This window comes from Pecten maximus, chromosome 2 (assembly GCF_902652985.1).
Source record: "Pecten maximus chromosome 2, xPecMax1.1, whole genome shotgun sequence".
In the NCBI taxonomy this organism is placed as follows: Eukaryota; Metazoa; Mollusca; class Bivalvia; order Pectinida; family Pectinidae; genus Pecten; species Pecten maximus.
In genome coordinates, this window is record NC_047016.1 from 20,545,578 (window position 1) to 20,657,831 (window position 112,254).

General features: G+C 36.7%; 2 protein-coding genes and 1 long non-coding RNA gene across 4 annotated transcripts; 1 reads left to right on the forward strand and 2 right to left on the reverse strand.

Moving 5' to 3' along the window:
- Positions 1 to 5,524: 5,524 nt before the first annotated feature.
- LOC117321429 lies at positions 5,525 to 7,798 on the reverse strand. 2 transcript variants are annotated; one of them, XR_004531365.1, is made up of 3 exons: positions 6,290 to 7,798; positions 5,718 to 6,071; positions 5,525 to 5,641 (listed from the first exon to the last, which is right to left on the reverse strand). It is a non-coding gene; the product is annotated as an uncharacterized LOC117321429 (long non-coding RNA). The 2 variants fall into 2 exon arrangements; XR_004531367.1 differs by having other exon boundaries at positions 5,563 to 5,679.
- Positions 7,799 to 11,365: 3,567 nt separating this feature from the next.
- LOC117321439 (transforming growth factor beta receptor type 3-like) lies at positions 11,366 to 91,336 on the reverse strand. Its single transcript, XM_033875858.1, has 17 exons — positions 91,136 to 91,336; positions 90,488 to 90,695; positions 58,351 to 58,569; positions 57,438 to 57,541; positions 33,247 to 33,430; positions 32,233 to 32,356; positions 25,250 to 25,442; positions 24,700 to 24,877; positions 22,464 to 22,636; positions 21,867 to 22,016; positions 21,441 to 21,647; positions 20,894 to 21,044; positions 19,622 to 19,712; positions 19,141 to 19,324; positions 18,686 to 18,827; positions 18,213 to 18,398; positions 11,366 to 16,710 (listed from the first exon to the last, which is right to left on the reverse strand). The coding sequence occupies exons 2-17, from the start codon at positions 90,567 to 90,569 to the stop codon at positions 16,613 to 16,615; spliced, it is 2,466 nt and encodes an 821-aa protein (XP_033731749.1). The 5' UTR covers positions 90,570 to 90,695; positions 91,136 to 91,336; the 3' UTR covers positions 11,366 to 16,612.
- Positions 91,337 to 104,405: 13,069 nt separating this feature from the next.
- Positions 104,406 to 110,338, forward strand: LOC117321449 (ubiquitin-conjugating enzyme E2 4-like). Its single transcript, XM_033875868.1, has 5 exons — positions 104,406 to 104,529; positions 104,964 to 105,088; positions 105,265 to 105,295; positions 108,384 to 108,411; positions 109,687 to 110,338. The coding sequence occupies exons 1-5, from the start codon at positions 104,414 to 104,416 to the stop codon at positions 109,936 to 109,938; spliced, it is 552 nt and encodes a 183-aa protein (XP_033731759.1). The 5' UTR covers positions 104,406 to 104,413; the 3' UTR covers positions 109,939 to 110,338.
- Positions 110,339 to 112,254: the final 1,916 nt, after the last annotated feature.

The following is a 112,254-nucleotide window of genomic DNA, read 5'->3' on the forward strand; positions in this document are numbered from 1 at the left end:
AAGGAAAATATGGTGAATCAGGTATGTCAAGTATGATTGGTTACTTTATCTATTACGGTTAGGACATGTTACATGTGATAAAAGAGCATTCTATATCATATTGGTTGCATATTAACAAAATGGCTGATAACATCGGTGAATGTGACGTCTGGGATTGTATTGTCACAAGATAAGTCAATAACAGCTGGGACTTCTTTATATCACGAAGTGTTATTTACATTGAGTGAGTCTTAAAGTTTGTCTGGACGGTTGAAATATCCAGATAGGTTAACGTTGTTGTTTTGTTTCAATGATTTCGCGAGTTCTTTCGCATCATGGATGTTCCTGCAGCATGTGCTACTAACAATTCTTGTTCTTCGGTTTGACTTGAGCCAATACTATTCCGCAGTTAGTAACGTTCTTTCATCAAATACCAAATGATCTTGTGGACTTGTATAAATGAATACTAAACTTTTTCGGGGTGAAATCGCCTGTTTTATTTTTACTACATTTGGTGCGGTGTTTACTCCCTCATCTCTGGTATTTGTTTTCCTCGTGGGATATCTGCTTTAATGTACTACCTGCAGATGGAATTGAAATTTGATCTGGTATCGCAAAATTGTGTTATGTCTTCCAAATATGGATCATATTGATTTGTGGTTTCTATTTACAACGTGTAGAACATGATGGGGCTGACATTATGTTGTCAACATGAACATTGGACATTCGATTTTTCTAAAAGGTTGACATTCACAGTTCGATGGACGGTTTACGGTACCAAATGTTATCATCACATCATATCCTTGTTCTCAATACATCATAACAAACCATTTTTTTTTTAAATCTTTATTCAATTTTAGCTTATAAAGATACATGAATGTAAACATTCACATGATTCAATTTCAACATACAACCGGTATGATAGACGAGACAACAGATTTTTATACAAGATATCGTGATTTGTGAAAGGTGAGATGGCGGTGGTGTGTCACTTTGTCCAACGTTCTATTCATATATTTCGTCATTTGTGCAATTTGCGGCAAGCAAATTCGGGAGTTATATCTAATATAATGGTGTTAATAATATTCGATAATGAGTACCTTCATAAAAAAGTATACAATACATATTGACAAGACATTGTCTTACTAGATTTTTTCTGACAACATATATCACTCTAGAACATTGGACAAAGTCTAGGACTCCTTGAAAACATTACGTGTTTTGTGCTTTGTTGATTGGTTCGTGTGTTGAGTAAGTGAAGATATGTTTTTATACATGTGTTTAGTAAGTCAAATAGGTAAAATTGTACATGTGTTGACCGAGTGATCGAGGCTAACGGTAGATAGTTTGTATGCCTGTTGAATGAGTGCATCTATGAGTTTTGATATGAACTGATGTGATAACAATATGACATAAAACACACAAAAAAAACTTTTAGAAAAGTACATACAGTAACCTAAACGTGAAAACAATGTTTTGACAATGGCACGATATAAATCCATAGCTGTATATAGACAGTCTCGTGCAAGACTTTTTTTCGAATGCTTCAGGCAAAACTGTTCATAGACAGATCACTGTTTATAGACAGGCCAACGCAAATCTGTATATAGACAGGCCAACACAAATCTGTGTATAGACAGGCCAACGCAAATCTGTGTATAGACAGGCCAACGCAAATCTGTGTATAGACAGGTCAACACAAATCTGTATATAGACAGGCCAACGCAAATATGTGTATAGACAGACTATCGTATATCTGTGTATAGACAGGCCAACGCAAATCTGTATATAGACAGGCCAACGCAAATCTGTATATAGACAGGCCAACGCAAATCTGTGTATAGAAAGGCCAACGCAAATCTGAATATAGACAGGCCAACGCAAATCTGTATATAGACAGACTATCGTATATCTGTATATAGACAGGCCAACGCAAATCTGTATATAGACAGGCCAACGCAAATCTGTATAGACACGCCAAAACAAATCTGTATATAGACAGGCCAACACAAATCTGTGTATAGACAGACTATCGTATATCTGTTTATAGACACTGGCATGTATTTATCAGATAAAATATATAAGTACTAACCCGTATAAAAGTGTATCCTTGTATAGACCAGTGGTCGGGAGTCCGCTAATCTATACCTACATACCAACAATAACCTTTTGTACATGCAATTGATTGAAAGGTATACGGTTGTTAAATTCAGATATACCTTTAAAATAGAAACAATGGAAAAGATATAGACTTTTTATGAATTTATATAAATGAACTGCCTTCCCGAGCTTCCCCATCAGATACCAAGTTCACTAATAATAACTTTTCCGTAATGCTTTTATAAACTTATCCAAGAAAAAGCGCACAAAAGGAAGAATATCACAGCTTATGTTTGGCATAAAACGACACCTAAAATAGATGTAGCAGAGAGTGTCTGGCATCAAAACGTACCGAAATCAACATTGCAATAAGTTTGAATTATGAAGAAAAAAATCTTTGTATGGAGATTTAAACATATTATAATACTTTATGGTATAATTTTGCAAGAAGAACATATCCTTAGTTGGATATTTACACTCAATGTACAAACAGTTCATACAACTGCAAGTTAAAAACCTAACCAGTTATCAAAGAGGACAAATTGACAAAGTGATGACTGAAGATCATGCCATAGTTAAGATACAAACTATAGCTGATGTAGAATTATGTTGCGATTCCTGGGTGATGGAAACGGTTACAAGTTTGATATCTAATTCAAACTTAACCCACTTGTGTTTAGAAGCACAGATGTGTACAGAGAATTATGTACTTAACAATTCACAACGCATTGTTCAAATAATTATACAATTATAAAGGATTATTTTCCTAAATGTTCAGATCTATTAAATAAAACAACCTGCAGTGTAAATATCACACATGAACACACACAGAGGAATCCCCTGTGATGAAGACAACACACAGAGGAATCCCCTGTGGTGGTGACAACACACACAGGAATAATTCCCTGTGATGGTGACAACACACACAGGAATCCCCTGTGATGGTGATAACCTTTGTAATCACCAGTTACATGTACTCCAACAGCACATAAAGAGAAATATGCAATTATAAAGATAAACTTAATAGATCATAAGAAAAATTACTTGAAATGTCAATTTAAAAAATTAGAGACAACAGATACAGCTACTGAAACCAGAGGGATCTTGGCGCCCACCATTGAATGATCTTTATAGGTTCCATGTCAGATTGATCTTTTCTCTACTTTTCCCTTCCTCTAAGTCTTACTAATCTGTGTAAATTCAGAAACAGCCCTCTAGGACTTTTCAAACAAGGGTAACCTATATATAAAATTTAAGATTTGGCGATAATGGCTGTCTGTTGTTTTCGGATTGGTCCCAAAATGCAACACCAGGGACCAAGGGGAACCTACATATGAAATTTTCAGAAAGATCCCTTCAGTACCTTCTGTAAAATAGCGATAACAAACTTCAATTGTCAAAATACAAGATGGCTGCCTGTCAGGCAGGTTGTTTTCTGACTGGTCTCAAAATCCAATATGCATAACTAGGCACAGAGGGCAACCTACAAATGAAATTTCAGAAAGATCCCTTCAGCAATTTCTGAGAAATAGCAATAACAAACTTCAATTGTCAAAATCCAAGATGGCTGCCTGTCGGCCATGTTGTTTTCCGATTGGTCTCAAAATGCAATATGCATAACTAGGCACCAAGGGGAACCTACATATAAAATTTGAGAAAGATCTCTTCAGTACTTTCTCAGAAATAGCGATAACAATCTTCAATTGTCAAAATCCAAGATGGCTGCCTGTCGGCCATGTTGTCTTCCGATTGGTCTCAAAATGCAATATGCATAACTAGGCACCAAGGGGAGCCTACATATGAAATTTGAGAAAGATCCCTTCAGTACTTTCTCAGAAATAGCGATAACAAACTTCAATTATCAAAATACAAGATGGCTGCCTGTCGGCCATGTTGTCTTCCGATTGGTCTCAAAATGCAATATGCATAACTAAGTACCAAGGGGAGCCTACATATGAAATTTGAGAAAGATCCCTTCAGTACTTTCTCAGAAATAGCAATAACAATCTTCAATTATCAAAATACAAGATGGCTGCCTGTCGGCCATGTTGTCTTCCGATTGGTCTCAAATGCAATATGTATAACTAAGTACCAAGGGGAGCCTACATATGAAATCTGAGAAAGATCCCTTCAGTACTTTTTCAGAAATAGCGATAACAAACTTCAATTATCAAAATCCAAGATGGCTGCCTGTCGGCCATGTTGTTTTCCGATTGGTCTCAATATGCATAACTAGGCACCAAGTGGAACCTACATATGAAATTTGAGAAAGATCCCTTCAGTACTTTCTGAAAAATAGCGATAACAAACTTCTATTATCAAAATCCAAGATGGCTGCCTGTCGGCCATGTTGTTTTCCGATTGGTCTCAAAATGCAATATGCATAACTAGGCACCAAGGGGAGCCTACATATGAAATTTGAGAAAGATCCCTTCAGTACTTTCTCAGAAATAGCGATAACAAACTTTAATTGTCAAAATCCAAGATGGCTGCCTGTCGGCCATGTTGTTTTCCGATTGGTCTCAAAATGCAATATGCATAACTAGGCACCAAGGGGAGCCTACATATGAAATTTGAGAAAGATCCCTTCAGTACTTTCTCAGAAATAGCGATAACAAACTTCAATTGTCAAAATCCAAGATGGCTGCCTGTCGGCCATGTTGTTTTCCGATTGGTCTCAAAATGCAATATGCATAACTAGGCACCAAGGGGAACCCACATATGAAATTTGAGAAAGATCCCTTCAGTACTTTCGGAGGATTAGCGATAACAAGAATTGTTTACGGACGGACGGAGGGACGGACGGACGGACGGACGGAGGGACGGACGACGGACCACGGACGCAGGGCGATTTGAATAGCCCACCATCTGATGATGGTGGGCTAAAAAGTATATCCAACAAAATCAACTCTATTTCGAGGTATACAGATTAGTCATAGTTTCTGCGTATATCCTAATGTACTGGCCATTTATATAGTTTTTCAAAAGATTGCATAATGTATGATGTTACAGAGCAGTATGGCTTAGGCTTTTGACATGTTTGTATGACTGTATCTCAATACAGCTTAGAAATCTAGATTGTGGAAAAAGACAAGAAATATCTTGAGAGTCACACATTGACATACAAAAGAAAAAAATCATCAATGAAATATATGTAAGAAGGTCAGCTTGGTCATGTGGTGCACGAGAATGAAACATGTACTATCATGTGACCCTGACCATAAATCACATGACACAACAGGACATTTCTATTGGTGTACAGTTATCTTGATTGACTTATGATAATAATATGTGTGATGTATATAAGTTGATCAATACATTATCTGCATGCAAAATACAGTGTAAACATTGTAAAATACATATACACCATGATATACAATTTATTATGTACAGAATACACAGTAATATCTCAAAATCATATAGATTGTTAAGCTAAAACCAACAACGGTCAACGAAAAAAATGATGGCAGAGATTGTTTGCAGTATCCACACACCTGACTGTAAGAACCCAAATTACCGAAATCACTACATATTACAGGCTAGGTCTATCAAAGGAACACACCTTACATATTACAGGCTAGGTCTATCAAAGGAACACACCTTACATATTACAGGCTAGGTCTATCAAAGGAACACACCTGTCTAATAGTTAATGCTTTCTTTATTCAAAATGCCTTTTCAACAACTTTAAAGATTGTTGATTCTCAGCATACTATTTTACAGTAATTCTGGTTACATTTAATTTAGTTGAAATGTTCTACATTATAAAACAAAATCCTCGGATTGGTAAGAATAAATATGCAGATTAAATACATTCATACCAGAACCAGTGAGAGGATAATATGTGACATTTCAGTAACTAGTACTTATGTTCTCTGTTACCTTCATCAGACAAATCAGTCACCTTCATCAGACAAATCTGTCACCTTCATCAGACTAATCAGTCACCTTCATCAGACAAATCTGTCACCTTCATCAGACAAATCAGTCACCTTCATCAGACAAATCTGTCACCTTCATCAGACAAATCAGTATGTTATCAACTCTGTCACCTTCATCAGACAAATCAGTATGTTATATACTGTCACCTTCATCAGACAAATCAGTCACCTTCATCAGACAAATCAGTATGTTATATACATGTACTGTCACCTTCATCAGACAAATCAGTCACCTTCATCAGACAAATCGGTATGTTATATACTGTCACCTTCATCAGACAAATCTGTCACCTTCATCAGACAAATCAGTCACCTTTATCAGACAAATCAGTATGTTATCAACTCTGTCACCTTCATCAGACAAATCGGTATGTTATATACTCTGAGGTTTAAAGTTGATATAAGTTTATATGAAATGACAAATGGATTGATCGGTTCATTCTCATCCACTTTGAGTAGATTACATGGATTATAAAAATGTACAAAATGATAATAGAATTGTAGCAGAAAAAGATTGATTAGGTAACTTTCAACACACACACATATATATATATATATATAAACTCTAGTGTCACCAATATACGAAATGACCATCGGGCAAAAACTCAAACCATCTATGCTTGGTTCCAAACTTCGAGGTCATTATTCTATGTCAAGTTTTACAAAGTAACAGTGTTTATACCACACCATAGTCACTGAAATCACACATATTAATGTTTCACTGGACATACAGGTGTAAACTTGTAACCACATTGAGATTCACATCACTTATCTATCTTTAATTAAGTGAGGATGCTACAAACAAACTCATCTTGAAGATTTGTCAAATATCAAACATGTAATGTCTACCATCTTATCTTAAAAACATATAACTTTAATTTATCTTTTAATTTCAAATTGTTTACAAATTATCAAGAATGCATGTCTTTCCAAATCTGTCATAGAGCCTAGAATTAGAATAGGTCTTAACTTTATAAAATGGTAAACATTTATTGTTTAATAGTTGACCAGCTTTATTGTACAAAATCACTGTTTTGAAAAAAATATACTTATTTATTAAAATAAAACACATGAACATACATAAACATGTTTCAAATTGAGGTAGGAGGCACCATATACCAGGTAATTAAACAATAACATGGTCACAACGGTCACAGGTCCACAATAACATAGTCACAACGGTCACAGGTCCACAATAGTAGCACACAAAAAACACAAATTATCACTCACCGAAGCTTTAATTCACTCCAAAGTAATTTTTCAGTTTAAAATGCTGCTTTTCTAATGAAGTAACTATATACATATTAATATTTATAACAATATACAACCATCTTTAAATGTTTCACTTAAGATACTGCAGTTATATCCATTGTAACTTTATTCATCAAACTGTCCCATTTTGTAGTCACTTGAAATAAAAAGTTACAATATGTTACATGTCACAGTGAATAATGGGGTTCTGAGAGTGGCTTTTATGTTAGAAACCTCCCTCAAGGGAAATAACTGCAATTACAACAGCATATCAATATAATATCTGTGTGAAAAAATTCACAATCAACAATCAGTTACCGGTAATGATTCATAGATTTAACAATACAAACATATTTCATACTCCACCGACTCGTCACTTCAAGCTAGGCTATTAGACACAGGAAATCATATTGCAAGGCTTTTTTGGTAAAAATAATCCAATTCTGGCAGCATTTAATATCATAGGGCTGATCCACGTTTACTCTATCAACTTAGGAATTACCTGTACAGAGAAGGATCGAATAGAACCAGCATTTTGTGGATAAGACAGCACAATTACAATAATGAGGTGATATCTTTACATCTGTAAACCCTGAAACATAATTTCTATGTCAAACAGCTGAAAAGGTTAGCGACAACATTTGAACACTCAATCACATCAAGCTTGACTTGGTTACAGACATCAGATAGCTACATACCAAACGTACATAGGTATCATTGTTACAGACATCAGATAGCTACATACCAAACGTACATAGGTATCATTGTTACAGACATCAGATAGCTACATACCAAACGTACATAGGTATCATTGTTACAGACATCAGATAGCTACATACCAAACGTACATAGGTATCATTGTTACAGACATCAGATAGCTACATACCAAACGTACATAGGTATCATTGTTACAGACATCAGATAGCTACATACCAAACGTACATAGGTATCATTGTTACAGACATCAGATAGCTACATACCAAACGTACATAGGTATCATTGTTACAGAGCTACTGATTGCTCCGTTTACACATTCTCACAACTCGTAACTAACACACACTAAATAAAAATTAACCTAATGATGTCCAGACCCAGAGTCAAAATAGGAGTCAAAATAATAAAAGGTTCCATTTGGTATTAAATTGGGGGGGAAATTCACCTATATCCTCTTGTAGTTTGATCAATGAGGCAACTTTTAGTTTTTAATGATAACCAAAACAGACCATCTATTTCTCAGGTAAAACTAATTAATAGTAAACTGAATTTAAAGAATGTATCTTCAATAAAAACACTAGTTTTAAAATTTCCGCTGTCTAGTCAGATGATCGATAACAAAATCTATGTCCAATCTAAACATATAATGTTACTTCAAAGGTGGGGAGAAAGACAGAACAAACATTTCCACAAAACATCCCAATATTTTACTAAACATAAAATAATCTTTATTCACATGTAAACTTGCAATCACACCCAGCTGATAATTTTAAGTGGTATGTAAGTATTATATAACAAAACTACTACAAGACTAAGAAAATGTACTACATAAACAAAGACCTATTACAATATTACAATACCGGGTACTTCAATATTACGTGAGAAACAATTGTAACATGTTTTTATAGTCGATCCAAAATTTGGCAAAATGGTTTGGTTTTGCTTTGTAAAAAGGAAAATTAACTACAGATAAATTTTAAGAACTGATATGGTCATTAAAGTCATAACCATACAGAAATCACCGGTCAATATTTTCAATGGTCAACAGCTGGTTCACATACAGAAACCACTGGTTGGTAGTTTTATACAGAAACCACCAATCAGTATTTTCATACAGAAACCACATGTCAGTATATAATCATACAGAAACCAACGGTAATTTGATTTATACAAAAACTTCTGGTTAGTAGATTTAAACAGACGGTCAGCAGATTCAATGGTCAGTATATTCATACAGAAACTACTGGTTGGTAGTTCAATTAGAAACCATCGGTCAGCAGACTCACTGGTGAGTAGATTCATACAGAAACAACCAGTCAGCAGTTTCAGATTCATACAGAAATCACCCGTCAGTAGTTTCATACAGAAATCACCCGTCAGTAGTTTCATACAGAAATCACTGGCCAGTAGATTCAGATTCATACAGAAACCATTTAGATTCAGATTCGTTCAGAAACCACTGGCCAGTAGATTCAGATAGAAATCATCAGTCAGTTCATTTTCACTCGCTGAATTCAAACTTTACAAAAGGCACTTATTTAAGGAAAGCAGATACATCCTCATCATTCATTACTTCAAAACTTTAGAAATGCTGAAGAACTGACCAGGAGATGAATTGGTGCACACCAGCTATGGAAAACTTTCCTTGTTTAAGGCCAACATTTATTTTTTGTTTTTGTTTTTGTTCAACAAACCTTCTACCTGAACCCCCTTCCCATACCTCCTATATTAACCCCCTTCCCATACCTCCTATATTAACCCCCTTCCCATACCCCCTATATTAACCCCCTTCCCATACCCCCTATATTAACTCCCTTCCCATACCTCCTATATTAACCCCCTTCCCATACCTCCTATATTAACCCCCTTCCCATACCTCCTATATTAACCCCCTTCCCATACCCCCTATATTAACCCCCTTCCCATACCTCCTATATTAACCCCCTTCCCATACCTCCTATATTAACCCCCTTCCCATACCTCCTATATTAACCCCCTTCCCATACCCCCTATAATAACCCCCTTCCCATACCTCCTATTTTAAGTCTTTGGCAAAGGGAATTAAATACTTCTCCTGTACATTAAATAATACATTGAATAACTTTCACAATTCCTTTTTGTGACATCATACTTTGTCAGTTTTTGTCCTTAATTTATTGTTTTCTTTAGCAGATAAGTTAGATTTTAGAAAAAAAAATCAGATATGACAGAGAGAGTATAATGTAGACCCTCAAAATCAAACCTATAATCAAATTATAACTTACATACTTCATCCCATTAACCACAAAAAGATTTGAAAAAATTAATGTTGGCCTAATTTGGAAAATTTAATGATCTGTTTGACCAATTGTGAAAAGAAATCTATTTTTGTTTCAAATAATTAGAAATATTTCCGGTAGGAAATGATTTTGGTTGTAAGATTTGTATGCTAGTTGTGACAGGATTTCAGTTTGTTAAATCTCTCGAAACATCTTAACAAGGTCATTCACATATTTTTTCACAAAGTTTTCAGCTTAGCAGCTATTTAGCATTGTCTGAAGACAATTAATTCACCTCCCTGTGTTCTTGAACATTATTAAGATTCAATCATTAATACTTTAAAATGTTGATGACTGCAATCAATTTCAAAATGATTTAGAGTGACTGCCATGAGATATATAACCACGCCATTTAAAAAGAAATCTATACACTGTGAAAAAGATATTAATTCAGGAGTTTCCGAAAAAATAATAAAACAATAATTAATCATGTTTCCTGAATTTCCTGGCTGCTGACAATACCCGTAACACAGCTCTGAATAACAATCATTTGGTAAGTCATTGAGCTATTTGGATGGCAAAATATATATGAATTTCAGTACCCATGTTCAGTGCATAATATATGTTAGCTGTACAGTTTCCTGATCAATTTTCCTAATAGCTACTTCAGATAAAACAGAACAACTATTGACAAACTATTTCATTTTAAGCAAAGTATGTACTATACAACACTTTTAATTACTGGTTTCAGGCATTATCCTATTGACAAAAAATCTTTACATTGTAGAAGGGAGCCTTATTTTCAGGGTAACTAGCTAGTGTCTCCTTTACTGGGTATCACCACACAACTATCGTCTCCTTTACTGGGTATCACCACACAACTAGTGTCTCCTTTACTGGGTATCACCACACAACTAGTGTCTCCTTTACTGGGTATCACCACACAACTATCGTCTCCTTTACAGGGTATCACCACACAACTAGCGTCTCCTTAATGGGTATTACCACACAACTATCGTCTCCTTTACTGGGTATCACCACACAACTATCGTCTCCTTTACAGGGTATCACACACAACTAGTGTCTCCTTTACAGGGTATCACCACACAACTATCATCTCCTTTACAGGGTATCACACACAACTAGTGTCTCCTTTACAGGGTATCACCACACAACTATCATCTCCTTTACAGGGTATCACACACAACTAGTGTCTCCTTTACAGGGTATCACCACACAACTATCGTCTCCTTTACAGGGTATCACCACACAACTAGTGTCTCCTTTACTGGGTATCACCACACAACTATCGTCTCCTTTACAGGGTATCACCACACAACTATCCTCTCCTTTACTGGGTATCACCACGCGACTAGCGTCTCCTTTACTGGGTATCACCACACAACTAGTGTCTCCTTTACAGGGTATCACCACACAACTAGTGTCTCCTTTACAGAGTATCACCACACAACTATCGTCTCCTTTACAGGGTATCACCACACAACTAGTGTCTCCTTTACTGGGTATCACCACACAACTATCGTCTCCTTTACTGGGTATCACCACACAACTATCGTCTCCTTTACAGGGTATCACCACACAACTAGTGTATCCTTTACTGGGTATCACACACAACTAGTGTCTCCTTTACAGGGTATCACCACACAACTATCGTCTCCTTTACTGGGTATCACCACACAACTAGCATCTCCTTTACAGGGTATCACCACACAACTATCGTCTCCTTTACAGGGTATCACCACACAACTAGTGTCTCCTTTACAGGGTATCACCACAAAACTAGTGTCTCCTTTACTGGGTATCACCACACAACTAGTGTCTCCTTTACAGAGTATCACCACACAACTATCGTCTCCTTTACAGGGTATCACCACACAACTAGTGTCTCCTTTACTGGGTATCACCACACAACTATCGTCTCCTTTACTGGGTATCACCACACAACTATCGTCTCCTTTACAGGGTATCACCACACAACTAGTGTATCCTTTACTGGGTATCACACACAACTAGTGTCTCCTTTACAGGGTATCACCACACAACTATCGTCTCCTTTACTGGGTATCACCACACAACTAGCATCTCCTTTACAGGGTATCACCACACAACTATCGTCTCCTTTACAGGGTATCACCACACAACTAGTGTCTCCTTTACAGGGTATCACCACAAAACTAGTGTCTCCTTTACTGGGTATCACCACACAACTAGTGTCTCCTTTACAGGGTATCACCACACAACTAGTGTCTCCTTTACTGGGTATCACCACACAACTATCGTCTCCTTTACAGGGTATCACCACACAACTAGTGTCTCCTTTACAGGGTATCACCACACAACTAGTGTATCCTTTACTGGGTATCACACACAACTAGTGTCTCCTTTACAGGGTATCACCACACAACTATCGTCTCCTTTACTGGGTATCACCACACAACTAGCATCTCCTTTACAGGGTATCACCACACAACTAGCATCTCCTTTACAGGGTATCACCACACAACTATCGTCTCCTTTACAGGGTATCACCACACAACTAGTGTCTCCTTTACAGGGTATCACCACACAACTATCGTCTCCTTTACAGGGTATCACCACACAACTAGTGTCTCCCTTACTGGGTATCACCACACAACTATCGTCTCCTTTACAGGGTATCACCACACAACTAGTGTCTCCTTTACAGGGTATCACCACACAACTAGCATCTCCTTTACAGGGTATCACCACACAACTAGTGTCTTCTTAATACAGGTTGACAAGTATCTCCTTTACATAAAAGGCAGCTTCCTATTGTTATTAACTAATAGCCTCAATTCAAAATATTATTCTATACAGATAATTAGGTACTACTGAGGTTAATGAAAATTCATATCTTAGCCAGGTGAAAAGAAATCAGAGAAAAGGTATGTTTGCACATGTCGACAGGTGCCAGCACATTTTAACATGATCATTAAATTATGTCAGGTTCGAACAAAAAAGGAATAAAATAGAATCAGTGAAAAAGTGTATGACTCTTCTTTAAATAACGTTATAATATGTGTTTCTTGCAAGTTTATAATTATCAACCATTGATGTTGGGTGAAGGTTTAGAGGTGCAGTTTAGGATCGAGCTTCAAAAATTCTTCCACAGATAATTTGTATTGTTATTGAAAATAACTGCAATAACTGGTTTTGTCAATAATTTGCATAGAATTCCTTATGTTATTCATAAACAACATGCTGAATTTCAAATTGATGTACCTCAATTTTCAACTTGTATACAGTCTGTTGTGAGATTGCCATTGATCATGAGATTTGACAAGGATAAATCTAAATTTACTAAGAACAAAGGCTTTGGAAATAAAGCATTTCAAACAGACATACAACACATCTGTACTAAATTACATAGCATAAATACAATTATTATAAATTGAATTCTAGGGTAGGTGGCAGGTTCAGGGTGAAACAAGAGGCAATTTATTGGCTTCTAAATAATATTCTAACTTATGAATTTATTTTCTGAGTGAGTGAAAGAGTAATGTTTAAAAAAAAAAAAATAGGAAAAAGGAAGGCATAGACAAATAATTAAAATGTCATGCATAAAAAAGCAAGATTAGGAAACTCAACTGTAACCAAAAACAGGTTTTTGACAAATTTAAATAAAAGACTTGTATATAAGTATAAGTTAAAATCAAAACAGTAAAAGCACTCCATGTACTCCTTTATAAAAGATGCAGTATCAGTTTACTGAGGATTAACTTTCTCCCACTATCAACCTTCTCAGGCTCCTGTAGCTTTCCATATATTGCCATTTTATACATGAATACAAAATCTTATACAAATCCTTTCTTCTTAAAATCTCCAGTCAAATATAGCAATTCTCATATCATGATTCTAAAATATTTGTTTGCAGTAGGAAAACAAAAAACACACAGAACTTCATTAAAAACTAGAGAAATAAAAAGAAAATCTCCAAGAACAGTAAAAATTATTCACTCAGATCTGTAGATAAATAATACAGTTTTCACCTATGTAACATACAGGTATTCAATCTATATTTCAATAAACAGGTTTTTTTTTAATTGAATCTTACTTAACACTATAAAACACCTGTTAAGAGTTACAACAGGTAAAATCTTGAATAATAACACATTTGTACTCGACTTATTGTCAGTAATAACATGTCTGTACTGAATAATAAAATATTTTACTAACCTTTCTAAATGAAACACAGTCTGGATATAATGCCCCAACATACTAAGCATTCAAAAAGATTCAAACAAATTAGACTTGATGATTAAAATATTCAGGTGAAAATATTTTCAAAATGCTGATTGTGACCATAGGAAATCTTCAGAAAGTAATAATGTACAGTATATTACTTATTTAAGGGAGATTTGATAGATAAACCGTTGACAAAAACGGATGCAAATCCTGTATTATCAGTTAACACTCACAATAGCCTCACTAGTTTCTTGGATTAGGTGATTGAGCTAACCTTGGTAACCAAGATCAGGTACACTGGTAATCAAGTTCCTTGACTGACTGCAGTAGCAAATCTAGGTAATCAATACAAGATCTCCCATTAGATCCGTAGCAGTATTTAGCAACCTAGATAACATAAGTAATCATGGTAACCCAGACAAGATCAGTGACTGTGGTACCCTAGGGAACCCAGACAAGATCAGTGACTGTGGTACCCTAGGTAACCCAGACAAGATCAGTGACTGTGGTACCCTAGGTAACCCAGACAAGATCAGTATCGTAGACGAGATGCACAAGTAACAAAAAACAAAATAGCACTTAGCAAAACACCAGTAACAAAAACAAAATAGCACTTCAAATTTTCTTTCTTCTTTTAGAAAATAGCACTACTCTTCAAAGCATGCTATGCTTTAGTTGCATATTTTCTATGCTATCTCAAAAATCATTAAGCAAAAGAATCAATAACAACATGTTTGGTAAAATAAGTAAAAATGGAATTGGTTTTCTCTAAATGCATCTAATTAGAAATATATCCAATCCTAGTCATCTTCAAGCTTTAATCAATACAGCTAACCCCAACATATCCTAGTCAGCTACACCTGTAGGAGCTTGTGTGACCAATCAGAGTCATCTTCAAGCTTATAAATCAATTCAGCTAACCCCAGTATATCCCAGTCAGCTAGGAGCTTGTGTGACATATCAGCCTCACTTTTGAGAGGAATAAAACAACCAATAACAGCAGAAACAAACATAACAACATGTAGCCTTTTGACAAACACAAAATCTGAAAACTACAAAGCACCAATATGTTGCATTAATCTAAGAGAATAAGTACACCATTACTAAATATGTAAGTAAGGTGTATGAGGTAAGGAGTTTATACAATAAATACCCGTTCTATATCTACACTTCTCAGTATGGTCCAGTTATCTCATCAACCAAGCAAGGCCCCAGACCACAGAAACCACATCACACAGACAAAACCACGTGGCTGATTATTGGGTAATTCAAATTTCAAAATGGTAAAGATTCAATATATATTTTGATGTGTTTTAACAGACACAATGTTAAAATATGCAATGAATATTTTCTCTTACATTTGTTTTAAAAACTTTTGTTTTACTTATTTTGATATTTGGAAATCTTATGTTTACTTTAATAGCATTTTCATGTGTTACATAAGATTATCATAATTTCTTTCCAAAATGCATTTTTACCTTGTTTGATGTGAGAATAAAACCTTGAGAAAGTCTCTGATTGTGCTTTCTTCTTGGTCAGATGTCTGAACATGGAGGCAAAGAGAAGAGTCTGTAGAACTATCAAAGATTCCCAGTAAATATCATGTTTAATAGTTTATATTCTGTATATTGGCAAAAAATGTCCTTCAAGATTCGAGCACTCATTCGTTTGACAAAAACGACAGAAACAAAAACAACAAAACCCTGAAAATTTCAGCACGCTTAAATAAGTAGATACATTATGTATATAAAATAAAATAGATGGTAGTTTCATAACTTGGCTATGGACAATATTGCAAATATCCTACTAATAATGTATTATATAATGATGCAGCACTAGGCCTTGGGAGTCTAAGAGTACATCAACAAGATATGCATAACTTAGTGAAAAAACAAAATCATAATGAAAAAAAAAAACAATAATAATAAAACTGAGACAGACTCAGTAAATAACTGACCAAACCCAGACAAGAAATGTGCCGACCATACAGAAATGTGATCAGAGCACATCTCGGCTACCCGTTTTACCGTAAAATTGATTTGTTTTGACTGTATCATCAATTGGCCAAAGAATGGACATGTCTCACACCAGGCCAGCAGTGGTTAGTCATATCCTTCACAGCCTTGACCATTATCAGGTTCACTATGAATTAATGGTGATGGGGGCAGTGGACATTGGTGTCGATTCCCCACTCCCTGACAGCACCCCACCTCGCGAGGCAACCGCATGTTTAATAGGACCTAGAAATAAACAAAACAATATAATCTAAATGGATACATTAACTTACTCCTGATCAGCCTCTCAGAATATTCACAATGATTTACAATGAAAACAAGACATCCTAAGTGGATCTTGACATCCACCACTACCAATTTTTATTGGGTTTTCTGCAAGTTTGAAATTTTCTTTTCTTATTAATGGTAACTCGTTCTAAAATTCATTCTGATATTTTTTAAATTGTGTTTTTAAAGCAAGAATATCATTACATCTACTGACTAGAACAGCAAATTGAAACAACAGACAAGAAGTTACACAGATTAGTTATCAATATGTGGCTGGACTCGCAGATATAACCACCTTTACTTATTACTGGTAACTCGTTCTGAAATTCCTTCTGATATTTTTTAAATTGTTTTTTTAAAGCAAGAATATCATTACATCTACTGACTAGAACAGCAAAGTGAAACAACAGACAAGAAGTTACACAGATTAGTTATCAATATGTGGCTGGACTCGCAGATATAACCACCTTATTCACCTGTATATGTATATATGTAACTTACCTGTATATGTATATATGTAACTTACCTGTATGTAGTGTTACCTACATGTATGTGTTGTTACCTACCTGTATGTGTTGTTACCTACATGTATGTGGTGTTACCTACATGTATGTGTTGTTACCTACCTGTATGTGTTGTTACCTACCCGTGATTATGTTACCTACCTGTAATTGTTGTTACCTACCTGTAATTGTTGTTACCTACCTGTAATTGTTGGTACCTACCTGTATGTGTTGTTACCTACATGTATGTGTTGTTACCTACCTGTATGTGTTGTTACCTACCTGTGATTATGTTACCTACTTGTATGTGTATGTTACCTACCTGTGATTATGTTACCTACCTGTATGTGTTGTTACCTACCTGTGATTATGTTACCTACCTATGATTATGTTACCTACCTATGATTATGTTACCTACCTGTATGTGTTGTTACCTACCTGTATGTGTATGTTACCTACCTGTATGTGTTGTAACCTACCTGTATGTGTTGTTAACTACCTGTATGTGTATGTTACCTACCTGTATGTGTTGTTACCTACCTGTATGTGTTGTTAACTACCTGTATTATGTTACCTACCTGTATGTGTTGTTACCTACCTATGATTATGTTACCTACCTGTATGTGTATGTTACCTACCTGTATGTGTATGTTACCTACCTATGATTATGTTACCTACCTGTATGTGTTGTTACCTACCTATGATTATGTTACCTACATGTATGTGTTGTTACCTACCTGTATGTGTATGTTACCTACCTGTATGTGTTGTTACCTACCTGTGTGAGTATGTTACTTACCTGTGATTATGTTACCTACCTGTGATTATGTTACCTATCTGTATGTGTATGTTACCTACCTGTATGTGTATGTTACCTACCTGTGATTATGTTACCTACCTGTATGTGTTGTTACCTACCTATGATTATGTTTCCTACCTGTATGTGTATGTACATACCCGTATGTGTATGGATGAACCACAATGCTGCCATCAGTAGTACTCCAATGATAAATGCTGCAAATGCGATGCCAACAACTGTGCCAGAATCCAGACCCTCTATCACAATGGTGTCAGCATGGTCGGAATTGTGTCGGCCGTTTGACTGGTGACGGTGATTACTTTGATCAGCTTTGTTGACCACACCTGTAATATGACAGAAGTAAAATCAGTTTAACATTATTTGCATTATCTCAAGCTTTGTCTTTTATAGTAAAAAGGACAAAAGTCATTGTCTTAAATGTATTTCAATTTGATTTCAAGATTACTTAAATGGCAGATGATAGTTTGAAAACTAATTCATGTTTTAAAATCATGTAATCAGCCGATAATCACATCTATCGCATTGCTATAAATTTAGTTCTGTATGATTTTTTTATAATGATATGTCAGAATTACACCTTTAATGAAGTCTATTGTCACTGTATACTGACCTGGTTGGTTGATAGCTGGTTTTATTATCGTTTTCCTGCTAGGTTCAGGAGGCTCCACATTTCCGGTAAGTTCCAATGGACCACGAACTATCAGCTTCCCTGGCATGTTGCTATCAATTTTCCCACACATATCCTCTTCACACTGAATACATTCATGTTTATTCTGTTTCATCTCTGACAATACTTTTGATTTGATAATGAAATTTTTACATGGGGTTTTATTGTATTTAATACTGTAGACATGTGTTACTTAAACGTGAATTTCATGTGACTAAAAACATTTATTTTGCTGAGTCTTTTTCTGAGAGTTATCTCCCATACTATACAACACTGTACAACATCATTATCATATACCAATAACTCCTGCACACAATACTCCATTTAATGGACCCATAATTCTAGGTGTTTTTTTTATCAATCTTGTTTTAATCTGCATTTAAATTGTTCAAACTTACAGGAATTCCCTTTGTGAGTTTGGTGTTCCTACTACAAACACCCAGTCGGCACTGAAGGAACAGGGCAGGGTAATGATCTCCAAAGTTGAAGCTAAATCGCTGAGCATGTGTATTTGATCCCCAGCCAGCTCCGAGGAAGGACTCGTTGGTGATCCAGCGGACTGTACCATATCTTGTCCTACATCTACACCAAAAACAATTAACTGGTTTAGTAACACACAAGTGGTAATGTAGCAATTATACCTACAATTACTCATTAAATCAATGCCTTATTTGTAACACATTTCAGAACCATTTCTGTATTAAAAGGTGTTCAATCACACCTCAAATAGAGGTGTCAATTCAGGATGAGTTAGACAATATCTTAACCATGTACTGATCGGATTAAGAATTAAATGATATTTCGCACAAAGACAATTTCATTATTAGTAGATAAGTAAACAGTTCTTCCTGATCAATAATGTAATAAATGATATTTTACCCATTATCTATAAGAGTAATAGCCAAATCGGTCTGCTTATCCATGAGATTGGAGAGCCAGCAGCTTTGTATCACCACCTGTAGATTCTCCACTGGAAAGTAATCAATTAAGTATATATCAAAACCTGCATAGGTAAATACAGATGATCACAACATAGGACATCACAGCGCCCCACCCCTCCCCCCCAACAGGACATCACAGCGCTCCACCCCCCCCCCCAACAGGACATCACAGCACCCCCCCTCCCCCCCCCCAACAGGACATCACAGCGTCCCCCCCCTCCCCCCCAACAGGACATCACAGCGCTCCACCCCTCCCCCCCAACAGGACATCACAGCACCCCCCCCCCCCCCCCAACAGGACATCACAGCGTCCCCCCCTCCCCCCCAACAGGACATCACAGCGTCCCCCCCCCCCCCCCCCAACAGGACATCACAGTGCCCCACCCCTCCCCCCCAACAGGACATCACAGCGCCCCACCCCTCCCCCCCAACAGGACATCACAGCAGTTTACACCCCCCCCCTACCCCAGGAAGTCACAGGTAGCACACTACAGTAGGACAGGCTGGCCATGGGCAATTTTTCTGTTAAGCAAATAACTCCTGTATTATGATATGCATAAAAAATGAAAAAATAAATGTACACTATAATTGGTATATTCAGTATGAAGTAGTACATACAGGCTTCACATTTGTTAAAACAAAAATTAATAAATTGGTTCCGGATTTAAAATTTCCGGATTTGCCGAAAGTGTGTTTACACAGGAAATTTAGTTTTGCCTACAGCGAAAAATGGAAGCCCACCGAAAAGGTAAGATAGCAGGAAAACTTAATTTACAACATATGTCAAAACTAGAGGCCCAGATGGCCTGTATCGCTCACCTGGTTTCATGAGATATGAGACAAGAATGATGCTTAAGTATATGCAACTACTGACCAGTGGTGTGAGTTAACGCTAACTACTGACCAGTGGTGTGAGTTAACACTGTAACTTTTGACCAGTGGTGTGAGTTAACACTGTAACTTTTGACCAGTGGTGTGAGTTAACACTGCAACTACTGACCAGTGGTGTGAGTTAACACTGTAACTTTTGACCAGTGGTGTGAGTTAACACTGCAACTACTGACCAGAGGTGTGAGGTAACACTAACTACTGACCAGTGGTGTGAGTTAACACTGTAACTTTTGACCAATGGTGTGAGTTAACACAGTAACTGTTGATCAGTTGTGTGAGTTAACACTATAACTTTTGACCAGTGGTCTGAGTTACTTACCTGGCTGCATATCGACCTCCACATAAATTAAGCTGTATGGAGTAACAGCCATAGGGAAGCGGTAGACGGGTTCTTTCATCACACTGGAGCGGTATAATTTGATGCTAAAACTTCGGTTTGACTGTGTCCAGGATGTATCCGTCTGCGTGGTCTAACATAAATATATACATGTCGGTATAACGTGATACAAACATATTAAAACTGTTTTGTTTGAAGACAGGCAAACTGATCTGAATGTATTACTTAAAGGGCCAATGAAGTGATTAAACATTTTGTTAATTTATAATTGCAACGGTTAAAATGATCTTTCTTTAAACCCGATATAATACAATAAGACATTTCAAAATTCCCCAAAACATCAAAAACAATGTCAAACAGGGACAAACCTTGACCAACTGCTACCAACTTAAGCTTGTCAAAAGGGTTTAAAAGCAGTGTCTAACTTTAAAATGATGTCATATAAAATGAAATTTTAATTATAATCTGTACTGAGATTTTTCTTTTTACCAAAACCAACCCTGAGAGCATCTTTGATAATGTTACATACCAGATGGGAGTCGGGAATTCTCTCCTGTTCAATGAATTGACATACAACTTCTATTTTTATAGCATCTGTCTGGAAGTCCTCGTCATCAAAGTAGGTTTCAGTTTTTGGATCATGTGACCCTGATCCTGAAATCTCATTATCTGAAAGGGAATCATAGCCACTTCCGACCTCATCCAACCCATCCGGGGATGAACGATGTACCAATAACTGAAATTGGAAGTGACAATATAAGTGTTAATGGGAAATATTCACTACAAGAAACCCAATATTTAATGTACGGATCAGATTACATCAGGAATTAGGAATCTGAGAGAGAAAAACATTACAGGCAAGTCAACGCAGTTTCAACAAGAAATTTGATGCAAATCAGATTAAAGTCTCAGAGCATAATTTGGCTGTTTTCTTCTGTAATTATAGTTAACTCACCAAATTGTCATAGAAAGTGTTGCCATTTGTGACTGATACTTGTGTACCACAGTTAGACGGAGACAGACCAAGGATGATGTGTGTCTCATTCTTCCCTGCTTTACAGGCTGGGTCCCTGAGGGTCAGCTGATCAATTTCAAGTCCAAAATTCTGTAACCAATCAAAACAATATTTTGACAAGTTTCATCATTTCATTTTTTATCCAACATGTTAGATATTGTATTGTGAGTGTTGTATGTGGCAGGTATCTCAATGTAAGAGTTATATGTGGCAGACATTTTATTGTTAGTGTTGAATGTGGCTGATATTTATTGTTAGTGTTGTATGTGGGTATTGTTGTATATGGCAGATATTCATTGTCAATGTTGCATGTGGCTGATATTTATAGTCAATGTTGTATGTGGCTGATATTTTATTGTCATTGTTGTATGTGGGTATTGTTGTATGAAGCAGATATTCAATGTCAATGTTGTATGTGGCTGATATTTCATTATCTTTTTTGTATGTGGCAGATTTTTATTGTCATAGTTGTATGTGACTTGATATTTTATTGTCAGTGTTGTATGTGGGTAAGTGTTGCATGTGGTGAATATTTACCTGCTGAATGAGTTTGCTGAAAGCCACTATCATATGTCTCTCAGGATGACACTCAGCATGGATTGCTCTGTGGAACACACTCTTGGTGTGGGGGATATTGTCAAAAGGAGGTGTAATTGTCTGTGTAGGACTTTTAGATTCCTTACCATGTCCCCTGTCAGAATCAGATTCCTCTGTAAAGTAAAGCAGATTTTAGCCACAAACATGATTAAAACCCATCATATAACAATAATAGATAATTTTAGTACCTTAAATTGTTCTGTTTATAATTGACTTTTTCTGAAGCTACATAGACCAGCTAACCTATTACCTGAAAGCTAGCCCCATGATCTGTTTTCTTAAGATTTAAATATCATATTTCTTTTTTATTTTGTAGTTTGCAGGAAATGAAAAAATATACCAAAAAGCTGATATTGGAAAAATTTGTATAAATATAACCCTAAATCTGTTTGTTTAGTGCACACTTGCTAATACTGCAAAGGTATCTTTTAATGCTTCATTTTCAGAAGAAAAAAAAAATTATATTTAAGTTTTACAGCTAAAGGCAAAAATGACAAAAGTTGTCAAAAGACAGCATATATAGCTTGCCAAGTGGGTTGAAATTCAGAAGTATTTTTTTTAAAAGTATGTCAAAGGTCACAGTCTGCAGGCCCACAAATAGTATCAATGGAAAGTTCACAAGGAACATGCATGTCAAATATGAAAGCTTCATCATGTACGGTTAACATTCATACAGTGGCCAAGTTAAATTTTTTAAAGTAGGTCAAAGGTCATGATCTGTTAAAGGTCAGCGGGTCTGCATATGCAGTACCTGAATGTCAAATACCTAAGAATTGACACAACACTGTTTTATAAAAACATTAACCTTGCTGTTTATGGATGATGCTAACACTGATCGCGAAGGTATAGTAATAGCTCACAGCCAGCTATAAATCCATAGTTTATCAAAGCTAATTATATTCTGTAATTGAAATCTACAGGTCAGATTTGACAAGTTGGTTTGACAGGTTGTTTACACAGTGTTTTAGTCAGCTTGCAAGTTGCAAAGGGAGGACATTGGGGTCCTATCTCAATGCTTGTACAAATAAAATAATGAATTCTACCTTGTGTAGTGTAATTGGTTTGTGATTTTCATGACAAGCATGATCTTTTGTGGTATTTGTATGTAGTGCATCCAAAGTAACGTAAACCTTAACTATACTGATTGGAAAGCTGGGTATGTTATGCAACACAAGTGATAAATAACTGGTTGCCATATAGTATACAGAAAGATTCAGCTTTCGGTGTGCTGATCACAATTTCAATACCATTGAAATAGACATCATGCCAATAGGATCAATTTTTACAGTGCAGATGATGAACCAGAGCAGAATTTTCAGTCAGGTTGTAATATATAGGCTAGGACAGCTGGTCAGTGACTGCCACACAAGATCAGGGCATTAGTGTTATCCTTGAATTGCCGAGATCAGGGCATTAGTGTTATCCTTGAATTGCCGAGATCAGGGCATTAGTGTTATCCTTGAATTGCCGAGATCAGGGCATTAGTGTTATCCTTGAATTGCCGAGATCAGGGCATTAGTGTTATCCTTGAATTGCCGAGATCAGGGCATTAGTGTTATCCTTGAATTGCCGAGATGGGCATACATTCTGTTACAGCATCCATAAATAAACAAGTTGAAAGCTATCAGATTCTGGCAAAGTTTTTGATTTATAACATGATTTATTTAAAATAAAGAACTAATTTAGTACTGATCTGATCTATATTGAGCCACAAAACTCTCGATACATCATGATACAGATTTCCAATTTGCTACTGCAAATTGTAATCCTGCTGCCAATAGAAACAACAATCCAAAATACCATTCATGTCAGTCATGCATATGCGACACAAAAGTAAGTGTGTAGTCAGTAATTTTTTATTGTCAATGATGTTGGAAAAAAAGTTAGCACTATATTCTCCAATTTTGTGGTATTCCAAATTCATGATGACTGGGTACTGAAGTATCCATGTTCTATTCTAAACTGAGTTAATATATTCTCATTCATTGATATTTCATCTAGGGAAAAAAAGACATAAGACATATGTATAAAGTATATAAACATCTACATGTGTGCAAATGAATTGTGTATAAAGATTATATTATTTCAAGATATTAATGAAAATTACACGAGGCATATCTAGAAGGCAATAAAACATCTAATATATATATACGTGCGTGCTGCCATGCATTCTTACCTGTTTGAGGTAATGTGATGGTGACCTTGTTGGCGAGACTGATGCCAGCGTACAGTGACACTGGTCCGTTGTGGTAATTTACCCACTGTATTAAGCCCTCACGTTTGTATGTGATGGTTTCTAAGCGAGTCCCTGCATTGTCCACCTTTATCCCTAACATGCTGACTTCAGCATTGGACTGAAAACAAAGTTCCTGACTTAAGACTCCATCATAATTCATGTTTTGGGATGTACACACATATAAACTGATTCTTTGACACAAATTGATAATCACCAATTGATAAGATGCGCATTTGATGGAACATTGATAATGGTGCAGTGATAGATTGAACAACAACTGACAATTTGTTACATTTTTGGGTATGTGAGAAAAATAATTAAACATGGGCCTGTTATGTGGACAGGGATATCTCAACTCTGGTGTAAGAGTTTGGCTGGCCAGCACTAAGCAAGCCACGGGCTGTCCAGGCACGACTCTTACACGAGGGTTGAGATATCCTTGTCCATATGCGAATCTTTTTATCTCTCTGAATGTGTTTGGTAAACTTACCACAATATCTAAGTTTCCCTGGATGCGTTTGGTTTGGATTTTCCAAATCACAAATCTTGGTGATTTTAGGACAAGCAGTAAATTGCAATTGGTTGTCTTTCGTGATGGGCTCTTGATGTCCAGTTCTACCTCAACAGGCTTCTCCCTTGGGTTGTGTTCGTATGCCTTCTCCAGCTCAATAACGTAAGTAAAACTGTAACAATTAAAACACCCAGTTAATAATATACAGGTAATAACAGAGTAGAATAAACAAATGTAAGTAAAACTGTAACAAAACACCCAGTTAATAATATACAGGTAATAACAGAGTAGAATAAACAAATGTAAGTAAACCTCTAACAAAACACCCAGTTAATAATATACAGGTATTAACAGAGTAGAATAAACAGCTATACTATATCTAATCAGTGCAACGCTGAAACTACACACCAAGGTGATGACCTCCATTTGACCAGTTAATAGTGAGCTTTGGATTGTAGAAGCATTATTTCTCATCAATGTTAAAGGTGATGCATCAGGATTCCATATACACTGCTAGTCACAAAATGAATAAAATGGCACTGATGACAGAGAATTGACTTAAATGAATAAAATGGCACTGATGTTGGAGAATTAACTAGTCACAAAATGAACAAGAGGCCCATGGGGCCTGTATCGCTCACCTGGTTGGATTTGACCAAATGTCAAAATAATGTTCATGTTCAATTCCTTTTGTTTGTTAACCTCAAACAATGCTATTTATGGTTATAGCGTGGGGATCCCAACTGCTTCAAAGAAATAATGAAGTCCAGACCCTAGTAGTGATTTAAAGGAATTACCTCTATTTCCTATATGGGGCCCGCCCCTTTTGCCCCTCGGGGGTCAGAGTCACCATTTATGCAAAATCTGTTCCCCTTCCCCCAAGAATGTTTCTTACCAAATTGGGTTCAAATCCATTCATAACTTTATGACTAGTAGCGATTTTACGGAATTACCTCTATTTCCCCATTAGGCCCCGCCCCTTTGGCCCCTTGGGGGTCAGAGTCACCATTTATGCAAAATCTGTTCCCCTTTCCTAAAGGATGTTTCTGACCAAATTGGGTTCAAATCCATTCATAACTTTATGACTAGTAGCGATTTGAAGGAATTACCTCTATTTCCCCATTAGGTCCCGCCCCTTTGGCCCCTTGGGGGTCAGAGTCACCATTTATGCAAAATCTGTTCCCCTTCCCCCAATGATGTTTTTGACCAAATTCGGTTCAAATCTTTTCATAATTTTATGACTAGTAGCGATTTAAAGATATTACCTCTGTTTCCCCATTAGGCCCCGCCCCTTTGGTCCTTTGGGGGTCAGAGTAACCATTTATGCAAAATCTGTTCCCCTTCACATAAGAATGTTTCTTACCAAATTGGGTTCAAATCCATTCATACCTTTATGACTAGTAGCGATTTGAAGGAATTACCTCTATTTCCCCATTAGGCCCCGCCCCATTGCCCCCTTAGGGGTCAGAGTCACCATTTATGCAAAATCTGTTCCCCTTCCCCAAAGGATGTTTCTTACTAAATTGGGTTCAAATCCATTCATAACTTTATGACTAGTAGCGATTTAAAGGAATTACCTCTATTTCCCATATGGGGCCCCGCCCCTTTGGCCCCTTGGTGGTCAAAGTCACCATTTATGCAAAATCTGTTCCCCTTCCCCAAAGAATGCTTCTGACTAAATTGGGTTCAAATCCATTCATAACTTTATGACAAGTAGCGATTTGAAGGAATTACCTCTATTTCCCCATTAGGCCCCGCCCCTTTGGCCCCTTGGGGGTCAGAGTCACCATTTATGCAAAATCTATTCCCCATCCCCAAAGGATGTTTCTGACCAAATTGGGTTCAAATCCATTCATAACTTTATGACTAGTAGCGATTTAAAGGAATTGCCTCAATTTCCCCTATTGGGCCCCGCCCCTCAGGCCCCTGTGGGGTCAGAGTCACCATTTATGCAAAATCTGTTCCCCTTCCCCAAAGGATGTTTCTGACCAAATTGGGTTCAAATCCATTCATAACTTTATGACTAGTAGCGATTTGAAGGAATTACCTCTATTTCCCCATTAGGCCCCGCCCCTTTGGCCCCTTGGGGGTCAGAGTCACCATTTATGCAAAATCTGTTCCCCTTCCCCAAAGAATGTTTCTTACTAAATTGGGTTCAAATCCATTCATAAATTTATGACAAGTAGCGATTTAAAGGAATTACCTCTATTTCCCATATGGGGCCCCGCCCCTTTGGCCCCTCGGGGGTCAGAGTCACCATTTATGCAAAATCTGTTCCCCTTCCCCAAAGGATGTTTCTGACCAAATTGGGTTCAAATCCATTCATAACTTTATGACTAGTAGCGATTTGAAGGAATTACCTCTATTTCCCCATTAGGCCCGCCCCTTTGGCCCCTTGGGGGTCAGAGTCACCATTTATGCAAAATCTGTTCCCCTTCCCCAAAGGATGTTTCTGACCAAATTGGGTTCAAATCCATTCATAACTTTATGACTAGTAGCGATTTAAAGGAATTGCCTCAATTTCCCCTATTGGGCCCCGTCCCTCAGGCCCCTTGGGGGTCAGAGTCACCATTTATGCAAAATCTGATCCCCTTCTGCCAAGGATGTTTCTGACCAAATTTGGTCAAAATCCAATAAGAACTTTTTGACTAGTAGCGATTTGAAGCAAATGTTGACGGACGGACGACGGACGACCGACGGACGACGGACGCTGCACCATGGCATAAGCTCACCGGACCTTCGGTCCAGGTGAGCTAATAAAATGGCACTGATGACAGAGAATTAACTAGAGATTGTTTTGTGAACAAAACATGTCTCCCCTTCTCCCTTACTAGGCAGTGATTTTTTTAAACTCAATTGACCTTTGATGTTGAGGTCAAACTTGCAAAAGTGGGGTGACAAAGGTATGCAGCAGCTTTCATTGCAGATGTCTTAAATGGTTGAAAATTTACTGCTGGATAGAAAATTATTAAAAAAAATAGGCACTTTGGCCTTTGACCTTGAGAATAAGATCAAATTGACCTTACGGCATGTTGACTTTAGGTAATGCAAGTATACTGCAAGTTTCATCAAGATATCTTCAAAATTTGAGAAGTGATGGCCCATATGAAGTGCCCATATAAACATTTGACCATTGACCTTAAGCTTGCGATCAAAAGGTGCAATGATCCAGCGAGAGAGCAATGCACTTTGTCAGTGGGTGATTAACAAATACAGAAACATTCATTATGATGTCTTCAATAGTATAATATAAGAGTTTTAAGAGTTAAACATTGGAAAAATTTGTGCTTATTTGACATTTGACCTGAGGTCAAGGTCACAATGATCCACAGCACTTTGCCAGTGGATGATAAATGTATACAGCAACTTTGATTAAGAAATCTTTATTGTTTAAAAATTATCACATGCACAAGAATAATTGAAAATCGAAGGGCCAAAGGCCCTGAGAAAAGTCAGGGTCTGAGGTCATATTATAAGAAAAATTGGATTTTATAGTCAGACAGGTACATTTGTATCAGATGAAATGTCTTCATCTGGCCCTGGTATTTCTATTCTATATATATTCAAGAAAACATGTATAACATATATATCAGCTGACAACTTTACAATAGCTGAGTATAGCTCTTTCCCCATTTCTTTAATGCTTGTGGAAGATTATTGATATACTCCTGAATCAGTAAAGCTGCTTGTAAACTTTGAAAAAAGAATCAACTGAGCGACAAATCGGTCTATTAACAGAACATGTTGTCAAGTAACTACAACTAAAGATAAAATCCAAAATGTACACAGCCGAAGTTTTTTTTATTTTATTTATACTATAAGTTATTAATAAGGCCTATCAAACATCTATTTTATGACCCCTTAAGTAACACATTTTAACTCTGATAGAAAATTGCGATCGCGTTGTCCAACGAGACATATCTAGTTTTGACACCGCCAGTACATCAGTCACGGATCATAATCATTAGATTCTTTTCAAACAACAAATAATAACCTTATTTAATAAAATCCTCACGAAAAACGGCAATGTAGTTTGTTACAACTTGCCCTCAATTCCTGGTCATATTTCTTGCGTATTCTAGCGACTTACAAATGAATATGAAACTGCGAACGGTCATTGGTTTAGTTACAGTAGACAAAACCGCCATTTTGGCTGACTAGTGAAGAGTCACGTGACAGCTGAAGTTATCTTGTGGAATGCTCGGGTGCATTTGACAACGTAAATAGGGTTGATTTGACTACGTAAATAGGATTGATTTTAAGCTATCAAATGTTCCTGCATATGAACTCAGGATGAACAGATGTGGATAGTTTCTCTGTGAATGCATGTAAATTTCCACGACGATCAAACTAATTTTTCTACTTTCGTTTTCAAGGCAGTATCGGGACAGAACTACGTAATCCTACGCCAACAAAATTGCATCTACTGACGAGGAAAAAGGTTAATAATTATACTCTAAAATAGTCTAGAACACCAAACATTAACATTTCATTATAAATAATTGCAGTAAACACGGTTTACATCACTTAAATTGTGTCAATAATTGCCATCAAAATAGGAACTATATTAGGCTGCGGATGTATATCATTTGTATGTCAGAAAAGAGGATTAGTTACCCGGAAGAGATCTGTCAGTAACAACATTTTCCCACCCCGCCTATAACGGCAGGTGCCAAAGGCACCCTGACGTTAAATATGCACTTATTTGACCTTTGACAACAAGGTTAAGGTCACAGTGAACTAACAGCATTGTATTGTACACCAGGTTCAGGTGATGCACACATACCTCAAGTTTGATCAATATCCTTTCAATGGTTCATAAGTTATGGCTCAGACAAGAACTAATTATTATTATTAGAAGTTATAACACAGTATGTCTCCTTCACTTGAAGGGGAAACATTAGATAATTAACACAAATGAATGAAGATAAAAATATAAACAGCATCCTAAAATGATTGCTTACATAAGAAAACTGGAAGTTATGTAAAATATAGAGGCAAGCTGAAAATATCATTTCTTTGGGATGGTATTAATTATTTGTTCACTTAAGAATTTAAAAATAAAGAAAGAGGAGCTTTCATTTTTGGATGGTGGTAATAGTGTTAAGTATGTTAATTTTGGTATTGTATAAAAATATATAATTGCCCATTCTAGTTTTTAACAATGCAATCACAATTACTCTTTGTCAGAGATGTAGCAGTTTTAAATGGAATGAGAACTCAATGTACACATAAATGCATTTTTTGTTCCTGGAAAATGAAGAGTATTAACACGCAGTATAACAAAGGAAACTACACTGATCTACATCTATTGTTTACTATATCATACCTCCCCTACTGTGATGCATTGTCTAGTAAAAATCAACACTTCAGCAGTCCTTATCTGAACAAACATCCCAATGTTTGACCTTGACCTTTACTGTTATTATCTGGCCATGAGCAGATGATTTATCTTCTAATTATGATAATCAATCTAACAAGTTCCATGGAGGACTGTCTGATTGAGAAGTTATCTTTTAGACAGACATTTAATTTCTAGCATTCACATTATGAATGGCACAGCAACTGTAAATCATATATAGTTTTTGTTTTATATTTAAATGATGAAATAGGCTTTTCCTGAAAGTTATGTCTTAAATATTAGAATTGTACATTTTGGTTCCAACAACAACAAAAAAATGGCTGATCAAACATCCTGGGAAATTAAAGAAGTGTTCTTCTGAATAAGTGTCCATCATATAATGGACTGATTGTCAATCAAAGCAAGCTCCCTGGTATTGATTGTGGCACCCTAACAACCATCGATCCTGAGCACCAATGACAATCACTGATCCAGCCCAGTAGGAATGACCAATCACTGATTAGAACTTGACCCCAATACCATGTAACAAGTAAACAACCCCAGAACCAGGACAGCAAATCAATACAAAGCCAGCTCTATATAAACATGCCACTAAGGTCAAGGTATTATCCAGGTAGGTCAGAGACCTACATCCATATTTAGATCATCCTGATCCATCATCCTTATGGCCATCAGGCAAATTACAATATTGATTTTTGTTCTTTCTTTTGTACAGACAAGTTTTTGGTAATACTCCATAGTTTATAGCTTTACAGTGTAAATGAATTTTACCCTGTCAGGACTTGGGTGTATGTCATGCCTCTGACATATGTGTATGACCCTTGTGTACATCTGTACACCATGTGTATATAACCTATACCTAACATGTATGACCTATCTGTTACATTGTTAGGTAGATGTCTTGGTAAAGCCCTATTTATAATGATTGTACTATGAGCTAATTTAACTTTGGTTAAAACATTCTGCCATAAAAGCTACTGGTAAGTAATACTTTAGCTGTTTTCTTTAATATGAAATGAGTTACACTTACATTGAGTATTCATTCTAATTATAAATATATCTACACTGATGAGATGTTACACCAACTACGTTTGCTCACACATAGACAGGAACTTGTGAATCACACAAGGACTAAGTAATCTTCAATTAACACCAACTTACAGTTCAGTACTTCTGGTGAACTCAGTGCAACATACCCAAAGTTAATTATTACCAGTGAGCTCAGTACCAAATACTGGTAGTTAATTATTACCAGTGAGCTCAGTACCAAATACTGGTTGTTAATTATTACCAGTGAGCTCAGTACCAAATACTGGTAGTTAATTATTACCAGTGAGCTCAGTACCAAATACTGGTAGTTCATTATTACTGGTGAGCTCAGTACACATATTGGTAGTTCATTATTACAGATGAGCTCAGTACCATATACCAATAGTTCACTATTACTAGAGAGCTCTTTGCTACATACTGGTAGTCATTATTATCAGTGAGCTCAGTACCACATACTGGTAGTTCATTATTACTGGTGAGCTGAGAACACATACTAACAGCTCAGTTTTATTCTTGAAGGAGTATCGAGAATCTCAATATATATAGTTACCTAGATTTAGAATCAACAGGACCCCTTGCACTACAGCCAGACAGCAACTGGGGCTGCTCAATGCGTGCTACTGCATTCATTGGCTGGTCATCTCTGATCTCACATGTAGGCAGGGCATTTGGCACTGAAAGAGGTAATTAATAGTATAATCACTCATTATCATTAACTTTCATCAAAATATATCAGTCTTTGTTTTCAACTACATGTAATAATATATATAATTATATTACAGAAAACCAATGCATACTTCTGACCCTGACCTCATTTAAAAGATTTAAATTTGATGAGTATGTTACCTGCGCTGGCAGTGTGTCACCTCCCCTGACGAATCACATAGGTTTAAAGCTGGGTATTTTTGAATAACTTGGGCCAAAAGAGAATAACTTCCCCCGACATACAGAAGGAAGAATGTTTACATGGTACAACAGTGAGTTACCTCCCCTGATATATTACGAAGGGAGAATGTTTACATGGTACAACAGTGAGTTACCTCCCCTGACATATTACGAAGGGAGAATGTTTACATGGTACAACAGTGAGTTACCTCCCCTGACATATTACGAAGGGAGAATGTTTACATGGTACAACAGTGAGTTACCTCCCCTGACATATTACAGAAGGAGAATGTTTACATGGTACAACAGTGAGTTACCTCCCCTGACATATTACAGAAGGAGAATGTTTACATGGTAAAACAGTGAGTTACCTCCCCTGAAAGATGTTTTAGAGATTTTCTGATTTATCAAATTAATTCATGATTAGTTATTTTATCTTTGACAATAAATTATCAATCCAGTCAATTATAGTTTCACTATAACAAGGAAACTTTCAGGAGATTTACAGCATCAATATGAAAAAATATGATAGTTTAAAACAAAGCTATATACCTTAAACATACCAACCACACTTTCTCTCTTTTTGGTGAATGAAGAAATTTCCTATTTAACAATCAATTATCAAATGCATGAAGAAATTGTTATGATAGATTAACTAAGAGTTCATAAGTTTGTTTACCTGGTCCTACAGTGAGTTCGATCCTGTTGCCTTTACGCAACTCTGTGAAAGAGGTGACAGCATGATGTTCTTCCCTAACCCACTCAAGCAATCCCTTTCTAGTCTGTGGCATGTTGGACACTTTTCGAATCGACCGACGCATATGGCTCTTGAAGACCAGTCGGACTGAGGAATGGACAGGCACCTACAAATATACAAATTAAATAACACAGTGAAATCAGTGACCATTCTGCCTTCAGCATTTCCTAAAATCTATTCCAAAGACTTCAATTTAACAAAAATTTCACCAAAGTATTGTCTTAATGTTTGTAACATTCCCTTATCATATATAAAAAAAAAATCATCATTCCATGCAAACAATAACTGTTTAAGGATGGCGATTGACCAGAGATATGAAACAGGATTTGAACAGATTTTTAAAAATCTATCGGTGACCAAAACAAGCCAGTATATACAAAGTTGATTATTCCTTGTTGTTTTCTTAAAGATTAACGTATCTCTTTTTAATGTTTCCAAAACATTCCCAGTCAAACAGTTTCTCCAAGATGGGTAGCGCATCACAGAAGATTTTTTTATATTGTTAACTTGGTAGTAATTTTATGGTAGTTTCAGATGAATCTGATGAGTTGATTCTTTAACACAAACCTTTCGTGTAAATTAATAGTAGCTACCATGATGATGATGTATGAAACCTTACTCACAGTCATTGGCATGTAATCTCATCATAAATCTATGTCAGATGTGGTTTACAACACAAAAAGCTTTGTCATATTTCCAGCTATAGTCAACATAACTCTATCAAATTGATGTTTTTGATATCAAAGAATATATACCTTAACCAAGAAGCACATGAACAATGACTTTAAACACCCTTTATTAGCTAGTACCAAAGATGGGTAAATATACAAAGTTGGTAACTAATGACAGGTATTTATACACAGGTGGTCACTACTGACAGGTAAATTATACAAGGGTGGTCACTACTGACAGGTATTTATACAAGGGTGGTCACTACTGACAGGTAAATTATACAAGGGTGGTCACTACTGACAGGTAAATTATACAAGGGTGGTCACTTCTGACAGGTAAATTATACAAGGGTGGTCACTACTGACAGGTAAATTATACAAGGGTGGTCACTACTGACAGGTAAATTATACAAGGGTGGTCACTACTGACAGGTATTTATACAAGGGTGGTCACCAATAATAGTGGGGATTCATACACAGGAGGTTACTAAGGATAGGGATTCATACACAGGTGGTTACTAAGGATAGGGATTCATACACAGGTGGTTACTAAGGATAGGGATTCATACACAGGTGGTTACTAAGGATAGGGATTCATACACAGGTGGTTACTAAGGATAGGGATTCGTACACAGGTGGTTACTTAGGATAGGTATTCATACACAGGTGATTACTAAGGATAGGGATTCATACACAAGTATTATAGCGTAAGAATATGGGCTGGCATAAGAAGCATGTAGGTAGCTTTAATATACATCATGTTGCTATTTTTTTGTTAACATGCTTACTGTTATTTACTAAAGTAAAACCTGATCCTATTGTGACAAGCACAACTGCCACAAGGCTCACCTTGTTGGAATTATACATATACATTTACGGAAACCTGCCACTTAGCCATGTTGTAACACCACCACCCACTGAACAAAATTCCAGTGCTCTTCTCTCCCCTCTGTTTTCTTCCACTTAATCACACTAATTGGAAATTAAACTAACCTTGACCTTAGGTAAAGGACCTTAAGAGAGTTCTGTTTGTTGCCATGGTTACAGAAGGTCTCTCCTGGGTTGTTACCAGTAATACAAAACACTTTTAACGTATGGTCTCTGTGAATCATGCAATGTTGCAAAAATATTCACAACAACCCAGAGCATAGGTAAGGTGCTTTGATAAAATCCTGCGAGAATCCTGGTGCACGCAGAACTTGTTTACTTGTTGTACCATCTTATAGCTTTCTCCGTCGGATCAAACTAGGGTAGCAGGATTTATATGATCACCTCTGTAACAAATATCTAAACCCGGATTCTATTGAGATTTTAACAGATTTCCTTTAAGTGATTATGTGAGGTTTCTTATTGATTAAGATTTTTTTTCTTCTTTTTTGCATTTGAGAGGAACAACAGCACTGCATGGAATCACTAACAGGTTCTGTCAGTCTCAGTGATTGTCAGTCTGAACGGATCAAGATGTTAGACAGTTGTGATGATGAGAACAACTCAGGCTCCACCTTAAGAAAGGTCATAAAATACCATCACTGCTTCCTCCCTACATCAAAGACAGGAGTGTATCAACTTTCCAGAAAAACTGACATGTGACTGCAGTAAGTTCTGGTTATATAATATATATACCCAGTATGTAAAATATGTACATCCAAACGCCCTAAATGCAGTCTAGCTATGTCAAACTATGATCTAATAAACAGAAGAGTTCTTTAATATTTAATTTCCATGCATATTTCACAAATGATTTGAAATAACATAAAGAGTTTTATTTACAGTTTCCAAAAAATCAAAAACTATCAATGCAATATACAGTTCAAACATTACTTAAACTAAGGAACCAAGGAACCATATGGTCTTATAAAGCTATATCTTGTTAAAACTAGTGACCTCCACATCTGACATCTTGTTAAAACTAGTGACCTCCACATCTGACATCTTGTTAAAACTAGTGACCTCCACATCTGACATCTTGTTAAAACTAGTGACCTCCACATCCGACATCTTGTTAAAACTAGTGACCTCCACATCCGACATCTTGTTAAAACTAGTGACCTCCACGTCCGACATCTTGTTAAAACTAGTGACCTCCACATCTGACATCTTGTTAAAACTAGTGACCTCCACGTCCGACATCTTGTTAAAACTAGTGACCTCCACGTCTGACATCTTGTTAAAACTAGTGACCTCCACGTCCGACATCTTGTTAAAACTAGTGACCTCCACATCTGACATCTTGTTAAAACTAGTGACCTCCACGTCTGACATCTTGCTAAAACTAGAGGGACCCCCAGGTCTAACAGAGCTAATTCTAAGGATCATTAGGTCTAGGTGTGATGCTTACCTCCAAACAACTATACAGGTCTAACACTGAGGCTATATACAGGTCTGACACTGAGGCTATATACAGGTCTGACACTAAAGCTATATACAGGTCTGACACTGAGGCTATATACAGGTCTGACATTAAAGCTATATACAGGTCTGACACTGAAGCTATATACAGGTCCGACACTGAAGCTATATACAGATCCGACACTGAGGCTATATACAGGTCCGACACTAAAGCTATATATAGGTCTGACACTGAGGCTATATACAGGTCTGACACTGAAGCTAATATATACAGGATTACAGGTCTGACACTGAAGCTATATACAGGTCTGACACTAAAGCTATATACAAGTCTGACACTGAAAGTATATACAGGTCCAACACTAAAGCTTTATACAGGTCTGACACTGAGGCTATATACAGGTCTTACAGGTCTGACACTGAGGCTATATATAACAGGTCTGACACTGTAGCTATATACAGGTCTGAGGCTATATACAGGTCTGACATTGAGGCTATATACAGGTCTGACATTGAGGCTCTATACAGGTCTGACACTGAGGCTATATACAGGTCTGACACTGAGGCTATATATGAGGTCTGACACTGAAGCTAATATATACAGGATTACAGGTCTGACACTGAAGCTATATACAGGTCCGACACTAAAGCTATATACAAGTCTGACACTGAAAGTATATACAGGTCCAACACTAAAGCTTTATACAGGTCTGACACTGAGGCTATATACAGGTCTTACAGGTCTGACACTGAGGCTATATATAACAGGTCTGACACTGTAGCTATATACAGGTCTGACACTGAGGCTATATACAGGTCTGACATTGAGGCTATATACAGGTCTGACATTGAGGCTCTATACAGGTCTGACACTGAGGCTATATACAGGTCTGACACTGAGGCTATATACAGGTCTGACACTGAGGCTATATACAGGTCTGACACTGAAGCTATATACAGTCCCATTTTGGTATAGGTCAGACACTAGAGATCCCAAGGATTACATCACTTAAACCACTCCCTGATCTGATAATGGAATTAGAAACACTGTTTGGACCTATACTGGTTTTTCATCATGGTGGTCTGTTTATGTTACTGATAAATTCCTGAAAAGCTTCTGCACCAAGAAAACAGAAAAGACCATTTTTTGCATTATTCACATCAAACTGTGTATTACATATATGATATGCCTGACTTTGACAGAATGTAAATATCGGGAAATATTCTGACAGAATGCCAAACATGATAACCTTCATCCTACGATTACAGTAAGCCACATCAAACCAGGAGCTCTTTCTCTAAATCCAATTCCTTCTACATTCCATCACCCAGCAGTTATTCCCGGGCCAATCAAAAGCCCCAGGGAGAGCCGATCCAAGTAAAAGAGAAATATGTATCGCTGAAATCTTTATCAGAAATCAGAAGTGCTGCTTCATTCACAAACCCATGTTGGAGTACACATCACTTTACGTAGCAGGATGTGGATAATCACCTTTCAATGATCTCGTGATATTTTGGATAGAACAAATTTTCTTCAGTTTTGAACAATGATTTCTTATCATTTTATTACAAATTATGGTTATATAAAGTGGTTTACTGAGATTCCTAATATAGCAATATTTGACTGTACTCATTTACATGTAAAATATTAGGTACTAGCAGAAGATTAAATTAATCGCTACAATTATGCATAATTATAGAACCACAGTTTCTCATTAACATTAATTCTTTATCTCATCCATTCTTTTAGCTGTTCACATTTTGTGACATTTACCGCCCCCTTTTGACCAATTAAACACTTTCAAAGCTGCTCACTTTCCCAAACATCTACTGTTCTTCATTTCCTTACTTTGATCAAAGAAGTTGGAGGTGCAACCTATCTGAAAACACCACTTGAGAAATTATTTCATTACTTTTAAACTCTTTATACCTTTTTTCGTACTATCAAAGAAGGTAATTACTTTGACTGGTATCACTGTATGAAGTTGACATTAAACATGGTTGTACTGGTTTACCACAGCTCCTGCTGGCTCTGACCCCACATACACTTGTTATCTAATTACTCATGTGCTAGTTACTACTCTAGCCAATGACTTCAGTATGCACCTGCTGGTGATGAAACAATATTTTGTTTAATTGGTTTTTTGCTGGTTCTCATTGATTTACATACCTCATATATTATAAATTTCCTTTAATAACATAATTTTGGCAGTATATAAACAGTAATTTCCATTAATAACATAATTTTAGCAGTATATATACAGTAATTTCCTTTAATTCCATAATTTTAGCAGTATATATACAGTATAATTCCATAATTTTAGCAGTATATATACAGTATAATTCCATAATTTTAGCAGTTTATATACAGTATAATTCCATAATTTTAGCAGTATATATACAGTATAATTCCATAATTTTAGCAGTATATATACAGTATAATTCCATAATTTTAGCAGTTTATATACAGTATAATTCCATAATTTTAGCAGTATATATACAGTATAATTCCATAATTTTAGCAGTTTATATACAGTATAATTCCATAATTTCAGCAGTATATGTACAGAATGGTTTGTACGATACATGACACAATTGAACATTATTCTATTGTGTGCACATCATGAAGACATCGTGAGCACTTCACACATCATGCAATGTTCAATCCCACATCTACACATAATAAAACAAAATTGTTGAGAGATTTTCAAGATACAGTAAAACCTTGCTATAACGAATTCCATGGGACCAGGAGAAATAATTCGTTATAACAGAAATTCGTTATAGAGTTTCTGAAACTAAACGTATAGAGTTTCTGAAACTAAACGTTAAAGTCATATAGGCCATAAACACAACCAAAGACGACTGCACGTTACAAATATTTCATTTCATAAATAGACATCGTTTTGTCAACTGTGTCATTTTTGTTAGCGACACATGCAATAATTTCGTTGTCATTAAGTCCGTGGGAGGTTGTAACACTGTCGTCTATGGCGACATACTCATCGAGACTCATGTCACGGTCTTTTGGAACACTGTTCCATTGAAGAAAGCAGGATAGTGGTAAATCATCCTCGTCGTCCGAGGTGTCCCCGATGTCTACATCGGGTATGGGGCCCGACGGAGGGAATCCAGCTTTCAAAAATTTATAGAAATAACACTGGAAAGACAACCACCTAGAAAAGCACGATTTATTTACGCATGGCTGATTAGTTTGAATAGCCAAACGTACTTATACGCCACATACTGGACAGATGAAACAATAGTGAATACTGTTTACCTGAGACTACACGTACCTTTGTTACTTTCATGTCCCCGGGCTATTCAAACTTACCTGTATACACGTCCAATCGTATTTAGTTATGTGTCGATCGATTCCCCTTTATGGCCCCAGGTTTCACTTTGAAGCGAGGCCACACTCAGCACTTTCGGAAAAATGTGCCGGGAAAATTTGTTATAGACGCAAATATTGACTTGACGGGACCACGAAATCACTTCGTATCAAAAGATAATTCGTTATATGCGAATTCGTTATACGTTGCAAAAAATAGTATAAGTAAAGAGGAGCCAAAACCGGGGATTTGAATTTACTTCGTATCAAGCAGAAATTCGTATCAAGCAGGTTCGTCTTAAGAAAGTTTTACTGTAATTACATATAGGTATGTTTTTATTAAGGACACTAGTACTGCAGCTCATAAATATATATATAGTCTTCAGTATGCATACATTCTTTTGTGATAAATTGTTTTCTTATTATAATGGAAATTTTTAAATGGTAAAAAGAAAATTTACCTTTTTTTGCAGATATAGTACGAAAGTAATAAAATTTACCTTTTTTTGCAGATATAGTATGAAAGTAATATCATTTGCACTTTTCTTTGCAGCAGGGAGACATTCTTAAATTTTAGTAAAGTTTGTTTTAAGACCACCATTTCACCTAATACACACAACATGAACTAGAAGTGTTGGTTGTTAAGATCAGGCCGCTGTGATGGCTATATTAAGCCTCCCCAGTTGTAACTGGTGTCTCCATCCATTCACTTAATCTTTAATCAATAAACAGCCCAAAATATAATCAGTCACATCATTTATAAGATTTCCACTCTAATGAAAAGCTTATTTCTGAAGCAAACATGTAACAGTATGGGTGCTCCAGGGACTCTGTGTTTAACGTCTTGGAGTGAAAATTGGGCAAATACACAGAATTTATAGCTCAATGTACAATCAGTCATGCCATAAAACATGATAGTACTAAACAAGTTACCCAACCAAAAGTATAATCCAAATTACCAAGTTAGTAACCATCTAAAAGTGCACTCGTTCAGGAAAGAGATTCCTCCAAATTATTTACCAGTGCACTGGACGGTGTGAATGATAAGTTGTTAATTAGGGGTGTAAATTTATGGTCTGATATACTGTAATTAATTACTTCCATTTCTTACACCTCAGTGGTACAGTACTCAACAATTTCTGGAGCACTGTTATACAAATTATTCCTGAATTCAGAAGCTCTGGTATGTATATACAATGTACTGTAGTCAGTGATATTCACGATCTCTGGTATACTGTAGTCAGTGACATTCAGGATCTCTGGTATACTGTAGTCAGCGACATTCAGGATCTCTGGTATATACTGTAGTCAGTGACATTCAGGATCTCTGGTATATACTAGTACTGTAGTCTGAGCGACATTCAGGATCTCTGGTATACTGTAGTCAGTGACATTCAGGATCTCTGGTATATACTGTAGTCAGTGACATTCAGGATCTCTGGTATATACTAGTACTGTAGTCAGCGACATTCAGGATCTCTGGTATACTGTAGTCAGTGACATTCAGGATCTCTGGTATATACTGTAGTCAGTGACATTCAGGATCTCTGGTATATACTAGTACTGTAGTCAGCGACATTCAGGATCTCTGGTATACTGTAGTCAGTGACATTCGGGATCTCTGGTATATACTGTAGTCAGCGACATTGAGGATCTCTGGTATACTGTAGTCAGTGACATTCAGCAGCTCTGGTATACTGTAGTCAGTGACATTGAGGATCTCTGGTATATACTGTAGTCAGTGACATTCAGGATCTCTGGGATATACTAGTACTGTAGTCAGCGACATTCAGGATCTCTGGTATATACTGTAGTCAGCGACATTGAGGATCTCTGGTATACTGTAGTCAGTGACATTCAGCAGCTCTGGTATACTGTAGTCAGTGACATTCAGCAGCTCTGGTATATACTGTAGTCAGTGACATTCAGGATATCTGGTATACTGTAGTCAGCGACATTCAGGATCTCTGGTATACTGTAGTCAGTGACATTCAGGATCTCTGGTATATACTGTAGTCAGCGACATTCAGGATCTCTGGTATATACTGTAGTCAGCGACATTGAGGATCTCTGGTATATACTGTAGTCAGTGACATTCAGGATATCTGGTATACTGTAGTCAGTGACATTCGGGATCTCTGGTATACTGTAGTCAGTGACATTCGGGATCTCTGGTATACTGTAGTCAGTGACATTCAGGATCTCTGGTATATACTGTAGTCAGCGACATTCAGGATCTCTGGTATACTGTAGTCAGTGACATTCAGCAGCTCTGGTATATACTGTAGTCAGTGACATTCAGGATCTCTGGGATATACTAGTACTGTAGTCAGCGACATTCAGGATCTCTGGTAGGTATACTGTAGTCAGTGACATTCAGGATATCTGGTATATACTGTAGTCAGCGACATTCAGGCTCTCTGGTATATACTGTAGTCAGCGACATTGAGGATCTCTGGTATACTGTAGTCAGTGACATTCAGCAGCTCTGGTATACTGTAGTCAGTGATATTTAGCAGCTCTGGTATATACTGTAGTCAGTGACATTCAGGATATCTGGTATACTGTAGTCAGCGACATTCAGGATCTCTGGTATACTGTAGTCAGTGACATTCAGGATCTCTGGTATATACTGTAGTCAGCGACATTCAGGATCTCTGGTATAAACTGTAGTCAGCGACATTCAGGATCTCTGGTATATACTGTAGTCAGTGACATTCAGGATATCTGGTATACTGTAGTCAGTGACATTCGGGATCTCTGGTATACTGTAGTCAGTGACATTCGGGATCTCTGGTATATACTGTAGTCAGTGACATTGAGGATCTCTGGTACATACTGTAGTCAGTGACATTCAGGATCTCTGGTATACTGTAGTCAGTGACATTCAGGATATCTGGTATACTGATGTCAGTGACATTCAGAAGCTCTGGTATACTGTAGTCAGTGACATTCAGAAGCTCTGGTATACTGATGTCAGTGACATTCAGAAGCTCTGATATATACTGTAGTCAGCGACATTCAGAAGCTCTGGTATATACTGTACTCAGCGACATTCAGGATCTCTGGTATATACTGTAGTCAGTGACATTCAGCAGCTCTGGTATACTGTAGTCAGCGACATTGAGGATCTCTGGTATATACTGTAGTCAGTGACATTCAGCAGCTCTGGTATACTGTAGTCATTGACATTCAGAAGCTCTGGTATATACTGTAGTCAGTGACATTCAGGATCTCTGGTATACTGTAGTCAGTGACATTCAGAAGCTCTGCTATACTGATGTCAACGACATTCAGAAGCTCTGATATATAATGATGTCACTGATCTTCAGAAGCTCCGATATATACTGTTGTCAGTGACATTCAGAAGCCGGGTTTACTTGTATACTGCTGTCAGTGACATTCATAAGCTGGGTTTACATGTATACTGCTGTCAGTGACATTCATAAGTCGGGTATATACATGTATACTGCTGTCAGTGACATTCAGAAGGCCGGCTATATATTGTAGTCATAAAGTGACATTCAGAAGCTCTGATATATTGTTTGCTGTCAGTGACATTCAGCAGCTCTGATGTATATACTGTAATCAAATTCATATGCTGCTCTAGATCTATACACAGCAGCCATTGTAGCATGTCATTCCATTGTGTTATATACATTTTATAGACTATGATTGTAGCAGTACAATATAACTAAGTAAACAGCCTCCTCAGATTTATCGCCAATTAACCTCCTTTAGATACCCCTCCCAGCTTGTAACACTGCTGGCTATTTATAGCACCATTCAAAACAGCAGCCAACAATGTTGTACACACAGTAGAAACGAAACTTTGGTTTCTGTTGATGTGGACTAAAACAAATGTGGGAACAAGTCAGAATAGGACAGAATTGACAAAGTAGCTAAAAACGTCATGAATATCATAGAACCTGAAATTTTATCGACAGTTAAGGTACAGGTCACATGACAGCCATATTACAGGTTAGATCTTGTATGAATGTTTTAATACATATAGGCCAGATGACAGCTATAGTACAAGTCAGGTGACAGCTATAGTACAGGTCAGGTGACAGCTATAACACAGGTCAGGTGACAGCTATATCACAGGTTAATTAGGTGACAGCTATATTACAGGTCAGGTGACAGCTATATATCACAGGTCAGGTGACAGCTATAGTACAGGTCAGGTGACAGCTATAACACAGGTCAGGTGACAGCTATATATCACAGGTCAGGTGACAGCTATATTACAGGTCAGGTGACAGCTATAGTACAGGTCAGGTGACAGCTATATATCACAAGTCAGGTGACAGCTATATATCACAGGTCAGGTGACAGCTATATCACAGGTTAGGTGACAGCTATATTACAGGTCAGGTGACAGCTATATTACAGGTCAGGTGACAGCTATAACACAGGTCAGCTAACAACTAAAGTACAAGTCGCATGATGACAGCCATCATATATATAGTACAAATATCTGGAAAACCTATTTTGTCCATGCATGCTCAGCTGAACCTAACTACAGTATCTTATATATTTCTTATAATTAAATTCCATGTAATAAATTCATAAATTTAAAGCAACTGCAGTCTTAATTAAGCACTATATAGCTAGGGTATTTTAATTTTGCAACCACAGGAAATTATAATTCACAGAAAACAGGGTTACAGTAAACCAGAAGTTGGTGATCATCCTGAGTCGTGAATATTGTGTATTGATCGATTCTGATCATATACAATTGTGTGATCATCCAGAGTCCTAAAAATATTGGGTTTTGATCATACACAATTAGTTGTGATTATCTGGTGAATCTGGTAGGATAGCTAGGTCAAACAAATCAACACATTTCTGTCTGTGGTTTGATTCACATTTCCTAAATCATGGTATAGTCTAATACAAGGACAACCTGTAGTGATGGCCATTTTATGTGGGTAAAGGCAATCCATCCCATTTGTGTGTAGGTCAATAATGTCAACCTGTTCATTGATGTTTCACTACACTACATCAAGTCTGACCTACACAAGTCGTGAGACAAACTAACACAATAGAATCGACAAAACGTAACACAATAGAATCGACAAACGTAACACAATAGAATAATAACTACTTTAAAACCTTAACTCTGGGGGATCAAAAAAGAAAGCATTTTCTGTAGTAGAACCTATTGGCATCCCCATCATTTTAAACTATTGCATACAAAGGTGCTTATTTTCCCTATATGGATATCAACATATGTTGAATCAATAAGATACTTAAGTTCAACAGAACAGGTCAGCCTGGTTATGCTATACAGGTTTACATGCTCTTAATTTGGCAGTTGGTCATGATCATGATTTCATGATGGAGAAGATTGACCAGCTGGAAGATTAAATAATGATTGTGAAACAAATTTCAATCAGTGTGATTTCTAGGATCTACGATATTAACATGAGATAAGATCATGTTGAGATCATTACAAGGAAAACATACAGCAAAACATCAAAGAATATTTAGGACTTCACTTGTACCATCAACCAGTTATATAAAACAACATGTTTCCAGGTTAAGTACCATCAACCAGTTATATGAAACAACATGTTTCCAGGTTAAGTACCATCAACCAGTTATATGAAACAACATGTTTCCAGGTTAAGTACCATCAACCAGTTATATGAAACAACATGTTTCAAAGTTAAGTTCCATCAACTAGTTATATGAAACAACATGTTTCCAGGTTACGTACCATCAACCAGTTATATGAAACAACATGTTTCCAGGTTAAGTACTATCAACCAGTTACATAAAAACAACAAGTTTTCCACAAAATACTGAACAGAATTATTGGAATTGACACGGACACTTAAAACGAAAATGGAATACACATGATGAGCACTTAACAGGAAGTCAAAGGAAGAGACACAATAGACACTTAACAGAAAGTCAAAGAAAGAAACATAATGAACACTTAACAGGAAGTCAAAGGAAGAGACATTATGGACACTTAACAGGAAGTCAAAGGAAGAAGACATAATGAACACTTAACAGGAAGTCAAAGGAAGAGACATTATGGACACTTAACAGGAAGTCAAAGGAAGAAACATAATGAACACTTAACAGGAAGTCAAAGGAAGAAACATAATGAACACTTAACAGGAAGTCAAAGGAAGAAACATAATGAACACTTAACAGGAAGTCAAAGGAAGAAACATAATGGACACTTAACAGGAAGTCAAAGGAAGAAGCACAATGGACACTTAACAGGAAGTCAAAGGAAGAAACACAATGGACACTTAACAGGAAGTCAAAGGAAGAAACACAATAGACACTTAACAGGAAGTCAAAGGAAGAGACATAATGAACACTTAACAGGAAGTCAAAGGAAGAGACATTATGGACACTTAACAGGAAGTCAAAGGAAGAAACATTATGGACACTTAACAGGAAGTCAAAGGAAGAAACACAATGGACACTTAACAGGAAGTCAAAGGAAGAAACATAATGAACACTTAACAGGAAGCCAAAGGAAGAAACATAATGAACACTTAACAGGAAGTCAAAGGAAGAGACATTATGGACACTTAACAGGAAGTCAAAGGAAGAAGCACAATGGACACTTAACAGGAAGTCAAAGGAAGAGACAAAATGGACACTTAACAGGAAGTCAAAGGAAGAGACATTATGGACACTTAACAGGAAGTCAAAGGAAGAAACATAATGAACACTTAACAGGAAGTCAAAGGAAGAAACACAATAGACACTTAACAGAAAGTCAAAGGAAGAAACATAATGAACACTTAACAGGAAGTCAAAGGAAGAGACATAATGGACACTTAACAGAAAGTCAAAGGAAGAAACATAATGGACACTTAACAGGAAGTCAAAGGAAGAAACATAATGGACACTTAACAGGAAGTCAAAGGAAGACACATAATGAACACTTAACAGGAAGTCAAAGGAAGAAACACAATAGACACTTAACAGAAAGTCAAAGGAAGAAACATAATGAACACTTAACAGGAAGTCAAAGGAAGAGACATTATGGACACTTAACAGAAAGTCAAAGGAAGAAACATAATGGACACTTAACAGGAAGTCAAAGGAAGAAGCACAATGGACACTTAACAGGAAGTCAAAGGAAGAAACACAATGGACACTTAACAGGAAGTCAAAGGAAGAAACACAATAGACACTTAACAGGAAGTCAAAGGAAGAAACATAATGAACACTTAACAGGAAGTCAAAGGAAGAGACATTATGGACACTTAACAGGAAGTCAAAGGAAGAAGCACAATGGAAACTTAACAGGAAGTCAAAGGAAGAGACAAAATGGACACTTAACAGGAAGTCAAAGGAATAAACACAATGGACACTTAACAGGAAGTCAAAGGAAGAAATACAATGGACACTTAACAGGAAGTCAGAGGAAGAGACACAATAGACACTTAACAGAAAGTCAAAGGAAGAAACATAATGAACACTTAACAGGAAGTCAAAGGAAGAAACATAATGAACACTTAACAGGAAGTCAAAGGAAGAAATACAATGGACACTTAACAGGAAGTCAGAGGAAGAGACACAATAGACACTTAACAGAAAGTCAAAGGAAGAAACATAATGAACACTTAACAGGAAGTCAAAGGAAGAAACATAATAGACACTTAACAGGAAGTCAAAGGAAGAAACATAATGAACACTTAACAGGAAGTCAAAGGAATAAACACAATGGACACTTAACAGGAAGTCAAAGGAAGAAACATAATAGACACTTAACAGGAAGTCAAAGGAAGAAACATAATGAACACTTAACAGGAAGTCAAAGGAATAAACACAATGGACACTTAACAGGAAGTCAAAGGAAGAGACATTATGGACACTTAACAGGAAGTCAAAGGAAGAAACACAATAGACACTTAACAGGAAGTCAAAGGAAGAAACATAATGAACACTTAACAGGAAGTCAAAGGAAGAGACATTATGGACACTTAACAGGAAGTCAAAGGAAGAAGCACAATGGACACTTAACAGGAAGTCAAAGGAAGAGACACAATGGACACTAAACAGGAAGTCAAAGGAATAAACACAATGGACACTTAACAGGAAGTCAAAGGAAGAAACACAATAGACACTTAACAGGAAGTCAAAGGAAGAAACACAATGGACACTTAACAGGAAGTCAACGGAAGAAACACAATGGACACTTAACAGGAAGTCAAAGGAAGAAACACTATGGACACTTAACAGGAAGTCAAAGGAAGAAACACAATAGACACTTAACAGGAAGTCAAAGGAATAAACACAATAGACACTTAACAGGAAGTCAAAGGAAGAAATACAATGGACACTTATATATATAATTAACAGGAAGTCAGAGGAAGAAATACAATGAACTCTTAACAGAAGTCAAAGGAAGAAATACAATGGACACTGGAAATCATTAAGAATACACATCCCCACAATCCCCACATCATACGGGGACTTAAACAGGAAGTCAGAGAAAGAGACACATGATGGATGAAGATGTCATTTATCAACTTATTATTAATAATAATGAGGAAATTCAGCAAATAACCTCCTCCCCGGCTCCCTCTGAATGTGAAATTTTATGCCAACCTCTTTGTTGGAACAACTTATCGTTGGTTGTAAGACTAAATGTGGGTTACATTTTCATCACTTTGTGTTTATTTTGGAAAGACTAAGTGTGGGCTCTTTGTGTTGGAAAGACCTTAGAAAAAAGTTTACTGGTGGTTCTCAACATACATACAACATTATCTTGAAGCAATAAATTTGCTGTGTCATGAAGGCAGTGTAATGGCCAATCCCATGAGTCCTATAAGTACACAGTCAACATTAGTTCTAATTCACAGACTACATAACATACACATTAAACTTTACGCCCATGCTCTCTACTGTATATAACAGAAACATATAATGGCCAACAGTCACACATTATTAATTTTTCAATGATCGAATGAAAAGTACATCCTACAACATCACCAAACATATGTATATGTATTATACTAAACTTGTGTTTCCTTTTACAGAAATAAAATTCAAACACCAAAATCATATTTCCGTCATTTTTCCTGATCTTATTAGTTTATAATGACGTCAAATACACACACATATATATATAAGACATCATATATAGAGGAAAGACACCATTAACAGTACACCTAGATGCTGATATTTATGACTTAATTAATATAATGTGGCATCTACTGATTTAATACTGATGCTAAGCCAATTGTCATTCATTTGACCCTTCATCCCAGAATGGTTCAAGAAACATTCAGAAAAAGGTGTGCAGTTTACAGGAAACATTTTAACACATCAGATTCCTGTGACCTTGAGTTTAAGGGTCAATGTTATTAATCCAACCAATCCTTGATAGCCATTAAATACATTTGTGACCTTGAATGTGGATCAAACTAATTACATCTGAACTAACATCCAGGCTTGTCATTGGCCTACCCTAGGTCTGTTTAGTATCCTTTAGTAAGATAGAATTTGATTAAAACTAAAAATGTTGATAATGACAGGCACACATCCAGTACATTTATGTTTCTACTCTGATCTATATATACATATACATAGTCTGCTGTCAGTGTAAGTAACAATTGGTGGAATCCATGAGAAATGTTTATGAGAATAAATGATGAACTTTCGATATCATTCTAATTCTGTAATGACCAAGACCTTCAAATATCTTTGTCAAAAAATAGGTTTTATGATACCTTTAGGACAAACTTGAACCACAATCATTAAACACAGGTGGGCCATAATACTGAGACGAGTAGCCTCCATATTTCTGTTTAGTAACTCCAATACAATGACTCTCGATGAATGGTATTAAGTCACAGGGAAATCTATGTCAATACTGGTCATCAGAGATTATAATTTACTGAGCAGTAGTTCTGTACAACCTTTAAACTGATACTAATATCAAAATCACAATGGACTCATCGGACCCACAGAGACTGATCTAAGATAGATAGTAAGTGACACCTGTGTGACATAACTCCTCTGGTATGATCACTTAGGTTCTATAATTATCATCAAGGGTTTTCAAAATTTCTTTTATGCTACTAATAAAAGAAGGGAAGAGTTTGAATGAACTTTAATATTCCTTTGTGATGTCCTTTTGTCTCTTTCTTGAGATTTGCAAGAGACAATGAATTCAACTAATATAATTGTCCAATTCAGGTACCACCCCATAAATGTCCATTAAAATTACTGATTCTATGTCCCTGTAAACGTCCATTAATATCACTGATTCTATGTACAGTGGACCCTCGATAATCCGAACACCTTCGTTCCCAGTCCAAACCGTCCGGATTACGAGTTTTCCGGACTGCCGAATTTCGTGTACCAGGTCAAAAAATTTGTCGTGTAAGAGTTATCTCCCTTGATTATATACAATCCGGTACGTTTCATAAACACGTCTAATTGTCAGACGTTTTTAACAATAAATATACTTATGTTTCTGATATGATTCTTGTTTTGTTTTGTAGAAAGTAAAAAATAAACTGTTTTTAAAAGAACATGTAAAGTGAAAGTTGTTTTATTTATAGCGGGCATATGTGACCTACAAACAACACACATGTGTCACGTCTCGGAGGTTCACAAACAAGTAGAAATTACAAACATTAAATACCTTAAATAAAATACCCTGATTTTACAACTTACCGTCAGTCCATGTTTTTTTTATGATTTTTACGTACCAGAAACCCCAAGTTATCTATTTAAAAGTACGCGACACCAGCGAGAACTACCCAATATGTCCGATAATTATTAAACCCGTATTCACTTAAAATGTGACGCTTAGTTAAGTATCAGACGACTATTGACTAATTTGTGTGTAATCAACCCAGTTCTTGTGATCACTGCTTAATACGTAAATGTGTATGTAATTAATAACATGCATCTTTCAATGAATCGTCGTTTCACGTAACGGTGTTACAAAGCCGATATCCGTGTTTACCCAATACAAGTGTTAATGATGTTAATTACCGATCATAAATTTATTACATGTATTTGAGATTGATTAATTATCGTATCACGTACTGTATGTTTGTGCATAAATTCTGTAACATTTAGGTCGTAGAGAAAAAGCAATGTACCGTTATAAAAACAAAAGCTACACATTGTAACACAGGTAAACACCCGGGGCTATGACCTGGCAGCGGTCGCTATGACTACGCACGGTGTCAAGCGATAGTCTGTACAGCTGTCGACACGGGTGACTTGCCCCGACATTTTTTTCTCCTAGTGGTGAAAAAATCTTCCGGATTATTGAGGGAAATTTACTATTGAAAAGTACGATCCGTTCCCAAAATGGGCTTCCGGAATCGGAATCCGAATTTCCGGACTGGTGAGTACAAATAACGTTACGGAAATCCGTTCCCGTGCATTTCCGTCCGGACTGTGAGTTTTCCGGACTATCGGCGGGTCCACTGTACTTATAAATGTCCATTAAAATCACTGATTCTATGTCCATCTATTAAAATAACTGATTCTATGTACATATTAATGTCCATTAAAATCACTGATTCTATGTACATTTGTACCTTAATGTCCATTAAGATCAATGATTTTATGTACCTTATTCGTGTTTAGACTCAATTGTAAGATTTCAATTTCCTAACCAATAAGAAGTATTCTTAAATTTGAAAATAAGTTAAAAGTTACGCACTTTCGACAGTCTGCAGATTACAAACAATTTCTGAAAAAATTCCACAAAAACGCAAAAAGAAATCTGCAACCCAACACTTAAATTCTCAGTTATCATTTGCAAAAGTGTAAACACTATGGTAAACCTTCAATCAGTTTGAATCAGTTGTTAGTTTGAACATGCATTTTTTTTCGACAAGAACAATAATTCTCTAGCTGTGATAGATAGTCTGAACACCTGAAATGAAAAGCGAAAAGGAAGAATATTTTGGCAAACCCAATTAAAAAAAAGCTCAGCCTTGAATATTATCCCAGACTTTGATCAACAGCAATAGCTAATAGATATCTATGTTTTGGTAATGGGTTGTATGTGTGATCATCGCACTACAACTTCGACAGATATTTGCTAAATACAACTTTAGGCCCTAACTATGTATAACATGCAATCAGCACAAAATGCTGATGTTGTGCTGCATGGATAACTACCGCGGTATAAAATCATCCATGTTTTAAAATGTTGTGTTAGCATTTTGATAATTGAATACCAGATCTATTAAGTTAATAATTTTGCTAATCAGTGTATGTGTGTTGCCTGTAAATTTGCCAGGCCAGAGGACTGCCACATAGGCGGCTGTAAAACTCGATAGGTTTGGTTTGGTTTGGTTTATTTTGTTTAACGTCCTATTAACAGCTAAGGTCATTTAAGGACGGTCTCCCGTGTGTGCGACATGCATGCGTGTGGCGAGTGCGTATGTGTGTTTTAGGAGGCTGCGGTATGTTCGTGTTAAGTCTCCTTGTGATAGGCCGGAACTTTTGCCGATTTAAAGTGCTACCTCACTGAAGCATACTGCCGAAGACACCCAGCTATAACATATCATCATGTTGTATCTAATACTATAACATATCATCATGTTGTATCTAATACTACAACATATCATCATGTTGTATCTAATACTACAACATATCATCATGTTGACAATTGTATCTAATACTATAACATATCATCATGTTGTATCTAATACTATAACATATCATCATGTTGTATCTAATACAAGGACCATTCATTAAGAAGTTTCATACATGTAAAGTTGTTTCTGGCAATTCAAATAAAACATACAACCAGAGAATCAACATTTAGTTTCCTGATACAACTCAACTGATTTTAACAGTACACAATGAAACACGTACTGTTTAGGGCATACCTATAATGGAATCTCTAATTATAGTGATATCGATAATACAAGAATGTAGTTTTAATTTGGGGCATACCTAATGGAATCTCTAATTATAGTGATATTGATAATAGCAATCATGAAATGAAGAATGTAAAATAATCAAATAATATTTCAGTAAATACCATATCATAATTTTACCCATTTATGATTTTATTCATGTGCAAATGTTCTCCTAACAGCTGTAGACTGTTCCCTGTCAGCCTAATGCATAATGGAGTTGGTGGCGTATACACTGGACCCATCTTGTTTTTACACTTGGTCAAGATTTTTGCCAATATTAACTCTGATAGTTCAAATATGATATAAGGTCTTTTTCTTTTCTGAAGCATAATTTTGTATGATTTGATCAGGTTCAACAAAATTTATTTAATTTTGTTCAAACTCACTGAATTTTTACCGTATGTAACTGTGCATGCACATTGCAGAAAATTTAGATATTCAAACAAAAATGTTGGAAACTAGACTCAGCCGGAGAAGCACTTGACTGAGAGAGCAAAGAAAAAAAGTAAATGACCTAATGATTCAAAAGGTCAAGGATGAGCATTTATTTCAATGAGGTGGAAAGCAAACTGAGGGGAGGAAATTGGATGCCAGTTATTACTCTGATACTCAATTGCAACAGGTTAGTTCAATTCAGGCAGATAGTCTAGAAATGGTATGATTCGTAAACAGGTGACAGTCATGTGACAGTCATGTGATAACTTGATCATGACTACCCCTGATTAAAACAGCAAATGGATACAGACATAACATCTGTGAGTGTTTTTCTGTGAAAGTTTAATCAAAGCTTACATAAGTTTTTCACATGAAGTAATTATGATTTTGTAAAATAGTTTGATTTCAGACATCCCAAGGCTTTTCAAAAGAAAACATCTGGAGAAAAACAATGAAATCTGTAACCATTGAGTCCCTTTAAGGACCTTGCTCACAAGTATAGTGTCCTTATCTCATGTACCTTACCCATTAGAAGTCTCCATTGAAACGACTAATCTCACATACCTTACTCACTAGACATCCTCTGTTAAAACGACTAATCACACGTACCTTACTCACTAGACATCCTCTGTTAAAACGATTAATCTCACGTACCTTACTCACTAGACATCCTCTGTTAAAATGACTAATCTCACATATCTTACTCACTAGACATCCTCTGTTAAAACGACTAATCTGACGTACCTTACTCACTAGACATCCTCCGTTAAAACGACTAATCTCACATACCTTACTCACTAGACATCCTCTGTTAAAACGACTAATCTCACATACCTTACTCACTAGACATCCTCCGTTAAAACAACTAATCTCACGTACCTTACTCACTAGACATCCTCTGTTAAAACGACTAATCTCACGTACCTTACTCACTAGACATCCTCCGTTAAAACAACTAATCTCACATACCTTACTCACTAGACATCCTCCGTTAGAACGACTAATCTCATGTACTTTACTCACTAGACATCCTCCGTTAAAACAACTAATCTCACATACCTTACTCACTAGACATCCTCCGTTAAAACGACTAATCTCACGTACCTTACTCACTAGACATCCTCCGTTAAAACGACTAATCTCATGTACTTTACTCACTAGACATCCTCCGTTAAAACGACTAATCTCACATACCTTACTCACTAGACATCCTCCGTTAAAATGACTGATCTTATGTACCTTACTCACTAGACATCCTCCGTTTAAACGACTAATCTCACGTACCTTACTCACTAGATATCCTCCTTTAAAATGACTAATCTTATGTACCTTACTCACTAGACATCCTCCGTTTAAACGACTAATCTCACGTACCTTACTCACTAGACATCCTCCGTTAAAACGACTAATCTCACGTACCTTACTCACTAGATATTCTCCGTTAAAACAACTAATCTCACGTACCTTACTCACTAGACATCCTCCGTTAAAACAACTAATCTCACGTACCTTACTCACTAGACATCCTCCGTTAAAACGACTAATCTTATGTACCTTACTCACTAGACATCCTCTGTTAAAACGACTAATCTCATGTACCTTACTCACTAGATATCCTCCATTAAAATGACTAATCTTATGTACCTTACTCACTAGACATCCTCTGTTAAAACGACTAATCTCACGTACCTTACTCACTAGACATCCTCCATTTAAACGACTAATCTCACATACCTTACTCACTAGACATCCTCCGTTAAAACGACTAATCTCACGTACCTTACTCACTAGACATCCTCTGTTAAAATGACTAATCTCACGTACCTTACTCACTAGACATCCTCCGTTAAAACGACTAATCTCACGTACCTTACTCACTAGACATCCTCTGTTAAAACGACTAATCTCACGTACCTTACTCACTAGACATCCTCCGTTAAAACGACTAATCTCACGTACCTTACTCACTAGACATCCTCCGTTAATACGACTAATCTCACGTACCTTACTCACTAGACATCCTCCATTAATACGACTAATCTCACGTACCTTACTCACTAGATATCCTCCGTTAAAACGACTAATCTCACGTACCTTACTCACTAGACATCCTCCGTTAAAACGACTAATCTCACGTACCTTGCTCACTAGACATCCTCCGTTTAAACAACTAATCTCATGTACCTTACTCACTAGACATCCTCCATTGAAATGACAAATCTCACATATCTTACTCACTAGACATCCTCCGTTAAAACGACTAATCTCACGTACCTTACTCACTAGACATCCTCCGTTAAAACGACTAATCTTATGTACCTTACTCACTAGATATCCTCCGTTAAAACGACTAATCTCACGTACCTTACTCACTAGACATCCTCCGTTAAAACGACTAATCTCACGTACCTTACTCACTAGACATCCTCCGTTAAAACGACTAATCTCACGTACCTTACTCACTAGACATCCTCCGTTAAAACGACTAATCTCACGTACCTTACTCACTAGACATCCTCCGTTAAAACGACTAATCTTATGTACCTTACTCACTAGACATCCTCTGTTAAAACGACTAATCTCACGTACCTTACTCACTAGACATCCTCCGTTAAAACGACTAATCTCACGTACCTTACTCACTAGACATCCTCCGTTAAAACGACTAATCTCACATACCTTACTCACTAGATATCCTCCGTTAAAACGACTAATCTCACGTACCTTACTCACTAGACATCCTCCGTTTAAACAACTAATCTCATGTACCTTACTCACTAGACATCCTCCATTGAAATGACAAATCTCACATATCTTACTCACTAGACATCCTCCGTTAAAACGACTAATCTCACGTACCTTACTCACTAGACATCCTCCGTTAAAACGACTAATCTTATGTACCTTACTCACTAGATATCCTCCGTTAAAACGACTAATCTCACGTACCTTACTCACTAGACATCCTCCGTTAAAACGACTAATCTGACGTACCTTACTCACTAGACATCCTCCGTTAAAACGACTAATCTCACGTACCTTACTCACTAGACATCCTCCGTTAAAACGACTAATCTCACGTACCTTACTCACTAGACATCCTCCGTTAAAACGACTAATCTCATGTACCTTACTCACTAGACATCCTCCGTTAAAACGACTAATCTCACGTACCTTACTCACTAGACATCCTCCGTTAAAACGACTAATCTTATGTACCTTACTCACTAGACATCCTCCGTTAAAACAACTAATCTGACGTACCTTACTCACTAGACATCCTCCGTTAAAACGACTAATCTTATGTCCCTTACTCACTAGAAGTCCTCCATTAAAATGACTAATCAAATGTACCTTACTCACTAGAAGTCTCCAAATGACAAATCTAATGTACCTTACTCACTAGAAGTCTCCAAATGACAAATCTAATGTACCTTACTCACTATAAGTCCACCATTAAAATCACTGATCTTACATTCCTTTACAGACAGAAAAGTTCATTTTAACCCCTTTCCAAGTTGTACCTTATTATCAATTATGTCTTCTTTGGCAAATGTCATAGAAACTTGTGTAGGTGTCGGGAACTAAACACTTAAGTTAGACATAAAACATATCCTTGGCCTCTTATCTTTCCTTGATGGTAGTTCAGTAGGGTGGCCATTTTGTTAATAATTTGAGCAGCATGCACACAACTAGGGTGATACAGCAGAGCTAGGGGTGATCATAGAGACTTGGCACCACTGCCAGTAGGCCAAGCCCTACACTGAAAACAACACACAACATTATAGCTAATCATACAACTCAAAGCTGGTTATATATTGATGATGATTCACCAGCCACAGCTCACTGTATAACTAACACAAACAACACAGGTAGGTTAGTCTAACTAACACAAAACACACAGGTAGGTTACCGTCTTACTAACACAAACAACACAGGTAGGTTATAGTCTAACTAACACAAACAACACAGATAGGTTACAGTCTTACTAACACAAACAACACAGGCAGGTTACAGTCTTACTAACACAAACAACACAGGTAGGGTACAGTCTAACTAACACAAACAACACAGGTAGGTTACAGTCTTACTAACACAAACAACATAGGTAGGGTACAGTCTAACTAACACAAACAACACAGGTAGGGTACAGTCTTACTAACACGAACAACACAGGTAGGGTACAGTATAACTTACACAAACAACACAGGTAGGTTGTAGTCTCACTAACACAAACAACACAGGTAGGGTACAGTCTAACTAACACAAACAACACAGGTAGGGTACAGTTTAACTTACACAAACAACACAGGTAGGTCTTACTAATACACACTACTATCCGTTACTTTATTCTTCAATTTCAATCAAAACAACTGAATGTTGAGGAATATAAGTGAAAATTATTTTAAGAGACCTTCCAATACACAAAATGAAGTTTACCACAAAGATCTGTCGTTGACGAGGAGGAGCCAACATCTCGATTTTCACTTTCCATTTCACAGATTGATGAGAATTAAGGACAAATATCACAGGTTTCCACATAACTGAAATAAAAATCAGATATGTAATTAAAATTAAATATTTCATAAATATTCAATAATTTCCAAATGTTTCTTCTTTCCAGTCCAATCTTACGTATATACAGGCATGCATATTTTACAGGGGATGTAGAATTTGGGTCTAAGGTCCTGAACCTGCCCAGCTCTTTTTTATTCAAGAGAAGCTTACAAAATGACGAGCTCTATTTCAGCAAAATCTGACTCAAAGATATCCCACGAACTCACCTCCATGAAGGTGGTTAACTTTTAATGGGATATTATTGAACTGATGACATGACATCATCGCATTGTTAACGGTACATTATTGCTTTGTTGATGAAATGACATCATACATTTTTTTATGAATTGAGAATCCCCAAAATATCTCAATCCTTAGAGGGTGAGATAAGGAAATCAGACACCATGATATACACCTGTTCAGGAAAACAAAGGTTTTTTTGGGGGGATATCTTACCGGGTATAAGCCCATGCTCAGTAATAAGCCAACCCACCTATTTTTCACATTTTTCTGCATGGGCCCTTATTTGAGAATAACAATCTTTTGCATGGGAAAAAAATCCTTCTTACCTGATGAGGAACAAGTTGTTATTACGATGAAAACTATCTTTTTAGAGTGATCATTGATAATCTTTTTTTATTTTAGATAAATAACAGACATCTTAAACTTATATCTATCTACTTTTCATATTTAATTCAACATATATATTTTTATTACAATGGGTCCAAATATTACATATCAATATATAGGTAAATCAACCTTGATATCAACCATAACAAGTTTATGGGTGACCTACCTTCGTCATTGCGTGACTTGATGAGAAGGTTGACCTCTGCCACATCATTTCGGTACACTGGTCCAGCGTTCAGTAGATTAATGATATGAACCTCCTGGTTTGACTCAGTGGTCGAGTTGGTGGAACAGCCTACCCCTGAAGTCACCTGTTCATAGAAGGCCGAAATGTGTGGGGTGGCATATGGATATGTTATCACACATGCGGTGTTGGCATTTTCACCTGAATTTTAAAAAAAGAAAATGTTTGAAATGTAATACAATAATGAATGATCAAGATGTTTGGTCTTCTATACATAAATTAATGACCATGTAAGACGAAATATAAACCAAAACAATTCACATCATAAGGTATTCCCATTAGGTTCCTATGTGATTTACTGTACTTAATATTATATATATACAGACCCTTATATGTAACTGTTACTGGATTTATGCACATGTAGGACAAGTACTAGTAGAGTCTTTTGAAAGTCACATGTAGGGTAATCACACCTAGTGTAATCACATCAAGTGTAATCACATGTGGAGTAATTACATGTAGGGTAATTACATGTAGGTTAATTACGTGTAGGGTAATCACATGTAGTGTAATCACATGTAGGGTAATCACATGTAGTGTAATCACATCAAGTGTAATCACATGTAGGGTAATTACATGTAGTGTAATCACACCAAGTGTAATCACATGTAGGGTAATTACATGTAGTGTAATCACATGTGGGGTAATCACATGTACGTTAATTATGTGTAGGGTAATCACATGTAGGGTAATCACATGTGGGATAATCACATGTGGGATAATTACATGTAGGGTAATCACATGTAGGGTTATTACATGTGGGATAATTACATGTAGAGTGATCACATGTAGGGTAATCACATGTGGGGTAATTACATGTAGGTTATTTATTACATGTAGGGTATTTATTACATGTAGGGTAATTACATGTAGGGTAATCACATGTAGGTTAATTACATGTAGGTTAATCACATGTAGGGTAATCACATGTAGGTTAATTACATGTAGGGTAATCACATGTAGGGTAATCACATGTAGGTTAATTACATGTAGGGTAATCACATGTAGGGTAATTACATGTAGGGTAATCACATATAGGGTAATCACATGTAGGGTAATCACATGTAGTGTAATCACATGTAGGGTAATCACATGTAGGGTAATCACATGTGGGATAATTACAGGTAGGGTTATCACATGTAGGGTTATTACATGTGGGATAATTACATGTAGGGTAATCACATGTGGGGTAATTACATGTAGGTTATTTATTACATGTAGGGTATTTATTACATGTAGGGTAATTACATGTAGGGTAATCACATGTAGGTTAATCACATGTAGGGTTATCACATGTAGGGTAATCACATGTAGGGTAATCACATATAGGGTAATTACATGTAGGGTAATCACATGTGGGGTAATCACATGTAGTGTAATCACATATAGGGTAATCACATATAGGGTAATTACATGTAGGGTAATCACATGTGGGGTAATCACATGTAGTGTAATCACATGTAGGGTAATCACATGTAGTGTATGTATTGTAATCACATGTAGTGTAATCACATGTAGGTTAATTACATGTAGGGTAATCACATGTAGGTTAATCACATGTAGGGTAATCACATGTAAGGTAAGCAAGAACACATGTCATAGTAATTATATAATTGAACAGAAGTTGATAATAAATCAGTATTTAATTAGAGTTACCATCAATAAATCAGTTTAATTAGGCTAATAAATCATACAATACTGACATATCAATGTCAAAGTATGCATAATCATTTTATATAACATCGTCTATTTCTAATCAATTTATGATGTTCCATTGTTTTAAATTAAACAGCTACATCGATATCTCTATACTGTCACCACATGTGCATTGTACTGTAATAAAATGTATTATATCACACTGACTGACAAGGTCACACATCCTGCCTATAACCAAGTACAAAATTTACAGACAAACATACATATAATCATGTCCTTTCCCACAGATTTTTTATGGATATATCAAATTTTTTGAAAAAATTTAAAGGTATACAGATGACAAGTATAACCTGATTATATACGTACCTATATAACTATTAGGCTCCACCACAATTATAATGTTAGAATTAAGACATGGAGATTGTGTGGAGAATTTTACTCTTTTGCTGTTATTTACTGAAGGTCTGTGATGGATACATTGACAGATCCAGGAAATAAAGTCTTGAATACCTAGCTTTTTATATACAACGAAACACACAAGAACAGTTTACCTGTTTATTTACTACAGTAATATATAAATATATACAAGACATAACATTTGGCGTATCAGGGGCTACTCACTCAATACCAAAACCTTAACAAATTGACTCTGAGGTGTCCCTGCAGAGCAGCTATAAGATCGAGACTCAAAGGATACAGAGAAACAACTAGACCCTGGACGCTTCCAGAGAAGCTGCTAGACTCTGAAACGAATCTGGAGATGCTGAATGAGAATAGAATATACAATAACTAGCTAGACCCTCAACGATATGAGAGAAGCTGTATATGCTAGCTAGACCCTCAACGAAAGGAGAGAGAAGCTGGAGCATACCGTCATAGAATATATTCTATTATAATATTGGGGGCAAAATTCCCCATGAATTAAAAGCCATGAATTAAAAACCTAAACATATAAAGCTATTTCCCAATTATGAGTGAGTAACCCAAACTACAACCCAAGGTAGGAGGACACATGTTTACTGGAGCTCTTATACACGAGACTTCAGCTTGAAATAGCTGAAAAAAAAACACACTATAAGGTATACATAGAATTATAATACTCAATAGTGAACATAAATATACAAAAAGAAGGTGCTGCAGGGGATGGCGGGTGGGAACGCAGAACACTTCCTTGCTGCAAGGCACAGAAAACTATACTGGGGGGTGCAAAATCCCCAACAGGGTGACCCCCAAGTGGACGCTGATTGGTCAATCAACCACATCCTTCTTATCTCATTTACATATCAACATGTACCGATACACATACACATGGCAAAAACAAAACATGTATACACACAATAAAAACTATAGGGTAATAAGTAATTTATAAGGCATGAAGCAAATTCGTTGTATATAAACTATAATTTAATCTTAAATATCAAATTATCATTTTATATACAACGAAACACACAAGAACAGTTTACCTGTTTATTTACTACAGTAATATATAAATATATACAAGACATAACATTTGGCGTATCAGGGGCTACTCACTCAATACCAAAACCTTAACAAATTGACTCTGAGGTGTCCCTGCAGAGCAGCTATAAGATCGAGACTCAAAGGATACAGAGAAACAACTAGACCCTGGACGCTTCCAGAGAAGCTGCTAGACTCTGAAACGAATCTGGAGATGCTGAATGAGAATAGAATATACAATAACTAGCTAGACCCTCAACGATATGAGAGAAGCTGTATATGCTAGCTAGACCCTCAACGATATGAGAGAAGCTGGAGCATACCGTCATAGAATATATTCTATTATAATATTGGGGGCAAAATTCCCCATGAATTAAAAGCCAAATTGAACGAAATGTTAAAACAAGAGTGACACGAAGGTTCAACATAAAGTGAGAGCCCCCAATAAAATATTATGGGAAAAACTGATAAAAACCTGAATATCAACGTCCTAAGTATATCTTAGCTCTTACTTTATCTATAAGCATACAAACATAACAATATAAATGGAATAATATAAAACATTAGTCAAGAAGACATCTGCTGCTGGGCTCGACGGATAGTAGCAGGATTAGTGTGGATATAACGTATAAAACAATCAGATGACCAACGACCTAGGGTTTGAATAACATGATCTTCAACCCCAGCTGCTGCAGCAGAGGTACTAGCGCCGATACGAAAGGAATGACCATTGAAAGACTGATTATCAACGCCAATCCGAGTCAGAGTCTCCTTTAAATAGGATAAAAAAGTATGACGCATGAGTGGTCTAGAAGAGCAGCTCCGCTCCACAAACAAAGGAGAAGTAGGTAAAGCATCTGAAGTGGTTCGAAAACGCAAATATTCACTCATAGTAGCCACAGGTGTTAAAACAATATTTTCGTATACATTGACATCTACTCCTTGACCGAATGGGTCCGTTTTGGAAGATCTCAAGGTGAGAGTAAAACATGACAAATCAGGCAAGATGCTAATATCGCAAATACGAATAAAGTTTTTATCCCACAATGATTTACATGTAAATTCACCACATCTTAAAAAACCATAAAATGCTGTTTTGAAAATACAAACTAACATAAGATCAATGAACGGTTCAAACATACCATGCCGAGTAATAGCAGTGCACATTTTAGATAATAAAACATGAGTAATAGGAAGACGCTTAGAAGAGGTATTTACCTGCGTCTTCTTAATTGCACGCAAAATATAAGTCAATCTTAAGGTATTCGCAGTAGGGTCACCTAGATTGCTTTTAATATAGTTAAACCTTATCCCGGCTAAATACAATTTAATGGTGTCAAACTTAAAAAGTAGAGCCTTCTGACAATGGGTAACAAAACGTATAAGCAGATCCTCGTTGATAGGAGGCAAAGAGTTCACAGGGAAGCTTATCCCCTGCATCAGCACAAAAGTCAAGAAACAGTTCAGTCCTGACTGGTAAGTAGCTCGAGTGCTACGGCTCAGCGCGGAGTCCCACAGAAGATCAACTTCCTCGCTTAGTTCATCAAAAGGGATTCCAGAGGAAGACACGGAATGGGATGCATGTCTGCGTGAGGAGCCAGGCGTCGGAAGCGATCCATCTGCGAACGAGAGATAGCATCAGCTGTGTTATTTTCTGACCCAGGTATATGCTTAGCATGTACTACATAATTGTTCATAGCTGAATAGTAGGTAAGAGTTCGTACTAGTCTCATGATACTCTTAATTTTGGACCTCCCTTTGGAAATAATATCAACAGTGGCCATATTGTCACAGTGAAACAAAATCCGCTTCTTGGTCCACTGATGACCCCATAGCATACACGACATAACAATGGGGTAAAGTTCAAACAAAGCCATGGAAGGTTGATCACGTTTAAGCTCCTCTGGAAACACTCCCTTAAACCATTGATTCCTATAAATTCCACCAAAAGCTTGATTTGTAGCGTCAGTAAACAAGTGGAGATCTGCGGAAGAGGTTATATGATCGTCTAGGAAAAAGGAAACACCATTCCAATTTCTTAGAAAATGAGCCCACATACTAAGGTCGGAACGACCTTCCTCGGTGAGTTTTACATGGTAATGAAGCTCGCGCACAGTCGTTGAGAGAGATATAAGATGAGACACGAAGGACCTCCCAGGCTTCACACACCTGGTGGCAAAATTCATGTGACCTAATAAACTAAGTAGCTCACGCTTAGTGCAAGACTTCCTGCAAGCAAACGACTCTAAAACACTAGAAATACGGGCAACTTTATCAGCTGGTAGCCTGGATTCCATACACTTAGAGTCCAAGAACACACCTAAATATTCTAAAACATTAACTGGTCCGACAGTCTTGTGTGCTCCAATAGGTATATTTAGGTCTCTAAACACACCCAGAAAGTTTTTCATAGTTCTTGACGCGTCCACATGCACTGGTTCAATGACAAGGAAATCATCTAAAAGATGCATGATGTGTTGTATCCTATATTTGTTGCGCGCTATCCAACAAACCGCCCGAGAGAGAGTATCAAACAGTTTGGGGCTGGAACGACTACCGAAAACTAAACGCTTGAAAAAATAGTATTTCCTGTCCCACTTAATACCATGATAAGGCCACAACTCTGGTTTTATTGGTAACAACTTAAACGCATCCGTGATGTCCGTTTTCATAAGCCAGGCATTGAGACCTAATTCCTTTATGAGTGAAATGGCATCATCGATAGTAGTGTATTTTAAAGAACATGTAATCTTATCGATAAGACTGTTGAGACTGGGATTTTCCTCGTCTTGATGGGGTACATATCCACTATAAGCCGTTTCTTTTTAGAGTACTTATGTTCTGCGAGGCCGATGGGGTTGATTCGAAACTTATCAAATGGTATAAAATCAAATGGGCCCAGCAAGTATCCTCTGTCTAGTTCCTTTGTAACTAGGTCTGCAACACTTTCCGGATCAGCTAGGGCTGATTTCAGATTATGGCATTCATAGGAAAAGCACGGTAAAGATTGAAACCCTGTATCAAAACCTTGGGACAAACCTTCTACAAGAAAAGTCACAAACTCCAAATCTGGATGGCCGTCCAAAGCTGATTTTAAAGCATTGATATTAATGGGTGTAGTCGCCTGCAGGGAGTCTAAAATCTTCATTTCTTCTTGTTTTGAGACCGGGTTACATCTAAAGGGCACGCGAACTTTGAGTGGCTCCCCTTACATACTAAGCACACATGAGAGTAGCTGCACGAGGGCATATTACACCCAAATTGGCCATTAAAATTGTTACATAGCTCGCGACCTTCGTGATATACTCGCGGGCGACCGTGACCGTCTACTGCAGAGGAATAGCTGTTCCTGTGTGATGCATGTTTAGCTTGCTTGGGCCCTTCATTATGAGGTCCTGGGCGCTTATGTTCATACGCGGAATTGGGGCAGAAGCTTGTAGCATGCAGAGGGCTACCACACAAATCACATGTAAGTGGGCGTTGATTTGTGAAAATGTTACAAAAAAGAACATTGTCCCGAATTGACCAGTCTACAGGCTTGTTGTTGTATCTTAATTGAGCAGCTGCCCTAGCAGAGAACTGCCTATGATAGTCATAGAATCCGACCGTGTATCTGGTGCCCATGTCAACTAGGTCTCTTTCGTAGAGATCCAACTCCACACGTCTAGACGGGTAGACAGAACACATGACCTGTTTGTACACCCCGAAAGCTAAGATGAATTCATTCAAAGTTAAATTCCTGGACAGTCTAACATCGGGTTTATCATTAGAGTGGCCGTTTGGGTCGCTACTGCCAACGAAGTACGGAATTAAAAGCGCTGCCAAATTCACATCCCTACCGGTAATTATCTGGTGACGTAAAGCAGGGGAAATAGTTTCTACTAAGGGCAGCGATTGAGACACATAGCCGAATCTAGTTCTTTCACTGATCTCACCTTGAGAAGTGGCCGATTCCTCAAATCTTTTGTAAGCTGTGTCCAAAGTAAAATCAGCTGGTGAAGTAGGCACCGGTAGCCTCAGAGAGTCGACAGCTGTCTGACTAGAGCTGCCAGCTGCGGCTGCAACTTGTCGCCTGTCTCGTGCTTCATTCTCTGTATTTCCCAACCTGTTCTCCAGTCGAATATAAGAGTCTTGTAGCGTTGCGACGCTTTCCGAGAGACTTGTAACGATGTTAACCAGGCGATCTAAGTTAGTTGTAGAATCACCGGTAGATACAGCTACTTCCGTGACGCCATCTTGCCGCGGTGGATTGTGGTATACCGCACCTCTACTGGGGTGACCGGAGGGGTTTGTAGTCCTCGTTTCCGAGCGTGTCGCTTCCCGTAACTTTTTTACCAATGTCATACGTTTTGAACCCGCTTTAAAAGCGATGTTTTTGGATCGTAATTCCTCCTGTAACCTAGCGATCGTCCAGTTTTCGTAAAGCTCTGGATCGTAAGGCAAAGGCCTCGCATTCCTACGCTTCGGACCCATAATGGTGACACGGAGACTGTGAGAGTTCACGAGGCCGAGAGGTCAAAGTTTACGTACTAATCCAGTGTTTACAAAACACCGCACAGAACACGAACAACGTGGGAGTCTCTAGCTTAATAAAACACGTCACTTACAGTTGTGGGGAGGCAGTTACGAACTGTTCTTCTGAGAAAGTTAAATCCAAAATGGCGTAGCTCCAGACTCGTGAAGATTGGAAAGTTTCTTAAGTTTGGCACACTTTCACGATCACCACAACGACGTAACCATCCAAAAAAGTTCACCGAAGAATAGTGTTAGTTATAGCGATTATTTTGGGAAAATAACGACGTATGAAGAGAAGAAGAGCTTGAAAAGCCGAGATAAAAACGCAGAACACTTCCTTGCTGCAAGGCACAGAAAACTATACTGGGGGGTGCAAAATCCCCAACAGGGTGACCCCCAAGTGGACGCTGATTGGTCAATCAACCACATCCTTCTTATCTCATTTACATATCAACATGTACCGATACACATACACATGGCAAAAACAAAACATGTATACACACAATAAAAACTATAGGGTAATAAGTAATTTATAAGGCATGAAGCAAATTCGTTGTATATAAACTATAATTTAATCTTAAATATCAAATTATCATATAAGTCATCAATCCAGTGACATAACATAAATTACCATACACAAAATCATTTAATTACTAGTTAAATAAATCTGGTATTTATATACATACCTTATATCTATATACCAGCTGGTATCTATATATACCTGGTATCTATATATATCTGGTATCTATATAAACCTGATATCTATATATACCTGGTATCTATATATACCTGGTATCTATATATACTTTGTATCTATATATATCTGGTATTTTTTTTTACCTGGTATCTATATATACCTGGTATCGTTATAAACCTGGTACCTATATATATACGTGGTGTCTATATATGTATATATACCTGGTATCTATATACACCTGGTATCATGTATCAAGTACATATACAGTGCTTCATTATAATTACTGCATCATGCTAGACAAGTGCTTTATATGGACATCAGTGTATACATATATATATATATAATATATGTTACATATATAACTATTAGGCTCCACCTAATAGTTTCTAATAAAATCAAATATTTCTGAAGAGTCGCCATGACGCGACGAAAGCGCTAACGGAGAGTTGGTTTTTTTTATTTTACTTTTATAATTCGTCCGTAAGGATAAAAACAATTTATTATCTATTATATATATATATATATATATATATATCAACTTAAAACTCTTATATTGCACCTCAATATACTGTAACTGTTATATAAAAATATGGCTATATTTAATTCTTGACTTAAACAGATGTATAACCCTCTGTTCATTTTGATCATCACACAATTGTCTTGGCTTGGCAAACTCATTAAATCACTTCTTTGAATATACATGTATATACATCACCAACAAAAACATTCTGGGATCAAGATCTGTGTATTATACATTCAAGAGATCCCAAACAGATCTTGGCATCCACAATTGAAATGTCTTTACTTGATCTTTTGCAAGTCTTATTTTTTTAGAAAGATCCATGTAGAACTTTCTAAGAAAAAGCGATAACAAACTCCAACTGTAAAAATTCTATAAGCAGAGCTAGAAAACAAGGGGAAATATGTACCAGGTACATAATTTGAGAAAGATCCAATAAGTACTTTCTGAGAAATCTTCACCTGTCAAAATCCAAGACGGCCCCTGTCAGCCATTTTGTTTTCAAATCAGTTTCATAATTATTAAGATCTGAACATCAACAACAAGAGACCATTATATAATAAGGGGAACGTACAATTTGAGGAAGTTCCATTGAAGACTTCCTGAGAAATACAGTGTAGAAGTAACAAATCTAACTGAAACTGTCAAAATTCAATATAGCACTGCCCGTCAGGTCTCAATATCAAATTGAACATGCACAACCATTAGGACCAAGGAAACTTACATATGATAAGAAAGATCCTTCAATTACTGTGTTAGAAATCACAGTAACAACAATTGTTTACAGATTATGGACAGACAGACGGACCACATATGAAGGGAATCGTCCACCATCTGATGATGGTGAGCCTGGACTACAGATGAAGAGGATCATCTACCATCTGATGATGGTGAGCCAAAAACCTTTTTTGTTTCAAATTTTCTTTTTCAAATCACCAATAATTTCATCCATCAAAATCATAACAGTATTCTTAAAATTAATGCAGGCAACAATTTATAAAGCTAAGAAGCTGCATTGTATATAGCAAGTTACAATTTGTTTGTTCTGAAACAGCACCAAGCTTTCAGTGTTTACACAACACCTACACAGTAGACAGTTTTAAGGGGATTAAGAAGTCTTATGAGGATTAACGAGTTTGTTTTTGAGACTCACCCAGGTCCAGATTACATTGTGTGATGTAGAGAGGAAGTGTGCACACTGATAACTGTGTACAAACAGGAGGGCTCTGTTGAGCTGCTTAAGTCATACTTTACAATCCTGGATCTCTTATACTTTACAATCCTGAATCATGTAAGTAAGCATGAGGCCTAGGAGTAACCAAAACTTTTGGTTTAGTGTAGAGAACTCAAGCATAAAACTAATTTACCCTCGTTCAAAAAGCTGACTTTGTGTAACAACATACTAGAACAGTTTCATTGATGACCAATTAATGTATTACCAGATCCAACCACCCCTGGTTTTTGTGTAACAGGTTCTAGACAAGTTGTAACCAAATTCTCCCACCCCTGTTTTTACCTGCATGGTTTCAAACAGTTGTTTGTGTAACAGACCAGGTCCTATAAATTTGACCCCCACGCCCATCCCTTTAACTCTTCCTGATTTTGTGTAACAGGTTCTAGACAAGTTTTGATTTTTTTTGGAACATGGTTTTAAACCCTCGTAACAGGTCAACATAGACAAATTTCCCCTGTTCCTCTCACCAGGTTTTGCACTCTGATTTAGACCCCCACACCTGGTTCTATAACAGATCCGAGACACGTTTGACCCCTTCACACCTGGTTTTGTATAACAGGTACCGGTTCTAGACAAGTTTTGATTTGATTTAACCTGGTTTCAAACCCTAATGTTACAGGTCAACCTACATATGTAGACAATTTTTTCCCCACATCTCTGGTTTTGTGTAATAGTTTCTGACATTTGCCCCCTTAGCTACACCTGGTTTCGTGTTAACAGATTCTATATATAGACAAGTTTTGAAATCCGGGTGGATTTACATACATATCCAGATTCTTTTGTTAAAAGACCAAAGATTATTTTGACAGACCATCCATTATATTTTTCTGGAAAAATGTGGGGATGTGCATATAAGGGCAGGTAGGAAGCTCTTATTTGTTTTAAATGATGCAGCTTTGTGCATATTTTTTCAATTATATACATCAGATAAATCTTACTCCTAATACTGTCTATGTATAATTCTATTTTAACTGAATGTGTGAATAATCAATTATAGAAGTTTACAGTACAAGTACACACATAAAAAGCTATCTGTATTTTGTTTAATAGTCTATAGCTTTGTACAGCATATCTAGTTATATGATAAATAATGTATGTTGATATACTGTAATAATAACTGTAGAATTATTGTTTTAATAAACATCTAGAGTATATTGCAACCTGTTTGTATAGATCTGCGTACCTTTAATACATACAATTTCAACATGTGTAGTAAATCAACTCTCTCTTTCATTAAAGTATATTTGCATTCTTGTATAAATATGACTCAATAAAAACTTGAAAGATACAGATAATATGAAAAAAATCTAACACCAGGCTTCAAAGCATGTACTACAGTAATGGCAACAGGTTTGTGATTACATTGTTAACTCATGCATTCATACATCAGTGTACAGATTTAAAATAAGGGTCCATAAAGTGAAGCATTGTGACCTACATTTTTTGTCAGGTTGCTATATATTCTGTATGTAAGTGAGCAAAAATGTTTTTCAAAAATATATAAATTTCTTATATTTCAGGCAGGTTGCATCTTTTCGTACAACTTCTGTTGTGTATATTAAAGATTTGAAGAAAATTCTCCTGTATATCATTTTTTATATTGATAATAATATTACTGACACCTTTACATTTTATCCATAATTATCTATTTATTGTTCTAAGTACAACAGGTAGAGAACAACACTTGAGAGCTATGCCATACACATGACATTCTCAGGGAACGACAATACCCAACAACTTTGCCATACACATGACATTCTCAGGGAACGACAATACCCAACAACTCTGCCATACACATGACATTCTCAGGGAACGACAATAACCAACAACTCTGCCATACACATGACATTCTCAGGGAACGACAATACCCAACAACTCTGCCATACACATGACATTCTCAGGGAACAATAACCAACAACTCTGCCATACACACGACATTCTCAGGGAACGACAATACCCAACAACTCTACCATACACATGACATTCTCAGGGAACAATAACCAACAACTCTGCCATACACACGACATTCTCAGGGAACGACAATACCCAACAACTCTGCCATACACATGACATTCTCAGGGAACGACAATACCCAACAACTCTGCCATACACATGACATTCTCAGGGAACGACAATAACCAACAACTCTGCCATACACATGACATTCTCAGGGAACGACAATACCCAACAACTCTGCCATACACATGACATTCTCAGGGAACAATAACCAACAACTCTGCCATACACACGACATTCTCAGGGAACGACAATAACCAACAACTCTGCCATACACACGACATTCTCAGGGAACGACAATACCCAACAACTCTACCATACACATGACATTCTCAGGGAACAATAACCAACAACTCTGCCATACACACGACATTCTCAGGGAACGACAATACCCAACAACTCTGCCATACACATGACATTCTCAGGGAACGACAATACCCAACAACTCTGCCATACACATGACATTCTCAGGGAACAACAATAACCAACAACTCTGCCATACACATGACATTCTCAGGGAACGACGATACCCAACAACTCTGCCATACACATGACATTCTCAGGGAACAATAACCAACAACTCTGCCATACACACGACATTCTCAGGGAACGACAATAACCAACAACTCTACCATACACATGACATTCTCAGGGAACAATAACCAACAACTCTGCCATACACATGCAGACCTGCCAACCTTTCAAATTCAAAAATAGTAATTTGGCCCATTTTTGAGCAAAAAAAGAGTAATTCTTAACAATTCTTGCCAAATCTATTGCATCAAAAAGAGTAATTTGCTACTATTTCGAGAGAAAAAAGAGTAACGACCACCACAAAATAGTAAAGATTACTATAAAATAGTAGTAGTTGGCAGGTCTGCACATGACATTCTCAGGGAACGACAATACCCAACAACTCTGCCATACACATGACATTCTCAGGGAACGACAATACCCAACAACTCTGCCATACACATGACATTCTCAGGGAACAACAATAACCAACAACTCTGCCATACACATGACATTCTCAGGGAACGACAATACCCAACAACTCTGCCATACACATGACATTCTCAGGGAACGACAATATCCAACAACTCTGCCATACACATGACATGCTCAGGGAACGACAATATCCAACAACTCTACCATACACATGACATTCTCAGGGAACGACAATACCCAACAACTCTGCCATACACATGACATGCTCAGGGAACCACAATATCCAACAACTCTGCCATACACATGACATGCTCAGGGAACGACAATATCCAACAACTCTGCCATACACACGACATGCTCAGGGAACGACAATAACCAACAACTCTGCCATACACACAACATTCTCATGATCAGGGAACAACAATACCTGACAGCTATATATGCCAAACAGAGGATCATGTTCAGAACACCCAAGATTAAAAATTGTACTGATCCATATTTAGGAAATGATACTACCTAAAATGTACATTATAGCTATCCCATTGTTGCATGGGCCCAGTGGCTGCTGCTACTAAAGTTGAGGTACTTGATTTTATAAGTATCTAAACATTTAATTTTGGAGAATATCCCTATTGTAGCAATCGGGAGAATATAACTCAACTTTTTTAATGTAGCTTGTCCACAACTTTGATATTTGTGTGTACACTGCTTTGATACTCATCAGTGGTGTACATATGTACAGTTATTATATACATTTACAACACTTTTGTAAGGTGAGGAGATATATAAATAAAACAACATATTATTCACATACTGAATAATCCTAGAATCTAACAAGAGGCCTTATGGGCCTGCATCACACACCTAGTATTCCCTTCTTTGATGATTCTCTAGCAGCTTTAATCTTTAATCTAAGGAATTTGTTTAATTTCTATTCTTTTAACAAGTGTCATCCAAGGAACCTACCAATCATATATTTATCATCATATTGAATTATATAGGTCTATCAGAAAAAGTTGTTGGAGAGTGTGAACAAAGTTACCCATGGATCCTGGAACATGCATACTTTGTTGGATGTCATACCAGGAACCTATAACAGCCAAATGTATTGATTCTAAGAATTTTAGTTAATCAGAAGATTGTGTTAACAAATATGACATCTGTCCAGTGCACCTATAGGTCAATGTCAATGTCATTCATTTTTAAAACTTCTTCAAGTGTCATTTATGGAACCTACCAGAAATAAATTGATTATATAGGCCTTTTAGCCAATCAGAAGAAGAGTGTTTTATTTTTGACCCGGGTGATGTTGAATATGGATCAAAGTAATTTCTTTTCCAATAACCAATTGCTAGAATCTACCAGTTATACATAATTGGTATCTTGATTCTAGGCCATTTGGTTTTATAGAAGAAGTTGTTTGAATGTTTCAAAAAATCTGACCACTGTGACCTTGAATATAGGTATTATCAATTCGTTTTTCCAAACTTTTTTGTTGTCATCCCATAAAACCCTACCACACAAAATAGTTATCACGAGTTTAGATTGGGTGATTTAGTGTTTTAAAAGAAGCTATCTAATCATAAAGGCAAAAGTTGACAAAGGACGGATGGACAGACAGAGTACATCAAACAACAGCATGATCACTAGTACTTGATCCTTTTGGCCAGGTGAGTTAAAAAATGTAAAACAAATTTTTTTTATTGATCAGGGCTTCTTTTGCGGATTTGTTTTAACCTATTAACTAATTTAGCAAGCAATCAATATCTCATTTGAAGCAATCTGATGAAAATTTTTCAGACAATATAATCTACAATACTGTCGCAAAATCAAAACCCTGCCTTCTTCAAAATTCTATTATGATTGGATATATACAAATGTACTAAATGTATTTATATTTATCTTAAAGCACAAAAATCGAAAAATGAAACAAATAGACATTCCCTTGATGCATGTTATGAACAACTAGTAGTCCATGGACCACCTATAGCTATTTATTATATTTAATTAGAAGTCAGAACCTGCAGTTCTTTTACTATATATGGCTGTTGTTATATTTGTAATTATAAATCTTTGATACAGACATCTATTGATAAAGGTATATATACAGGTACGTATGTACCATACATAAATGTATAATTTAATTTATACAGGTATATGTATACAGATAAATCACTACCAACAAAACAATATAATTTGTTCTTTGTTATTCATTATGGGTAAAAGGTGACTTAATTTACTTGTATGTTTTACTAATAAACATTACTTTCTATATCACTAAAGTTAACCATGGGCGGCGAGGCGACTAGGACAAATTCCACTGCTGACTTTAAAGTGACTGAGCCACTCCTAACAGGAATTACCTTTACATTTAACACATTCCAACAGGGCATTGATTCCTAACCCTTCACTGTCCCTAACAAGTACTGTTAATCCTAGGTATATAATGTGGTTTCTCGCCCAGGTAAATATACAATGTTTTGATTAGTAAGACGCGTACGCTAGCTTTTGATTAGCAGGTTTACATTTGACCAAGTGTAGCGGCCCAATTTTCTTTGTGGGAGCTGGAGTAGGCCTAGGCCCTGATCATGATCATGTGGGTGCTGGAGTAGGCCTAGACTCTGATGATGTGGGAGCTGGAATAGGCCTAGGCTCTGATGATGTGGGAGCTGGAGGTCTAGGCTCTGATGTGGGAGCTGGAGGAGGCCTAGGCTCTGATGCAGGAGCTGGAGTAGGCCTAGGCTCTGATGTGGGAGCTGGAGGAGGCCTAGGCTCTGATGTGGGAGCTGGAGTAGGGCTAGGCTCTGATGCAGGAGCTGGAGTTAGGCCTAGGCTCTGATGTGGGAGCAGGAATAGGCCTAGGCTCTGATGTGGGAGCTGGAGTAGGCCTAGGCTCTGATGTGGGAGCTGGAGTTAGGCCTAGGCTCTGATGTGGGAGCTGGAGTAGGCCTAGGCTCTGATATGGGAGCTGGAGTTAGGCCTAGGCTCTGATGCAGGAGCTGGAGTAGGCCTAGGCTCTGATACAGGAGCTGGAGTAGGCCTAGGCTCTGATACAGGAGCTGGAGTAGGCCTAGGCTCTGATGTGGGAGCTGGAGTTAGGCCTAGGCTCTGATGTGGGAGCTTGAGTAGGCCTAGGCTCTGATGTGGGAGCAGGAGTAGGCCTAGGCTCTAATGTGGGAGCTGGAGGAGGCCTAGGCTCTGATGTGGGAGCTGGAGTAGGCCTAGGCTCTGATGTGGGAGCTGGAGTAGCTATAGGCCAAGGCTCTGATCGATTTTGATCACAGATAGAGACCCTGTCGAGACCATGCATGAACATTTGGGAGCCAATGAACCATCAGTGTGATAATCAACAGATAAAGGAAACTGATGTTTACCTGATTACTGCAAACACCCTTTAAATTTCTTAAAATCTTAAAATCAATTCAAAGTAAAAATTACCATAAAACACCTTACATTTTGATAATATAAAATAAATCAAAATCAATTTCAAATACAAAACCATAAAAGACTTAAAAAGTATATTCCAGAGGAAGGCAAAAGATGCTGGAGATCAAGGGATCCGGAACTGTACATGTTACACTACACATTATGTATATCTGGCCTCAGACCACAATTAATTTCCCTCTTTGTTCTACCAAAGAAAAATCGAAATTAAAATATTTCAGAAGTTTGCAAAAAATCTGGCTTTCACATCACGTGTAGAACTATTCAAGCTGAACATACAGTGAGCTGGAAAGTACCCCATGACCGGCATTTAACAAAGTTATTTATATTTAAGTGTAACCACCCTATTATATTGTAGGAAAATCCGGAAAATCACAAAATATTACTACTCAAGCCTTATAACTCCCCGTGTCCTGCCTCACAAACAAACATGGAAATGGTGTCAAAACAAAATTCTGCCACTAGATTAAATATTGCACTATCAATCTATGCTAAAATTATGTCCATATCTGTAATGGCTAAGTCAGGAAAAAATATTTAGCAACAGTCCTGAAATTTCAATATGTACTACATTCGTGTACAACGACCCGGAAGTATAATTGTGGTCTGAGGCCATCTATACACATGTACATTTACATAGTACAGTTACCCATCAACTATATACATGTACATTTACATAGTACAGCTACGTATACCCATCAACTATACACAGGTACATTTACATAGTAAAGTTGCCCATCAACTATACACATGTATATTTACATAGTACAGCTACGTATACCCATCAACTATATACACATGTACATTTACATAGTACAGCTACGTATACCCACAGGGGTAGAATTTAACTTTTTTAGTAACTCGCACGTTGTTGCGAGTGGATAAAATTTTAACTCGCAAAATTACAAACTTACTCGCAATTTTGAAATTATGTGTTAACATTAAATATAACAGATGTTGTATGATAAATAATCTTTACTTTTCAGAACCACAAACAAAAGAACAGTTGCTTCAAATAAAGTTTTTATTTGAGCCAAAATACAATTTTTTTTTTTTTTTTTTTTATTTGACTCACTGTTCATATAAGCCAGGGTATACTCCCTTCAAATATCATCAACTTCAAGATCAATGAATATTGAAGGATTTTGATCCTATATATATTACTTACATGTTATAATTTATTTTCAAGAGAACACAAAATCAAAAAAAATCAGTCATTTCATTTGATTTAATCACGTATGATTTCTCATAAAATCTTTGACTAATAATGAAATAAGTATTAATTCTATCTTATTAAAATGCTATTCCCTGTCCATCATGATTTTACAACATATTCGTGATTTGGAAAAAAAACCCGAATTTTTTCGTTTAAAAATTTCATTTTGTTTTTGTCATATCTGAAGTTGACTTGTTAAATTAGAAAATGGACAATACAGTAAGTGCTGATAGAATTTCAAGTAAGAACAAAATATTTACTGATGATGACTTGTCGGGACTATATTCTTTGCAAGTTTTGCAATAAATTTCAATAACGTGCACATGATCATCGTCAAGGTTTTTTTCCAGGTCAATATGCAGTTCCCATTTCTCGACAGTTTGTTTTGTTGGCCTTGGGATGCATGTCACTTTTTTCTTAGGAGTTGGGCTACTTTCTCTACATGTGTCCTTGCTCTCATTATTTTCGCCGATCTTTTCATTTGATGTTCCGGCAGCGGCTGACTTAAAAAAATTGATTATGTCAGCCATGCTAGCGAGACGTCACGCTTTGTTTCTCGGAAACTCTCGTTTCTTTTCCATTACAATATATTCATGTATATCGTAGTCTTTGAGACGCTTGAAACTAACGAGTGCTGTGTACAAGCGTCACCAATAATGCATTGTCTGTGTGTCGGTTTTTGTTTAAAGTTTTCGTCGATGTTTTACTAGATTCTATGTGTGTCTGTTTTACCAGGATTTATATGCACTCGCAGAAAAATGCGAGTACCACAATTTTCTACTCGCAAAATGAAAAATCAGCTCACATTTAGCGAGTGTGCGAGCGTTAAATTTGAACGCTGACCCATCAACTATACACAGGTACATTTACATAGTAAAGTTGCCCATCAACTATACACATGTATATTTACATAGTACAGCTACGTATACCCATCAACTATACACAGGTATATTTACATAGTAAAGTTACCCATCAACTATACACATGTATATTTACATAGTACAGCTACGTATACCCATCAACTATACACATGTATATTTACATAGTACAGCTACGTATACCCATCAACTATACACAGGTACATTTACATAGTACAGCTACGTATACCCATCAACTATACACATGTATATTTACATAGTAAAGTTACCCATCAACTATACACATGTATATTTACATAGTACAGCTACGTATACCCATCAACTATACACATGTATATTTACATAGTACAGCTACGTATACCCATCAACTATACACATGTATATTTACATAGTACAGCTACGTATACCCATCAACTATACACATGTATATTTACATAGTACAGCTACGTATACCCATCAACTATACACATGTATATTTACACAGCTATGTATACCCATCAACTATACACATGTATATTTACATAGTAAAGTTACCCATCAACTATACACATGTATATTTACATAGTACAACTACGTATACCCATCAACTATACACATGTACATTTACATAGTACAATAATTATAACCTATCAACTATACACAGGTATATTTACATAGTACAACTACGTATACCCATCAACTATACACATGTATATTTACATAGTACAGCTACGTATACCCATCAACTATACACATGTATATTTACATAGTACAACTACGTATACCCATCAACTATACACATGTACATTTACATAGTACAATAATTATAACCTATCAACTATACACAGGTATATTTACATAGTACAGTAACCCATCAACTATACACAGGTACAGTTACCCATCAACTACACACAGGTACATTTACATAGTACAGTACTGCCCTGCAGCTGGTAGGGCGTAAGAATTGTACCTGCTGCCCCCATTGCATGATCTTAAGAGGCAACTAAATTTGGGATCTTATCTTTTCTCTTCTTTCTGAACAACTTTCTTCTTCCTAATGTCTCCCTTGACAATGCCTCACTTTTGGCCTTAAGTTGAGCGTTCGCCCCTGTCAGGAAGGCTTTGGGTTCTGTCCCCTAGCCGAGACATACCAGAGTCTTAAAAAATGGTATACGTAGTTAACCGTAGTTACTACTCCCGCTTAGCACTCAGCATATTTGGAGTGGGACGACTGGTTCGCCCGTTGTCAGTATAATGAGACCGGGTGGGGTGTGCTACTGGGTGTCTTCGGCAGTATGCTTCCGTGAGGTAGCACTATAAATCGGCAAAAGTTCCGGCCTATCACAAGGAGACTTAATACGAACATACCACAGCCTCCCAAAACACACATACGCACTCACCACACGTATGCATGTCGCACGCATGGGAGGCCATACTTAAATGACCATAGCTGTTAATAGGACATTAAACAAAATAAACCAAACCAAACCAAACCAAACATAGTACAGTAACCCATCAACTATACACAGGTACATTTACATAGTACAGCTACGTATACCCATCAATTATACACATGTACATTTACATAGTACATTTACCCATCAATTATACATATGTACATACAGTTACCCATCAACTATACACATGTACATTTACATAGTACAGTAACCCATCAACCATACACATATGTATATTGTACAGAATGTATAGCCGATAGAAACATTTAACTAGTCACAATACTGTATTGATCCTCTATTAAATGCACTTAACATCCATTTAAGTTTTTATATATGTGATCATTGTGATACATTTTATATTGGTAAGACCAAGAATGAGTTAAAGAACCAGGATGATGGCTCAAACGGACAAGTTGCGATCAGTGCTGAGTTATGATCAGTGCTGATCGAGTTATGATCAATGTTGAACGAGTTATGATCAGTGCTGAGTTATGATCAGTGCTGTGTTATGATCAGTGCTGATCGAGTTATGATCAGTGCTGTGTTACGATCAGTGCTGAGTTATGATCAGTGCTGATTGAGTTATGATCAGTGCTGTGTTACGATCAGTGCTGAGTTATGATCAGTGCTGATCGAGTTATGATCAGTGCTGATCAAGTTATGATCAGTGCTGTGTTACGATCAGTGCTGAGTTATGATCAGTGCTGATCGAGTTATGATCAGTGCTGTGTTACGATCAGTGCTGTGTTACGATCAGTGCTGAGTTATGATCAGTGCTGATCGAGTTATGATCAGTGCTGATCGAGTTACGATCAGTGCTGTGTTACGATCAGTGCTGTGTTACGATCAGTGCTGAGTTATGATCAGTGCTGATCGAGTTATCATCAGTGCTGATCAAGTTATGATTAGTGCTGAGTTATGATTAATGCTGAGTTATGATCAGTGCTGATCGAGTTATGATCAGTGCTGATCGAGTTATGATCAGTGCTGAGTTACGATCAGTGCTGAGTTATGATCAGTGCTGATTGAGTTATGATCAGTGCTGTGTTAGGATCAGTGCTGAGTTATGATCAGTGCTGATCGAGTTATGATCAGTGCTGATCGAGTTATGATCAGTGTTGTGTTACGATCAGTGCTGAGTTATGATCAGTGCTGATCGAGTTATGATCAGTGCTGATCAAGTTATGATTAGTGCTGAGTTATGATTAATGCTGAGTTATGATCAGTGCTGATCGAGTTATGATCAGTCCTGAGTTACGATCAGTGCTGAGTTATGATCAGTGCTGATCGAGTTATGATCAGTGCTGAGTTATGATCAGTCCTGAGTTATGATCAGTGCTGATCGAGTTATGATCAGTGCTGAGTTATGATTAATGCTGAGTTATGTATCGGGGAACTTGTTTTGACTGTTCATAAAAAAAAACAAAAAAAACATGCTTGTTACCTGAATAAATCAAAACACATATATAAGTGGATATGTTCCAGAACCAGACTGTTGACAGCTTGTTACAATTTTTCTGGGAAACAGTTGAAAATTCTCAATTAACATTAACATGGAGAGTCAGGTAAAGTGTATATATATCATGTCTAAAACAGTCAATACATTTTACATTTACCAGTGACTGTGTACATGTCAGGTTGTAACCTTGAGCAATTCTGCAATCTAACTACACTTGGCTATCTTTGTTGATGGGTACACATGTATGTGAGGAAACGAAAAAAAACTTTTTTGGGCATTATTTTGTCATCACTTGTTTCACAGTGTCACATTCGGAGTGAGAAGTTTGCTAGAATTAAGTAAGATATAGTAGAAAAGAACCGCGGAATGCCATCAATGGTTACACTGATCGAACCAAACCGAAGTGCTTCAATTGGCCTGTGGCTTCCGGTAACAGCTCATCAGGTTGGTCCCAACACCCATGGGAAATATTTTTTGAGTGTTAATGAGGCATCATGTATCTTAAATAATTGGAATACTCTACTGCAAACTAACAATATATACTTTTTGTTAAAAATCCCAGTAATGTAGCTTATAAGTGATGTTTATAAACAATGCAGTACATGTATTCTGTGACTGTGTAACCCACACATGGAAACATAATTTATTATATCACCTTCAAATAGAACAAACAACCCAATAAAGAGACAATAATGAGGGGAATGGCATCAAGGTGAGGGGCAGTCCAAATAATGAGGGAATGGACTATAAGTGAGGGGCAGTCCAAATAATGAGGGAATGGACTATAAGTGAGGGGCAGTCCAAATAATGAGGGAATGGACTATAAGTGAGGGGCAGTCCAAATAATGAGGGAATGGACTATAAGTGAGGGGCAGTCCAAATAATGAAGGAATGGACTATAAGTGAGGGGCGGTCCAAATAATGACGGAATGGACTATAAGTGAGGGGCAGTCCAAATAATGAAGGAATGGACTATAAGTGAGGGGCAGTCCAAATAATGACGGAATGGACTATAAGTGAGGGGCGGTCCAAATAATGACGGAATGGACTATAAGTGAGGGGCAGTCCAAATAATGAGGGAAGGGACTATAAGTGAGGGGCAGTCCAAATAATGAGGGAATGGACTATAAGTGAGGGGCAGTCCAAATAATGAGGGAAGGGACTATAAGTGAGGGGCAGTCCAAATAATGAGGGAATGGACTATAAGTGAGGGGCAGTCCAAATAATGAGGGGAATGGCATCAAGGTGAGGGGCAGTCCAAATAATGAGGGGAATGGACTTTAAATGAAGGACAGTCCAAATAATGCGGGGGAATGGCCAATAAGTTAAGGGCAGTCCAAATAATGAGGGAATGGACTATAAGTGAGGGGCAGTCCAAATAATGAGGGAATGGACTATAAGTGAGGGGCAGTCCAAATAATGAGGGGAATGGCATCAAGGTGAGGGTCAGTCCAAATAATGAGGGAATGGACTATAAGTGAGGGGCAGTCCAAATAATGAGGGGAATGGCATCAAGGTGAGGGGCAGTCCAAATAATGAGGGAATGGACTATAAGTGAGGGGCAGTCCAAATAATGAGGGAATGGACTATAAGTGAGGGGCAGTCCAAATAATGAGGGGAATGGCATCAAGGTGAGGGTCAGTCCAAATAATGAGGGAAGGGACTATAAGTGAGGGGCAGTCCAAATAATGAGGGGAATGGCATCAAGGTGAGGGGCAGTCCAAATAATGAGGGAATGGACTATAAGTGAGGGGCAGTCCAAATAATGAGGGAATGGACTATAAGTGAGGGCAGTCCAAATAATGAAGGGAATGGACTATAAGTGAGGGGCAGTCCAAATAATGAGGGGAATGGACTATAAGTGAGGGGCAGTCCAAATAATGAGGGAATGGAATAAGTGAGGGGCAGTCCAAATAATGAGGGAATAGCCTATAAGTGAGGGGCAGTCCAAATAATGAGGGAATAGCCTATAAGTGAGGGGCAGTCCAAATAATGCGGGGGAATGGCCAATAAGTTAAGGGCAGTCCAAATAATGAGGGAATGGACTATAAGTGAGGGGCAGTCCAAATAATGAGGGAATGGACTATAAGTGAGGGGCAGTCCAAATAATGAGGGAATGGACTATAAGTGAGGGGCAGTCCAAATAATGAGGGAATGGACTATAAGTGAGGGGCAGTCCAAATAATGAAGGAATGGACTATAAGTGAGGGGCAGTCCAAATAATGACGGAATGGACTATAAGTGAGGGGCGGTCCAAATAATGACGGAATGGACTATAAGTGAGGGGCAGTCCAAATAATGAGGGAAGGGACTATAAGTGAGGGGCAGTCCAAATAATGAGGGAATGGACTATAAGTGAGGGGCAGTCCAAATAATGAGGGAATGGACTATAAGTGAGGGGCAGTCCAAATAATGAGGGAATGGACTATAAGTGAGGGGCAGTCCAAATAATGAGGGGAATGGCATCAAGGTGAGGGGCAGTCCAAATAATGAGGGGAATGGACTTTAAATGAAGGACAGTCCAAATAATGCGGGGGAATGGCCAATAAGTTAAGGGCAGTCCAAATAATGAGGGAATGGACTATAAGTGAGGGGCAGTCCAAATAATGAGGGAATGGACTATAAGTGAGGGGCAGTCCAAATAATGAGGGGAATGGCATCAAGGTGAGGGTCAGTCCAAATAATGAGGGAAGGGACTATAAGTGAGGGGCAGTCCAAATAATGAGGGGAATGGCATCAAGGTGAGGGGCAGTCCAAATAATGAGGGAATGGACTATAAGTGAGGGGCAGTCCAAATAATGAGGGAATGGACTATAAGTGAGGGGCAGTCCAAATAATGAGGGGAATGGCATCAAGGTGAGGGGCAGTCCAAATAATGAGGGAAGGGACTATAAGTGAGGGGCAGTCCAAATAATGAGGGGAATGGCATCAAGGTGAGGGGCAGTCCAAATAATGAGGGAATGGACTATAAGTGAGGGGCAGTCCAAATAATGAGGGAATGGACTATAAGTTAAGGGCAGTCCAAATAATGAAGGGAATGGACTATAAGTGAGGGGCAGTCCAAATAATGAGGGGAATGGACTATAAGTGAGGGGCAGTCCAAATAATGAGGGAATGGAATAAGTGAGGGGCAGTCCAAATAATGAGGGAATAGCCTATAAGTGAGGGGCAGTCCAAATAATGAGGGAATAGCCTATAAGTGAGGGGCAGTCCAAATAATGCGGGGGAATGGCCAATAAGTTAAGGGCAGTCCAAATAATGAGGGAATGGACTATAAGTGAGGGGCAGTCCAAATAATGAGGGAATGGACTATAAGTGAGGGGCAGTCCAAATAATGAGGGAATGGACTATAAGTGAGGGGCAGTCCAAATAATGAGGGAATGGACTATAAGTGAGGGGCAGTCCAAATAATGAGGGGAAAGGCATCAAGGTGAGGGGCAGTCCAAATAATGAGGGAAGGGACTATAAGTGAGGGGCAGTCCAAATAATGAAGGGAATGGACTATAAGTGAGGGGCAGTCCAAATAATGAAGGAATAGCCTATAAGTGAGGGGCAGTCCAAATAATGCGGGGGGGGAATGGCCTATAAAAAAATAAGTGAAGGGCTGCCCTAAGTTATCCTTGGAGTGATCATGAGTGGAAGCCTGTATAGGGAGACAGCTGGCTGGGGCCAAGTCCTGGAGATGAGGGGCAGCCCCAGTATATTAGATCTAACTCCCCCTGACTCTGCAGAATAAAACTGACAAAGTAGGCCTATAAATCCAGTGATGAGACTGTAGCAGGGTCAGGGCTCACCAGATCAGTGGGAGGGAAACGAAGCCTATCCTGGGGTGTGATAAGCATCTCCACCATCTCTGGCTCACACTGCCTCATGGTCCTACATACCTGTGGATCCTCTAGATACACAGCTCAAGCATGGGGGGCACTGTGTACTACTGGCAACAGTGTTTACAAGTTGGATTAGAACATTCCCAACATGTGTGTGATAATTGATTTTGGTTCACTGAATAAGTTTTGGGTCAAATGTTTCACCTAAGACTTGTTTTTATATCCTTGTTTGAACTCTGACAAAAAAACAAGGTCAAGTGTAAAATGTCCTTATAAATGCTTGCATATATATATACTGAAGACTTTTCCCTGGGCCAAACAAGAGTTCGTCTCTGAAAGAGATTATATCTCATGATCAGAGTATATATTCTAAGGAGATATCTTCTGGGCACTGAAGGGATATGTCATGGGGATTAAAAATATCTTGGGGTTCTGAAATAAGTTTTTCTTCTGAGAACATATACATTTGTAATAACATTAATATCTTAATTATGCATATGTATGAAGAAGTTAAATTGTCCACTGCAACCAATTCAATTTTCAATAAAAACAGGAAACTTATCGGCATAATATTAATTTGAATCAAGCAAGGTTCTCATCGGAATTTCACCACATAAGGCCATGTACATTGATTATATACAACTAAGCCACTTGGTGTGTCAAGAAAATGGTTTATTTGTGAATTTGAATAAAAGCATTCTCATGACATGACACGCCTGACAAATTTGACCACCCAACCCGAGATTCAGTAATATGTTGAGGCAGTAAATTTTGGCCCTGTCAGAATGTAGAATCGTGAGCCCCCAGCCATTGTTTATCTACAGGTTACAGGAGTTAAGTATCTAGTACAAGTTATTAGCTCAGTCATGTATATATATATCTACATATCTGTCAACATATATTAGACCCTTAATTATAGTCAACAAACTTACAGTACAGCATCTGTTACCGATCTTTTACTGTTAATTATATAATATGTTCACATGTTCCAGAATATCTTCAAAAATAGTTTCATGAATTTATATATCATTAATTATGCATAGATCAAGATAGGAAGATATTGTATGTTTTTGTATGAAATTAAAGAAAAAAATTAGGTGCCTATGCAAATATGTACAAGTCTCAATTCCAAGCTATGAATCAATTATGCCCATTTTTTTTTCTTTTTGGATCAACAGTTACAAAAAATGTTGGTATCTGTTGCAATATATAAGTAAAGAAATATTATCCAGATTTTGAGTATTTATATATATAGCCTTGTTTTTTTTGTTGAGTATTTAAACTTTGTTACCTACCTGGTAATAGTTAATTTTGGATTTCTGTATTTTAAGCGTGGGATCGATTTGAATTCCCAAAGATATACTAATTGTTTTAATTTGTTGTTGTCTATCAGCTGACATGGTACGCTATACCTCTGACTAGTATAATCATTGTAGTAGGTATTCACCTCGTCACCTCAAATGGAAATAAATTATCAAAAGATCAAACTAACATTCCCCCCTGTGTGGTTCAGCTTTATAACTAACAGCTACGTACAGTATACTTGTATAATGGACACAACACACCTGTTAAACTTAATTACCTGTAGGGCAACAAATCTGTTGATTACCTGTGAAAGGTTATGTATATATGTATGAAAGGAATTACATGTGAAAGGTTACCTGTGTGTTTTAGCCATCAACCTCTATGTCACAATCTTACATACCATTGACAGAGTTTAGATATATAACAGATGTCATTTATTTAGGTTATTAGTAATTACATGTGTACATATTATGTAAATACTCGATCTGCAATGTCGAGATCTGAGGAAAATAAAATCCACAGTTTTGATAAAGTATCACCTTTTCCTTCAAACTCCATGGAGTGATATATAGTAGACACAGACAAATTTTAAATGAGGAGAATATAATATAAGTATATTTTTGGTAGAGGGCAAAACATCTCCTAGCTAGAGCAGATATTTATATCTGTATTCAGTAGTAATGGTCTAAAGAGGCAGATTTGATGGCATCATGCATGGACCATATTTAGCACCTGAATATACATATATATATAGGCGATAAGTGCTGTAGATCTTGAATTCGATTAAAAGTTCGAGTTCAAAGTTTGAGGCCTGGTCAGTTGGGCACAAGTCATAAAATTGTCTTCCTTTGTCATTTGAGTTATTATGGTTGTATATACATATGGAAAACGTACGTGATCACAGAATGCTGTGTTGCAATTGGTTTCTTTATTTTTGCTGTACTGATCATGAAATGCACAATGTCTTAAAGTTTTCATATATAAATATACCGGGTATATATAACTTCATTTTTAGATCAGAATGTGATGAACCCTCTGAAGAAGGACAGGAGCTTGAGTAATCCAGATACTTTTCAGGTCATTGTAATTATAATATATAAGCATACCAATGTGTTCGTCACGGTCTCTCGAAAATTCCTGATAGGGAAATGAATGGCTCCACACTTTTGCTGTTGCTGAATGAATTTTACTTGTTGCTTATATATATCAATTGCTTTTAAAAATTGTTGTAATAATTAAGTCTATACCTTTGAGGATAATCTGGCTTTCATTGACAGATGATTTAATATAAACTTTAAAAAGATACTGTTAGCTTACTCTTGGCCATCATTAGCTTGTTGCCATTCACACAACACGCCTTATGTCATTAGTGATCAAAGTCAATAAAGTGCTTAGAAGCACTTGAAGTCAGACTTAAGTGACAAACAGGGCTTGGAACAAGCATGGAATTTGAAGTGTACATCGAGTAACGCCAGGCAATGTCAGTTTGTGAAAAATGTCCCGTACATCATTTAGTACATATTAACATGTTCCAATGCAATGTTAATTGTCACAGGAGCTTGTACATCTGGCGTCAAAGACTTTAAGTCTTGGGTGTAATGATACATTGATGGTAGTTTTGTTTACAAAGAGGTTTTTTTCTAATTCTAAGTCATAATTTACGCTTTTACACCCCATATCTGGAGCACTGTATATAATATATGTATGTGTTACTTTCACAGTTTTCAATTTTCATTGGCTATATATAGGATCTCAAAAGTTTCTTAAAATCAAAACAAATCAATTAAAGCTGACAGTGCAAGTTAAAAAGCATCCAATTGAGATTAAAAAAAAATAATACATTTACAGATTTCCAAAAATCGTTTCCGAGACATCCCCCATTTATGGTTGTGTCGTATCTAAGGACGGGCAGACATTTTTGTTTTTTGTTATGCGTAGATACGAGCCGCTATAAAAGCACGTGCGTCCATTGAGACAAGTATCAGTCTATCGATACATGTGCATAGCGACACATCTCTCCATTATACATAGTATACGTTCTCAATACAAACGCAAATGAGTTTTTGCTCACATTACGGAACTTGAATATGGAATTTGAAGAGGTAACTTTATATATATATACATATATATTTTATTTTACAATAAAAGAAAGAAAAGAGAGTATCGATAACACAAACAATTTGGGCCCCAACAAAACATGCACCTAATGAAATTATAAACAGAGTAAATATGAGTAAATTCCTACCTGAGTCTTTCCAGTGGGATATGCAGCAAGAACAACTTTACAACTATTACATCATTATATCCATAGTTTCAATCGAAATATTTTCCGTGTCTTCGTATTATTTGTGCACGTGCCATAACGCAATTAAAACGTGATAAAACCGCACAACAGCCCTAGTGTAGTGTAGACAATAGGAAAACATCCGAGGAGTGCTAGTGTAGGATACGAGTAAAAATCGGAACTCCTCGGACTGTTTACTTGTTATGAAAATGGCTGCACCCACGAAAAACACGTGAGAAGATGGATAGAGTATTTGGGATTAATTCGTTATGCATTTTCAAGTATTTATTTGGAGACTTTATTTCCAACAAGATTTGAAAGATAATTGAGAGACACTGACCATCTTTCTGCTCAAGTTACAGGTATAAGTGCTTCGGTTTGGTGTCGTTCGCGAATACAGTCGTAGGTCACGTGGTGTACAGATATAGTGTAGAAGATACAGGTGTGTCACCGTGAACACCTGAGGTTAGAGTGAATGCGAGTGTGACGAAGCACGTTCTTTTTATAGCAGCGGCAGCTTGGTTGTATCCACGCATAACAAAACAGAAAAATGTCTGCCCGTCCTTAGATACGACACTACCATAAGTGGGATGTCTCGGAAACGATTTTTAGAAATCTGTGCATGTATTTTTTTTTTTTTTAATTTCAATTGGATGCTTTTTAACTTGCACTGTCAGCTTTAATGACTTGGGCAATACAAGACTTTCACTGATCCGAATGGGATGGGGAGGGGCTTGGGTCCCTAAACCAGTGGTATAACCCTATACTGTAGATTATTATATGAAAAGTAGCTACTGAAAATATATGAAAACATAAACACCTACTAGAAATCAGCAACACATACACAACTGGAGGAAAATAAGAGAACATCCACTTAAAGTTTAATCTGTGAGCATCATAATGTTATATTGCCTACGAGTTCTCACACCCTCAGTTAATGGGAACATATTGGAATAACACAGGGAACAATTGAAGATTCTGGGCAATAACTAGGAGTATAAGACAAACAAAGAAGGCCATTACCCCACATCAACACTAGCTCATCAGTTATTAATTAATACTTCCATAATTTCCATAATTAGAAGCACTATGGATATAATCGACTTAGCTGAAATTCTCTGTATTTTAGTATGAGAGCAGTAATATTAAATTTTCAATTAACAGTTAACAAAGACAATAAGGAGATTAGCTTTTGACTGTTAAAGTACAAAAGTTGTAAAGTACAAGTACACAAGATGTAAGGTGCACATCACCAGTGTATCCTTATACATAGTACATTTCACCAGTGTATCCTTATATATACAGTACACATCACAGTGTATCCTTATACACAGAACACAACACCAGTGTATCCTTATACACAGTACACATCACCAGTGTATCCTTTATACATGTACATATCACCAGTGTATCCTTATACACAGTACACATCACAGTGTATCCTTATACACAGTACACAACACCAGTGTATCCTTATACACAGTACACATCACAGTGTATCCTTATACATGTACATATCACCAGTGTATCCTTATACACAGTACTAGTACACATCACAGTGTATCCTTATACATGTACATATCACCAGTGTATCCTTATATACAGTACACATCACAGTGTATCCTTATACACAGTACACAACACCAGTGTATCCTTATACACAGTACACAACACCAGTGTATCCTTATACACAGTACACAACACCAGTGTATCCTTATACACAGTACACAACACCAGTGTATCCTTATACACAGTACACAACACCAGTGTATCCTTATACACAGTACACAACACCAGTGTATCCTTATACACAGTACACATCACAGTGTATCCTTATACACAGTTCATATTTCCAGCATATTTTCACATAACATACAAGCTACCATTACTTGTGTACCTGTATTTACCCCTGGTATGCTAAACCTCATTATCTTCGAATTACACATTCACATTCAAAAGTAACGATAGTGATCTAGAAGCTCATGATCATGCAACATGTAAAGAAGTTCCAATTAATTTGTCATTGAATATATATACAATGCCCATAATCTTATTAGTAACAATAAACAGAACAACCTACAATGTAAGTATATGTCTGATAAAGTGGTTATTGACTTCATTGCAATGAAGTTTGATATGTCTTCAGTGAGTATATTGGATATTCCTTTGATTCCATGCTCACCCTGCCTTAGGATGTTCCAATTGTAACACATGTACAGACCACCATGAAACAAATTTATAAGGAACCACGAAAGTCAAAATACATCATGTAATACTGTACACTAAAATCAAAAGATTACTATCCTATTTCTTTATTTTGATTTTTGAATAATCTATTTTTTTCAGTTTTTCTTCAACACAATATCAAAAGGGACAAAGTATATACATGTATATATATACCTTACACTTCTAATTTAAGTGAACTGCAATGTATCATCCTTGTAGATTTGGACGTAATTGGCTCAAAGATATCTATTTAAAAAAACTTTTTTTTCTTTCTTTGACCACAAGACCACATTAGTCAGTGTAATAACTTGTATTAAATGTCATGTCTTACAAAGTCACAAAGCAATTAAATTTTTATTAGCCTATCGATACTTTATCAAATAAAACAGAATTAAATTGCATAATACTAAAACCTCTTATCAAAGTATACTGAGAACACATGTGCATACCATCACAGGCGTCTGCATCTGGTATGCATTTTATAGAAAAAAAATATTAGCCCTATACGTTTAACCTACTGTTGATATAGGAGTAGTATGCATGGGGTAATATTTTTTTTTATAAATAACTATAATAACTAACCAGATGCAGACGCCTGTGAAAATTATTAGCATGGTGTAGTAATACACACTTTTTAAAACGCATTCTTCAACTCATTGATATGCATACGCTGAAAAGCGAGTTAATTTAACGAAATATCTGTTTGGACTATGAATATCAATGAAGAATCTCGACATTTAAATTTTCCGAATTTTGTTAATTCCTCAGCGATAGTCCGACACCCATCAGTCTGACCTCGTGGGGTCAACTCTTTGTATACATACCGTTACGTTGTGTTACCCGCGTACACTACATTTTAAACAAGATTTTATTCTGCAGGTGTAAATGGTTGATTGACCATGTACACAATCCCCATCTCTTGTGTTTACAATCAACTTACCATTCTCGGGAGTCCTTTGCAGGTCAGACAGCAGGCCTAAGCCGCTACATAATCCAAAAACAACAAGCAAAATATACAGCATACTGAGCAAAATCGAATCCCGTCACATCGGGATTTCTTAAAGTCATTGGCAATGAAGTCCAGCACTAGATCCAGGTCTCCTCCCACTCAATGCGAGCCAGTATCAACGTGACCCAGATATGATCTCCTACAAAAGAAAAAAAATGGCGACCTCGTATAAACCGTGTACAATGTTATCACGCAGAACTCCATCACACGACATCCTAACCTCATTGTAATGTTACACGTGAGCTCGGTCAGGTTCAGGACCGACTAGTTCAATGGTTACTATCTCTGTAAGGAATGACAACGAGGGGATGCATGCTCTATTACTATACACATGTGATCATTAGTGGTCGCAATTTGGTCAATGTAAGGTCGTGGGCATTCTTCCAAAAAAATCAACTGATCATCTCTCTTTACACTGACAGTTATCTTACGATGCGTAGAAATGTGTAATATATAGCACCGATAAGATACCGATATCTTTCATCTTATATGAGAATAATAAGAAAAAAATATTGGCAGAACAACTGCCGATCGAATACAAATATCGAGGCAGAATGTCAATAAACTCTCCCTACTCACCTCCTTCGGAATTGATCCACTCGCGGAAAAATACTCTAAAATATCCCCAATGCTTCAAATTAGCAGTCGTTATAGACAAGCCACACATAAATCCAATAATAATTGTATTGTAAAAACATCAACAAATCAGTGCATTTTATATGTTAAGCACGAATAGGATAATACCATCGACCTTGTTTGCATCGCGAATCCACTATAATGTTGTTTTGCTTTGCATGTAATTGACACATTTCCGTATAAGGAAGTGAAACGTCACAACACCTACTGCCGCGACATCTATCGACTAATGCAAAAAGCGCCAGAACTCGATCGGGATCGTAAATGTGTTTGAGTTGTTGAGAGTTTGTTCTTACTAATACAAGCATTTCATTGACTTATACTAATTTTGTGAATGAAATTGCACAGAGGTTATGTAGTGTACAAACTATTACGATAGAACGATAAAACAAGATCGATTATAAAAGTTTCAATGCATTTCTGTACACAAAATAAATCAGGCGTAAACGACCACAATAGCCAGTTTGATAAGAATCTTGCTTTAGCACGTCACATGAAAAGTTTTAACAGTAGCACCTGTTTCAAACGGCTAATTGAATTACCTGCTATTATTTAAAATGTTTGTATAATTATAAAGAAACTGACATTTTTTCTTGACTCGTTATATTGAATGGGTTAACAAATACAATATGTTAATGTTTAACTTTATTACACGTGAAGATGCTATCAGAAAATCTATCGTAAATCTTTTAATAACATATAACCTCATTTGATCGAATTCCCACGTGAGAACATCAAAAGAAATTTCAATATTAGTCGATTGTGCGAGCATATTAATTAAAATGGTCGTTTGTTTTGTGTAACAGTCCGGAAATGAGTTCACCATGCTATCAGAAAGGCAAACAAGAACAAATACTGTATGTTGAGATCAATAAACACATCCCATGTAACGATATCTCTGTTGTCATGACAACAATTTTGGTAAACGTCGATGCACTCAGTAATAATAAATTCATTCCTTGACGTTATGTATACTTGATGGCATGCACGTGTCCCAGAGATGTTACTCTATGTATACGTACGCCAGTTGTGCTTTAAATAGTTCTGAATTAGAACCGGAGTTAAATACGCGGACACTGAATTTTGGTTTCCTGGAATCACACATTGTAAGCATGCATGCCACGCCTCGATCGACATCAACACAATTATGTCTCAAATTTCAACCTCCATTATTATCATTGTTACAAGACGCCGTTTTAGAATTTGACAAAAACGAATCAGTTTCATATACTATATGCGTTCTTTTAGTTTAAACCTTCTTCTTCTTCTTCTTCTTCTTCTTCTTCTTCTTCTTCTTCTTCTTCTTCTTCTTCTTCTTCTTCTTCCATTTCAAGCATTATCAATATACAAACAATAAACAACATGATAATGGAAATAGGAACAAGTGTCACAGACACTTAAGTCAACCTACCATCACCATTACTGAACAGCAATTTAAACTTTGGTAAATGGTTACACCATTAATTAATAAACTAGCACTCGCTAACACACGTTTACCAAATTATTGATGGAAAACAAAATTGAATCAAACATTAAAAACACAGTTTACATTTTCAAGCCATATTAGTCTACATTAGAAAATCTACCTGTTTTGAGCGTAAACGACTAGGAATATTATTTTATTATCAACTAAATTAAGAGATTCATCTCCAAAAAGCAGCAACTCTAGATTAATATTAAAAGCCAAACTATGTAGATAGCGTCTTCTTATTTGATCGTATCTTCTACGTTCTAACAAAAAATGTTTGTCGTTCTCAACCTAGCCGCATATACATAACGAAGAAGGAAAATTATTTTTGCAAATAAATGGTCATTTAGGGAGCTACACTCCATTCGTAAGCGTGCATGATATATTCGTCCCTTACAAGTACGAATACTATAACGGATAAGGGTTTTATGAATGTGTTGCTTGTCGAGAAAAGATTTTAAGGTGACAGTATAGAGGGATTTGAGCGAATATTTTACTTTTACTGGTGTATCTACAGAGATATATAAGACGTTGGAAACCATACCTAAAATGACGTTACTTTTCGTTCGACCAAATTAGAAAATCATTCATATATTATTTCCAATTAAACAATTATAAGAAATATAAGCATCCGAGATACAAAAGTTAGAGAGAAAACCATCGACCCAAGAACATACAAATCAATATTCAATGAAATCAGAAAAATAATATCGCAAGGAGGAAAACAAAAACAAACAAGTATACTCGTGATTAAGTGAAAAAAAAACGTAATTGTGCGAATAAAAACGCTGTAACGTGAATTTTGGCGTTATTACACAGAAAAAAAACCGTAATATCACGTGATGATTCATAGCAACGCGAAAAAGTCACGTTAACCCGCAAACTGCGAAAAAAACAAAACTTGTATGGTACTTTTTATCGGCCTGCAAACTGTGAAGAAACTGTGACAGTTATGAGCTTCAGAAAGATCTTGATACAATGTGTATGTGGAGCGACACCTTGCTACTCAAAATACATCCAGAAAAGTGTAAACATATGAGGATAGGCAGGAGAAACATGTCACAGTGAAGCTGAACCAGTTTATCATCTCAACAGAAACAGTGTTCAGAGGTCCAACCAAGAAAACGACATCGGTGTAGTTATAGACTCAGATCTCGCATTTGATGGACATACATTTTGTATATCGGAAAAAGTTTTTAAAAAAAAAGCAAACTCTATGTTTAAATGTTAAGTGAGATCGCAGCTCGACTATGCTAGTTCTGTGTGGGCACCACATCTACAAAAACAAGCTGATAAATCAAAGGATGTTCAAAGAAGAGCGACAAAGTGTCTACCAGGAATGAGCTACCAACGCTGGCCTTTATGAGAATCAGAGGAGATATGATTGAACTACACAAAATATCAAGTGTCAGATTTATGATAAGGAATGTTTTACTGCCATATTAACTCTGGAAAGATGCATTTCGATCGTCACAGCTGAAGAGGACACATTCAAAAAAAAAAAAAAAAAAAAATCCCTAAACGAGCAACTACCATGCTATTTTTTTTCGATCAGAACAGTAACAATTTGGAATGATCAGCCAGAACATGTAGTGATAGATATCAATTCTTTTAAAACTAAGTTGGACAACCACTGGAAAAATCAAGAACTTTATTTCAATTATAAAGCTACAATCAGAACATAGAGAACAATATACATGTAACCAGATAAAGTATCTAATATATTGATCTATTATGTATGTATTGTGAGCCTGGTATAGAGGACCTTATGTAGTATCTATTGGGAGTCTGGTATAGAGGACTTAATGTAGTATGTATTGTGAGCCTGGTATAGAGGACCTTATGTAGTATGTATTGTGAGCCTGGTATAGAGGACCTTATGTAGTATCTATTGGGAGTCTGGTATAGAGGACCTTATGTAGTATGTATTGTGAGCCTGGTATAGAGGACCTTATGTAGTATCTATTGGGAGTCTGGTATAGAGGACCTTATGTAGTATGTATTGGGAGTCTGGTATAGAGGACTTAATGTAGTATGTATTGTGAGCCTGGTATAGAGGACCTTATGTAGTATCTATTGTGAGTCTGGTATAGAGGACCTTATGTAGTATCTATTGTGAGCCTGGTATAGAGGACCTTATGTAGTCCTGAATCAGAATAAGACTTATTCTATATTATCTTAAACCCCCCTATAATCACATGGTCACATATCCCACATTCTATAGAAAAGGCGTTTAACATAGGTGTTTCTCAGATTGTAATGACAGATGATTTTAATTCAAATATTATAGTAGACCACCTCCCATCCCACTGACATTATATACTGGTTTCTTTACCACAGCTTGTTGAATCACCAACTTTTATACAGAAGCGTCGCAGTCATTGTTAGATATTGTCTGCTCTAGTAGTCATGCTCTTATTAGTAAATGTTACGTTGGAGAAGGCTTCCTCGACCAACCAGTTAGATACCACTGTCCACATTCAATTCTAAAGGCACATGGAGCAATCATATCCAAGATATTTATGAAAAAGGTTATAAAAGATTAAACATTTTAAGAATGCTCAAACATAAAATTGATAGGAACTCATTAATTACACTATACTGTTCATATGTTAGAACAATTTTAGAATATGCAGATGTTGTTTGGGATAATTGTACTACTGCAGAGTCGAAATTACTTGAATCAATTCAAATTGAAGCAATGGAAATTATAACTGGATTAAGAAGTGGAAAATCTCATCATAAACTTAATATTTAAACTAATTTAGAACCACTTATCGAAAGACGTCGTAAACATAAACTTATCCTAATGTATAAAATATTGAATAAAATGACTCCTGAATATTTATTTGATATTATTAGACCCTATATTAATAATAATGCTCCACATCATAATCTCAGAAATCATAGATTCTTTAATATTCCTCGATGCAGAACAAACCTGTATGATAACAGCTACTTCATTGATGTCATGAAAATTTGGAACTCCCTTGAAACAGACTTAACTAGTGCTCCTTCACTGAACATTTTTAAATCAAAATTGAATAGAAATAGACCTTTAAACACTGATACTACTCATTTATTTAAACTATGCTCACCTAGAAAATTAAATATCACCCTTTGCCAATTAAGAAACTCTGCTAGCAACTTAAATTATCACAGATTAATAGATCATCTAATTCCAAATTCAGCCTGTTCCTGTGGTTATTATTCTGAGGATCTAGAGCATTACTTCTTCTACTGTCCAAATTACAACCATATAAGGCACTTTATACATGACATATTTATACAAGTTGGTTTTATAAATATATTAACTTATTAACATGTGGTAACTATGAACTTTCACTTGATCGTAATAAATTTGTATTAAGTAATGTAGAAAGATTTATAACTAATTCGAGAGGTTTTAATTCTCTTTTATTTCTCTTTGAATCAATTAATTATATAATATTTCATTGATATGTATGTATATCATTATAATTGTTCAATAAAACACTCTTCTTTCTCAACGTCAGGTAGGTGAAGCACTTTTGCTTTACAAAGTCTTGTTTAATTATCTATTTTCTATATATAATGTATATAAGTAAAAATATTTCCTGAACTTTTGATACTTTTTAACTATTAATTATTCCATTAAACTATGAATGACTACTTAAATTATTACATTGATGTGTGTATGAGTGTATCTGTAAGTGTTACAAATAACCCTAATTATATAGTTCTATTGTTCAATTACTTTATCAAAATGTCTTTTATGTGGGAGAAGACTGATATAGGCAAAGCCTGTTGTCAAATCCCTTTGTACTATAACATCTTGTATAATTAAAGTTGTTGAAATGAAATACCACTGTCCAATTTACTGTTCTTTTCATTTTCCAAAGCCAGTGCAGTAGATGCTGAAGCTAAAAGTTTGACCTTCTGACCTATGAAATTATATTTTTTTTGGAAAAAACTAAGTTCAGTTAATCTTGAATTTGTTAAATGATTTCGATGATATTAACGATGCTGTCAAAACAATTCTTAGATATCTTGCTTGCTACTGCCAAAACTTGTATCCCAAAATAACGAAGTCACCAGCGGATCTAATGAACCCCCTTGACTATCTAATGAAATAAGAAGGTTAATTCGAAAACGAAAACGCACCCATAAAAAAAGACAAGCGTTCATGTACCTTACTCACTGCGCGAAGTTTCTTCGACTCCATAACAAATGTGTTAAAACCATCAAGCACGCCAAATTAACATATTTCTCTAGTTTATGTAGCGAACTCCACAAACCTAACAATATCGGTGCTAAGCAATGGCGGAAAACTGTCACACAACTATTGCCCAACCCTGGCAAATTTTGTATATCACCATTGCTTCATAATGATAGCGTTTGTCTCAGATGACTTTGAGAAAGCTTGTTTATTCATTGATTTCTTTTGTGCCCAGTCTACAGTCGATGAATCATATGTAAATCTCTCCAACATTGTTGACAAATGTAATAATTCCTTAACCAAAATAAACATCACAAGAGGTCAGAGATGCTATTCTTCCATGGAAGGCCATTGATCCTCACCTGGTAAATCCTCGTTTTTTTAAAAAACAATCGGTAAATATCGTTTGTGTCCCCTTGTGTAATCCCTTTAACAGGTCAATCAGTACTGGGATATTTCCATCTTTATGGGAATCTGCTAACGTTTCCCCTGTGCACAAAAAGATAACAAGTCTATATTAACTAACTACAGACCTATATCACTGATTTCGGCCATTGGAAAATTAATGGAAAGGTGTTTCTCCCACCTTTCACTGATTTGTCTCCCGTTTTGAGTGTACAAGATTTCTCTGTCTTTTTTTAGCGCGTGCAATCTGTCATACCCTAGGGTGTGACAGATTGCACGCGCTCACTTTCTTCACCGGAAGTACTACCGGAACTACTTTTTTTGTTTACATTACGTCGTCTGCTACGTCAACAAACAAATTGACGGAGATCGCCGATGGGAAAACACATAAAGAAAAGAGGTGGGAGAAAAATAATCATTCCCTACCTTGAGGGTGTAACAAAGAAATCTCAACCTTCGGGGGAGATTCTTGAATGTCCAAACCCTCGGCAAGCCTCGGGTTGGACATTCAAGAATCTCCCCCTCAGGTTGAGATTTCTCTGTCACACCCTCAAGGTAGGGAAAGATTCTATTAGTCTTCCAAATATGTCTACAATTCCTTGCATACTCACCCCCTTCTATCCCCGTTTAAAACTGGATTTAGGCGCGATGTTCACGAGAACTTTAATGGTGTGGTCTTTTGTGATATATGTAAAGCTTCTGATCGTGTTCGTCATAAAGGTATTCTTTGTAAATTGTCTAGCTTTGGAATTCGAAATTCGTTGTAAGCTTGGTTTGAAAACTATCTTTCCAGTCGTATACACAGATAGTTGTCATCAATGGTAAAATTAAAATTGGTTAAATGCTAATGTTCTACAGGGATCGATTCTCGAACTTCTTTTAGTTTCGATATACATTGTACAGGGATGACATTGTTAAAGACATACAGGCAAAAATGAATTTATTCGCTGATGACGCTCTTTATGTCATTGGTGATATTCCTAGGGTCAGCGCAGAACCTCTCAATAGGGACCTTAATAGCATTCAAAACAGGTCGCAAAGATGGTTATTGAATTTTAATCCTTCTAAAACAGTAACACTGCTCATAAGTAGAAAAAAAAAAACATTAAACTTTTCCATCCTCCTTTAAATATGAGCAATACTTACATCTCTGAAGTTACTTAACACAAACATTACGGCTCTGAAAATGGTCAATGGAATGAGCACATCAATCATATAATATCTAAGATTTGCTGAAAATAAATATGTTAAGGAATTTAAATTTTCTCTGGACAGGTGTAGGCTACAAACTATGTTCTTCACTCTTTCGACCGATATCTGACTACAGCGATGTCATTTGGGACTGTCTGAATACAGCCCAATCTCAGTTATTAGAAAATCATCAATTAGAAGCAGCACGCATTATCACTGGTTGTACTAGACTAACTAGTAAAATGTATACCGAAACAGGCTGGCTTCCCCTCGAGTAAATGAAAATGGTTCATGGTCTTGGTCCTCAATATCTTCTCAATATTCTTCCTCAGCGGAATAGACATTATCACAACCACGATACTCTCACGGGTAGTAATTTCCGTCCTCCTGTGTGTCACACGAGTCTATATAATAAGTCTTTTTCTGCTATCTGTCATCAGTATCTGGAACTCAATTTATAAAGTCACTTCACCTATTGACGCACACCCATTCACAAACTTCCAATACAGTATATTAATTTAATGACACAAGACTGGAGCAGATCTATCACGCTAGGTTAAGAATGTAGTTCCCTAAAGTTTTATCTATTCCAAAGTAAACTTATTGATAGTTCTCTATGTTCTTGCATGCAAGTAAATGAAACAAAACAAACAGTATCTATTACATTGTTGCCTTATTTCCCGACTACGTACACGCACATAAAACGAAATCAACTACCCACTTTCAATAGATTTACTCGTGCTCGGGAATGACGAGCTTTCAAATGATGAAAATGCTTTAATTTTTTTCAACTGTACAGAATTTCATTATCCAATCCAAAAGATTTGAATGAGCACTTTTCATCGAACAATTATCTTCTGTTTTCGTATCACCTATTTCTTCTATTCTTATTGGCACGGGCAACCTCTCCCCCTTGTTTCCATATTCTATTCATTTGTAATGTACTGTATGTTGTCATGAACTTAACAATGAAGTTTGAATGAAATTAAGTTTATATATGTATTAATATTGCAAAGGAGAAACACGTGATAACGCGAAGTAAAAATTATGTGAAAAACAAAACGTTGTAACGTTAATTAACACGCAGTAACGTGACTTTTTATTTTTTGCGTTATTACACAGATAAACACGCAGTTACGAGAAAACACGCTTAACAGCTCGAACAAGCATGTTATAAAGTAAAGTCTGTTTTGTCATTCAAATCAAAATGGAAAGAAATAACGCCATTCATCAAGTATATAAAGTGTTGACTACCGTGGAGGCCCCCTTTTACCTAGTATATAAAGTGCTAACTACCAAAAAGACCCTAGTCGAGCTCAAAATGTGTCACTGGAGAATATGAAGACGCAATTTTCCCAGTTTTACAATTTTTTGAAAACAGTGTTGGATTCGCAGAATTAATGCAAAAAGGTTCGGTTTTCTTGGCGAACTAGCGAACACTGTAAATTGGGTCGTCTTTGTAGAGAATGATCGGAAATACAACCCCAGTCACAAGATAAATTAATTTCTTGACACCTACACCTCTCTCATAAAAATAATATTTCTGATGAGTCAATTAATACTTATTACATTGTCTTTTCCTTATCATATTTTAGAATATTTGTATATGCAATCACATGATTATTTTATATACGGGTGAAGTCATTTATAAGGTGGTAAAACTTACTGACCTATGCCTTTGTCAATTTATGTCAATAAAATATGTTTAAGCTAAAACAAAAACAAAAAAACAAAACAATAAGCAATCATCCCCCCCCCCCCGCCCCCCCCCCCCCCCCCCCCCCCCCCCCTTATTCTATTTTTTCATCAGCAAATCATATTATGGTTTTGACTTTGTGACCTTCACCATTAGTCATACGATTTCTCATTGAATTCAGACGACTTCTCATTTTATAGTGGGCAACTTTAATTTCAAAGCACAATGCTTACCAGAAAATATTCAATAATCAAACTTGACCTTTGACCTGGTGACCCTGACTTAAAGTACTTACTTGTTAACTTCTCATTTGAGTCTGGTTATCTTTACTTCATAATGACACAGAAATGTGTTATCTATTTTCATTGGTGTCAAAGAAATATTCAAAATTCGACCTTGACCTTTAATCTGATCACTTCGACCAATAGTTGAACAACGTCTCATTTGACTTCACCATTTACAACATACATATCACCACAGTGGGCACATGATGGTGTATCAACCTTGGTTATATGTTGAATTGTTGTCACGACGATGACAACATATTGTCCACATCTATCATACGTAGAAATCAAGACATCGAAACAGCGTCGATGAAACCTTAGATTTTAGTCGCGACATCGGCAAAGATTTTTTTTCATCGTCGATCAAAATTTATCGTTGAAGCAATCATATCTGACAGACACTATGATATATTATATCATAAAGTAACCAATATCCAACTGTCGTTAGTGAGCGCCGAATAATTTTATAACAACATAAATACGTACGTACACGTTTATTGTACTGTAGTTGTAGTTTGATATTAAGAAATGAAGTTATCTGAAGATAAGGGCTTTGATTTTAGATTAAATGATTATTCGCCTGTTATCTAAATCACCATTGATTTACTTGATAAGACAAAAAGCCGTAGAGAGTAGACGACTTGGGAAACGAGGTAAGGGAGATAATCTATAGTGAGTAATCAAAATATACAAGGAACTGTATTCAACGTCGGATATATCAAACAGGGAAACACCAGCGAGGTGGCACTAATTTTGTGGCAAACACGATAAAAAGCGTACAACAGATAAGCTACACACTATCACAGAAAGCTACAGCACATAATTAGGAGTAAAACATACACTAACACAACATTAAATTAAAAATAGTCTACAAATAATGATACATGTATAAAGAGCCAATAGTGAACATCTACAGGTGTTGCTATAATAGTAGGGTTTAAGCACTACAAGCGTAATTTACATATACGTGCTAATATAGCAAAAGAGTACAAATTGATGTAATATACACTAATATAGTGTAAATTAAAATAAGACAATGTCTAGTAAGTAAAGAGATAATGGGCAATGATGGCGACAAGAGAAGGCTAAAAACCGAAATACTGAAGACTAAACTGCCAGTTATTGTTTTATAAAAGCGTCATACAATACGGAAGCTAAGCTAGATAAATAAAATAAATAAATATTAATAAATATATATAGATAACTAAAGAAGGTGGCAAGTAATAAAGACAAAACACGGAAAGACATGACAACCTTCACAGAGGTACAGATACGACATGAGCAAACAGTACCATCCCAGGAGTACAGCTGACTGTCACACTCTGGATATTTACCAACCTTCCTCAAATGGTTTGTCAGACTGTTCCACACCCGGGCAGCCTCGAAACGAAGCTTACTCTTGGTAGCTCCAGCTGCCTTTCATTTCCAAGTTTATACAAAGACGATTTTAGGGATAAGGATTTCATAAATAATCGGGAACTATATTAATAATCATCTTAAAATCTTCATAAGCCATGATTTTCATTTTCTTTATATAAAGAAAATGGCACTGTGAAATTATCCTCACTAAAAAGAACGGCTCTTTCTTGTATCCTTTCATCTTCCTTGTGGAATTTGAATCGCATACATTTGTCAGGATTGTCTTTCATTCAATTTTCCTAGAACCATTTGATTAAAATATTAATCTCCCCTTTAAGTTTTAATATTAATTGAACAGGGTCACTGTCATCTTAAAATAATCACGTTATAGAAATGTATCTAACACCAACAAAGTTTTATGAAAACAACCGTATCCTAATAATGATCGCCAATAACACCGAAAGATGCAATGTTAAGTGGCAAAGAACGATAGAATTTCATCAGGAGGAATTGATTATCTATCCACTGAATCTAAAGGATAAAGTTAGAAGAAGATGGACTCATCATACGAAGCTACTTTGAAGGGATCCATCGGTGATTCGCCGTTAAGGATCACGACATCTCATGACAGAAGCTGGAGAAGAGAATTGTGACAGGATGTGGGATTTCTGCTGTGCTTTTCGTGATGGCAATAAACATGATCCTTGAAGCAGTGAAAAGGGAGACCAATGGTTCTCTATCCAGAAAAAAACAGGCAGCCATCGAGCAGAGGATTTATGGATGATCTAAAATGATCACATTTCCATGCACGTTGGGTACCGACAGTACAGGAGGATGACGTATCTTGGGATAGATGGAAGCTTCCAACCAGCTGAGACATTGTGATGTGTTTATATCAATAAAAAGGGTCAGTCACCATTCCACTTCCAAACAGAGTATAGATGAGATAAAATATTTCAAATCGAATACTTAGTCTAGGATGTTGATCGAGGCGGAATAATTTTCGGCTATTTTACAGTGATCAAACATAAAAGGTAAGATTGAAATAATAAGAATAATCAATATTTCAGGAAGACCTGATTTAGTTCTTATTATACAAGATGTTTTGCTGTTTTTGTTGTGGGGAGGAGAATATGTGTTTTTACGAGTCTTGATTGCCCGAGAGGATTGATAGTTTGCCGAAGAATATCATATCAACCAAATGACTGGGATTAGGCAGCACTTAGATGTGGTTGAAAAATAGCTAGCTATTATACCTTATACTCCGTGTCAGCAAAGAAATGGAGGAGTGGCATAATTAAGAAATTATGTTAGGGAGAGGGTATATAAAGCATCAATAAAATTTATAATTTCCGCCTTGCTACCCCACTGGAAATATATAAAGATGATTATTGGAAGATTTGAGACATGTCGGCTGAAGTCACATATAACTATGAACAACCACTCCAAATGATACTTTAGGGGGAAATCAAAGGGACGCGACAAGTTATCATATAGAACCAAGGATGACCCGCACGAAACAGCGTTTGTTCTGTGACCTCGACGTCCTTGAAATAAGGTCATAATCGAATCTGTCGTCCTCTATAGACGTGACAAGTAGACTAATGTCGATAGAGTCATGATCTTGATTATGTCATCACGTTTCCGGCTCATATGGGCGCCATTCACTTGACTAGTAATGCTAAGCAATACTCGACTCGCAAAACAGACTGGTTTATTATAGATTACCTTGGTTTGTACGACTTTTTCGTGTGTTTTTTTTTTCTTTTTTTTTCCCAAAATCTCGTATTGCTGAATCTCGAGAATGAATTAAACCGAAGTTTGAGCAGACCGAATAAGACGGAAATTATGTTCCCTTAGGTGGTGACTTTTCATTTAAGTAGCGTGTTTGTTAGTATTGCAGTTTATGGTATTAGAGGTACTTGTCATTCAGCGAGGTTAGACTAGAGGCGACACACGTGTTTTAACGAGACCAAGAGTTGCTTTTTTTACTAGATGCTCGATTGTAGCACTGGGTTAAGTGTAATTATGTTAGTCAGGGGACGGATGGATATGATGATGAGGATGCTGATGGTGATGAATGTGTCGACGTGTACCTATCTCTATTGTCAATAAATTTGATTTTTCTTATGGGAAATGATGCAGTTCCAAGTCCCTATGGAATTCGATGAAAATGCACATATAAAAAATGAATGCAATGTGTGGCTATCTAAGATTTCAAACCAACTCCCGTGTATCAAGAATTTGCAAGATCATGATCTGACAATAATCACTAAGGTTTTGTTTGAATTTAGACAAAATCCCTCACAAAGATAAGATGTCACATTAATAAGCAGATGAGCGCGTGCATCTGTGGGGATAATAAATGTACACCAAAACGAAAGTAAAGTATGTAATTAGTAGATGAGCGCGTGTATCTATGGGGATAATAAATGTACACCAAAACGAAAGTACAGTATGTAATTAGTAGATGAGCGCGTGTATCTATGGGGATAATAAATGTACACCAAAACGAAAGTACAGTATGTAATTAGTAGATGAGCGCGTGTATGTATGGGGATAATAAATGTACACCAAAACGAAAGTACAGTATGTAATTCCATGGACGTACATATACACAATGATATTTATTAATTACGTCATTGTACAAAATAGCAACTCGGCATTTACATCGAAACAGAAAGTAGGATATACCCGAAACAATATGGCCGGACTACAGCAGCAATACACGAAAAGGTAATCGGGCGGGATCCTTTTTATATCTGCCATCCACTGATAACAATGCTGTTTTTTTCAGCTCATTTTAATAACCGTCAAACGAGTTCTAAATATTACAACGAACACTACCGTTTGATAAAAAAATTATCATTCATAACATATTATGTACATTAAGCGAAAGTACCTTGTATTTAACGTCCATGGTCATGTTTGTTCAATTGTATAGGGTGGATATCTCATGTAATGGCTCTGGAGAGAGGCCTGAAGCTAATAAAGAATTTTAAAAACAAAACTCGCTAAATGTAGATTTCAAATCCCATTCAAATCCCATGTTTACTTTTATTTTGCTTACTGGGTCTTGCCCCTTTGTCCCTGTGGATGGATATCGTCTATTTATAAACTTTATATTCTTAAAGGTTCTTTAGAATCTTAATGTTCATTTCTCTATACAGGTTACATAAAGAATTTGTCCAACTCCAGAAGAGTCAGCCCTGTGGTATCCAAGTGACCCTTGTATCCGACAACCTTCACATGTGGCGGGCTGTCATCCCAGGCCCTGAGGAATCCGACTACTCGGGTAAGACAATTGGGAGATACAAAATGCTACCTTGGATTAGAAAAAAAGTGTAAATCATTAATCACAGAGACAATATTAGAATATTACCAATATTAGTGAATTAATGAACCAAATGTCCACTGATGTTTTACTGAACAAGAGATTAACTAAATGTATGTTGTTTTTTTTCATTTCAGGAGGAAGCTTCACAGCCTGTGTTTACATACCGTATCCTTGACCCTATGTATCACAAAATTAAATGTATCTTCACAATCATCAACTTGTATGAAAACTTTAACTACCACCAGGGACTTATTATACATCATTGCTATCACCAATGACTATAAATGTATCTGTACGTCACTACTATCACCAATGACTATAAATGTATCTGTACGTCACTACTATCACGAATGACTTTAATGTATCTTTACGTCACTGCTATCACCAATGACTATAAATGTATCTGTACGTCACTGCTATCACCAATGACTATAAATGTATCTGTACGTCACTACTATCACCAATGACTATAAATGTATCTTTACGTCACTGCTATCACCAATGACTATAAATGTATCTTTACGTCACTGCTATCACCAATGACTATAAATGTATCTTTACGTCACTGCTATCACCAAGGACTATAAATGTATCTTTACGTCACTGCTATCACCAAGGACTATAAATGTATCTTTACGTCACTGCTATCACCAAGGACTATAAATGTATCTGTACGTCACTGCTATCACCAATGACTATAAATGTATCTGTACGTCACTGCTATCACCAATGACTATAAATGTATCTGTACGTCACTGCTATCACCAATGACTATAATGTATCTGTACGTCACTGCTATCACCAATGACTATAAATGTATCTGTACGTCACTACTATCACCAATGACTATAAATGTATCTGTACGTCACTGCTATCACCGAGGACTTTAATGTATCTGTACGTCACTGCTATCACCAATGACTATAAATGTATCTGTACGTCACTGCTATCACCAATGACTATAAATGTATCTGTACGTCACTACTATCACCAATGACTATAAATGTATCTGTACGTCACTGCTATCACCGAGGACTTTTAATGTATCTTTACGTCACTGCTATCACCAATGACTATAAATGTATCTTTACGTCACTGCTATCACCGAGGACTTTTAATGTATCTGTACGTCACTACTATCACCAATGACTATAAATGTATCTTTACGTCACTGCTATCACCAATGACTATAAATGTATCTTTACGTCACTGCTATCACCAATGACTATAAATGTATCTTTACGTCACTGCTATCACCAAGGACTATAAATGTATCTTTACGTCACTGCTATCACCAATGACTATAAATGTATCTTTACGTCACTGCTATCACCGAGGACTTTTAATGTATCTGTACGTCACTACTATCACCAATGACTATAAATGTATCTTTACGTCACTGCTATCACCAAGGACTATAAATGTATCTTTACGTCACTGCTATCACCAATGACTATAAATGTATCTTTACGTCACTGCTATCACCAAGGACTATAAATGTATCTTTACGTCACTGCTATCACCAATGACTATAAATGTATCTGTACGTCACTGCTATCACCGAGGACTTTTAATGTATCTGTACGTCACTACTATCACCAATGACTATAAATGTATCTTTACGTCACTGCTATCACCAATGACTATAAATGTATCTTTATGTCACTGCTATCACCAATGACTATAAATGTATCTTTACGTCACTGCTATCACCAAGGACTATAAATGTATCTTTACGTCACTGCTATCACCAATGACTATAAATGTATCTGTACGTCACTGCTATCACCAATGACTATAAATGTATCTGTACGTCACTGCTATCACCAATGACTATAATGTATCTGTACGTCACTGCTATCACCAATGACTATAAATGTATCTGTACGTCACTGCTATCACCAATGACTATAAATGTATCTGTACGTCACTGCTATCACCAATGACTATAAATGTATCTGTACGTCACTGCTATCACCAATGACTATAAATGTATCTGTACGTCACTGCTATCACCAATGACTATAAATGTATCTGTACGTCACTGCTATCACCAATGACTATAATGTATCTGTACGTCACTGCTATCACCAATGACTATAAATGTATCTGTACGTCACTGCTATCACCAATGACTATAAATGTATCTGTACGTCACTACTATCACCAATGACTATAAATGTATCTGTACGTCACTGCTATCACCAATGACTATAAATGTATCTGTACGTCACTGCTATCACCAATGACTTATAATGTATCTGTACGTCACTGCTATCACCAATGACTATAATGTATCTGTACGTCACTGCTATCACCAATGACTATAAATGTATCTGTACGTCACTGCTATCACCAATGACTATAAATGTATCTTTACGTCACTGCTATCACCAATGACTATAAATGTATCTTTACGTCACTACTATCACCGATGACTATAAATGTATCTGTACGTCACTGCTATCACCAATGACTATAAATGTATCTGTACGTCACTGCTATCACCAATGACTTTAATGTATCTGTACGTCACTGCTATCACCAATGACTATAAATGTATCTTTACGTCACTACTATCACCGATGACTATAAATGTATCTTTACGTCACTACTATCACCGATGACTATAAATGTATCTTTACGTCACTACTATCACCGATGACTATAAATGTATCTTTACGTCACTGCTATCACCAATGACTATAAATGTATCTTTACGTCACTGCTATCACCAATGACTATAAATGTATCTGTACGTCACTACTATCACCAAGGACTATAAATGTATCTGTACGTCACTGCTATCACCAATGACTATAAATGTATCTGTACGTCACTGCTATCACCAATGACTATAAATGTATCTGTACGTCACTGCTACCATCAAGGACTTTAAACATTACGTTATATGTTTGTGTTCGGGTGGCACAATGGTAAATCATATAAACCGTTCATCTAGGGAATCGGGGTTCAGTGCCCCAATCGAATGTAGAAATAAGATATTGGGTTACCTGCCTGACCAAGTCGGATTTCTCCGGAAAAGCAGGTGTCTCTCCCCTCAAGAGTATGCATATATGGACTTCAACAATAAAGTGTATTTGATTGAAAGAAAAGCTAAGTTTTAAAAAAATAGAACATATTAATGCATTTGTATTTAAAAAATAGGTTTTGTCAGGAAACTTTTTTTTCGCGTGCTTTAAACATAGGGTTATAGATTTAATTATTGAAGTATACTCCTTAACTTTGTCAGGGACAACTATCCACTGGAGCCACCCACGGTTAGTAGTCTGAACTACGTCATCATGGAGTACTTATTGTCACACATTCATTATGGAAGAATTTATAAATATATCGCACATTGTACATAACGACCATTGTAATCCCCAACACCAGCACCAGCACTTCATTGATTACTGTATTACAAATAACATTTAGCACTACCACCCTCTCTGTCAGCCAGGAGTTTCTTAAGAAAATATAGACTATTGTTTTAATCACGTAAACAGGACAGCTACTATTGCTTGTACTTAACTTATCAGAGAACACATAGAAGCAATTATTGAACATTAATACTAAAGTGTTGTTCTATTCATAAATGACCCAGTCCTCCATGGTTTATCTCCCCTTGCTTGAAATTGGTATTGTAGAGTTTCGATAACCTGTATATGGCCGTCATGTTTTATTGGCGCCTATCCAGCTGTACAAATGGGTACCACATTCAGTCACAAAAAATACCTCTTGTATTGCCACAAAAAATAAGTAGAGCCCGTACTATTTATTGGAACAGTCAGTTTTTACAATGGTTTGTATTGGTATTTTCTACATTGTATCAGAGACATATATACAGAGAGATAAGTAACATCGCTATTTCCCCGTACACGTAGTGGCTCCCTTTATTCGTGACCACTCAAGCATATCCCTTATCGAGAGCGCCCTGTCCCCTATCAAACACACGCGAGCACAGGTAAATCGGGCTTTGCGCATGTGTGTATCGATGTACTGGAACTTATTCGACATGTTCTGGTTAATCCGCCATTACGTCAGGCCAAAACATCGTCATTTTAAATACACACAGAAAGCACATCGTTTTATTTTGGCCACTACAAAAGTTACCACATTAACCAAAAACTATCAAACTTATGGGATATAGTCTTATTGATCATGCACATTGTTGTCATTTATCCGTATTTTCGAAAATCCATTGGGTCCTATTCGACATGTCCAATTTGTAATTAGCCGCCATTACGTCAGACCAAAACATCGTCAATTTTAAACGCACACAAAAAGCACATCGTTTTATCTAGGCCACTAAAAAAGTTACCACATTAACCAAAAACTATCATACTTATGGAATGTGGTCTTGATTAGCATGCACATTGTTGTCATTTATCCGTATTCTCGAAAACCCCATAGGGACTTTCCGAAAATTGGAGATTCCCGGCGATCTGTATATATGTCTCTGATTGTATATGTTTATAAACTTCTTCGTTCAATTATTTTTATCAATTGTATGTGATCCGCATAGGTAAGCCTTGTTTTGTGTACTGTTGTAGATCAACTTTGACACAGACAACATCCCATACCACCTGAATGTAGACCAGAAACACGGACAGGTGTGCCTTGGTTTCTTGTCGAAGGATGACTGGTCTCCTGCATCGAGGTCCATGGAGCAGATCATCAATGCTCTCTTTTCCCTGCTTGGACGACCAGAGCCAGAAAACTCCATGGACCACGAGCTACTGAACGAGTACACGCATTTCAGGGGAAATTATGTCAGGAAGGCGAAGGAGAGTGTGAAGCGTTGAAGTCTTTTTACAATGACAGTTATTTTTTGTAATTATTTCACTATTTAACGACTTCAACTAAATTTCTTAATGTTAATGCATTTCTGAATAGTGCTAAAATATCACAGTAACTGGTATTAATTAAGGCTCACAGTTTACTTATTTGCAACTTTTATTTTCTCTTTGCAAATAGTTTAGATGGACACTTTCACGGGTACCCCAGTACAGGAGGTACTAGTCGTTTAGTGATCGGTCTATAGCTGTCCGTCAAGCTGTTAACATAACACATACATTGATTATATTGCATTACAATGAATAAATGTATATTTGTTGGACTCCAACCTAGATAACTGTATACATTTCGGGTATCTGCATGTGCTTCAACTTTTCTTTTGTAATTAAACTGTATTCGCAATCATGACTTCTTTTTCTTTTGCACATTGCATACTAAAATTTAGTCTGAATTATTCTAACGTGTTTTCTATGTTGGTCTTACTCGACGCCAGACCAGTATCAAAAAGTCGATAAAACTAATAGGTCCACCGGGACCACCATAAAAATGTAGTTCAAAGTAATATTTTCGAAGAAGAGAGAAATTCATACGTTGTAAGAACTAATTTCTCATCCATTTGTGTGTTCGACGATAAAGTGCATGAATGTTTAAATCACCAAGACCAAGGGTAAAAATCAAATACCTGTACAAATGTAGGTACAAAATTTGGCCGACATGTAGGTCATTTTTTTAAAACTTGGTACTTCATATTGCTGAAATATTATGCATACATGCTCCAGGTGGTATGTGGTGTACTGACATCAGGATTCTGTGACCATCATGCAAGGTTTAATGTTCCACTTGGTCTATAGAGTTTTGCATGATCAATTTTGGGACTGATCCGAAAACGACGAGGTCAACGAGCGCCATTTTGAATTTTGACAAAGTTATCGCTATTTCTCAGAAACTTTCACATAAAGTTCACTAGTTCATATCTAATTTAGACATTGATCGGAGAAAAATGACCCACAGGTAGCTATCTTGGGTTTTGGAATTTGAAGTTCAGTAAGGATCTTTCTCTAACCTAACTTAGGTAGGCTCTTTATGGATCAATTAAGGTACATTCTAATCTCGAAAATGGCCCCAGTTACACGTGATCAAATTTGAGACTTATTGAAAAGGAAAATGGCCGACGGGCGGCGGCCATTTTGAATTTTGACAGTTAAAGTCTGTCATAGCTATTTTTAGAATGTTCTTCAGTGGTCTTTCTCTTGCATGTTTTCCCCTTGTTCTCCTCTGTTGCACATTGAATTGTGAGACTGATTTGAAAACTAAATGGTCAAAAAGCAGTAACTTTACAAAATTGTGTATGTGGGTTCCCCTTGGTATCTTGGTGTGCATATTGAATATCTTGAGACTGATAGGAAAACAAAATTGCCGACAGACAGTCATTTTGAATGTTGAAAGATTGCTTTTGTTATTGCTAACAGATTTCTATTTAAACAAGAGATCCCAGAGGGATCTTGGCGCCCACCATTGAATGATCTTCATAGGTTCCATGTCAGATTGATCTTTTCTCTACTTTTCCCTTCATTTTACTAATCTGTGCAAATTGAGACATCCCTCCAGTACTTTTCAAACAAGGGAATCCTAGCTATATAAGAAATTTGAGATTTAACGATAATGGCTGTTTGTTTGCCAGGTTGTTTTCAGGACAGACTGGTCCAAAAATGCAATACAAGGGACCAAGGGGAACCTACTTATGAAATTTGAGAAAGATCCATTCAGTACTTTGAGAAATAGAGATAACAAACTTCAATTGTCAAAATCCAAGATGGCGGTCTGTCGGCCATATTGTTTTCCAATTGATCTCAAAATGCAATAAGCATAACGAGGCACCAAGGGGAACTTCCATATGAAATTTGAGAAAGATCCCTTCAGTACTTTCTCAGAAATAGCGATAACAAACTTCAATTGTCAAAATCCAAGATGGCTGCCTGTCGGCCATGTTATTTTCAGATTGGTCTCAAAATGCAATATGCATAACTAGGCACCAAGGGAAACTTACATATGAAATTTTAGAAAGATCCCTTCAGTACTTTCTCAGAAATAGTGATAACAAACTTCAATTGTCAAAATCCAAGATGGCTGCCTGTCAGCCATGTTGTTTTCTGATTGGTCTCAAAATGCAATATGCATAACTAGGCACCAAGGGAAACTTACATAAGAAATTTGAGAAAGATCCCTTAAATACTTTCTCAGAAATAGTGATAACAAACTTCAATTGTCAAAATCCAAGATGGCTGCTTGTCGGCCATGTTGTTTTCTGATTGGTCTCAAAACGC

Coding starts and splice junctions, on each gene's coding strand:
- LOC117321449 (XM_033875868.1), top strand. CDS start 104,414: ATGATATTTATTAATTACGTCATTGTACAAAATAGCAACTCGGCATTT. Junction 105,089..105,264: donor TGAGGAATCCGACTACTCGG/GTAAGACAATTG, acceptor TTTTCATTTCAG/GAGGAAGCTTCACAGCCTGT. Junction 105,296..108,383: donor ACAGCCTGTGTTTACATACC/GTATCCTTGACC, acceptor TAACTTTGTCAG/GGACAACTATCCACTGGAGC.
- LOC117321439 (XM_033875858.1), bottom strand. CDS start 90,569: ATGCTGTATATTTTGCTTGTTGTTTTTGGATTATGTAGCGGCTTAGGC. Junction 24,878..25,249: donor AGGGAAACTTAGATATTGTG/GTAAGTTTACCA, acceptor CTTTGTTTTCAG/TCCAATGCTGAAGTCAGCAT. Junction 16,711..18,212: donor GTTCATCCATACACATACGG/GTATGTACATAC, acceptor GTTTATTTCTAG/GTCCTATTAAACATGCGGTT.